A 102,093-nucleotide genomic window follows, 5' to 3' on the forward strand; every position below is an offset into this window, starting at 1 on the left:
TTTCTTGTAGGCAGCATATTGAAGGTTTTTGCCTTTTTATCCACTCAGCCACTCTGTGTCTTTTGATTGGGGCATTCAGTCCATTGACATTTAAGGTGATAATTGATAGATGATTATTTATTGCCATTTGAACCTCGTGTTCCCGTTGATTCTATGGTTCTCCATTCTTCCTTTCTTTTTTTTTTTTTTTTTTTTTTTTTTGGTTGGATGGTCTCCTGTTATTATCTGCTTGAGTGTATTTTTTTTTTCATTTTTTGCAAATGCAATATTTGGTTTTGGCTTGTGGTTGCCCTGTTTTTTAAGTATGCTAACCCCTTCCCATAATTGTGTGTTTTAGCCTGATGGTCCTGTAAGTTCAAACACTTCATTACTATATTAAAATTAAGAAGAGAGACATACATACAAACAAAAAGGGTTATTTACCTCCTGACATCCCTTGCCCACATTATATGGTTTTGATGACTCTTTTTTATTTTTTTCTTTTTAATTTTATTTTGTTTGAAGCATGTTCATGATTAAATCTGTATGCTGGCTTATTTGAGTGACTGCTCTCTGATTGCGGTTTCCTCAGTCCTAGTTCTTCCTCTTCTTCTTCTTTTTTTTTTTTTCTTTTCATTTTTCTTCCCTTTCCTTCCTTTCTTTTTGGTTTAGAGAAGCCCTTTCAATATTTCCTTTAACCTGGGTTTTGTGTTGCTGTATACACTTTAAGTTTTTGTTTGTTGGGAAAAATTTTTATTTCCCCTTCTATTTTAAATGATATTCTTGCTGGATAGAGTATTCTAGGTTGCATATTTTTTCCTTTGAGCACTTTAAATATCTCTTGCCATTCCCTCCTGGCCTGTAGTGTTTCTGTAGAGAAATCAGCTGATATTCTTATGGGGGTTCCCTTGTAGGTCACATTCTGGTTTTCTCTTGCTGCCTTTAGGATCCTCTCTTTATCACTAACTTTTGCCATTTTTATTATGATGTGTCTTGCTGTGGGTCTGTTTGGGTTCAGTTTGTTTGGGGCCCTCTGTGCTTCTTGTATCTTGAATCCAGTATCCTTTAGATTTGGGAAGTTTCCAGCGATAATTTCTTCAAATATATTTTCCATCCCCTTATCTTTTTCTACTCCTTCTGGAATTCCTATTATGCGTAGATTGGCCCGCTTTATATTATCCCATAGGTCTCTTATATTGCTTTCCAGTTTTTTGATTCGGTTTTCTGTCTGCTGACCGGATTGGGTGATTTCCATTATTCTATCTTCCATATCACTGATTCGTTCTTCTGCATTATTCATTCTGGTTTTTACTGCCCCTAGTTCAGTTTGCATCTCTGCAAATGAATGTTCTACTTTTTCTTGGCTCCTCCTTATATTTTCTAGTTCCTTTCTGAGGGTATCTGCGTTACTGTTCATATCTTCTCTTAATTCCTTCAGTATTTTCACTATTTCTCTTTTGAACTCCAGGTCTGTCTGACTGCAGAGATCTGTTTCATTGCTGACTGTTTTAGGTGAGTTCTCCTGTTGGTTTGACTGGGGGTGGTTTCTCAGCTTCTTCATCTTGCTTGTTGTTTTCTTTCTCCTGAGGGAGTTGTACTCTCCGTTATCGGGCAGTGTTTGCCTTGTCACTGCCGTGGATTATTTCCTGAGGGCTGGCGTTGTTGGTCAATCTTTTTTTGAGGCAGTGTGGCTTTTCTGGAGTGTTGATGGGGCTAACAGTGTTTCTTTGAAGCAAAGGAGGACTTCCTGAGGGCAGACAGGACTGGGAGGTCCACACCACGATGGTAGCATATTTCACTTGGTCATGCAGAGCTTGCTCTGGTGTTTTTAGGCTGTGGGGTTCTTGCAGGGGGTTGGCGGTGTTGGGCAGCTGCTTTTCAGGGGTGCATCACCCCCTGGGGGCTGGAGCAGCTATCTGGGTCACTGAGAACCTAAGAGGCTCTTCCCTAGGGCAGCCCAACTCAGAAGGACAGCCTGAGAATGTAGGCGGATCTTTTCACAGTCTGGCCGAGCTTGTTGCAGCTTTTCTGGGCTGCAGGGGCTCTTCCAGGGGGCTGGTGGTGCTGAACAGTTATTTCACGGGAGTGAGGCACCCCCTGGGGGCTTTGGCGGGTAGCAGGGCCGTTGGAGACCCAATAGGCTCCTCCCCAGGGCAGCCCAACTCAGAAAAACCATCTGAGATCTTTTCCCGACTCGGCCAGGCTTGTTGCAGCTTTTCTGGGCTGCAGGGGGTCCTGCCTGGAGCTGGCAGTCCTATGCAGCTGGTCCACTAGAGCAACCCCTGGGGGCTTGGGCAGGTAGCAGGGCCGTTGGAAACCCAAGAGGCTCCTCCCCGGGGCAACCCGACTCAGAAAAACCGTCCGAGAATTAGGCCGATCTATTCACAGCCTGGCTAAGCTTGTTCTAGCTTTTCTGGGCTGCAGGCCTTTTCTCAGGGGCTGGTGGTGTTTGGTGCTGCTCTGCAGAAGTGTAGCCCCTCCAATGGGCAAGCAGGCCTGTGCAGGGACAGCCCCTGCGGTGGTAGGCTTCAGGCAATTGTTGAGGCCAGCCCTCCCGGATGGCAGGCAGCCCCAGGTCCCTGAGAGCATAGGGCGTGGCGGGGGTGGGGGAGGGGATGCGCTGGAAGCACAGCTTTCAGCTAGCTAGCGGGCCTGTAAGCTTGCTGTGGTGTGGGGGGTATTCTATGGGGACCCACCCCTTCTTCTCTCCCCTCCCCAGCACGGGCGCAGATCAGGCTCTTCTCCCAGGTTCCCTCTGAGGCGGCTTTCCACTTCCCCGCTCCTAGAGTATTGTTCCCTTCCTCTGTGACAGCTTTGTTTTCTAGTCTCCCAGGCAGTCTCTGCCCCTTCAAATGGTTTCTAGACCTCCCAAGCAGTTTCCGCTCTGCCCCGCCCCCCTAGCCCGGGGACTAATCTCTGGAGCCGAGGTCTTGGTTCCCAGCCCCCACCCAGGCATCGCAGGGCCCTTTCTCAGGGATTAACCTTCGGAGGCGAGGTTTCGGTGTTCAGCCCCCACCCAGGCATCCCCCAGCCCTTTCCCGGGGACTAACCTCTGGAGCCGAGGATTCGGTGCCCAGCCCCCACCCAGGTGTCTCAATTTTGGTGACTGTGCCCGTAGTTCAGATGGTCCGTTGGGTTCTTGATCGGCTTTTCCGTACTCCAACTTACTGCTACACTCTTCTCTGCATCTGGAGATTCCTCCGGTTCATTTGATCTTTCGCCCGGTAGGTGACTTTCCAGGGTGCGGGATCCCTTTCTCCTCCGCAGTTCCCTTTTGGGAGCGCCCGTCCCGCTTGGATTCACCTTCTCTCACTCTCCTCTTTTCTCCCGTTCTGCCCAATAATGTCACGAACTTCTTGCTGTTATTGGAGTTTAGGTTCCTCTGCCAGCGATTGGTTGCTGTTCTGTGGGAGTCATTTATTCTGTAGATGTGCTCTTTTTGTTGTGTTTGTGGGAGAGGGTGAGCGTGTCCCCCTACTCCTCCACCATCTTGTCCTCTTCTCCCCCCTTTCTAACAGTCAAGGAGACTCAAAGTGAAATAGTTGGTGCAAGTGCATATTAAACTAATACCTCCTATCCAGAAACAAGAGCACACAGAAGTTAACCTCTGACCTAAAGGCTAAGTTTAGGTCTAAAAGGAAAGGAATTCTCTCTAAGATTATTGGAAAAAAAAAACAAATCGAATGCTATTCCATTTATTCAGTAAGTGAGTATTCATCATTGATATACTTAACTGTCTGGGAAAACTAATAACTGAAGAATTTCTGAGGGCTTTTTTTGGAAAAAAAAATATCATTTCAAATTTAAAGAGAGACAGTGAATGGGATTCTTTTTAATTTATCCAGCAATAGGGTTGTAGAGTTTCAAGCACACACATTTCCATCAAACACCTGACCTCCTCAAAAGCTGGTACATTCTCACACATTTATCAAGAAATAGTTCAGATTTTTCAGCTTTCCTTAGTTTCAGGGAAAGGTCCTGACATCTATTTTTGCATATGACTCTGATTGGCTTCAGTGGGAGTCCTTCACACAATTCAGTAGTAGAAAATGACCCCTAGCCTAGCAGACTATGCCCCCTTACATATTGTATAGCTTTCAATTCCCGACATTTTATTTTCTAAATCATTTGCTCAGCTCTTCTGAGCTTTCTGTACATATTCTCTAATATTTTAGAGCATAAAGTTCAAAGCTTGGGAAAACCATTTTTAATATATCTTTAACATAGTCACCATGGTCTAAAGTACCTAGAAGTTCTAAGCCATGTTACTGGCACTGACTTTCCAAAAGAAAAATGATAAATTATACCAGTCTCAAGATTAATTCAGTCTCTAGTGTTAATGAGAATAAGCAGTTGTATACTTTCAGTCTGTTGCTGACAGGAACAAATGTGATTTGTTCTTTTCACAGGAATTTGTCATTTAGGAGGAGTTCTGCTTCAAGTAACAAAATACGAGAATTAAATTGGCTTGAACATTAAGGATATTTTAGTAACTCACTTATCAAGATTCTTTGAAGTAGGTTTCAGAGGTGGTTAAGACAGCGGCTCAGAAATGTCAGGATTCTGGGTTGGCTTACCTGGTACTTTGTTGGCTCTTCCCTCATGGTCACAAAATGGCTGCAGCACCTCCAAGCCTCTTGCTCTCAGACTACATGTCCCAAGGCAGAAAAGAAGAGTGTGGGCTTCACTTTATGGTTTATTCCCTGGAGCAGAGGGCGTGAGTGGAATTCCACCCTTATCTGCTCACATTTTAGTCATATACTTAAAGAAAATCAGGGTTTTGTTTGTAATGAAGTAGACTTGGTAATGTCTACAGCTGGACCTCCTTGCTCCACCACAGAAGCCACTTTTATCAGGTATTCTGTGTAATAACTTTTGGGGTAGTCACATATGTACAGAAAGTTCCCGACAAACGTATACAGTGTGTATGTGTAGCAGGGTGGTGTCCTAGTACTCAACAAGCTTTTTCTCCAGTCAAAAGACCCCAGTTTTAAATAAGGCACCACAGTCAGAGACGCTGGGGTGACATGGAATACCTCAAATACACATCATTAACTTCACTTTAACATTAACCCTAGAATTAGTGAATATATTACTTAACTATGCATCCATTTACATAAATGACAATGGTATAGACTTTGCAAAATATTCAATATGCTCGCAATAAGTGAATCTTATGGTATGTGAATTATACCTTTCTAAAGCTGCACCACCACCTCCACCTCACCCCCACAAATAAAAGGTAATGGAGTTTCTGCATTGGTACTTTCTTGGAATATCTGCCTTTGGAACCAGCCATGACATTATAAGGAAGGCCCAGGACTGATGGAGGGGCTGCACATAGATGTTTCAACCAAAGCCCCAGCCAGGCCTTCAGCTGACAGCCAGTGTCATCACTACACGAAAGAGTGAGCAAGCCTCCAAATGATTCTAGCCTCAGCTGAAGCTTCAGATATAAGAAACAAGCCATCCCTGTTGAGCACTATCTGAATTTCCAGACCCACGGAAACCATGAGAGATAATAAGTGATGATTGTTGCTTTAGGCCACAAAGTTTTGGAGGAATTTGTTACATCAATAGATAACTGATGCTAATGAAATCACAACACAAATAAATTTAAAATGAAATGTAAAATGAAAATGCCTCTGGAGCAGTAAGTACATCATTAGGGGATGAATTTATTTCTCACAATAAATCCATAAAAATTCAGGGAGTCAGGGTAAATAGGTGTTTGGGACGATTAAACGAGATGATGCATGTTAAATACTTAGCCTAGGGTCTGATTCAATACATGTTGGTTAGTGTTGTTACTATCAGAAAATACTTTGATTACCGGAAACAGAATGGCCCCAAGTTATCTCCACCTTAAAGTTGCCACTTAACCCACTGATTTTAGAGACAGAGAAATAGTAAGTCTTTTGCAGTCCTCTTTGTCAACATATCATCTATGAAGTACAAGCATCTTTGTCCACATTTTCTAATTCTTAATTAGTTGCTCAAAATCACTTGTTGAAAATAATCATAAAATCAAGAAGTGAAGTTGCTGATAAACAGCTGAAGGATGAGGTTTTCATTTATTTCTGGTAATTTATGGCATATGATGGTCTAAATATTATTTCATTTGATACCTTCATTGCTTCAGAGGCAGTTTTTTTTTTTGCATGACTATCAGACAATAGCTTTTGCTAACATGCTATTTGCTATTTTAGAGAACAAGTAAAGCCAAGAATCAAAATATAAACAATCTAAAATAAGGAGTGGAAGAAGAAAGTTGACTTCTTTTCTTCCATTTCAGTTATTGCATGTCTGTGGTCTGAGAAGCTTCTCAGTAAGCCAGCAGGTTGATAAGCAGCTTCAAGCAGCCATGGCCTTTGCTGTTAGCCACAGAGGACACTGAGAATTGGATCCAGTGTCTGAATATCTAAGACAGATATCTTTTGTTGCACTTCACTGAATGACTTGAGATGTGAACAAAAAGGCAGGCTGACTTCTAGTACGAAACAAGCATGCATTTGAAACTTTGCATGTTCACTGTGTCATTCTGCTACTTCAAGGGCATCAGCGAAGAATGCCATCTGAGGAGATTTATAAAAAAGACCATCTTTCTTAAGATTTAGCATAGAGTCTTATCTGTATCTTATCCATCTTGTTGTCCCTAGTGATCACAAGAGGTACTCAAAAAATGTATGCTGAACTGAATTAAAGTACCAGGTCAGAAAGTAGACTCGAAATGTTCAAAAGAATACTTTACAGACCACTGAGCATAAAGTGGTATTTCTCTCCTAAGCTCAATAAAACTACACTATGCTTTTCTCACTCTCTCCAGACCTTTTCCATCTGAGACTACATGGTATACATAGCGTGGTAGATCAGTGCAAGATGTCTGCAGCACGATGGTGGAGTTCAAATCCCAGATCTGCCACTTTTCTGTGTTACCTTGGACAAGGTCACCTGCCATCTCTTACTTCAATACTTCATTTGCAAATGGAGAGAAGCAGGGCCTGTTAGGGTTATTGTGAGGAATAAAGCCATAGGCATTTATAAAAGTATATAGATGGACACAATCACATGCTAGTCAATAAATGATAGCTATAATGATAAGCATCCAACCTGGTATGGTTCAGGGTATATGCAGCCCAGCCCAGGTCCTAATTACTCCCCTTTGCCAAACTAGTTAAGAAGCCACACAGATGCTGCAGCTCAGAATGCTTTTTGCACTTACTCTGAGAAGGATGACTGGAGAAGATTTTCTTTCCTCCAAAGTTCTAGCCAGCATGATAGATGAAGAATCACACCCATGGGTCCCAGCTGTAAAGAAAAACACAGTCATTTTATTTCATGGGCAGTTATTTTCCTGCCAGTTTGGTTTTAATTTAGTGTCAAATATGCCCCCAAAATTCAACAAGCCCTTGATTTTCCTTAGCAAATTATGCTGTTTTAACCAAACTTCCCCCAAATCATCACTAGCCACACTCAGGAACACTTCATTTTGTTTATTTTTAAACAATGTATTATAAAGGCTTGAAATGCTGCCATCTAGAGACAACAATTTCCTAAATGTTATGAAGGCAGTGATCATGAAAGATCACTAAAACAGAACTTGGACATGCATTCTACATGTCATATTTAAATTCTATCATGTAAACTGGTTATTTACCTATTTTGCGTAAAATAAATAGGATCAAGAAAAAAGCCAAAGTAATTAAATGTAGAAATAAATAGCATCCTTCATAATTAGTTAAATCAGTTGTCCATTACAAGCAGTGTTCTGCTTTTGTTTTTATGACTGGAATAATCCTTTACTCAGCACAGAATGGGAATGAATAGGAGTGAGAACATCTTGCCTTCCAGCCCACTACCCATGTCTGGGGATCACAGTTCCACCTACTCTGCCCTGATAAACCACATACTTCTCCAGGAGATCAGAGACCAGATGGTACATGCATGGGGTGGTTCCCAGAGCTCCAGGCTTTGTGCAGCTCTCTCAAGTTCTTTTTTTCGTTTTCTTTTTATGGCCACACCCATAGCATGTTGAAGTTTCCAGGGTCAAGACTGAATCTGAGCTGCATCTGCAGCAACACTGGGTCCTTTAATCCACTGTGCCACGAGGATCCAAAATCCTTTAACCCACACCTCTGCAGGGATCCAGCTGCTGCAGGCAGGTTCTTAACCCACTGTACCACGGCAGGAACTCCTCTCTCAAGTCCTCTGTGCACATATGTTTGGGCAAACTATTTTCAGTGTTTAATTACTGACATTACATGGTGGAAGATAGGACATAAGCAGCTAGTTAAGTTCTTTGGTTACAATTAGAAATTTCATGAGGATCAGAAGAAAAAAATTTAACTTGCTATTTCTATCCCACAAGAAAGAATATTTGCTAACACTATTATTACTCAAAGAATAAAACTCCAACCACAAATACATTGTTTTCTACATTTTCCATTACTATGTGACCAGTGCCTCCTTCACAGCCTTCAAATTTCTTGCTGACGTGTTGCTTTTGGAAACTATTACTGTCTTAGATTCTTATTAAGCAAACTTCATCTTTTCATTGTTTTCACCACTATTTCCTCCCTATACTCTGGTCCACTTTGTATTCATCTATAAACTCTTGGAGTAGAATCATTCCACAGCTATGTGCAATTGTCCCACCTATAATGAGAATAGAATAAAACAGTCATGGAAATAGCAGAGCTATGTTTAGGTCATTTGAAAGAAAAGTGGAAAAAAATACTAAAAATTTTAATATTTAGGAAAAAATATTAAAACATTTAATTCCCATGGGGTTTTGTGGCTCGGAAGATTAAGGACATAATGTTGTCTCTGCGAGAATGGGGGTTCCATCCCTAACCTCGCTCAGCAGGTTAAGGATCCGGCGTTGCAGTGGCTGTGGTGTAAGCCGGCAGCTGCAGCTCCTATTTGACCCTTAGCCTGGGAACTTCCATGTGCCACGGGTGCGGCTCTAAAAAGACAAAAAAAAATAAAAATAAAAATTAATTCCCCAAAAATGTTTTAGCTACAGTCCAACCTGTACTTGGAAATCCAAAAAAAAAAAAAAAAAAAAAAAAAAAAAGAATGAAAGTCAGCATGACTTTCATTAGACTCTGGGCCAAGTGGCAACCCAATTGCACAATTATCAAGAAGTGGTATGATCATACAACTCTCCCCCTGTTTAGCGGCTAAACACTCATATAGTATATAATGCATTCAAAGGTGAGATATAAACTTGGACCTCAATGTTCACAAGAAGCTAGGATTTGAATATGTACATCAAAACACAACCACAATAAAATTACAGATTCCAATTAGAAATAGGCATTGCAATAAGATAATACTGTATCACATTTGTTCTGGAAGGCTGGAAAAAGAACAAGGAAAATGTAAATGATAAGAAGTTTCTCTAATTTTTTTCTCCCTGTATTATCATGGTTTTGCTCTGCTATAGTCAAACTTGGGATTATTCTATTCTTTTGAAGAAAATGCAAATCAGGTTCTAGTTTGGCAAACTCCATACTGAAGTGAATATTTGAAGCAATTTATATGTAGTGCTTTTTGAATACTTTTTGTTAATATTCTACTTCAAATAGGTAGACAAAATATATGAGGAAAGGATTCATAAGTTATGTGAATGTGAAAAAAGGGAAAAATATCAGGAAGCACAGCAATGCATTCTAGAGATCAAAAACCCAGATACACACACACACATACACACTCACAAGTGCAAGTGAAAAAATCAGAAAAAGACTCATGACACAGTAAGACATCTCTAAGCCACGGAGAGATGCTGATAAAAGCCACCATATGAATACTTTCATATTCATCCCTCACATTTAAAAGTGAGAAGCTTTCTTTTCATGGAAATTAAAAATTTATTCATGTAAAATCTCAGAACAAAAAGAGGATGAAGGACAGAAAAACTGGGAATGGTTAAGTAATGGGGTCTTACTGTACAGCACAGGGAACTATGTCCAATGTCTTGGGTTAGAAAATGATGGGAGAAAGTATGAAAAAAAAGGATGTATATATACATGTGTGATGGGCTGTCTTTGCTGCACATCAAAAATTGAAGGAACACTGTAAATCAACTATAATTTAAAAATTTTTGAAAAACTTTTCCATCTCTGAATGGATGGCTCTTCCCTCCACACTCCTTAAAAGTTAGTGGAGAACAATTATCTTAGAATTTACACATATTGAGAATGGCCTGGCCAAAGATTTGTCCAGCTTCTAACAAAGAGGACTTTTTTGCAAGAGAATTCCTAATTTCTTTTCATGGCTCTTCTAAAGCTACGTTTTTATGTTAAGAGTAGAAAATAATGCAAAGGCTATGCCTTAAAAATTAGTGAACTTTCAGAGTTCCCATTGTGATTCAGTGGATTAAGAACCCAGGATAGTCTCTCTGAGGCTGCATGTTCAATCCCTGGCTTCGCCCACTGGGTTAGGGGCCTGGTGTGGCCACAAGCTGCAGCGTAAGTCACAGATGTGGCTCAGATTTGGTGTTGCTGTGGCTGAGGCTTAGGCTTCAGGTGCAGCTCCAATTCAACCCCCTGCCTGGGAACTTCCATATGCTGCAGGTGCAGCCATAAAAAGAAAAAATTCTTAATTATTTTTATGCATATAAAATTACTTTGATGCATGGAATGATTCATTTAACAGTCAGTAATTCTAACCATTCACAATGTATCCAAATTGTGTTGGGTTTGTAGAATTATGGGTAATATTAAAAGATATCTTCACTCACCAAATCCTAACTCGTGTGATCCAAAACAATATAAAAATGTTGAAAATGAAATCAGAATTCAACTATTTTCTAGCATTTTCATCCACAACAATATAAGAAATCATATCCAGCCTAATGATTACCAAGTTTTTCTACAAAATGATTCAACATGTGATATCATTATGTCATTAAATGACAAAGTCCTATCCATACCGCTCCCAGGACCTCCTTTGACAGAGCTTCACTGATACAGTAGGGTGACATAGGCAAGGCAGAGTAGAATTCATAGAAATTCCATTGACTGTGAATGCCCACTATCATCATGGAACCAGATGATACAATATCACAAGAAAAGCTCAAAAGAATAAATTTTTTCTCTTTTCTTTTTCATGTTAATGTGAGAAAAAGTATATATATACATGACTGGATCACTTTGCTGTATAGTAGGAAATTGACAGAACACTGTAAACCAACTATAATGGAAACAAATAAAAACCATTAAATTAAAAAAATGAAAAAAAAAATCTTCTCCAATTCTCTCCCAGTTTAGTTCCTAGCCCCATCTCCCACATTTCATAGTAAATAAAGCTGTTATCAAGAAAAGTCAAAGAAAAGAGTTTTGATACTTCTTTTAAAGAGTTCCATCTGATGTGCTTATCTGGCCATGTCCCATTTTGCCAATTAGCACTATAAAGTTTCCAGATTCATGCAGGTGTTCTTGATATTTTGGTATCTGAGTTACATAAATTTTTCATAGCAAGTAAGTAAAGATAAAAATGTACCTCCACTTTATCACAAAGAAGGTTGAAATAAGCCCAAAGCCAAAATGAAATGCAGAATGAAAGCCTCTATGGAGGCATTATTAATTTATTTTCATTAATAAAAAAATTAAATTTTGAGAGAAAGTTTCTATCTGCCATGAACAAAGGAGAGATAATAAAGTCATGCCAATGACAGATTTTTAAATTCTGAGTCCCTTCTCCTGGGATCCAGTACAGTTCATGCAGTATGAGTTCTAGACTATTAAGAAGATATAACTATATGATTACTAATAGATCAGAACTAAAGTCACATAAAATTTCTTGATCAAAAATTCACAGATACTCACCAATGTGTAATATTCTCACCAAAACAGCTCCACAATGAATAACATTAGCATTTCCTTCTCTGCTTTAAAACGTAAACTGTAGTAAATGGCACTTACTCTTTCCTCACATAAAACTGCTTTATTCAAATTCTTCCCTGGTTACCAAAAGCAAAATAAGAGGACTCTTCTCCCCTCCACTCCATGTAACCAGTCACAATCAGATTAATTTTCATGAACTATGTCTGACATGTCACTTTTCTTCTCAACCACATCCAGGGGCTTCCTCACAAAAGATGAAGTAACTTAACCTGCCTCCATGCCTCCCATAGGCTTTGCCCAATTTGCCTTTCCTGTCTTAGACCCTTGTGCCTGGCCTCTCAAAGCCTCTTTTCTAGTTGGGCTTGTTAGCCCTTTGTTTCAAGCACAATGTGTAGATTCACTATGGCACAACACTGTCCCCCAATTTTCTTCACTTGGAATGAGTTCTCATTCTTTACTCTACCAGTCTAAACCCTGCCCATGATTTCAGGTTCAGGGAAAGTCACATGTTCTCTCTGAAGCTCTCCCTAATCTGTCCATCTCACAGTTATCTATATTTTCTAGGACTTGTATTACATTTATTATCTTTGCTAACCAATTAATATTTTTAATATTTCTTGTATTTTTCATTAAGTACTTGAATATTTACATCTCTCTCCACACATATTTGGCTTTAATAAGGATAGAGGGCACCTTTTAATATTGCTTTTGCCTTTAATTGTCCTTCCCCAGAGTACTGCACATAGCAGGTGCTCAACGAGTTCTTAATTCATTCAAAATAAACTCAAACAGCAACACAAGGGATTTGTGCTACATATAAAGCATTCCTTTCCAGAGAAAGCTGCTAAGCATTGCTCTAAGTTGCCAAGAGGAATACTGTCCCCTGGGTGTCATTAAAAATAGATACACACTATTTTGTGCTGGATGATATAAAGGAAAGTGATAACTCAGGAAAGAAATAACCAGGGGTGTACTGGCCCCAGTTCTCCTGTTCATTATTCTTTATCTATTTCACTGCCTTCCAGACTGTAAACATCCAAAAGAAAGATAATTTAGTACCTGGATGTGCACTTTCATTTCCAGTGTGTAGGGAATAAAGTAAACCAGTAACAATAGTGAGTTCTACTTGTAGTTCTAAAGTTAGGCCTGACAAATTAGTGAAAAGTTCTAACAGACAATATAGCAATATCACATTATATGAGATAGTTTTAACACTACACATTTTCTACTGAAAAGCAGTAGCCAGCTCCAACTACCAGCACATCTCTGCTTCATCCTTATAATCCCACCTCTATTGTCATCAACTCTGCTTTTTTGATTAGTCTGCTAGATCATTTAAATTTAATGCCATTAAGGATATGGTTGATTTAAGTATGCCACTTTACTACTTGGTTGCTATTTGTCCTGTTTTTTGATTCTCTGTTCCTGATTTCCTGCATCTCTTGGGAGGAAGGAGGAGTTAAATAATTTTAGTATTTCACTTTAATTGGTATATTGACTTTTTTTAACTAGACCTACCTATTTATATTACTTGGGTGCCATTATTCCAGGGAATAATTTATCACAATCTACTTAGATTTTATAGTGTGTTAATTAATGTAAAATAAAAAATCTTATAGAAACAAAATTCCATTTAACTCTCTCCTATTTTTGTGCTATTGTTCTCTTATAATTTATTCATGTTTTACAAACCTCAGTTATCTTGTAAAAGAAATAAAAGAAAAACATAGTCTTTTATATTTATGTAGATATTTGCCGTTTCTTTATCCTTTCTTCCTCGCAAGAGATCCAGTTTTCATCAGTTGTTAGTTCCCTCTAGCTGGAGGAACATCCTTAAGTATTGCTTGAAAGCGCAGGTCTGATGAGAACTAATTCTCTCAGCTTTCATTTATCTGAAATATTTTGCCCTCATTTTTGAAGAATATTTTCACTGGATATAGAATCACAGATTGGTTGTTATATTGTTTTCAATTTCAATACTTTATAGATGTCATTCTACTGCCTTCAGTCCGCCAACGTTTCTGTTGATAAGGTGGCTACCATTCATGTCACTATTCCTGTACATGTAATGCATCTTATTTCTCTGAACACTTCCAAAATTTAAACATATGCTTGCTTTTCAAAACTTTAACTATGATGTGTCTAAGGTGTGGTTCTCTTTGCATTTGTCTTGTTTGGAGTATTCTGAACTTCCTGGGATCTATAAACTGATGTTTTTCACTTAATGTGGGCCATTATTTTTTCAAACTTTTTCTTTCTCCATTCTATGTCCTCTCTTTTCCTAGAACTCGTTAGACATACACTGGATCACTTGTTATTATTCCAGAAACCACTGAAGTTGTGCTATTTTTCTCAGTTTTTGTTTTCCTTCTTTTCCTTCAGATAGTCCTTCTTCATAATTTTTATGGACTTGTTTTCTAGTCACGGACTTTCTTCTGCTTTATCCAATTTGCTGTTGAGTCAATTCAGTGATTTTTTTTTATTTCAGAAAATAGACTTTTCAACTCTAAAATTTCCTGTTTTCTTTCCTTACTGAGATTTTTCATCTATTCCTTTTTTATAATCATTGTTTCCCTTAGGTCATTTAACATGTTTACAAAATCAAGTTTAAAGTCCTCATATGCTACTGACAGAGGAGTAGATTAAAAAGATGTGGTATATATACACAATGGAATATTACTCAGCCATTAAAAGGAATGAAATACTGGCATTTTTAGCAACATGGATGGACCTAGAAATTATCATGCTAAGTGAAGTCAGTCAGACAATGAGACATCAACATCAAATGCTTTCACTGACATGTGGAATCTGAAAAAAAACACAATAAACTTCTTTGCAGAACAGATACTGACTCACAGACTTTTAAAAACATGGTTTCCAAAGGAGACAGTTCGGGGTGGGGGGGTGAGAGGATGTGCTGGGGTTGTGGGATGGAAATCCTATAGAACTGGATTGCGATGATCATTGTACAACTATCAATGTAATAAATTCATTGAGTAATTAAAAATAATAAAATTTTAAAAAATTAAAAAATAAAGTCATATGCTAATTTTAATATCTGATTAATCTGATTTTTCCCCTTAATTATAAGTCACATACTACTTCTTCTCTGTATATCTAGAAATTTTTCTATCACATGTTGTGCCTCATTGTAGAAATGCTATAATCTATTTTCTTTCCCAGAAGACTGTTGGTTTTTGTTATAGAAGTGAGTTAAATTACTGGATGATCACCTAGAACTTGTGGAGGCTTGGTGCTATGTTTAGCTAAGGTAGGTAGGTGGATTACCCTAGGAGTTTACCAAACTCCCTAGTTTGAAAGAACTCAAACTCCTAACTCTGTATTTTCTGCCTTGAGAAGCATCTAACATCTCTAAGTTTTTCATCCTTTCAGCAACTATTCCCTAGTGGGTTTCTTGGAGTCTCTCCCATGCTTGCATAGTCCAGAGGTCAACTAAGCATTTGGAGAGAGTTCATCCTCTTATTTTTGTGTCTCCTTCTCTAAAAATTCCTCCTTTACAGTGTGTCCTCCTAAATTTTTAGTCACTCTGGCATTCCTGAACACTAACCTTTCATTTCTCAAGCCAATAGGGTTTTGACATTTTGCTTAAATCTAAATGTTCTTATTATGCAGATAGCAGAGTGACTTGTGTAAAAATGGGTGTGGAGGGACTCATATAAATGTGAATCTCACTTGTGCATATGTGGTATCTTCTTTTAAGGTTTAAATCTTCTGTATGTTCTGTCTGCTTCTGGTCACTATTGAATGCTTTCAAATTATATACACACAAACGCATATGTATTACAATTGTTATCTGTGGAAAGTTCAGTTTAATTATCTACAATAACTGAGATTCCTCTTCTAACACCCTTGTATAGCTTTGCATTACGTCTAGAATGGTATCCAGATTTCCAAATGTGGCCTTTAGTTACTTAAATAATCTGCCCCTGTCTGTTTCTTCCACTCCATCTTACCTGCTCTCTTATTTGCTCATTAGATTTCACTCACGCCTCAAATCCTTCAACTCGGCAAACAACATACCTGCTTGGGAATTTCAGACATGCTGTTCCCTCTACTATACCAGTGTCTCCCTTACTCCTTATATGGATAACCTCACAACATTTAAATTTTCACCCAAATATCACTTCCACAAAGACAGTGAGCTGATTTCACAGATTACTTTAGTCAAGTACTACATTATGAATGGTGAAACTGAAGTACCTTTCCCCTTATTGGCTTAGAGAAAACTGTCAACCAGGATTCAATCCGCCACCATTACCAACACATCTTAAAAGAAGGAGACTGCAGAATTCCTTTCTTGAGTGACCATGCCTAGGATAAAGATCTAACAGAGTCCTCATAACTAGTGTTTGGCTGTAAAACTGCCCAGCGTGATCACACTACAGAGAAGCCTACCAGTTGATAGTCTAGTCTACATATACACATAGAAAGCATTCAGTCAGCTTCCAGTCACTCTGATATGTGAGCACCAGTCAGGGAGCACCAGACTATTAAGGAAAAGTCCAGGATAGAGGGCAGAAAACAGCACGATCTGAAAAAAAAAAAAAAAAAAAAACTTGCAGAAACCAGAAATTCTAGATAAAAACCCTTTTTAAAAAACCTCTCACTAATGTACTCAGAACTAAGCTTTGCTTCTATAATGAGATAAAATAGGAAATTTTAACTGAGACACAAAGATAAGGTGAACAATGAATATCAAAATGAGTTCAGGGACAATATCCAATAGAACTTAAACATTTCAAAGTAGTATAGTCAAGAATTAGACACTGATTATTCTAAAACTCATGGGAAGATTAATGGGCTATCAGTGAGATTGGAAAAAGCATTTGGGAGGATTTGGGGAGCAAAGAGTTGCTGGGATGCTGTGAGCCAAGGAGAAGACAGAGAGTCTTCAACAGAAGCACCTGAAGGCTCGATATGTGCCCAGAGTTGGGGAGATCCAATGGACTGATAAGTGACTCCTGCCCAGGTACTCTTGTGGGCAAGAGAAGGAAAGATCCTACTGCTTTAGGGTTAGCCTGCATAAAGATGCATGTCTATTTTCTGTGGACAGATGTGGCCACATGCTAGAAGTAACAAGCTTGAGAGTTGTCTTATGTATTGTCCAAAATTGTCACCTAAGAGGGGAAACTGGCCTTAGCAGAGGAGTTGGAGATAGGCAGCTACACTCTTAGTGGCTGAGTGCTCTATTCAAGGGTGTGACTGCTTGAATAGAGTATGCCAGTCTAAGTCAAGAGGGAGGCACACCAAGGAACTTGGTCTCCAAATAATCTACTGAACCATTCATGGTGGTGGGTCGGGGTGGGGGGAATCAACATTAAATTTCTTCAAGGGTCAGATGAAGTCATATTTCAATGAACTAATAGTAGAATGATTGCCCAGTTGTTCAAGGAATACAGGTGTTGTGTGATTACATGCCATTTTTGCTTTTTATATGTTTCACCCAAGGATAATTAAAGTTTCTTTATTAGAAAGGACAAGAAGCCAAACATTTATCTAACATTTACTATATTCCAGGCACCTTATATAAACTCCATATTAATTTATTTTATCTTCCCATAAATCCTATTATAAAGGTTACGTTATTATCACCATTTTACAGATGAAGAATCTGAAAGCCAGAAAGGTTAAGTATTACTAAAGTCACACAGCTGCTAAGTGGCACAGCCAGAGTTTAAGAACCTTAGTCTAGCTCTACAGCCTGTGCTCTTAATCAATATAAATTATGGTTAGCTCCCTCATTCTAGATGAATATAGTACATCTCTGACTATAACACATACTAATAACAATACTATTCTGAAATGGGACCTAATCAAACTTATAAGTTTTTGTACAGCAAAGGAAACCATAAACAAAATGAAAAGACAACCTACAGAATGGGAGAAAATATTTGCACATGATGTGACCAACAAGGGCTTAATTTCTAAAATACGCAAACAGCTCATACAATTCAACAACAACAAAACAAACAACCCAATCAAAAAATGGGCAGAAGACCTAAGTATACGTCACTCCAAAGCAGAAATACTATTCTGACATTTTCAACTTGACTAAGCCACTTTCAAAAGGAATAAATTTCTATTGTTGTCAGTAGTCTTTATATTTATTACCTTTCTTAAAAATAAAGCAAAAGAAATCTGCACAACTCAAGGACTATTGTTATTACCATGGAATTAGCCTTTGGAGACAATAAGTAAATTATTAGTTTGATTAAAAGATTCTTGGTAGAGATAAGATTGAGGTCATATGCATCATAATTTAGAGTTGAGTTTGATAAGGGCTGCGTTTTAAACATGTACGACACATTAAAAAACAAACATGGCTTAAGAAGCTAATAAAAAGATTGGAGTTCCCATCATGGCTCAGCAGAAATGAATCTGACTAGGAACCATGAGGTTGCGGGTTCGATCCCTAGCCTCGCTCAATGGGTTAAGGATCCAGCATTGCCATGAGCTGTGGTGTAGGTCTCAGACACAGCTCGGATCTGGCATTGCTATGGGCTCTGCATAGGCTGGAAGCTATAGATCTGATTAGACCCCTAGCCTGGGAACCTCCATATGCCATGGGTGCAGCCCTAAAAAGACAAAAGAAAAAAAAAGCTAATAAAAAGATAGCAATTTTTTTACTTGGAGGTTACTGTTTTGAACAGAGTTTGTTTTCGATATAAGTAGCTGCCAATATTCTCAGCTATAAATTTCAGTTTAGGTCATTGAAAACAGACTTAACAGACTTAAGAAAAAAAGGGTAAAATATTTTCCATTCCAATTATCTCTAAAAGACCACACTGTTAGCATTTTAACTGATATTTTTTTTCAAGTCTCTCAGGATATATCACACATCTGGCTTATTGGAAAGATCTAGATTTCCTGATAACCCTAATTAATTTTCATTCATTCATTTATTCAACAAATATTTCTTATGCCGTTTCTGTGTGGTAGGCACATGCTGGGCATGGGAAACCCAAAACTGAATAAGATAAATATAGTTTCTATACTTATGGAGGTTAAGAGTGAATTTCTCACAGTTGTCTAGATTTTCCTATTCCATATACTACTTGTAAGCTGATAAAAATAGATAATCAGGCACATAGGAATGTTATACAAATGATAGTAAGTAGCCTTTGAATGAGGACCTAGGGGGATTTCCCATAATAATAAAGCATATGGGCTTTATGATGTGAAGTTTAAACACTAGGATGTTTATTTTCCTTTCTTTTTGGATGCTCTATTTTTACAGTATACTGCTATCATTGTGTAAGAGGCAGTTTGTCACATTCATAGATAAAAAATTTACTTCCTTTAACCATATTTTCACACCCGTTGATTTTCAGTTACCCACTCCTAGGTGCTGCCTTTTCCTAAGGCAGAAGCCAAAGCAGGGCACAGACTGACTGAAGCAGCATGCTATTGAGGGATTAGCATGTAACAACTGGGTGGTTGTTTGGAAATAGTAGCTTCCTAGCTTGAATCAAAATAATGAATCTAAGAGATTTTTGGTGAGAAGTTTCTTGGCCCTGATAGGATTTTAGTTAGCCTTAAAATATACCTCATGCTAATTAATTCTCACTACCATTTAAAACAAACACCCCAATGTTAAAATAACAAAAGGAAAATATTGGCAACCAATGAAATCCTTAGCACTGAAACTGAAAACAAAACAAGGCCCTCTGTTGCTTAATGTGCTTCATAAACTCCCCCTGAGGGGTCCTAAGCAGTTAGCAGCCTCCAGAGGAGATGTGCTTGCCAAGCAGCTGTGTTAGATGCCAAGGGCACTGGAATCATATCAACACCCTGCTTCCTTTGACTGTGGGTACTTCCCAAACTGAACTCCCTCACCAAACCGTCATTGGAGATGCTCTTTCTTCTGACAGTCTCCAAATTTCACAATTTTTTTTAAAACAATGTCATACCTTGTTTACTTTTTCAACTCATTTTATCTTTTATTGTTTCAGATGCCCCTCATTTCTCCTATTTTCTCTTTTATTTCAGAATCTGCTGAACCAAAGTTATTTATTTATTTTTTTTATCACATGGAACCTGCTGGGAGTGAAATCAGCAAGGATCTCTCCAGCCATACTTAATTTTCTTCACAGCAGGTGCTGTAGTGCTGCAGTGATTCTGGGCAGAAGTGCGGTAGGGCTTTTGTTGTAGCTGCCATGCTAGTTACCAGAAGATCAATAAATGATTAGAACACCTGAAGCAGTGAATGATTCCAGTGGTGTTGAAAAGATATAGGAAATCACTTAAGATTCATACATGCACTTATTCTCTGGCTCTCAAGATTTCAAACTTATTATGCATAGCACATAACCCACTTCCTAATATATTGGTTGAAAGAAGTTTAAGATTGATTTTTCCTCATGTTTTGTTTAAAGAAAGAGAAAAATACAATTCAAATTTTTTGGCAATCAGTTTAATCAGGTAAAAATTAAAGAAATTCAGCAAAAGTTCATTTGTTCTATATTTGTCCATGTAAGAACATTTTCTGGATAGCTAATGTTTACTCTTTTTTAACATAAAAACTTTGAAATTTATAATTGTTTCAATTTCAACAAAAGCTTTCAAATCCCTCTACACAATTTCTTGTTTTCTTAAAAATCTGAACATTGAATAGAATTTTATCTTTTTCTTGATATAAGAATTACAATTACTCATTTACCTTTGCTCTAAATTTACCTTTAGTTGTAATTGTGGCTTTTACACGTCCTCCATGTTTCCATGTCTGATAGAATATGCCACAACCTCACAAAATGAATACAGTTCAAATTTCCTTTTCCACACTCAGGCTGCAACCTGATCAGCAGCTCTTCTCTTTTTCTTGTTCATCTTTTTCTCCTTCTTCATGTAGAAACTAAACTTTTATCTACATCCATAGCTTCCAATTCCACTACCCACTCTCACCTCCTTCGTCTTCCTATTACATTGAGAAAATTGAACCATGAATCTGTCAAGGACCCGTCGATTCCTAACTCAACATTTCAACATCAGTTTCCCTTCCTCAGGGGATGAATGGCTCCTCTTCCTTCAACCCCTGCTTTCAATCTCTCTTCTGGTGTATGGCAGGATTTCCATCAATTATTTACCCTGACTCTTCCATCTTAAATCTATTTTTCCTCTTGACCTATAAATATACTTAAGTCTATTGCATCTATAAAACAACAACAAAAGCAAAGCAAAACAAAAACTCCCACTGATGCTGTACCACCTTTCAAAGTCCATTGTTTATTGTCCATACTGATGCTCACGTGCGATTACTTGTTTCTTGAGTATTTTAGAATTTAGAATTTTGAGTTCAGTTAATCTAAATCTATGGAAATGATGAGGGGACCTCATTTAAGTGTTGATCTTCTAGTGAGTCATTTTATTTGCTTCTGCCAGATATTCATGGCCACATTATTTTAATTTCTAGGATTGGGATTACATAAATCCAGGTATCAATTCCATAGGAAGCCATCATTATATTTTGGAATTCTTAGAAACAGAGTCTTTTTAATCCTACCTAAAGGCAGATCCAAGGACAAATAAGTGACCTTGTCATGTATCTTTGCTGGTAGGAAGGCTTTATTTTCCTAGCTTGTCTTTTCATTGAGAAAATATCCCTTTGAAGGAACTAACAAAGGAATCACTTTGCATAGGTACAGGTCTTGAGCCATTAAAACAAAAGTCTCCTTGAAACATAAAGCCACAAATCTGGTATTGGCTTACCATGCCAGATTCCCGGTTTTTCTTTATTTTTGAACAATGAAGAGTGTCCTTGTGGACTTTAAAAAGTTGTCGTATTATATCTAGCACATCTGAAGTAGGTGATCTAGCCCTCCATGTTGCTGGAAGCGAAAATCCTCATTTTTCTAGCAGTAAAGATGGGCGTTCTGTCCATCAAGCTAATGTCAGACTGAATCATTGTGATTACAGGGAGCTCCAAAATACCCAGTTTTATATATCTACAGAAAAAACTTTTGGATTATAACTTATTCTCTGGTAGAAAGCAAAAAAAATAATCCAAGTTTCCTCACCATTATTATTAACAGAACAGGTTAAAAAAAAAAATCTGCATTGCACTGCTATTATATTTAACATAACTTCCATTTCAAAAAAGTGGAGAAAATTAGGTCTTAAAATTTTAAGCAAACTTCCTAAGGTCACACAATTAAGGGTGAGTCTGGTAGGTAAATTCAGAACTCCCTTTTTAAAAAGCCTACAATCAGCAACAGGATTATATTCTCTAAGAACTTCTAACAGTGTACTTATTGAGTAGACACTATAAAATAACTACTTTAGAATAAAAATGAAAGATGTATGCAAGAAACTCAAGGCATACCAAAAGGAGATGTCATAGAAAAAGAAAAAAAAAATTGAAAGAATAAAATGGAACTCATAAATGAAAAACCTAGAAACTGCTCATGCTTTTCATTTCCAGTAATTGTTAGCAAAGTAGGTCAGATCAACCTTCATGCTAAGAACTAATAAATCTGCCAAAAAAATTTTATTAAACCTGTTTGATTCCATCTGAGGATGAAAGAGGCAAGGATTAATCAAAACAGCAAGATCTAGGGGATGAAATAAGAAAAAGATCCCTGGATTTAGGGCCACTTTTCCTTTATGAACATGCTCATACCAGAGAGACATCTGAGAAAATCAGGAATGTAGCAAGATTTTGAACAGATTCATTGTGCCAAAGGAACAAAAACTGGATTTCTGGAGTTCCCGTCACGGTGCAGCGGAAACAAATCCAACTAGGACCCATGAGGTTGAGGGTTTAATCCCTGGCCTCGCTCAGTGGGTTAAGGATCCGGTGTTGCTGTGAGCTGTGATGTAGGTTACAGACACAGCTTGGATCTGGCGTTGCTGTGGCTGTGGCGTAGGCCAGTGACTACAGTTCCAATTAGACCCCTAGCCTGGGAACCTCCATATGCCACAGGTGCAGCCCTTTAAAGACAAAAACCAACAAACAAACAAACAAAACTGGTTTTCATTCTCCCACATAAGATAGGGTAATGATAATCACCGTGGACACTGGTTTGGAACCACAAAGAAATATAACATATGAATGAGGATCTATCATAAAAAGACAGGCTTTTATAAGAACTGAAGCCCAGCTAAGAATCATCCCAAGCTTTCATAAAATTAAATGATCTGGAATTTCTACCCATCTCCCAGAAGAAACTATAAATCCTCTCTAGTGGAAAATAACATTGTCATACCCCTAAATTATCTCTATTAGTTTGTGTTAAATATGAAGTTTACGTTAAGAAATAAACAAATGGAATACTACTCAGCCATAAAAAAGGATGACATAATGCCATTTGAAGCAACATGGATGGAACTAGAGAATCTCATCCTGAGTGAAATGAGCCAGAAAGACAAAGACAAATACCATGTGATATCACTTATAACTGGAATCTAATATCCAGCACAAATGAACATCTCCTCAGAAAAGAAAATCATGGACTTGGAGAAGAGACTTGTGGTTGCCTGATGGGAGGGGGAGGGAGTGGGAGGGATCGGGAGCTTGGGCTTATCAGACACAACTTAGAACAGATTTACAAGGAGATCCTGCTGAATAGCATTGAGAACTATGTCTAGATACTCATGTTGCAACAGAACAAAGGGTGGGGGAAAAACGGTAATTGCAATGTATACATGTAAGGATAACCTGACCCCCTTGCTGTACAGTGGGAAAATAAAAAAAAAAAATTTTTAAAAAAAGAAATAAACAAGATGCAGGGAGACAACAACGTGATCACAACTAAGAGAAAAACAGACAATAGAAACAAACAGAAAAGCCAAATAATAGAATTATTAGAAATAGATCTGAGTATTTTTGAGGAGATAAGATTTAAAATATTGGCAAATACTAAAAATTATATTAAAAAAATCAAGTGAAAATTCTAGATGTGAAAAAATGTAATGAATAAATATTAATAACTCAATATATAGGTTCATAGTAAATTGGCCAATAGATATAAATGAATAAGTCACCTGGAAAATTGGTCTGAAAATAATGTACAGAATGAAGTACAGAGAAATAAAAGGAAGGACAAATAGAAAGACTTACACAGGAGATTGACAGAGGATACTGTGAAATGTTCAAACAGATGTGTACTTGGCAGCTCAGAAACAGAAGAGAGAAAAATGGGTCATAAAAATTGTTGAGGAGAGTATGGCTATGGATTTTTCAAAGCTGGCAAAATAGACCAAGCCATAGATCCAGGTAGCATTTAAAAAACCTATGAGAGATAAATAAAAAGAAATCTACATGGAGGAGCATCATAATGAAACCAGTGAAAAAGGAAGAAAAATCACAAATCATAAAATCAGTTATAGGGAATGCAGACAGACTAGCAGTTAGCAATGTTTACAGTGTTTACTAAGAGGGGAGGAGTAGAAGCAGGACCACCTGTTGGCAAGCTATTCTGGTCACCCATTAGAAGAGGACCAGGATGATGGTGGTGAGGTTTGTGAAAAGTGGTTGGATTCTGCAGATATTTTGAAGATCTGATGGGGTCTACTGACAGACAGTTAAAGACTATAATAGCTTTACTACTAATAGCTCTTTGCAGATATCATTCCTAATTGATCTATTTCATAATGAAAGAATTTGAACCAAGAAAGGAACAGATGGGAGATGAAACTCAGAGGAAAGAAAATGTTAAACCTTTGACTAATTTGAAGAACAAAAATAGTGGAGTAGAGTTTAAAAATCATATAAGTGGAAAAATTAAAAGTTTTCTAGAGTCTCTATTTTATTCATGAGGAGAGCAGATAAAGGTTATAGAGCAAAAATTAGGAAGAAACTTACTTTGTCAGAAATGAAAAAGAGGGGAAAGGTTATTTCAGAAAGGTAAACTGTCATGTGCAAAAGCCCAGACCCCTGCAGGTTTTGAGAAGGGTAACGATGTGGCATGTGGCTGAAGGGTCCTGAGGAAGATTAGGCTGCATCTGGGGCAATAATCTGGGGATACATTGCATAGGATTATTTCAGATCTTTAGGAGTCTGTATTTCATTTTCTTTGACCAATGAAGAGCCATATAAATGTTTTAAAAAGCACAAGGGGTGTGACTTAAACTATGCTTTTAAATACAATTATGTCAAGCATAAATATGTTAAAGAAACATAAACTGAAATCAACAGTAACTCTTGTAAAAATCAAATATAACGTGCTATGTACATCTGTTGAGTACAAAAATGAATGACTTTGTCCCCAGACTCATATAATTTATAAGACAAGTTGCTGGTGGTTGCAGAGAGAATTGAAAAAAAATGAATGATGCCAGAGATTAGAGGCAAAGAATCTTTGGGGTTCAAAGTGCCAGAAGATGTTCTAGTGGTTGATTTTCCTGCACCTCCATACCCACCCCCCTGACACACACACACACATACAATGTCCCTTTCCATTGTTTCACTTGTGTGTTGTTGAACAACATCATCAGGAAGAGAAAACATTTTCGGGTTTAGGACATTATTTCGTGCTGCTAGTTTAAATTACAGCATTACGTACTCATTTAAGATGGTAACATACCAAATTTCTGAAACCAAGCCCATAAATAATTAGCAATACTTTATGGACTTCTAAACATGTTTCTTTTTCATACTGTTTTTTCTCTTACAAATTATGCAAAAGAAAGCTATCATAGACAGAATAAAATTTATGAGTGAAGCCTCCATATGGTTACTGTGGCTTTTCATGGTAGAGCTATAGAGTTGAATCTCAGTTCTGTCTCTAGTGTTAGAAGCAGTCTCTAGTAGAACTACTGAATCCTTTTCTCTCCCATATCCTATTCCAGTGTGTATCATTTACTTGAAAGATGAATGTCTCCTATTGCAAGGAGCACAGATGTGCCTCTCTTTCTCAGCTATAATGATGAAAAACTCCAGTATGCAATTATTTTGTGAATGGATTTTTACGGAATGCCAACTCATGCTGCAAAACTAATTCATCCTTCTGTTAACAATAAACATTCACCCAAATGTTCCCCCACCTGCCAGAGTAAGTATGATAACAAACACAAGATTTTAGAAAAACAATGTATTTACCAAGTTCTGAAGCAGTGCTCCATCATAGTAATATTAAAGATTTTTATGAGGAAAAATCATTAGATTTTAATATACTGCAGTATATCACAATCTAGAACACTGTACTGTTAACAGCATTTCAAAGAAGCAATCTTGTTATGAAAGTTGTTTCAACCTCAAGAAAAACAATTGGAAATTTCTAACTCATGAAACATACATATCTCAAGGAGTTGGGTATCTCAGGTTTGACCCTTTGTTTACCTTCTGATGGTTTATTTATAACTAAAGACTTGAAGCAAAACAAGAAGCTTATTGCTGAAAAAGTTAAAAGTTTTTTTTTTTTTTTTAAGAAAATCTCAATGCTTTCTATTATATTGGCGGTTCAGTCTAAATTACGGTTTTCATAATTTCAGTCTAAATTACGGTCTAATTCAGTCTAAATTATGGTTTTCTACCTAATTAAAAAAAAATCAGAAAAGTTCTCCAGGCTCATTATTTACAAAATGGACAGTCTCAAAATACTTCAATGACTGCATTACCACACCTCCAATATAATCAGTGTATGAATATCCTTACTTTTGCACCTCATGTCTGAAAGAAAGAAATGTCCCCTCTAATCTCCAAGCTTAGTTTCTCTATTGCTTTTCTGTGGCTGCTATCACAAATGACCACAAATTTGGAGTTCCCATCGTGGTGCAGAGGAAACGAATCTGCCTAGGAACCATGAGGTTGCGGGTTCGATCCCTGGCCTCGCTCAGTGGGTTAAGGATCTGACATTGCCGTGAGCTGTGGTATAGGTCACAGACTCGGCTCGGATCCTGCATTGCTATGGCTGTGGCATAGGCCGGCAACTGTACCTCCGATTAGACCCCTAGCCTGGGAACCTCCATATGCAGCGGTTGTGGCCCTAAAAAGACAAAAACAAAAACAAATGACTGCAAACTTAAACAAAAGAAATGTATTCTCTCCTAGGTTCTTTCAGCTTCTGGTGGTTCCAGGTGTTCCTTGGCTAGAGGCTGCATCACTTTACCTTCTCCTCTCGTGTGTGTCTATCTTGAAATTCTCTCTGCCTTTCTCTTATGAGGATACACATGGTTCTGTTTAGGGCCCACCAGCCCACCAGATAATCCAGGATAAACTGTTCTGAGAGAGAGAGAGAGCAAGAGAGAGAGAGAGAGAGAGAGAGAGAGAGAGAGAGCACAAGAGAGAGAGAGAGCAGGAGAGAGAGAGAGAGCACACTAGCCTGATGCCTTAACTTCATCGCATCTTTTGTCATGTAATATTCACAGATTCCAGGGAACTGACAATGATATCTTCTTCAGCCTACCACACCATCCATCTGGGTTTTTGGTTTTTTTTAAAATAACTACTTCATAAATATTTATTATTTACATTCGAGGAGATCTTCTGGTGTGAAGAGTTTTTGTACAAGTTGATGACATGTATAAGCTGTGAGAAGAACGCCAGCAATTTAGAGAAGGGCCAAAGTCAGGAGGCAACAGAAATAGAAAATACGCAAGAGTCCATCTGTGGTTTTACCCCATCCTTCTCAGCCTCTGCTGAGATTTTTAACCTCTGATTCCCAACTTTCTCTTGCCTCCTTCTCCCTTCCTTTAGTATCTTTGATTCCTCCCCTTAAGTGGTTTCTTCCTCTCATATAATCACACTACTAGTTTGTTAGGGCTGCCATAACAAAGTAACACAGATTGGGTGGCTTCAACAACACAAGCATCCCCTATGCCTACAACTGGTGCTCAAAAATTTTACTAAATAAATTAATGAGCTACTTTACAGGGTGATACAGCCTGAATATCTGCACTGTTATTTTTTCTCCAGATCTTGACTTTCTCTTTTTACTTGTACTTCCCTGAACCTGGTTATTTTTTTTTTTTTTATTTATCCTTGATGAAATAAATTAGGTCTGTATCAATCACTTTGGAGTTTACCTTCTCTAAATTATGAATGCATATACTTCAGATGTTATGAAAATATCAATAAACATTTAATTGAATGAATTATCTTGGTTGACATAAATTGTTTCCACAGGCCTGATACTTTTTGGTAAAATGTCAGAGACAGCCCTAGCAAGAGACTTTCAGCATTCATTTTACATCAAATCTGCAGTCATCACAGACTGCAGCAGGTTAAGGCAGCAGGTCTGAACATGTCACTTGGGAACATGTGGTGTCCCCAAAAGCTTTCGGGGGAGGGGGGTCTATGATGTCAAAAGTATTTTTAAAATAGTACTAAAATATTATTTGTCTTTTTCACACTTATTTTATCCTGAGGGTAGTGAAGTTTTCCAGAGACTCCATTATAAGTGATAGCATAACAAACTGAATTAAGAAGCTAGCTACCTTTTCCTAGGCCTATTAAAAAGGAACCAAAACGGAGGGCACAGTCGGAATATACCTCTTGGCCAAACACATATGGTCATGGAACCAAAACCTAAAACTATCCCAATTTCTCTGAAATGTTGACGCTGACCTTTAAACAAAACTGAAGCTTTCCTCCTATCAGTATCACCTTATAGCTTCCTAGCCAATCAAGTGAGTATATATACAAACAGCCAGATAATACAGTGCCATTACCCTAAAAGATGCGGGTTTCTGGTTACCAATCATACTAGGAAACAATGCACTTCCTCATTCATGCTTAACAGAGCTGTAATTCCTGAAAGCCAACTTTTTGCCACTAAAAGTTTTGAAATCTCCTTGTTCACAAATAATTTGCTTCTTCATCATTCAAATATTTCTATCAAGTAAAGTTCTCTGAATTTTCTTTTGACAAGCCAAATGTTAAAAAGATTTGCAAAAGCATAAAACAATGCCATTCTTCTATTTTTTTGTTCTGAACACTAGATAATTTTACAATGAATATTGATGTTAACAGGCATTTACTGTAGTCATTTTCAATAACTATTTTATTTCTGTTTTAAATTTTTGCATGGTAAATATTGTTAGAGACAACCCACACACAAAAGCTCTTTGGGAGATCCTCAAAATGTTTCAGATGACAAAATTTTCCTAAGACTAAAAAATGAGAATGACTAGGTTAAAAGGAGCTCCTTCCTCTGTGTAGTAGGAAAACAAACCCGAAAACAAATGTTTTCTCTTTCACTACTCCTTTGGGCTGCTAGTCCCAGGGACTACTCATGATGTCTCAAGTGGGCACCGTCTTGGAACACAAAAAATGCTCAGTAGAATGAGAGGAACCTGAGCTACACAGATAGACAGTATACAGATCTAAAGGTACGGCCCCAAAGTCATTTTTCTCTTTGCACTTCCATCTGACATTTACTCCAAGTCCAAACCAGAACTACCTTCCCTGGCTCCTGGGAAGTGAGGATCTCTGATTCTCTTGGCATAATTCCCCAGATTGCTGACATACCCATACTCGGTGACCCTTACATTTCTGATGCCACTGCCCACAGATCTTTTCACATGAGGCTGTTTCTCAGAGGCATGGCCTTGGTCTGGAATGGCAAATATATTTCATAGCAAGTGCTAACTCCAACATCTTGTTAGCAGTTGGCTGGAATATTGTTTGAGAAGAAATCTGAGGCATTTCCAGGCTTAGCAAGACAAATGCCATTCCTGATTAGTGGTCTGCCCTGGGTTCTCAAAGAAAGTATTAGTTTGTGTGCTGTGTATTTGCTGACCCTATGAAATCAGTTGGAATTGCTATGGTCAGACAAATGTAGAGCAAGATGATAAATGTTTAGTCCATGTAAAAATTACACAGAAATGTAGTTACTATAGTGAATAATTACAGATATCAGCCATACTATCTCCATCACAAACAAGCTCAATCTGCCTAAAATATAAGCATATATTTTAAGATCCAAAGAAACAAAGTCATTTAAAAGAGCATAACAATTGCCTTAAAGGTTTGCAAAACATAGCCTGTATATTTGTATATCTGAAGACACTTTTACCTTTCACATGAATTAGGCTAGATGCCAACTCTCCTTGATTTTGGCACTTTAGGAGCTGGCCAGAACTTATTTTCAGAAACAATTTCCCCAGAATGGAATTTAGGCAGGTGAATTTTAGGGATGCCAGCTGTGGCTCTTGACAACTTCCAGGTGTTGTCACTGCTGCTGCCATAGTATGACATTTGCTGTAAGTCCTCTTTCTTTACAATATATCATCTTGTTGGTATAATTAATAATTAATACATGGAGAAATAGGAAATTGAGAGAGGAGAAGGAACAAGAGTTAAAGAAGAAAGAAACCAAAGACAAATACTGTATGATATCATTTACATATGAAATCTAAAAAAACCAAAAATTGAATTCATAGATGCAGACAACAGACTGATAGTTGACAGAGGTGAACAGTCAGGAGTGGGTGAAATGGGTAAAGGTGGTCAAAATGTACAAAAGAAGAAGGAAGACACAAGTTGTTCCTGGAGAAGTGAGTCAGTCGGTCTCACTATTCTCTTGCTTGTCAGGAAGCACAGATAATACCTATTTCTTTAAAATGTGTTCCCACAACTGTTAACTCTACATACCAACAGCCTTAGCACTGATACAAGCTGGCAATATATTCCTTTAAATCATACTTTGTTGGTGAAATAGAAGAATTTTTCATCTCCTTTGAGAACAAAGCCCAAGCACTGCCAAGAACACTAACGTGTTCCTTTGTGAATTTGCCGTTTTGTCATTTTTGCCTGGAGTTACACTGTGGAGAAGTGTACACAGGAAAGCAAGTGATGCCTGGAGCTAATAAATCTGGCTCTAAATACAGCACTGTGAAGTAACTGGGGAAAAAAAAAAGCAAAACCAGAAAAGACTAAAACAGAATTCGTTCCCTTGGAAACGAAAGAATACTTCGTGCTTTTGGAATAAATATATATATTTGCAGTACAATTTTCACAAAAGTGTGGCTCTAAGACGAAATTCTGACAACATAATCACAAACATTACTAGCAAGGAATAAGTGGGGGCATAAATATAGAGAGAATTTTATAGCTTATAAAGTATTTACATGCATTTGACTCCATAGGTCAGACTGCAAAGATTATGTACCAAAGATAAAGTGATGTGAACCAGAAGCGATGGTTATTGCTTTATTGATGAAGGTGAAATGTCACAATGCACAGAAACTTGCTCTCTCACCCACCAACAAAATGTACAAATATACAAAGGGGAATGTTAAACCTCATTTTGGAATAAGAAGAAAAACAAAAATATGTGAAGAGGGGCATATTCTAAAATAAATCATTAAATAGATGGCTTTGTAGGATTTAAATAAAGAAAATGGTGATTATTAGGAAATAATCCTGAAAAATTATTAAGAGTAAGAAAAATTCACTCCTCATAAGATTAATAAAGATTAATAATTTTGAATTATGAAATTCAAAAGGTGGCATAAACAAGGTGGTATTCCATGATCTTCCCCTTAAACAAAAGGAGAAATACAGTTTCTAAGACAATTATACCAGAGATGCATGTTAACCATTAACCATCTCTTGTAAAATAAACGAATCACACTGTTAGTTGTTCCTAAAGTCCCCTCTGGCTCTAAAGTTTTTTAAATCTAGGATCCTACTTTATGAGTGTTACCACTTACACAGGTATATGTCCTTGATTCTCTCTTAATCACTTTTGGTGAGTTGAATAAAAACTTGATCATATTTATCAAATTTATAAATGATAGGTTATGTCAGAAATAACAATGTTGAATGACACAGTTAATTCCCGAAATAATCTCAACCAGTTAGGACAGTGTTCTTCTTGGTATCCCCAGGGCATACCACAAAGCCTAGCATACAGTAGACCTCAAAACACAATTTGCTGAAAGAATAAATGAATGAATGGGTCAAAACTAACAAGTGAAAGTTATCAAATAAAATTAATTTGTTCAGGTACAGAAAAGACTAAACCCGGTTTGATAGCAATTTAGATAAACACCAGTCAGATACAATTCATTACCAGCTCAACTGAAGCCAAGCGTACAATTAATAGAAGCATATTATCTAGGGAAATTAATCTCACTATCATCTGCTCTAGTCAGACTATGTGTAAAATACTAAATTCCTTCTGGGCATCATTTTCTAAAGCTGACATTGGCAAACTGACATTGGTTAAACAAGAGAGGGTGACCAGGATATTTAGAAGTCTGAAAATCTTGTCAGGAGATAGAATTGAAGGATCTGAGATATTTAATTTGGAAAAAGAAAACAGGAGGGACATGCTTTGAATATCTGGAGAACTGTCATGAGAAAGATATATTAAAGTCATTCTGTGAATCACCCAAGGAAAGGATATGGAAGTTCTAGGGAAATAGACCTTGCTTTAGCATAAGGAAGGAATTTCTAACAGTCAGATCTGTCCCACTCTGGATTAATCTACTCGCAAAGAAGAGAACATCTCATCACTTTAAGCATTCAAGCAAAAGGCACAGTCTGCCAGGGCCTTGCAAAGTCATTATTACTGACGATGGTATTAGCATGAAAGTACTGAAGAGCCTTTCCTGCCCTGATATTCTCTGATTCTATGAACCCTGACCTATTTGCGGCCTAACCCTCAACATCATCATAATCTCTCTTTTCATTGACTTATGTTCTTTTCATTTAATATTTGGTAAGTTCTCTTTGTTCTTTCTCCCATTATTCTCTAGAGTTCATGAGGTAGTCCTACAATCTGACTTCCACTGCAATCGCAGAAGGGAAAAAAAATTCCCTCTTAAAAGTCACAACCTCTTTGGCCTAAAAGCCAATGGGCTTGCATTTATTTACATTCTCCTTGATTGTGCAGAGGTATTGTTAACTGTTCTATCTCCTATGCCTTCTAGCTTTCTTTATTTCTATTTCTTAAATTACATCTCCTTTTCCCACTGACTTTTTTTCTCTTTCTGCACCAATGAATCAGTAGTTTCCTAAGGCATTGATGCTCTCTATGTATAGGATTACACTGTCATTTTTGATTGTGAGATTCACTGTTAAATCCCTAACTACAATAAGCTGTTAATTACAGCTATGTTATTAACACTATATCTTACTAATTTATCAAGAATGACAAATAGTAAACGCTGACTTGCTTGAAATACCCATTTTGTAGTTGTTCAGGTTTTTTTTTGTTTGTTTTTATCTTTTTGCCTTTTTTAGGGCCACACCCATGGATATGGAGGTTCCCAGGCTAGGGGTCTAATGAGAGCTGTAGCCACCAGCCTACTCCAGAGCCACAGCAACGCGGGATCCAAGCCGCGTCAGTGACCTACGCCACAGCTCACAGCAACGCGGGATCCTAAACCCACTGAGTGAGGCCAGGGATCGAAACCCACAACCTCATCGTTCCTAGTCGGATTCATTAACCACTGAGCCACGATGGGAACTCCCAGTTTTATTTTCCTAGATGAGTTGGAGAAAGTTTGTTTTGGAGGAACTTTTTAGGATCATATTTCATATCATATGAAACTATCAATACACATTACAGATGTCAGAATATTTTATTATCCTTTGAAATATAAAGGAATCTAAGGACAGTGTCACAATCATGTACCTAGTGTAGCTGAAAAGACCTTGAGTCCTTCCTACATAATGTGCACCCAAAATTCAACTTAAGTTTGTAGGCACAAACTGTCAGAAAATTTTCTGGAGAATTGAATCTCTATTTTTCAAGTCTACAGAAAGCTTGTTCTTAGAAAGAATCTCTCATCTCTTATTCAGCAGCCATTTGTGCTGTTTACCATTATTTTATCAGGCAACATATCAGACGTTGGGCAACAGTAAAATATTCCCCATTCAAATTCAAAATAACTGAAACTGTAGTTGGGATACATGGTTGCTAGGTGTAGGTGGCTACTTTCAGTCACATGATCTCAGAGTCTCAGCAAATGTGTACCCTTATCAAAGGTCTAAACCATGGCTGTACAATAGAAGTTTTAGTGAAAATTGGTTTCCTACACTATTCCATAAGATAGCCATGAGCAACATACAACAAATGAGTACTTGAAAGGTGGCTATTGTGACTAAAGGAATAAGATTTTATGTATAACATATATAAAGTCTTAAACACATACACACACACACACACACATATATATTTTGCTTTTTAGGGCCACACCTATGGCATATGGAAGTTCCCAGGCTAGGGGTCAAATTGGAGATGTAGCTGCCAGCCTATGCCACAGCCACAGCAATGCAGGATCCAAGTTGAGTCAGTGACCTACACCATACCTCATGGCAAAGGCCTGATCCTTAACCCCCTGAGCAAGGCTAGGGATCAAACCCACATCCTCATGTATACTAGTCGGGTTCATAACCTGCTGAGCCACAGCAAGAACTCCTATACCTACACATATTTAAGGCTTTATTTTTTTTAGAGCAGTTTCAGCTTCACAGCAAAACTGAGTGGAAGGCACAGAAATTTTCCATATACCCCCTGCCTTCCACACATGTATAACCTCTCCATTATCAACATCCCCCATCAAAGTGGTACATTTGTTACAACTGATACACTAACATTAACACATCAGAATCACCCAAAGTCCACAGTTACATAATGGCTCACTCTGGGTGTTGGACAGTCTATTGACGTGAATAAATGCATGACAAGTCCATCAGAGCATCATACAGAACATTTGCATTGCTCTAAAAAGTCTTTGTGTTTCATCCATTAAACCCAGTTCCCTTCCCCAAACCTGGGAAACACTGATCTTTTTACTGTCTCCAGTTTTGCTTTTTCCATAATGTCATGCAGTTGGAATCCTATATTATGTAACCTTCTTTCACTAAGTAATATGCATCTAAGTTTTCTCCATGTCTTTTCACCACTTGATAGCTCAGTTCATTTTAGTACTAATATTCCATTGTCTGGATATACTACAGTTCCTTTATCCATTCACTTATTAAAAGAAATCTTAGTTGCTTCCAAATTTGGGCTATTATAAACAAAGATGCTATAAACATCTGCGTGCAGGTTTTAAGTAGATCTAAGTTTTCAATTCCTTTGGGTAAATACCAAGGAGTATGACTGCTGACACACACGTTGAGTATGTCTTGTTTTTAAGAAATGTCAAACTGTCTCCAAAATAGTTGTACCATTTTGCATCCCAGTCAATGAATGAGAGTTCCTATTGATCCACATCTTAGCCAGAATTGGTGTTATCAGTGTTCCAGATTCTGTCCATTCTGTTAAGTGTGTAGTGGTATCTCATTGTTTCAATTTGTATTACTTTGATGACATATGATGTGGGGCATATTTTCATAGGCTGCTTTGCCATCTGTACATCTACTTGGGTGATGTGTCTAAGGTCTCTGGCCCCCTTTTTTTTTCAATCTGCTTTGTTTTCTCACTGTTGAATGTTAAGACTTCTTTATATATTTTTGAAAATAGTCTTTAATCAGATATGTCTTTTGTACATATTTATTCCCATCTTGTGTCATGTCTTCTGTTCTCTTTTTTATTTTGCTTTTTAGGGCCGCACGCATGATATATGGAGGTTCCCAGGCTAGCAATCCAACCAGAGCTACAGATGCTGGGCTACACCACAGCCAAAGCAATGCACGATCCAAGCCGCATCTGCAACCTACACCACAACTCACTGCAATGCAGGATTCTTAACCCACTGAGCTAGGCCAGGGACTGAACCTGCAACCTTATGGTTCCTAGTCAGATTCGTTTCCGCTGTGCCACGATGGGAACACCTTGTCTTCTGTTCTCTTGACATGGACTTTTCCAGGGAAGTTTTTAATTTTAATGAAGTCCACCTTATCGATTATTTCTTTTATGTGTTTTGTCTTTGATCTTGTATCTAAAAAGTTGTTGACATACCTGAAGTCATCTAAATTTTTCTGCTATAGTTTTTCCTTTCCTAGGAGTTTTATAGTTGCATTTTACATTTAAGTCTGTGATCCATTTTCAGTTAATTTTAATAAAGACTATAAGGTCTATATCGAGATTCTTTTTTCTTTGCATGTGAATGCCTAGTTCTTCCAGTACTATTTGTAAAAAGACTATTTTTACTCCATTGCATTGCATTTTGTTTTTTTGCAAAAATTAGTGGGTTTATTCTTGGGCTCTGTATTCTGATTCCTTGATCTACCTGTCTACTCTTTTACCAATACCACACTATCTTGATTACTCTAGCTTTGCAGTAAGTTTTAAATTTAAACAGTGTCAGTCCTTCAATTTTATTCTTCTCTTTCAATATTGTGTTGAATATTCTGGTTTTTTTGCCTCTCCACATAAACTTGAAAAACAGCTTGTTGATATCCACAAAACAACTTGCTGGGATTTTAATTGGAATTGCACTGAATCTGCAGATCAAGTTGGGAAGAACTGACATCTTGACAATATTGGGCATTCTTATCCAAAAACATGAACTATCCACTTATTTAGTTCTCTGATTTCATTTATTAGAGTCTGCAGTTTTCCTCATGTAGATCTTACATATATATTGTTAGATTTATACCTAAGTATGTCATTTTGGGGATTGCTAAGGAGAAAGGTGTGCTTTCAGTTCCAAGTTCCACTTGTTCATTGCTGGTATAATCTTAATTTTAATTAATTTAAATTTAAATAACTTCATCTGTCTAGTAGCTATCACTTTATACAGCACAAACATAAACTACAAAGTATAATCATGAATTATTCTTTTTTAGGAATTATTCCCTTTTTTGGAATAAATATAAATGTTATTCCTATTATTGAAGTGTAATGTTGCACCAAAACATTTACCTTGACTTATTCATTTAACATTTATGGACTATATTAGGCACTACATACCAGCTGCCATACTAAATGATAAATCATGCCATTTAGGAGCTCATTGAGGAACTCAGACTAAAGACTACAGTACAATTTTGCTTGCTACTAGAGACACCTGAATAGAGAATTCAGGGAACATAGCATGTAGAATAATCACAGGAATTTTAAAAGTCTCATTTAAGATTTTTATTTAAGCTTGGACACCGTGGAAAAATAAACTTAAAAATAAATGCAGGTAGGGGAGAGTGAGGAAGAGGACAAGCATTCCAGAAAAGACATGAAGTCCTGAAAGGACTCGGTGTTTCTAGGACACCGTAAGCTACTCCATATGTGGCGTGCAGCTGCAGAGGATGCTGATGAAAAGAAGACTTCATTCCATCATAAGAGTCTTACATGGTAAGCAAGAAGTTTGGATGTCAAGTAGTCACATAGCACATTATATTTCCCTTATCAAATATTTTTTAAAAATCTGCTTCAGCAGGTGTACAAGTTGTTTATAGCAAGACCATGTCTGCTTTATCCACCACTGTACTCCACGGCATCTGATAATCAGTAAGTATATATTATATGCATGAATGCTTCTGCTTGTTTTGAGGCTTGATGTCCGTTGGGATCATATCACCTACTCTATTCCAAGTTATCTCTTTAACTTCTGGTGTTCTACCTCTCAGTTTGCGATGACATAGCCCAATAGCTTGCCTGTTTGGTGGTAGTACTTAGTAACAGGTTCTATTACTGTGTTTTCTTGCATTTTAAATGAAGCTGGGAACTTTACTGGACAAGAATATTTGTGGCATTGGCTTTGAGTTACCAGAATGAGATACCGAGATGGGAAAGTAACTGAAATAACCATGTTCACTTATTCTATAGGGCTTATTTAAAAGGAATATGTATGTATAATATATACACTTTTTAAGTGAAGAGGGAGGTATAAAAGTAAAAGGGATCAAGAAAAGTACACCAGAGTAAATTATCTACTTTTTACTGATTTCAATGTAGGGAAAAGCAAAACAAATGTGCTTTTCTTTTCTTCCGTTCCATCCACAGCCCTTTACATTTATTACCTTATGTTTATATTCTTCATTATTTGCTGGAGCTAATATTCTCCTTAAGAGGAAAAGGAAAGGCTCTAGGATACATGAAAACAATCCTCAGCATTTATGGTACCCCAATTATTCATATTTGTGCAAAAAGAAAAGTAATTACCTAAAAGGTGCAAAGCTTTGAGCCCAAGTAAAAACTATCTTAATTCCCTATACAAATGGGACTGCCCTGCATTAATTAACAGCTAGAGGGGAAGATAACTGAAGGCCCTGGCACATCTCCGCGCCTCTTCCCCAGATAAAAACCAAAAGGAGGGCAGAAAAAAAGAAAAGTGGTTAATTTGATTATCACTGCGCCAAAACATTAGGGATAATGCAAACAAATACCTAAATTAAACGTTACTAACTTGGCTTTCCTGCATCACATCCGCAGCCAAACACCTTGCAACCTGGCTCTCAAGCAGCTCTCGCCCGGCTCCCACAGCTTAGAACAAACCTCCCGCGCGGGTGGGCGGGGCTGCGGCTCTTCCGGCCACGCCCCCGGCGGCTCCGGCCGCGCGCGTTCCGTAGCTGCGTCGGGGAGGAGTTTCTTGTCCCTCCGCGCGGCCCGTTCTGCCTCAGCTCCTGAGACCTTTGGGCTGACGTGTCTGCAGTTTGTCGGCAGCTCGGCGAGTAGGGCCGAGATGGCGGACGCCTGGGAAGAGATCAGGCGGTTGGCGGCTGACTTCCAAAGGGCGCAGTTCGCAGAGGCCACACAGAGGTGCCTGACCCTCCCTCTCCATTTTGGAGGCCCAAATAGCCCCTGGGCGGCCAAACCAAGACCGGAGGCCGCAAACCCTGGGCCCTGGACCCTCCCATCTCCTGTCAGGGTTCCCGCCTCCCCCTTCCTCCCTCAACATGGATTGCGTTTCCAAGTATAGTTCCGGGCAGGAAGGCCGAAATCTACTCCCGGGAACTAACCCCAGCCCCCTCCTGGAGCCGAGCCCCAGCCAGGTGTTGAGGCGCTGCCCGCTTCCACCCCTGGCCAGGGCTGGTAACTTGGAGCTGTCTTAATAGTGCCCCTCTGATGTTTACTTGACCATCAGCAAGTCCCTGTGGCATCATTGCCTGTTATACGTTTCCTGACCCAGAAAGAGCTTGAAAGCAGAGATTAACCCCACAAACAGTCCTTTGTAAATACTGTGTTGACTCTTTAAATATTATGCCTTTTTGTTCACTAGAACAAATGTGCTAGGCCAGAGCCACTGTCCCATCTGTCATTTTTAGGGACTCCAGACACTGACATTTACTACCAACCTGCTAGCTTGTGGGGATTGTGTCTTAAAAAGCACACTGACTCTGCTTTTTACCATTACAGAGCATATGAAATGCTAGTAGAACCCTTTTTATCTGTTGACTGTTTCTTGCCTTGTTCCTTCTGATGCTGAAGACCTTAATCTCTTGATGCTGTGTGTTCGGTAGTACAGTGAGCAGCTAGGACACTTACTTAAGTGCTTGCAGTTGTGGTTGTGGTCTTCCTAGGCAGGTCTTCTGCCTACAGATCAGTTGTAAGAGTGAGGTAATTATGCATTTAATTTAAAACAAAATTTTGTTTTTAACTGAAACTAAAGTGAAAATTGAAGTAAAAGTAGGGCAGGTTTTTTCCATACCTGAATTACGTGTCCTCACTTTACCGTTCGTATTTAAAGAGTAGAAGCAGGCCTAGGAAAGAGCAAACTTGAAATCTGTAATAGAAAGATTTGTAACAGTTAAGTAAGTGATTAAGTGCATATAAACCTGTTTATGTTATTTTTTAAAATAAGAGAAACAGATTTTACAATATAAAACTTAATGCCTTTTTATGCAGGCCTTTTCAAAAGCCCATTTTTTCATACATTCTCTTAATTTTATTGAGCACTAAATCTATCAAATGCATTTTTAAAACTTTTATTTCCCTCAGGTTGTCAGAGCGGAACTGCATTGAGATTGTAAATAAATTGATTGCTCAGAAGCAGCTAGAAGTAGTTCACACACTTGATGGGAAAGAATATATTACTCCAGCCCAAATTAGTAAAGAAATGAGAGATGAGCTACATGTTCGAGGTGGTAAGTAATTCCTTAGTTTTTTTTTTTTCTTTTGGTTGTTTGCAGAGGGGGAAAAAATCCTTTAAATCATAAATGATTTGGAGATTATAGAACACCCTTCTCAATTGTTAATGTGATCAGCCTTATTATTTTTAATAGGTTTGGGTAAACATGATCATGTAATTTAAATAAAATCAAATATTGTCACTTTACAAAATAGCATGTATTATTTTGAGTTGTGTTCTATATGTGAATTAATCAGTTTCTTTTCACAGTTCATGAATTTACTGCATAACATAGCTGCCTGTTACCAGGTGATAATTATGAAGGAGGAACAGAGATTTTGAATTAGAGATTGTTGAAAATCAAGGCTGTGTTACCATGTTTTCTTTTTTGCAAATTAGGAAACAGTTTAATATGGTGCTACATCTGTTAGATTGTAGAGAATGCTGTTATAGCATATAAAAAAAAGTTTGTTTCTTCTTAAAAAATTGAACAAATTACTGAAAATTTGACACTGTTTTATTAAAATGGATGCAACTGTGAAAACAACTCATTAGGTGTTACTAGATATATACCCTTGATGGTTTTTTTTAATCTTCCTACATAGGCCTAATAAAATATTAACTATAATTTGGAATACTTAACAGATATTCTTTTGCTAATAAATGGAAACTTACCAGTTTCAAATATTTTTTAAAAGTTTATCTCAATTTAGTTGTCAATATCTCTTTGGTCACAGTAGATAAATTGTAAAGGGAAATAAATAACCCCCATAGATCTGGCCAGCTAACATGTCAGTTGATGCTTGTAAATGGCCTGATGTGGTAAATGAAACTTTGAAAATAAATTAGCATCTATACCGTCAGCCACGAAGACTTAGCTAATGGTTTATATTTGAAGGCATTAATTACTGCTTCCGTGTGTTCTTTGTAGAGGGAGGACCTTGATGGTCCAAAACATAAATCTGTTAGAATTTCCAGTTTCTGGTTTATATGTCTTACTCGTAACTTAAATGAATATTTTTTCTTTAAAGGTCGTGTGAACATTGTTGATCTGCAACAGGTAAGTTTCAGTTTCTTAAAAAGGTTTTGTTTTGTTTTTATTTTTTAAATTTTTTTATTAACTATAGTCAATTTAAAATTTCTGTCAATTTCTGCTGTACAGCGAAGTGACCCAGTCATACATGCATATTACATTCTTTTTCCACGTTATTTTCCATCATTTTCCATCACAAATGATAGGATATAGTTTCCTGTGCTATACAGAAGGATCTCATTGCGCATCCATTCTAAATATAATAGTTTGCACCTACCAACCCCAAACTCCCAGTCCATCCAACTCCCTCCCTTCCCCATTGGCACAGGTCTGTTCTGCATATCTGTGAGACTGTTTCTGTTTTGTAGATAGGTTCATTTGTGCCACATTTTAGATTCCTCACATAAGTGATGTATGACACTTGTCTCTCTCCTTCTGACTTACTTAATATAAGAATATCTCCTTGCATCCATGTGGCTGCAAATAGCATTATTTCATTGTTTTGTATGTCTGAGTAGTATTCCATTATGTATATGTACCACATCTTCTTAATCCATTCATCTATTGATGGGCATTTAGATTATTTCCATGTCCTGGCTTTTGTGAATAGTGCTGCTATGAACATATGGGTGCATGTATATTTTTTAATTGTAATTTTGTCTGGATCTATGCCCAAGAATGGGATTGCTGGGTCATATGGTAGTTCTATATTAATTTTCTAAGGAACCTCCACACTGTTTTCCATAGCGGTTGTACCAATTTACATTCCCACCAACAGTGTAGGAGGGCTCCCTTTTCTCCGTTCCCTCTCTAGCATTTGTTATTCATAGATTTATTAATGATAGCCATTCCAACTGGTGTGAGGTGGTACCTCATTGTAGTTTTGATTTGCATTTCTCTAATAGTGATGTCAAGCATTTTTTTATGTGCCTGCTGGTGATCTGTATGTCCTCTTTAGAGAAATGTCTGTTTAGGTCTTTTGTACATTTTTTGATTGGTTTGTTTGGGGTTGGTTTTTTTTTGTTTTTTTTTTTTTTTTTGCTGTTGAGTTATAACCAGTGGGATCTAATTATACTTACAAGCTTTTACTCAGCAAAGGAAACCATTAAAAAAAAAAAAAAAAAAAAGGCAACCTACAGAATAGGAGAAAATAGTTGCAAAGGATGCAACTGACAAGGGCCTAATCTCCAAAATATTGTTTTGTTTTTATGGCTGCATCCGCAGCATATGAAAGTTCCCAGGCCAGGGATTGAATCTGAGCCCCAGTTGCAACCTATGCCAGATCCTTTAACCCATTACGCTGTGCCTCTGTAGGAGCCAGAGCCACTGCAGTTGGATTCCTAGGCCTCTGTGCCATAGTGGGAGCTCCTGACTTTATCAAAGTTTTTACTTGATTCATCAATATTTTGATACTATTAATTTTTTCAGTGTCTTAATTATGCACTGATACATATTTCATATGTTTGTGAAGAAAATATTATATAACCCTCACTGGTACATTTTATCAGTTTAATAAGTTTTTTTTTCTTAGTTTACTTGCTTATTCTTTACAAAATAAAGTTATAGTTGGCATTTTATGTAATTAGAGTTTATGTAATTTGGGGGGAAAATCACTAGTTTCATGTTTGCTTGTTTTTAGCATGTGAAAGTAATAAAGACATTTAAAAAAGTAGATTTTTTTAGAAAATACAAGTGTATATGTCATCAGTAGGATACACTACAATATATTACAAGAAACTGGCAAATCTTGTGAAATGGTGCCTATTATTTAAAACTGTAGCTGCTGCTGCTTTTTTTTCTTTTTAGGGCCACACCTGCAGCATATGGAAGTTCTCAGACTAGGGGTCGAATCAGAGCTACAGCTGCCAGCATACGCCACAGCAACGTGGAATCCAGGTACCTGCAACCTGCACCACAACTCACGACAACACTGGATCTTTAACCCACTGAGCAAGGCCAGAGATTAAACCTGTGTCCTCATGGATACCATCGAGTTCGTTACTGCTGAGCCATGATGGAAACTCCATAAAACTATAGCTCTTTAGTACAGACCTTCTTAGCAAGTCAAAGTGTAATAGTTCAGAAATGAAAGTAAATAAGCAAGGAGCATCTAATTTTTTTGAGACTTTTTATAATATTTCAAATCAATTTGAAATTCACCTAAGGATAAGTAAGTTATTTAAAAAGTTCTAAATATGTAAATTCAAACTTAAGAAACAGTATGAACTTATCACTAATAGAATTTGTACTTATTCTTCAGGTAATTAATGTGGATCTGACTCATATTGAAAATAGAGTTGGTGACATCATTAAATCAGAAAAACATGTTCAACTAGTGTTGGGACAATTGATAGATGAGTAAGTACAATATTAAAGAGCACTTTGTTGTGTTTCTTTTTTTGTAAGTAAATTTATATTTAAAATTAGAACAATTGTGACCACTGCGGCATTTTGTTTAGAACTCTTCTAGAGCTAGTTCTCATCATAAGGATCATTGTACTTAAAAAAGTAAGTGCTTAATTGTGTGGAGTACTCGGAAATAATATTAACTTTTATTTTTTTCTATTATTTTAAAGCAACACAAAACACAATTTATTATTTTTCTTATATGACCTTAACTCTGAATGCAAAATTGTTCCAAAAATATTGATGAAAATGACTACAGAATTTTAATTGTTGAAAACAATTCCAGCATTTATTATTTGATTAATCTTAAACTTAATTACATTGACAAGAAGAAAATCATTTTCAGAATAAGTGACAATTGGTATTTACCTAAACTTACTATATTCATTATTTTTGTGGCATACCTTACTTCAACAGAAATTAAAAGATAGAGGAAAATCCTAATTCCTAATTGTTTTTTTCCCTTTTTTAAATTTTTTTTAAATATTAGGAACTATTTGGATCGGTTAGCAGAAGAGGTAAATGATAAATTACAAGAAAGTGGTCAGGTAACCATATCAGAACTATGTAAAACCTATGATCTTCCTGGAAACTTTCTGACACAGGTATTTTTTTTTTCTTAATAGTAAAATAAGTCTTTTCAGATCAATAACCAAAGCATTCTAATGGGAGGAAAAAAACCTAAACTTTCTTACCATTAATTGATTTTTTGCAAATATTTAACTACTGATGTTGTAGCAGTATATTTGGGGGGCACTTATACATTGATGGCTCTGGTGAGATTGTTTAAAAATGGTTATAATCTTCCTGTATCCAGAGACACCCTAAACTTAATAGACTTAAGTTCTTAAGTTTGCTTTGATGCAGTAGCAAGTATACCATAAGTACATAGGTTTATTTAATGCTTCTCATATCAGCTATAAGAAACTTTAACCAGATATCTACAGTTTTGATTGCATGGTCATATTTTAAGAAATAACTGATGAAGATTATAATTTAGAGGGGATATTACTGACCTCTTTTGGGGTAAAGGTCAAGGATGCTGCTAAACATCCTACAGTGCACAGAACATGCCCCCAACAAAGAATTTTCTTCCCCCAAATGTCAATAGTACCAACATCTCTTGATGTCACCTTTTTAGCTCCTCTAAACTGTCAATGTAAGGAATCTCTTATATCCTCTTAATTTTAGGTGCTTATGTGAATTCTCAAATCACATAGCTTGATTCATAATGTAAAACAAAGCTGCCCTGAAAATACAGGCTATTTCCTTGTTTGTTATTTCTTTTTTCTTAAAGTGGTTTGACATTTTAGAATTCAGAAGTCCAGTTGGTACAGTGGAAAGTGCATGGGCTCTGGAGTTAAACAGACCTTAATTTGAAGTCTATCTCTGCCACTGCATAGTAATTCAGTTAAGAAAATTTTGTGTTTCAAGTTACATTTTGTGTTTCAAGTTACATTTATGAAAATGGGAATAATTTTTCATTGCCTTCAGTGAGGTTATATACATAGGATACCTAGTGAAATGGCTCGCATAGTGGAAGTACTCAATAAATTATAGTTTTGTTTTGGGTTGCTGGAACAAATAAGGGGAAAGCCAAGTCTTTTTTAGGTATATATCACTTTAAGAAAATACAGTTTCCAAAAATTTACTAAACCATAATTGCATGAGATTAATTTACAATAAAACAAATCTACTTAGCTGTTTTAAGAGTGATTTCTCCTAATTGTATCAGAATTAACATTTAAGGCATAGATGTATTTTACAAAACATTTCAAGAGCCTGGGTTCCTGTAGGGAATATATATAATCAAGATTTACAAATATATGTAAATCAAAAAGGTTAAAAAATATTTTAAACATTTTTAAGTAAAAGTATCTGAACAGATACAAATGATTTCTTATAAAATTGTGTTAATGACACATTTTGAAAATATATATGGTTTCTTAATATTTTCCAGTTCTAATTTTTCTGTCACAGGCAGTATTCTAAAAGTTCATTAAGAAGTTGTTTGAAAACCTTTTTCTGTACCCTAACAATATCAGCCAGGCTGACTGGAGTAGATTTAACTTGTCCTGGGGTGTGAAATATTGTTTAGGCTTATTTCATATGTACTTGATCCTAGTCATAATGTACCTATGGACAAATACTCTCTTGAGATTACCAAGAAATCGGGTTGTCAGTGTAGATCTCTGGACACAGATAACCTGTTAATATTTGCATCATAGAAGATAACTTTTCAGGTCTTATGTATTCTTGGGCCACAGAATCTTGGAATAACATTTCTCTTTATTATTGTTGGAAGCTCGACATAGGGTCTTCTCTAAGACCCATGTATACGTTTTGGTTGTCTGTGTTTCATGCTGGCTGTGTCTGGGATATTGGTTAATCAGTCTCTTTTATTTTACCATAGAAATAGGCCTTATTAGCTGAGCCTTTTAACATATCAGCTATTTGACTCATTCACTTCTTGGCTTTGTCATAAGATTATGAAGTTTCCTAGATCCACAGTCTTCATTTTAGCTTATTATATATATACTTCATGCTTGCTGAAATTTCTCCATCATATGATTAATACAACCTCAGCATGCAGCATGACTTTAGTAAGACTGTACAAATGTAAATGTGCAACTTTGTTCTTTCAAATTAATGCAAATTTTTATTCATCTTTACCCTTAGGCACTAACTCAGCGACTAGGTAAAATTATTAATGGACACATTGATCTTGATAACAGAGGAGTAATATATACTGAAGCTTTTGTAGCTAGACATAAAGCACGCATCCGTGGGCTGTTCAGTGCTATTACCCGGTAAGCATCTTTTAAAGTATGTGTATTTTTACATTTCTTTAATCATGGTTTGCTTTTTTTTTCTTAATGCAAAATCTCATTCAAGACCCTAGTTTATAAAACAAATAGAAGAAGAGCTTCTGTGAAATAGGAATAGGGATTCCAGGCCTTAGAATGTAGTTGCACTCTCTCCAACCCCATCTCCTCTCCTTCCCTACCACCCTAGGACCTAGATGCCCTTCTGCAGAGCACATACAGTGTCATATGCAGTGTCACCCTGGGATCCTGAAAAAAGCATAGAGTTTAAGGTCAGAAGTCCTCGGGTAGCTCTATCAGGTAGTAACCATGTGACCTTGAGCAGATAAGTAAGTCACTTAACTTCTTTGAGACTCAGATAGGGCTGGATGACTTTAGAGCTCTTTTAGTTAAATAACATTCTAGAATTCTAATGAAAAAATGTTACTTGAAAATCACTTTAACTTTTCTAAAATAAGAATTTTTGAGATGTTTGGGGCCTGTGTGACAAACTCCAGTGTGGAATTAAGAAAACCTACATTCTCAGTTATCTCCTGTCTCCTATGTCATTAAGCTTATCTCTGTGATTTTTGGATCCCACCCATGTTAAAATATGTCCAGATTTCTCCCATTTTAAAACAATCAAATCTCTTTCAACCCCATATTCTACTCCCTCTACCACCTTGTTTATTCCTTTCATTAAAGTGAACCTTCTTAAATTGATGCCTACAGTTACTGTCTCAGTTTTCTTACCTTCTGTCACTTGTTAACTCACCCATCTGGCTTCTACCACTTAACATAGCAGTGATCTCAGTGTCATTAAATCTAATGGGTATTTTCTGTCCTTGTTTTACTTGACTTTGCAGCAGTATTTAACTACTGTTGCATCTTCCTTCTTGAAATGTTCTCATCCCTTTTTTTTTTTAATACCACACTTTTTTACTGGTTTCTTCTTAACCTCTCTTGGCTGTACCTTATAAGTCACCTTTTCTGTCTCTTTCTCCTTTCCCTAGCCTTTTAAGTTTTGTTTTAGGCCATTGTCTCAGTCCTGCCCTGTCTTCCTAGGTGCTTTTACCTTTCTTTTAAATTTCACACTCATACTACATGTACAGCATCTTTATTGAAATGTTTTACAAGTGCCTCAAATTCAACATATTTAAAATAACTCACTACCTCTGAGCTGTTCCACTCCACCCCCATTTTGAATTAATTCTTCCACGTCCACTTCTGTTACCAGTATAAGTCATCATCAGGGTGGTTTTGCCAGAAAACTGGGAGTCATCCTTTATACCATCCTTTCTCTTACACCCCTTTCCATATACAGCATCTTTTGAATTCTTTGTTCTAAATATTTATGTAATCTTTGCTTCTCTGACATCACCATTCTCACCACTTCAGTCTGTTTTTTACCTGGACTGTTTTAGTAGCTGTCTAACAACTCTCCCTTCTTCTACTCTTGCTACCTTTCAAGACATTATTTACGTGGCAGCCATGGTGATTGGAACAAAAGACTAGAAGCTTAAAAGGAGAGCTTGCAACTTAATGCAACAGTTTTCTCCTTTCTTTCTTTTTTTTTTTTAATCTAACACCTACAGAGAAAAGTTGTAAGAGAACCTTTTTTTTTCTGTCCCATTTGAGAGAAAGTGACTGACATGATGTCTCATAACCACAAATACTTTAAAAAAAAAGTATTTCCTACAAACAAGGACAATGTCCTGTAGAACTATAATACTACCTTGAATCCCATTTGTGTTTTACTAGTTTTTCCAATAATAGTCTTTATTGAGAAAGGATCCAGGTCAAAATCACTTGTTGCCTTTAATTATCATTTCTCCTTAGTCACCTTCAATCTGGAACACTTAACCTGGTTTTTCCTTGACTTCCATGACCTTGACACTTTTGAAGATTACAGGCCAGTTATTTTGTAGAATATTCAGTTTTTCTTTTCTGCTGTTTTTGCATGCTGGTATTCAGGTTATGCATCTTTGGCAGGAATATCACAGAAGTGATTATGTGTTCTTGTCATTGAACCCTGTCAGGCAGCATACAATTTATATTTTTCCAGTTTCCGATGAAGTGCATTGTGACTTCATTAATAAGGAAATATATGATAGGCTTTTTATAAAGCTGCTTGTTTTCTCTTTTGTGTGTGTGTATTTTAGGGCCACACCTGCGGCTTGGAAGTTCCCAGGTTAGGGGTTACATCGGAACTGCAGCTGCCAGCCTATGCTACAGCTACTGCAACTCCAGATCCTTAACCCACTTAGCAAGGTCAGGGAATCAAACCCGCAACCTCATGGATCCTAGTTGGGTTCTTTAACCACTGAACCACAAAGGGAACTCTTGTTTTCTCTTTATTTTTAAGTATTTGTGGGAGGGCAGTTTGAGATGATGTGAGTTTTTCGTAAAATTTTCAATGTATTCATTTATTAAATCACTATGGACTTAGGGTTTCCAATAATTGTCATTGGATATAATTTATTTTTATCATTACTTAGATTTTCAAATTGGCTCTGATTTAGCTAGTGGCAGGACCTTTAGGCTGGCTTCTGTGTCCTTTTGACAGATCCCCATCATTCTTGCAAAACTTTTTTCTGGCACAACAAGAAGTTCTGGCCTCAGTTCATACTTTCCCTGGACCAACCTTGGAACCAGCCATTTCTCCTAGAAGCCCTGGTTCCTTTTACTAGAGTGTAGTATTTAGAAACCAGGATCTAGACACTAAATTGCTTATTGCTTTAGATCTTTCCTGCTCCCAAGCTCTCTCAGCAAATAGATAAGGGATACACATATACACATTAATACACCACCCTCTGTGTCTGTATTTCTTTATCTTTATCTTTGTGTATCAGAAACCATGAGTTAACACTGATACCTCCAGTTCTCTTTCAACACCATACATTTTTTCTTTTTCCATAACTCTTATCTCTGACCATGAGAAACCTAGCTCCTATTATCTTTAATGTAGTTACTTTTTTGAATAATTCCCTTTTTTGTCACTGATCTCCCATTGTTGCTATAGCTCTCTTCCCTATGTGGATGCCCTCTTTACTCCACATAGGCTCTAACAGATTATAGAGATCACCCTCCTAACACAAGAAATGGATGACAGTAGTTTTTTTTCCGTGAAAGGAAATGAGCAGCTGAATGGTGAAAATGAAGGGGGACTCAGTTTTGTAACTTCTTATACTCTTTACATTTATTTATTACTTAGTCAAAAAGAAAAACGAAAAATATTTTTTCCTGTTAACAAATATTTATCCTTTTTCTGACTAATTATTAGTGGTGAGTGTAGTTATCAGTTTCAACAAATAATATTTTTCTGACTCAAAGTAGCCCTGAGTTTCTCAGAACGAACTTTTTGGGTGATAGAAAAGTTTTAAAACTGGATTGTAGTGTTCATCACTCAACTCTATAAAGGTATTAAGATAATTGGATTGTATATTTAGGATCGAGTAGATTTATATATAAATTATGTATATCTCATTAAAGTTTTTTTTTTTTTTTAAGAAATGTATACAGTTATCACAGAAAATACTAATAAGGAGTTCCTGTTGTGTCTCAGTGGGTTAAGAACCCAACTAGTATCCATAAGGATGTGGGTTCAGTCCCTGGGCTCATACAGTGGGTTAAGGATCCTGCATTGCCTCAATCTACAACGTGGGTCACATAAGCGGCTCAGATCCTGTGTTGCTGTGGCTGTGATATAGGCTGGCAGCTTCAGCTCCAATTTGACCCCTAGCTTAGGAACTTGCACGTGCCACAGGTGCAGCAAAAAAAAAAAAAAAGGAAGGAAAGAAAATACTAAAAAGCAAAAGATATTTAAATTGGATCTCTTCCAGTCATGCACCTTAACTGGAATACATCATTCCATATTCCTTTCAATACGTGTGTGATCTCTTTTTTCTTTAAAAATAGAATCCAATAACATTCACTGACTTCCCAGGTGGGAAAAGAGCCTTCCAGACAGAACTAAGAGAATGAAGAAAAATAAACATGCAATAAAGGGCAAGACAGATAGTTAAGAATCATTAAATTTGAGGTGAAATTTTGGTGGGAAAATAAATTGATCCCAGATTGGGAAGACCTGTCAGTTACCTAGTATCTCAGTAGCATAATTCTGATTAAAGATGTAAAATTTGGTACAATTTTTTTTTCTTTATAGATTTACAGTATTGGTTTCTGGTGTACAACGAGTGATTATTATACATATTATGTATATATATTTCTTTCTTGTTCTTTCCCATTATGGTTTATTTATTAAATACAGTTCCCTAGGCGATAACAGTACGACTTTGTTGTTTATATATGGTACTTTGTATCTGCCAATCCCAAACTCTTAGTTTACACCTTGCCACCCCATTTGCTCTAAGTTTGTGTTCTATGTGAGTCTATTTCTATTTTGTAAATAAGTTCATTTGTATCATATTCTAGAGTCCCACATATAAGTGATTTCATATGGTATTTGACTTTCTCTGACTTAGCTTCACTTGATATGATAATCTCCAGGTCCATCCATGTTGCTGCACTATTTCATTCTTTTTAATGGCTGAGTAGTATTCCATTGTATACCACCACATCTTCTGTATCCATTCATCGGTTGATGGACATTTAGATTGTTTCCATGTCTTGACTGTTGTAAACAGTGCTCTTTCCAAATTAGAGTTTTCTCAGGACCTATGCCCAGCAGTGGGATTGCTGGATCATATGGCAACTATTTTTAGTTTTCTGAGGCACCTCCATGCTGTTTTCCATAGTGGTTGTACCAATTTACATTTCCATCATCAGTGTAAGAAGGTTCCCATTTCTAAACACCCTCTGTAACATTTATTGTTTACAGATTTTTAATAATGGCCATTCTGACTGGTATGTGATGATACTTCATTATAGTTTTGATTTGCATTTCTGCAATAATTAGTGCTGTAGAGGACTTTTTAATGCACCTTTAATGGCCCTGTTTAGGTCTTCTGCCCATTTTTTTGTTGGTTGTTTATTTTTTTGTTATTGAGTTGTATGAGCTCTTTATGTATTTTGAAGATTAATCCCTTGTTGGTCACTTTGTTTGCAAATAATTTCTCCCATTCTGTGGGGTTTTTTCTTTTGTTTATGGATCCTTTGCTGTACAAAAGATTGTGAGTTTGATTAGGTCACATTGCTTTTATTTCTGTTACCTTGGGAGACTGACCTAAGAAAACACTGATAAAATTTATGTCAGAAAATGTTTTGCCTATGTTTCTTCTAGGAGTTTAATGGTGCCATGTCTTATATTTGTGTCTTTAAGGAATTTTAAGTTAATTTTTTTATGTAGTGTGTGAGAGTCCTAACTTCCTTGATTTACATGGGGCTGTCCAACTTTCCCTGTACCACATGTTGAAGAGACTATCTTTTTCCCATTTATATTCTTACCTTCTCTGTCAAAATTTAAGTGACAGTAGGTGTCTGGGTATATTTCTGGGTTCTCTATTCTGTTCCATTGATCCATGTTTGTTTTTGTGCCAGTACCACTCAGTTTTGATTACGGTAGCTTTGTAGTATTGTCTGAAGTCTGGGACAGTTATGCCTCCAGCATTGTTCTTTTTCCTCAGGATTGCCTTGGCAATTCTGAGTCTTTCATGGTTCTATATAATTTTTTTGGATTATTTGTTCTAGTTCTGTGAAAAATGTCATGGGTAATTTGATAGGGCTCACATTAAATCTGTAAGTTTTTTGTTTGTTTTTTTGTTTGTTTGTTTGTTTTAGGGCCGCACCCACAGCATATGGAAGTTCCAGACTAGGGGTTGAATCAGAGCTGCAGCTGCTGGCCTATGCCACAGCCACAGACACTCAGTATCTGAGCTGCATCTGCAACCTATACCACAGCCCATCACAACGCCAGATCCTCAACCCACTGAGCAAGGACAGGATTGAACCCACATTCTCATGCATACTAGTCACGATGGAAACTTATAAATCTGTGAGTTGTTTTGGGTAGTATGGCTGTTTTAATAATATTAATTCTTCCATTCCAGGAGCATGGGACATCTATCCTTTTCTTTGAATTATCTTCAATTTCCTTTATTCAGTGTTTTATTATTTTTGGCATATGAGTCTTTTACCTCTTTGGTCAAGTTTATTCATAAGTGTTTTTTCTTAGAATGAAGCTACCATCTCCCTGGGAGTGATCCTTCCTCATCATTCCTTTGGAAGATTTTGAGAGGAATCAATATTAGTTGTTGTTTTTTTTCTTTTTTAAAGTTTTATTCAAGTAGAGTTGCTTTCCAGTGTTTCAATAATTTCTGCTATACAGTAGAGTGACTCAGTTGTATATGTACACACATCCATTCTCTTTCAAAGTCTTTGCCACATAGATTATCATAGAATATTTGGGTAGAGTTCCCTGTGCTATTCAGCAGGTCCCTTTGGTCAATCAGTCCATATACCTCAGTGTGCATATGCTAATCTCCAACCCCCAGATCACCCATCCCCTGCCCCTACCTCTTCCCTTTGGTAACCATAAGTTTTTTGGGCGTTTTGTTTGCTTTTTAGGGCCACTCCTGTGGCATATGGAAGTTCAGGCTAGGGATCAAATTAGAGCTAGAGCTGCCAGCCTCTGCCACAGCCACAGCAATGTGGGTTCTGAGCCACGTCTGTGGTCTACACCACAGCTTACAGCAACACTGGATCCTTAACCCACTGAGCAAGACCAGGAATTGAACTTGCATCCTCGTGGATACTAGTCGGATTTATAACCTGCTGAGCCACTATTGGAACTCCCCCATGAGTTTGTTTTCAAAGTCTTTGAGTCTGTTTCTGTTCTGTAGATAAGTTCATTTGTATCCTTTTTTTATATTCTACATGGAAGTGATATCCTGTGATGTTTATCTTTCACTGTATAACCAACATGGCTTAGTGTGATAATCTCTAGATCTACCCATGTTGATGCAAATGGCATTATTTCATTCTTTTTTGTGGCTGAGTAATATACTGCCATATTCTTCCAGTATGTTCTTTGTGTGTTTGATAAAAATACCATGATATTCTTCCAGATCTTTGTATATTTGGTAAAATTTCCCATTGAAGCCACATAGTCCTGGACTTTTGTTTGCACTGAGTTTTTTAAATTATAGATTCTATTTCATATCAATTGATTGGTCTGTTCAAGTTTTCTACCTCTTTATTCAGTTTTGGTAGGCTTTTATGTTTCTAGAAACTTGTCTGTTCTTGGTTGTTGAATTTATTGGCACATAATTGTTTCTGGTATTCTCTTACGGTTTTTGTATTTGTGCAATATCAATTGTTATTTCTCATCTTTCATTTTTTTTAATTTTATTGGAATATGGTTGACTTACAATGCTGTGTCAATTTCAGGCATACAGCAAGTAAATAAGTTATAGATACACATATGTCCATTTCTTTTCAGATTCTTTTCCCACATAGGTTATTGCACAGTATTATATACTTTTTCCTATACTATACAGGTCCTTGTTAGCTGTCTGTTTTGTATATGTTCTTGGGTATATATATAGGTCCCAAACCCCTAATTTATCCCTTGTCTCTCCCCCAGTTTCCCCTTTGGTAGCCCTAAGTTTGGTTTCAAAATCTTTGTGTCCGTTCTCTGTTTTGTAAATTCTATTATAACATCTTTATAAGATTCCACGTATTAGTGATCTCATAGGACATTTGTCTTTCTCTGACTTACTTCACCTAGTATGGTAATCTTTAGGTGTATGCATGTTGCTGCAAATGGCATTATTTCATGCTTTTTTCATGGCTAAGTATTCCATTGTATATGTATACCACGTTTTTTTTATCCATTCCTTTGGCGATGGGAATTTAGATTGCTCCTGTGTCTTGGCAGTTGTAAATAGTGTTGTAGTGAACATTGGGGTACATTTATCTTTTTGAGTTGTGCTTTTCTCAGAATATATGCCCAGAAGTGGTATTGCTGGATCATATGGCATTTCTATTTTTAATTTTTCAAGGAATCTCCATACTGTTCCCTACAGTGATTGCACCAGCTTATGTTCCCACCAACAGTGCAGGTGGTTTCCCTTTTTTCTCATTCTTTGGGTTGTCTTTTCATTTTGTCAGTGGCTTCCTTTGCTATGCAAAAGCTTTTAAGTTTAATTATGTCCCATTTGTTTATTTTTGTTTTTATTGTCATTTACTCTAGGAGATGGATCAGAAACAATATTTCTGTGATTCATGTCAAAGAATGTTTTGCTAGTTTTTCTATAGGAATTTTATAGTATCTGATCTAGCATTTTAGGTCTTCCATTTTGATTTTATTTTTGTGCATGGCGTTAGCATTCTAATTTCATTCTTTTACATGTAGCTGTCTAATTTTCCCAACACCACTTAATGAAGAGACTGTTTTTCCTCCATTGTATATTCTTGCCTCCTTTATCACAGATTAATTGACTTTATGTGCATGAGTTTATTTCAGGGCTTTTTATTCCTATTTCACTGATTTTTGTGCCAGTAGCATACTATTTTGATGACTATAGCTTTATAGTTAGTTTGAAGTCAGGGAGCTTGATTCCTCCAGCTCCATTTTTCTTTCTCAAGATTGCTTTGGCTATTCATGGTCTTTTCTGTTATCATTCAAATTGTAAAATTTTTTCCTCTAGTTCTGTGGAAAATGCCTTTGGTAATTTCATAGGGATTGCACTGAATCCATAGATTGCCTTGGGTAGTGCAGCCATTGCGATAATATTGATTCTTCCAATCCAAGAGCATATAGTACAGCTTTCCATCTGTTTGTGTCATCTTTGATTTCTTTTCATCAGCATCTTATAGTTTTCAGGGTACAGAACTGAGTCAGTTCTCTCCCTGAGTCTGATCCCCAGAGCCCAAGTTTTAGTTCCCAACCCCTGTTGGCACCAACAGATGGTTGTCTTGGGCTGGGAAGGGCAGGGTGGTAGCACTGGCTACTTGTGCGGGACTGACTCCATTTTAATTACTTCAAACCAATTGCTATGTTCTCCTTCTCCAAGATTCTGAACTTCCACCTATGTCCCAGCTGATTTCACCACTGTGTGTAGGGGGGTTCTTCCCAGTGTAAAGGAACTTTTCTCCTTTCCCAGCTCCTTCCTGGGGGTGCAGGTCCCATCCCCCTTCCTTTCTTATTTTTTTTTCCTCTTTAGCTTTTTTCTTCTTTCTTTTATCCTCCCCAGTTATGTGACAATTTGCTTTCTCTATCAGAATTCTGAAGTCTTTTGCCAGTGTTCAGCAAATTTTCTGTGTGAAACATTCACATATAGATGTATTTTTTATATATTTGGGGGAATAGATGAGCTTCATGTCCCACTACTATACCACCTTCTCCTCCTTTCTCTTTCATTTCTTTAAGAAAAAAAAATTTTATTAATGTTTACTTGATTTACAATGTTGTGCTACTTTCTGCTGTAGAGAAAGTGAGCAGTCATACATACATGTGTATGTATGTATGTGTGTGTATCTTCTTTATATTATCTTCCTCAAGGTTTTTTCCAAGAGACTGGATATAGTTCCCTGTGCTATACAGTGGCACCTATTGTCTATCCATTCTAAATACCATAATTTGCATCTATTAATCCCAAATTCCCAATTCATCCCACTCTCTCTGCCCTACCCCTTGACGACCACAGGTTCATTTTCCAGGTCCATGAGTCTCTGTTTTGTAGATAGGTTCATTTGGATTCAGTCATATTTTGGATTCCACTTGTAAGTGATATGGTATTTGTCTTTTCCTTTCTGATTTACTTCACTTAGTATGATCATTTCTAGTTGCATCCATGTTGATGCAAATAGCATTATTTCACTCCTTTTTTATGGCTGAGTAGTATTGGATTGTATATATGTACTGCATCTTTTTAATTTATTCATCTGTCAATGGATATTTTAATTGCTTCTATGGCTTGGCTATTGTGATTAGTGCTGCTATGAATACATGGGTATATATGTATTTTATTGAATTGTAGTTTTGTCTGGATATATGCCCAGGAGGGGGATTGCTGGATCACATGGTAGTTCTGCTTTTAATTTTCTGAGGAAGCTCCATACTGATTTCTATAGTGGTTGTAACAATTCACCTTCACCACCAGTGTAGGAGGGGTCCCCTTTTCTCCATACCCTTTCCAGCATTCGTTATTCATAGACTTCTTAAAGGTGGCCATTCTGACCAGTGTGAGGTGGTACCTCATTGTAGTTTTGATTTGGATTTCTCTAGTAATTAGTGATGTTGAGCATCTTTTCATGTGTCTGCTGGTCATCCTTGTCTTCTGTGGAGAGAAATGTCTGTTTAGGTCTTCTGCCCATTTTTGATTGGGTTGTTTGTTGTTTTGTTTTTTGTTTGTTATGTTTTGTTCTTGAGTTTTATGAGGTGTTTGTATGTTTTAGAGATTAAGCCCTTGTCATTGCCTTGTTTGCAACTATATTCTCCTATAGGTTGTCTTTTTGTTTCTGATTTTTTTTTTTTTATGGTTTCCTTTGCTATGTAAAAACTTGTAAGTTCAATTAGGTCCCATTTATTTATTTTTGTTATTATTTCTATTTCCTTGTGAGACTAACATAAGACAACATTTGTATGGTTTATGTCAGAGAATGTTTTGCCTGTATTCTCTTCTAGGAGTTTGATGGTGTCATGTCTTACATTTAAGTCTTTAAGCCATTTTAAGTTTGTGTGCATGGTGTGAAGGTGTGTTCTAGTTTTGTTGATTTACATACATCTGTCCAGTTTTCTCAGCACCACTTGCTGAAGAAACTTTTTCCCATTTTATATTCTTGTCTCCTTTGTTGAAGATTAATTGACAGTAGGTATCTGGCTTTATTTTTGGGCTCTCTATTCTGTTCCCTTGGTCTGTATGTCTGTTTCTGTACCAGTACAACACTGTCTTGATGACTGTAGCTTTGTAATATTGTTTGAAGTCTGGGTGAGTTATGCCTACTGCTTTGGTTTGGTTTGGTTTGGTTATTCCTCAAGATTGCTTTGGCAATTCTAGGTCTTTTATGGTTCCATGTAAGTTTTTGGAGTATTTGTTCTAGTTCTATGAAAAATTTCATGGGTAATTTGATAGTGGTCACATTAAATCTGTAGATTACTTTGGGTTGTATGGCCATTTTAACAATATTTATTTTTTCCAATCCAAGAGCATAGTATATTGTTTCATTTCTTTGAATCCTCTTTAATTTCCTTGATTAATGTTTTATAGTTTACAGCATATAAGTCTTTCACCTCCTTAGGTTTATTCCTAGGTATTTAATTTTGGGGGGTGTGATTTTAAAAGATATTTTTTTATATTCCATTTCTAATATTTCACTGTTAATATACAGAAATTCAACTAATTTCTGAATGTTAATCTTGTATCTCCTACTTCGCTGAATTTTCTGTCACTTCCACTTGCATGAAATATCTTTTTCCATCCCCTAACCCTCAGTATATGTGTGTTCTTTGCCCTAAAATGGGTCTCTTGTAGGCATCATATTGTGGGCTCTTGTTTTATTATCCCGTCTGCCACTGTTTCTTTTGATTGGAGCATTTAATCCATTGACATTTAAAGTAATTATTAATGTATATTTATTGCCAGTTTAAACCTTGTTTTGCAGTTGATTTTGTCGTCTTTGTTCCTCTCTCTCTTTCTCTGTCTTTTCCTTTTGTGGTTTGATGGTTTGCTTTGATATTATGCTTAAGTTCTCCTCTTTTTGTTTTTTGTGAATCTGTTGTTTTTGATTTCTGGTTGCCTTGTTTTTTTGTTTGTTTTGTCTTGCTGTTTTTTGTTTTTTAGGGCTGCACCTGCAGCATATGGAAGTTTCCAGTCTAGGGGTCAATTGGAGCTGCAGCTGCCAGTCTGTGCCACAGCCACAGCAATGAGGATTACAGCTCACAGCAGTACCAGATCCTAATCCACTGAGTGAGGCCAGGTGTTGAACCTGCGTCCTCATGGATACTAGTCGGGTGGGTACCTCACTGAGCCTCAATGGGAACTCCCAAGGTTAACCTGTTTTTTAAGTGTGTTAACCCATTACTAACTAGTTCATTTAGACTGGTAGTCATACAAGCTCAAACACATTATTTAAAAAAAGTAAAACCTAAATTTTCTTACTCCCTTCATGTTTTATTATTTTGATGTCCTCTTTTACATTTTCATGCTTATCCTTTTTTATTCATTGTGGTTTTCTTTGCTTTTCACAAAATCTTTTTGATTTTTTTAAAAAATCTCTAGTGGTTTATTTGATTTACTTTCCTATTGTGATTTTTCTCTTATAAATTTTTCTTTTCTAATTTAGAGGCAACCTTTTAATATTTCCATTAGGATAGGTTTAGTATTGTTGTTTCTTTAAGTTTTGGTTTGTCTGAGAAATTCCTTATATTCTGTTCTATTCTACATGATAATCCTGCTGGTAGAGTATTCCAGATTGCAGGTTTTTCCCTTTCAGCCCTTTGAATATATCTTGCCATTCCTCTGACCTGCACTGTTTCTATAATCAGCTGATATCGTTATGAGAGTTTTCTTGTAACTAACACTTTGTTTTTCTTTTGCTGCCTTTAAAATCCTCTCTTTAACTCTTTCCATTTTAATTATAATACGTCTTGGTGTAGTTTTGTTTGAGTTCATCTTGTTTGGGATCCTCTGTGCTTCCTGTATGTGGATATCTGTTTCCTTCTTTAGATTTGGTGAATTTTCAGCCCTAATTTATCCAAATACATTTTCAGTCCCCTTTTCTCTTCTCCTTCTGATATTCCTATATGTGTAGATTGGCACTTTATATTATCACATAGATCTCATATTACTTTCATTTTTTTTTCGTTTGGCTTTCTATCTGCTGTCCTGATTGGGCGATTTCCATTCAATCTTTCAAGTCACTTAGTGGTTCCTCTACGTCATTCATTCTGCTATTCATTGCCTTTAGCCCACCTTCATCTTGGCTCCCCCTTATAGTTTCTAGTTCCTTTGTAAAGTAATCTGAATTAATGTTGATATGTGCTCTTAATTCTTCAGTATTTTCATTAGTTTCTCTTTGAGCTCAGGATCTGGTAGACTAGAGAGGTCTGTTTCATTGTTCTTTCAGGGGATTTTTTTTTTGTTGTTGTTGTTGTTCTTTTAATTGTGAACGGTTCCTCTCCTTCCTTTTACTCTATTTCTCAGACTCTGGATTTAGGAGAAAAACTTATCTAGTGTAGTCTTGAAGGGCTTTTTTTATGTGGGAGCATCCCTGTATAGCCTATGTGAGTCTGATATCTTTGGTATGAGGGCTCTTTTTAATATGAATATATGCCATGACTTTCTTCCAAGAGTGCTGGCTCTTATCCCCTTTTTAGGGGTATGATGGGTGTTGAGTGAAGCTTCATCTTTGCTCTGTGGTTGTACTAGCCCAGTTGAGGGGTAGGATATGCTCCCCATTGTTGTGGTAGAAGCCCCCAGATTCGTTTTTGAGCTCCATGTGAGTTTGGTGGGATGCAGTGCTTCTTCTGGCAGAGGATCCACTCAGTATTCCTCCACAGGAGCTGTCCACTGGGGAGTGTACTCAGTACCGTCACCTGTCACCCATATGTGGGCTTACAAAGTATATTGTTATTGGCACTGCCCCTGGCCCTGCCTCAACTATAGGAATGCAGACTGTTGGCCTTGGTGACCCTCAGGTGCTTTGTTCACAAAGCCACTAGTGCAGATCCATCAGTGTAGATCCACTTAAGTCAGACACCAGGACTGCTGTAGTTACACACCTGGACCTGCCTTGGGATCTGTGGAATAAGCTTAGAGCCCAGCCCTGCTTCAATGGGCATGCACCTGTAAAGCCCATAGCTGCTAATAGCAGACTTGCCCCAGCTGCAGGAACACCAGTAATCTGCTCGGATGTCTCACAGGTGCAAAGCTTTAAAGTTAGCAAATCTGTAGCTCTGTCAGCCACTGGACATGGCTCAGATTTCAGCTCTGCCTCTGAGGTCTTGGGGCTCCTAGGGTTCAGTTCAGATTTCAGCACTACCTCCCATGTAGAAAACCTACTGGTGCTTGCATGTTCTCAGGGCCTGAAGAGATAGAACCATGCCTGCTTTAAGCACACAGAGAATAAGGCTGCTCTGGTGGGATCCCTGCCATCCCTTTGTTCACAAGTTAGCAATGGGGCTTTGTAGAAGACCTGGTCTCAGTCCTGCATATACCCCGGCTTGCAGCCAGGAGCACACTCTAGCACCCTCAGGCTGTCTCTGCACAGCCAACCCTAGTCCTGTCCCCAAGTCTGTCCACTGAAGCCTGAGTTTAAGCACCCAGCCAGTGTGTGCACTAGCAGATGTGCTTCTCAGGCTGTGGAGTGCAGATAGATGGTCAGGACTCTCTGTTATGCCTGCCTCAAGTTGGTTGCCATACTCTCCTCTGAGCCCCTGAAGCTCCCTTTCTATCCTGGATGTTTTCCAGCTAGTGAAGGGGGCAGGGTGAAGGAACATTTCCTCTTTCAGAGCTCTCTCTCAGGAGCACAGGTCCTGTCCCAATTTCTTCCTTTCTTTTTCTTTCTTGTCCTATCCAGTTACATGTTGATGTTTCTTACAATTTTGATTGTATGAGATCTGCCTACATTCAGTAGGTAGTCCATGGGAATTGTTCCACATGTAGATGTGTTTTTGATGTATTTGTGGAAAGAGGTGAGTTCCATGTCCTTGGGTTCTGCCTTCTTGATCTCTGGTGCAATTTTTGCCTTCACTTTTTTCTTCTAAATTAATTTGTGTCTTTCATTAACTAATCATCTTAGTTTGGTTTTTTTAAGTCGTAAATATGTATTATTCTATAACAGATAAAGGGTTTTGTTTTGTTTCTTTTTCATAAAGGCCTACACCAGTGAATTCTTTGATTTCAAAATATGGATTTCAGGAACAACTTCTTTACTGTGAGTTTGGTTTAAATTATACATCAGTTAATTCGCTGTTGAATAGAGTTATTATAAAACTTAACCAATTTTAATGTTTTTATCTAACATTAAAACTTATATAACTTAAGTATTTCTGGTTGAGTATTTCTGTATACCAGTTGTCATGTATGTGTCTTACCTGATGTACCCAACCAAATATTAATGTTGGGTACTGCAAAAAGAGTGGAATTAAAAGCAAATTATGTGTGTGTATAAAGATATACTTTTGTCTTATAGATAGAGACTTAAAATTTTAGAATTAAGAATGATTTTCATTTTGTTTCTTACAGATTTTTACTACATTTTCTTATCAAAGTAGTGCTTGGCTAAAAATTTTTACTAAAAGTTTATAGCATTACAAATAACTTTTTGGCATTCAAACAGTTTTGTTGTTGTTTTTAAAGGTTTGCTGGAATTTTTTTTTTTTTTTTTTTTTGATCCTGGGCCAATAATCAGATCCAAGCCACATTTGTGACTACATTGCAGCTGTGGCAATAGCTAATCCTTTAACCTGTTGAGGCCAGGAATTGAACCTGTATTCTGATGCTGCAGAGATGCCACCAATCCTGTTTTGCCACAGCAGGAACTCTGGCTGAAATAATTTTTAAAAGCAATGACTTAATCTTTTGACTCAGGAATCTGTGCAAATATAAGAATTAAAATGAATAAGGGAAAAAAGCTCAAATACAGAACCAAAAATTAATTTTTATTCACTATGTTTTCCAGAATCTGGAGTTGAATTTAAGTTTTTTAAAACAAATTTAAAATCAAAATGTGGTGATTTGGAGATCTGCATAATTGGGGGTTGGTGGAATTTCATTGTAATGATAAAGTTTTTCAAGTAATTGATAAAATTGATAACTTTGAATTTAGCTTGGATTTATGTTGTAGTCACACAAAATTTAAAATTATGTGTTGTAGTCTATTAAGTTATCTAGACTTCTGATGTACTCTAATTAGCATTGAAATTTTGAAATTCATATGTAAACTAATTTTTATTTATGTTAAATTAAGGCTAATTTTCCTAAATCATTCTTGGTGCTAGACACCTTGTGAATGTTTTTGTTGGTTTGCTTAGAAATAACTCCTTCCTATCTTCTTCCTTTTCTTAAGGAATTTTGATATTTAAAACAACAAAGTGTATAATCAAATGTTAGAGTTGAAATAAAAAGCATAAATTTGGTGTTAATGGCAGCACTATCCAGTTCTCAAGCTGGCATTAATCCTTTGATTTTGATGTAGTGATGGTGGTGGTTGTGGTTGTCACAGTGGTGGTGATATTTTAGTTAGTTAATATTTATTGAATATTTATTATATGCCAGCTAATGTTCTAAGCACTTTACTTGAATACAACAGCCCTATGAGATGGGATCATAATTATCCTTATTTCACAGATGAGAAAATGGAGGCATAAGTAAAATGAAACACTTGCCCAGTGTTTGTCAGTTCGTAGGTAGAGTTGAGGTTTGGTCTTAGGCTGTCTGGATCCAGTAACCATGGTGTTATACTTCTGTTATAGGTAGGGTTAAAATGTGTTGCTTCAGTTTAAACAGTGGAAATGAAATAATTTGTACAAATTTTCATGGCTTTATTTTACACTGTTGATTCTAATAGGATCCAGGTGTCCTGATTTTTTTCTAAAAATGAGAAATTTGAACTTAGTAACACTAGTGATTGTTATTGTCTATTCTCAAAGTGTGTAGTCATCTACTTTTAATCATGAGATAAATAACGGCATTTTTTTCCCCAAAATTACTCAGACTAAAAAAATTCAACATTAATATTAACTAGTTTGAATTACAAGTCCAGCGTCTTTAGCAAGTTGCCAGAATTTCCGAAATTTATGACCTGAGTATTCTCATAAATGACAGGAGAGTTTTGTCTAAAATATAGTGTCTTTCATATGCAATTTGAATTTTAAATTATAATTTTTAAAGGGTAAGAATAACGGAATTGTGAAATAGCATTATTTCACAATTAATAATATTATGTAATTTGTAATAGTGTATTACTTTTGAGATTTTTTTACCTACTCTGATTTATTGCTATTTGTTTGGTTTCCTTTTAAGCTGTTCTTGAGGAACTTGTTAATAGTGGACGCTTACGAGGCACCGTGGTTGGTGGAAGACAGGATAAGGCGGTGTTTGTCCCTGACATTTACTCCAGAACACAAAGTACTTGGGTAGATTCTTTTTTCAGGCAGAATGGTTATCTAGGTAAGTCTTTTTTTTTTTAACTGAAACTCATTTGTAATTCTAAACACATTCCTAGAAAGATTGTATTAGCCCTGGGAATACGCATGTACTTTATTGTTGCCAGCAGATTGCAGTGGTTCTTTTTGAGTACAAAAGTAGTCACACTGCAGGTTTCTGTGGCTCATGTAACTGAGTTTAATTCCATAGTTATTGAACTGTTATAATGTAGAAAGGCCAAAAGCTGGTAGTAAATTGTTATCATCCTCCCAGTAATGTGATACTATATATAAAATACTTCAAGTACTTTTTAATTCGTAAAAATTAATTATACTTATTAATCCTATAACTTATGCAGTTGCCTGGTTCTTTTGTTTGTTTAGTTACATAATCTTAGAAATATTTTTTTGGCTATCAGTCTTACAGTATTTATTTTTATTACTTATCCACTATTTCAGAAACATTGAAATTATTCTAAATAATATTTATGAGGTTCTGTCATTTGGATCAAGTATATTGATTAAATTTAATCATTGAAACAGTGTGTGTGTGTGTGTGTGAGAGAGAGAGAGAGATTCAGGACTGAGTTGGACCAATTTCATAACCCAAGTCAAATTACATAAGAGATCATTTACCTATAAATAAGTAAACCTATAAGTCATTAGCATTCAGTTAAAATTTGCTAGAATGAATACTGGGTTTACCTTATGTTTCCTTGACTTCCTGTAATGTACCTTTTCAGTTTCTTCAGCCAAGGACTTGAATTAGAATTTTGTTGTAATTAATTTTCTTAAATATAATTCTTTAGGGCCAGAGAGAGGATGGTAGATATCTCCATTAACTTTAATGGCTGCAAATTAAAGTCTTAAGTTTGTACTTCTGTTAAATGCTAAATCTTTTACTAGTTTAAATTAGACTAGAGAATTGCTTTGTCCTCATTTGATGAAACTTTTGAGAAATAAATTCCATTCCTGTAGATAACTGTAATAAGCAAAATGAATTTCTTTTTTTCTCTACTTCAACCATTACATTCCTTTACCCCATTTCTACTTTTATTACTCTTTAGTCCTCATATTTCCCTTTGTCCCCTTGATTAGAGAGGAAGTGACATAGCTGGATTAATGAAGTACTTGAATGAATTTTTCTACAAATATGTTTAATAATAAAAAATTGTTAAAGTAACATAATCAGGGAATAAACTGTGGTAACCTTCTATATTTTATACTTATGAAGGCAATATTAGAATATAATACATTCCCAAAGAATAGATTTTGGTAGAACTTAACTTTTTCTAAGATTTCTAAAAGGTGTGAATGATTGACAGTTCTGTTCCAACTTTGTGATGTATTTATAGAATTTGATGCTTTGTCCAGACTTGGAATCCCAGATGCTGTGAGTTACATAAAGAAAAGATATAAGACTATACAGCTCTTGTTCTTAAAAGCAGCTTGTATTGGTCAAGGACTTGTGGATCAGGTGGAAGCATCAGTAGAGGAAGCCATCAGCTCTGGAACATGGGTTGATATTGCTGTATGTTTTATCTTTTTCTTCTTAATTTTTCTTTAAACTGGTGGCAACTGATATTTCACTAGTATATGACCATTTTGAGAATAGAATACACAAAGATAGTCATGGCTTTAGGGCTAAATTCTAGTAGTCATTATTATAACAAATAATCATAATTATTTTATGCTTGAAGACTTCTTACCTTTTGAAGAAGGGTGATTTTTTTATATATGGAACATCAACATCCAGTGGTTCTAAATTGGGATGGGAGAATGATGGGAAAGAGAACATGGGAGTCTGTGGGCAGGAGATATAAATCCACATTGTTTTAAACAGGATATGTTAAAATGTGAGATGCCTGTTAGATATCAGAGTGGGGAGGTTAGGGAAGAAGTAGGATATGTGATTTCAGAGTTCAGGTTAATGAGAAAAGCAGAAATATAATTTGGGAAGCTGCCAGCACATAGATGGTTCTGAGACCCCGTAGATTTAATGAAAGCATATTATATATAACAAATGCTATATCTGTATTGTATTACATTTATACTTTGTTCTTATTTTGTTTGTAATTAGCCTCTGCTACCCAGTTCCTTGTCAGTTGAAGATGCTGCAATACTGCTTCAACACCTTTTGAGAGCACTCAGCAAACAGACTTCAGCTGTAGTCTTTAGTGACACTGTTGTAGTCAGTGAAAAATTTATAAATGACTGTGTAGAATTGTTCAGTGAACCGATGCACCAAAAAGCTGAAAAGGTATGTCAGATTTTCCTTCATCTACTAATTTTAACAGTATTTTTACATTAGAATCATCTTATGATTTTTGAAAAATGAGGTAAGCATTATACCCAAAACCAAAGACTGTTTCTTACCTTCTTTTCCTTCAGTGCATCATTTCTTTTTATTTTTCTTTCCTGGATTTGTTTTTCTCCTTCATTCCCATCAGATATATAAATTAGAACTTAGGAAGCTGATTTTATGAATTGAAATCTTATAAAAGAAATTACACATTTCACAATGAAGTAACCTGAGGGTATAGGTCCAATATTAAAAGCCATTAAAATGATATCTGTGGTATATGGATAAGTATATAGTAATATTTATCAATCAGTGCACAGTATATTTACTGAATTTAGCAGAGCTTTATTAATATTACCTATTTGGGGTATGCCAACAGGATAACTTATTGAGGAAAGAAATTGTTACTAAATCAAAATTGATTAGTTCCTCTGAGGAACTGCTTAGAAGTTTTTAGAGGTGATGGTCATGCCAGGTCTGCTTTAATGGCTGTTCAGTTCATGTTTCTAGTTAACACCACCATCTGCTTACAAAGCTGCTCACAAATAGATAGAAGAAGCCCATTTATCTTGGTGAGACTGTTAATAAATTCATAAGGGCTTATTAAATATATAATTTGCATTCATCTATATTCCTTTTACACTCCTTATTAATCTAAAATAAAATGAGATAGCATTCTACATTTGACCTGCAAAGCAGCAGAGAGGAGTAAAAAGTACACAGGATTGATGTCAGTAAACCTGAATTCTAATTTCAACTTGTTTACTCTCTGTTGGCTTTGACAAATAGACCTCTAGTTTCCTCATCTACAAAGAAAAGGATAGTGATACCTACTCTCACAAGGATAACTATAAACTGAGGGGCAGTGTAAATAAAAAGTCTGGTATATGTTAGTTACAAATTACTAAATGACTATTATTTTTATTTGTGACCTTTTACTAAAATAAAAATTTATCCATTTTTTTTCTTTCCTTGGGCTCCTCCCTCCAACCATAAAAATAAATGCAGGAGAAAAAAGTGATTCTTTTCTTTGAATTGTCAATATTCTAAACATATTTCTTTGGAAAACAAGGAAATATTTTTAATGTGAAAATGTGTGTTTGTCTCTACAGATTTAGAACCCTCTCCCATGATAAAGAACCATTTTCTGAACTTAGAAATAGTTCATTGTTTCTAACTTAAATTATGAAAAGCAGAGATAAAGAATGAGTCCAGAGGGGAAAAAAGTTTACGTGACAAAGTATGCAATTCATATATAATCATTATGGTGGGGATGGCGATTTTGTTATCTTTCTAGTAATCTCAGATACCAAGGGGCACTGGACTTGGAAATCTCAGAAAGAAAGGGAGCAAGTGGTAAAATCAGCCAGTAATGGTTAAAGAGGATTGCATCTGATGCTGTGTGATCGGTTGTTCAGTGACTGGATAGGATTTCTCATTAGCTGGTAATAGATACAAAAAGCCAAGAACAGTAAGGGAAGACACTGATTTTTAGCCAGGAAAAACAGTCTGAGTGAGCGGCAGCTAAGACAGAGCACTACAGTTTTAGCAATGAAACCAAATAAGAATAGTTAGGATGTGAGTATATAAACAATTTTTAAGCTTTTTGTACTACTGTATATTTTTTTCTACAAAAAATGAGCATGTTTTATTTCAGGAAATGAAAAATAATCCTGTTCATTTAATCACTGAAGAAGATTTGAAACAAATCTCCAGTTTAGAAAGCACTAATACAAATAAAAAAGATAAAAAAGATGAACGAAGGAGGAAAGCAACAGGTAACAAATTATTATTAATAGCGAAGTTTCATAATGAGTTTTTTATTTGTTGCAGTGAACATTCCGTTTATTAGGTCTTTTGAAAGGCCTTTTATTTGATTGATTCACCTTTCACTGCTAATACTAACCAAATCTTGCTAATGAATTAATAACTTTGATTATAAAAATGAAAATAGTGGTCATTATTTATTCTGTGTTTAATTTTGTGAGAACTATGCTAATGTCATGACCTCCTGCTCCCATCTCATCTTTATGTTCCAGCCCCAATAGCTTTTTTTTTTTTTTTTAATCTCAAACTTTGCAAGCTTGTGTTCATCTCAAGCCCTTTGCGCAAGCTTTTCCCTGTACCGGAATGTTTTCTTCTGAACTTCAAGTAACTATTTTCTTCTTATCATTAAGAGCTCACCTTTAAATGTTAGTTCCTCACAGAGGCCTCTCTAACCATCCAGAGTAGTAGACACACTGTCACTTTTCCATCATATTATCTTCCCAGTTTTTTTACATCACTTTTATCACTATGATGTGCTTTTTATCCTTTGGGACTCTTCTCCCACCTCATTTATTATTGTTTCCCTAGTACTTAGAGCACTCCTTGGTGTATTTTAAGTGCCCCATAAATATTTATTGAATAAATTAATTTCCCAAGAAGATTTTTTTATATTTCTTTTTTTAATCTAGAGTCACTGGAAATTATCCTTGGTAGCCCTGATACACTGGTAACTTGTATTTGGAAATTAATATATATTTTCCATACTTTTTATAGTAGGAATAATTTTTTTAGTGCTGTATCAGGGTTAAAGAAATTAAATGTTCAGCAGACACATTTCACTTAAATATACTATATTGAACATGGGTTACAAAAACTTCATTTTTATTTGCTGTCAGAATTCACTCCTATTTCTTTTAAGATTGTTTTACTTTCAAAATTCTTCTGCAAAATCTTTCAATAATGATATTTTGAAATTTCTATTCTGGGAAAATTACATGGTAAATTACCCCAGTAAACCACATTAGTATTCACAGCCATGCGTATTTTATCGTATTATTTGAAGACGTAGTTATAAATCCATCTTAATCAATTAGTGCACTTATGTCAGAATAACTAGTTGGTTTTTTCCTTAAAATTCAAGGTCATCTGGTATTTTGTTCTTAGTGATAGTGCTATTGTAATTGTTTGATTACAGTTCATGGAATAATGTTAAACATGAACATCTTCCCCATAAGAAACGTATTACCAAATGTAAAAAATACTTTAGACTTATATTTATCTATCATAAAAGCAAAGGAAGATAAATTAATAGAACTTATAGGATATGATGAAATCTAAGGGAATTCTTAGAGTTTAGGAAAAGATCTTTCATTTATATAAATTTTTTTATTGAAAAAATTGAATATTTTATGAATAAATATATTTTCATGGAGTTCCCATGGTGGCTCAGCAGTAATGAACCTGATTAGTATCCTCGAGGACATGGGTTCAGTCCTTGGCCCCACCCAGTGGTTTAAGCATCTGGTGTTGCCAGGAGATATGGTGTAGGTCACAGACATGGCTTGGATCCTGCGTTGCTATGGCTGTGGCTTAGGCCGGTGGCTATAGCTCCAATTCAACCCCTAGCCTGGGAACTTCCGTATGCTGTGGGTGCAGCCCTAAAAAAAGACCAAAAGAAAGTAAATGAATATTTATTTTTTTCAGTAATTTTCAACGTAACAAAATCCGATTACTATTCTGTTTTTCTGTTATTAAATAATATAATATTTTAGTCTTCTGTTTTTGAATTCATATTTTAAATGTAAGTATCTTATAGAGATGAAATTTACCTCTAACATTTTTTTACTTTTATTTACTGTTTCATAGTTTGTATATTTTTATCTTCATTTAGCCAGTAGATGGTTGAGAACTTTATTTTTCTACTTAACCAATTTAAAATTTATGATCATTTATTGAGCACCTGTTATGTGTCAAACATTGCCTTAACCCCAAGGATACAAACACTAGGGGGACATGCTCCCTGCTCAAGTAGTTCATTATCTTTTTGGGTGGAGGGAGAGTCAGGATGTCTCCTATAAACCTGAGGAATAAGCTTTCAGTCAAGAACACAAAACGAAGTAGTAGTAAATTTGTGAAATACTATATTAGGGTATATTAATGAGGCTGTAGTTGAGCAAATTAGAGCACCTTTGAGGAAAATAGAAGAGGAGGTAAAGGAATGGGTTTGGCCAAGAAAAAGCCAGTCAAAGATACTGAAAATAGGTATCATTAGAGAAAGAGGAAAAGACTGCATTTAGAGCAGGCAGGCTATCTAAGTGAGTTGCTCAAATTCAAAATATTTCATATTTTAGTATTTATTAAATTTTATTGACTGAATTTACAAAACTTGTTTTTATTTGGCTTTTATCTTTCTAAAGTTAAATACAGCAATATAATGTCATTTCTAAAAATAGTAATTTAGGTAATACTAACTAATGTAATTTTCCTCCAGAGGGCAGTGGAAGTGTGAGAGGAGGAGGTGGTGGCAATGCCAGAGAGTACAAAATTAAAAAAATCAAGAAGAAAGGAAGAAAAGATGACGATAGTGATGATGAGTCATCTCACACTGGTGTGTAGCCTTGTTTCACTCTTTTTTTCCCACATATGCATGTTTTTTTTAACATTTTCTTAAGATGCATACATCTTAAGATGTCTGCTTATACAGGATGCCCTTGCCTTGCACAGTTTCACTGGGAACAAATTTCACAGTTAAATAAAATCAGTTCCCCAATAACAGTTCATATTTTAGTTACCAGAGTATATTAACTGTGAGTATTTGTCTAAACTACAAACTTTGCTGATTCCCTAGTCCACATATCAGCACATAAGTAGCAGGTGTGATTCCTGATCTGTGACAGTCACATCACTTATTTTAAAGTTTGTCAGAGGTTGATCACTGTGCATCTCTTAATTCACTTTATGCACAGAAAACACAGCTTGTAGCTGTGTTGCCTCCTTGTCCCCCAGTGATAAATCCATGTGACATTTTACAAAAATGGATAGTCAAAAAAGGGAATTGGCCAACAAAGATGAAAGTACAGCTAAGAAGGGAAAAATGATAACATTGGATATAAAATATGAATCAAGGATAAATGAAGTTACAGAAGAAATACCTGACTGTGGGAATATTAAATGTTGCTTTTTTTCAAGAGACTCTAGCCAGGCAGGCAGAGAAACTTGGTAAAGGCACACTTGACGTAAATGAGGGAAATGGCTTTGACGAAAAGGATAAAAATGTCTTAGAGGATGTGAAGTTGGCAAAAAGCTTCACATTAAAGGAATTCCCAGAGATGTTTCACAATATTAAAAGGGCAAAGGATGAAATGTTGGAAGCTGATCCAGAGTTAAAAAAGGAGTATGACAACTTGTCCAGGCATAAAAAAGATGCTTGCTCTGTTTTTTAAGTTTAGAGAATGAGAAGACAAGCACTGTTCAAACTACTTTTGATAAATTTTTTACAAAGAAATAAAACATTTTCATTCTCCATGTTTCTGATACAATCATTCAGTGTACTAAATTAGAACGATTAGATCTTGATGCATAGTGATAAGTGATTTTTGAGCCATTCTGTTTTTATTTATGTTTCATTTTTATGTTCAATAACCTAATTTAGCTGGAAATAATTACTTCTTTTATGCCTTTACAATTAATAATGGAAATATTGTTAGATTTCTTTGCAACTCAGACTTTTCCAAGTGATTAGACATAGCATTTCCACAGTTAAAAATCATTTTCATTACAGTAGCTGCATACAAATTTTCCTTGGTATAGAATTATTCTTGTAAGAGCAAAAATAAATTATAGGTATAAAATTGTGAGTTTTTTTTTTTCATCCATGCCTTTCCAAAAAGACATTTTAGCTTAATTCTACTGGAGATGTGTGTGGTTTACTTGATTATAAAGATTTTTCCTATAATGCTCATATAAATTTTAAGAATTTGATTTTTAGTAAATATTTATTTTTATAAATAAGGAAATTCTGCTCAGTATCCATTTTCAACAAAGAGAAATTGTCATTTCCTCAAAGTTTTTTTTTTTTTTTTTCTATCCACTTGTTTTGATTTCCAGCTATGTGCATCATCCAGGTTAGTTTGGAGTGAAATCATCTTTATTATTTTTGACTGACTTGGAGAAAACAAGTTAGAAAATTATTACTCAAAAGAACTGGCACTGTATTTCCTACTTTAACAGTTTTCAAGAGTTATTGAAATTTGAAATTGGCAGTTTTGGTGACGAAAACAGTATTAGAGACTTTATGGTAGGCAGTGAATGAATTACCATCTTATTAAATATATTAATGGAACTTTATTTGCATGTAGCTTGTTGTTTTGTTTTTCTTGGTTTTTCCTATGGCTCATTTTTATTACAGGAAGGAAGAAACCAGAGATCACTTTTATGTTCCAAGATGAGATTGAAGATTTTTTAAGAAAACATTTACAAGATGCCCCTGAGGAGTTTATTTCTGAACTTGCCGAGTACTTAATAAAGCAAGTATAAGAACATATGTTTTCTTTTTTATGATAGAAATTTAGTGAGTTATTACCTAAAATTTTCACCAAGATCATAGACAACATATAATTTAGATGTTTTCTTTTCCATTTAGACTAGGTTAAAACCTAATTTAACCTAGTAACCAAATTCCAGATTTTGTTTACTTACAGAAACAGTTCATTAAATATATAAGTGCTCTGGGCAAGGCAGTATGGGAAATACAGGGCAGGAGACTGGGGCATTGTTCTTCACTAATCTTACCATCCTAGTTGGGAGAAGAATAGCACTGATCACTGGCTGGTCCCTTCCGTTGCATGAAAAGTAACATCTAAAATGAAAAGAGCATCTTCTATCTGGATTTGACAGATTTTTTTTTATAAATTTAAGTGAGCATTCTTGTGCTTGAATATGTAACATAATTACATTTTCCATATGCAAAGAGATGAAATAGTTATTAATCATTTTCCATTACTTTTAAAAATAATCTATTCTGAGATTTTGGTTATAAAAAGGTTTTTTTTAATATCTATTATAGTACTTTAAAAACTGAGAATTTAAATTTTTCCTGAGGATGGGGAATAGATTTATAGTCTAATATTCTCCAAGTTAACTGTAAAAAGTTGCTTTGAATTGAATTTAAAATGAAGCTTTTTTTTGTTGTGTTCTTGTTGGCTTTAGTACAATAATTATGAGTACTTTAAAAATGAGAAGAATAATTCATTTAAGTTATAATTCCTGGGATTTGAGAGAAAATTCTTGTGACCTACTCTTCAAATTTTTATTTTTAAAAAAGTAGGAATCTTATTTAAAGCCTTATCCCATAAAAGCAGAATTTCTTATCTACACAAGCCCAGTACGTTTTAATAAACTAAATATATCTATCTCATACACAGACCACTAAATAAAACTTATCTTGAAGTGGTACGTTCAGTATTCATGTCTTCAACTTCTTCTGCCTCTGGAACTGGCAGAAAGCGCACAATCAAGGACTTGCAAGAAGAGGTTTCAAACCTTTACAATAATATTCGATTATTTGAAAAAGGGACCAAGTTCTTCACAGGTATTATATTTAATACTGTTTTGTCATTGATTCTCTAGTTGTTTTTGGAATTCTTTTTTTATTTTATTAAAGTACAGTTGAATTACAATGGTTATTTTTCATTTTTAAAAATTTTATTGAAGCATAGTTGATTTACAATGTGATAATTACTGCTATACAACAAAGTGATTCATTTATACATATACACACATCCATTCTTTTTCAGATTCTTTTCCCATATAGACCATCACTGATTATTATAGAGTTCCCTGTGCTGTATAGCAGATTCCTGCTGGCCATTCATTCAGTATACCAGTGTGCATATGCCAGTGTCAAACCTCAAGTCCATTCCTCCCTCTACCACCTGTCAAATTTGTTTTCAAAGTCTGTGAATCTATTTCTGTTCTGCAAATGAGTTCATTTGTATCTTTTTTTAGATTCTACATATAAGTGATAGCAGTCTTTCACAATGTTACTAAACTTCACTTGGCAAAATAATCTCTAGGTCCATCCATGTTGCTACAAGTGGCATTGTTTCCTTCCTCTTTATGGCTGACTAATATTCCATTGCCTACATCTTATCTTCTTTATCCATTCCTTGGTCAGTGGACATTTAGGTTGCATTCATGTCTTGGTTATTGTAAATAGTTCTGTGGTGAATATTGGGGTGCATGTATCTTTTTGAATTGTGGTTTCCTCTGTATATATGCATGCCCAGGAATGGGATTGCTGTGTCATATGGTGTTTCTATTTTTAATTTTTGAGGAACCTCCATATTGTTTACCATTGTTATACAAGAAGATTCCCTTTTCATTGCACTATCTCCAACATTTATTGTTTATATAAACTTTTGGACAGTATCCCTTCTGGCTAGTGTGAGATGGTACCTCCTAGTAGTTTTGATTTACATTGCTCTAATTAGTGGTGTTGAGCATTTTCATGTGTTTTTGGCCATCTGTGTGTCTTATTTGGAGAAACATATTAGTAGGTCTTCTCCCCATTTTTTGATTGTTGGCTCTTTTGATTTTGAGCTTCATGAATTGTTTGTATATGTTTTGGGGATTAATTCATTTTGCTTATGATTTCTTCTGTGCAAAAACTTTTAATTAGGTCCCATTTGTTTATTTTTGTTTTTATTTTCATTACTTTAGGAGGTATATCTGAGAAAATATTGCTGTGGTTTATGTCACAGAATGTTCTGTGTGTGTTTTCCTCTAAGAGTTTTATAGTATTTGGTCTTATATTTAGATCTTTAATCTATTTTGAGGTGTTTTTTTTTTTGGTATGGTGTTACAGCATTCTAATTTCATTCTTTTACGTGTAGCTGTCCAATATTGCACCCCAGCTTATTGAAGAGACTTTCTTTTCTCCATTGCATATTCTTGCCTCCTTTGTCATAGATAGTTGACCCTAGGTTCATGGGTTTATTTCTGGGCTTTCTGTTGTGTTCCATTGATCTGTATTTCCATTTTTTGTGCCATTACCATACTGTTTTAGTGACTGTACCTTTGTAGTATACTCTGAAGTCAGGAAGCCTGATTCCTCCAGCTCCATTTTTCTTTCTCAGGATAGCTTTGGCTATTCCAGGTCTTTTGTGTTTCCATATAAATTGTAAAGCTGTTGTTCAAGTTCTGTGAAAAATGCCATTGATGATTTAATAGGGATTGAACTGAATCTGTAGATTGTCTTGGAGAGTATAGTCATTTTAATAATATTGATTCTTCCAGTTCAAGAGCATGGTATATCATTCCATCTGTTTGTGTCATCTTTGATTTCTTTCATTAGCATCTTACTGTTTTCAGAGTACAGGTCTTTTGTCTCTTTAGGTAGGTTTATTCTTTGGTTTTTTTATTGTTTTTGATGTGATGGTAAATAGGATCATTTCCCAAATTTCTCTTTCTGATTTTTTGACTGCTGGTATGTAGAAATATAACAGTTTTCTGTGTATTAATTGTGTATCATGCAACTTTACTGGATTCATTGATGAGCTCTAATAGTTTTCTGGAAGCATCTTTCAGACTTTTTATGTATACTATCATGTCATCTGCAAACAGTGGTAGTTTTACTTCTTTTCCAATTTGGATTCCGTTTATTTCTTTTTATTCTCTGAATCGTGGAGCTTGGACTTCGAAAAACCTGTTAAATAAAAGTGGTGAGAGTGGACATCCTCGTCTTATTCCTCATCTTAGCAGGAATTCGTTCACCTTTTATTGTTGAACCTGATGTTAGTTAGCTGTGGGTTTGTAATAAATGACCTTTATTATGTTGAGGTAGGTTCTCTCTATGTCCACTATCTGGAGGGTTTTTATCAGAAGTGGGTGTTGGATTTTGTCAAAATATTTTTCTGCATCTAATGAGATGATCATTTGGTTTATATTCTTCACTGATTGGATTGCAAACATTGAAAAATCCCTGCATCCGTTGGATAAATCCCACTTGAACATGGTGGTCAAAGTCATGATATGATCATTTTATGTGGTTTACTAAAATTTTGTCAAGGATTTTTGTATCTGTTTTCATCAATGATACTGGCCTGTAATTTTTTTTTTTTTTCTTTTTTGTGGTATCTTTGTTTGGTTGTGGTATCAGATTGATGGTGGTCTCATAGAATGAGTTTGGGAGTGATCCTTCCTCTTCAGTTTTTTGGAAGAATTTCAGAAGGATAAATGTGGACTCTTCTCTAAATGTTTAGTAGAATTCATCTGTGAAGCCATCCAAGCCTAGACTTTTTTTTGTAGCAAGTTTTTTTTTATTGTTTTTTGTTTGTTTGTTTTCCGCTGTACAGCATGGGGACCCAGTAACACATGCATGCATACATAATTTTTTCTCCCATTGTCATGTTGCGAAGTAAGTATCTAAACATAGGTCTCAGAGCTACACAGCAGGATCTCATTGCTAATCCATTTAAAGAGCAATAGTTTGCATCTGTTAACCCCATGCTCCCAATCCCTCCCACTCCCTCCCCCTCCACCCCCTCCTCCTCCCAGGCAACCACAAGTCTGTTCTCCAAGTCTATGATTTTCGTTTGTGTGAAAAGTTTCATTTGTGCTGTATATTAGATACCAGATATAACTGATATTGTATGGTATTTGTCTGTCACTTTTTGACTTACTTCAATCAGGATGAGAGTCTCTAGTTCCATCCTCATTGCTGCAAATGGTGTTATGTCGTTCTTTTTATGGCTGAGTAGTATTCCATTGTGTATGTATACCACATCTTCCTTTTCCAAACATCTGTCAATGTACATTCGGGTTGTTTCCATATCTTGGCTATTATGAATAGTGCTGTAATGAACATGTGGGTTCAGGTGTCTTTTTTAAGGACCGTTTTGTCTACATATATGCCCAGAAGTGGGACTGCTATGTATAGTTTTCTAAGGTACCTCCATACTGGTCTCCATGGTGGCCGTACAAGTTTACATTCTCACCAACAGTGCAGGAGGGTTCCCCTTTCTCCACACCCCCTCCAGCACTTGTTATTTGTGGACTTCTTAATGATGGCCATTCTGACTGGTGTGAGGTGGTATCTCGTGGTAGTTTTGATTTGCATTTCTCTAATAATCACGGATGTTAAGCATTTTTTCATGTGCTTGTTGGCCATCTGTATATCTTCCTTGGAGAAATGTCTATTCAGGACTTTCGCCCATTTTTCCATTGGGTTGTTGGCTTTTGTGCTGTTGAGTTGTATAAGTTGCTGGTATATTCTAGAGGTTAAGTCCTTGTCAGTTGCACCATTTGAAACTATTTTCTCCCATTCTGTCAGTTGTCTTTTTGTTTTATTTTTGGTTTCCTTTGCTGTGCGAAAGCTTATCAGTTTGATTGGGTCCCATTGGTTTATTTTTGCTTTTATTTCTGTTGCTTTGGGAGACTGTCCTGAGAAAACATTTGTAAGGTTGATGTCAGAGAATGTTTTGCCTATGTTTTCTTCCAGGAGTTTGATGGTGTCTTGTCTTATTTATTTATTTTTTTATTTTTATATGTTTTATTATTTTTTATTTTTTATTATTTATTTAGGTATTTAGGTCTTTCAGCCATTTTGTGTTTATTTTCATGCATGGTGTGAGGGTGTGTTCTAGTTTCATTGATTTGCATGCAGCTGTCCAGGTTTCCCAGCAATTCTTGCTGAATAGACTTTCCCTTTTATGTTCTTGCCTTCTTTGTCAAAGATTAATTGACCATAGGTGTCTGGGTTTATTTCTGGGTTCTCTATTCTGTTCCATTCATCTGTCTGTCTGTTTTGGTACCAGTACCACACTGTCTTGATGACTGTGGCTTCATAATATTGCCTGAAGTCTGGGAGAGTTATGCCCCCTGCTTGGTTTTTGTTTCTCAGTACCACTTTGGTGATTCTGGGTCTTTTGTGGTTCCATATAAATGTTTGGATTGTTTGTTCTAGTTCTGTGAAAAATGTCATGGGTAATTTGATAGGTATTGCATTGAATCTGTAGATCACTTTGGGTAGTATGGCCATTTTATGATGTTAATTTTTCCAACCCCAGAGCATGGAATATCTTTCCATTTCTTTACATCTTCTTTAATTTCCTTCATTAATCTCTTATAGTTCCCAGCATATAAGTCTTTTACCTCTTTGGTCAGGTGTATTCCCAGGTATTTGATTTTTGGAGTGCAATTTTAAAAGGTATTGTATTTTTCGGAGTTCCCGTCGTGGCGCAGTGGTTAACGAGTCCGACTAGGAACCATGAGGTTGCGGGTTCGGTCCCTGCCCTTGCTCAGTGGGTTAACGATCTGGCATTGCCGTGAGCTGTGGTGTAGGTTGCAGACGTGGCTCGGATCCCGCATTGCTGTGGCTCTGGCGTAGGCCGGTGGCTACAGCTCCGATTCAACCCCTAGCCTGGGAACCTCCATATGCCGCGGGAGCAGCCCAAGAAATAGCAACAACAACAACAACAACAACAAAACAACAACAAAAAAAGACAAAAGACAAAATAAATAAATAAATAAATAAAAGGTATTGTATTTTTGTAGTCTTTTTCTAATATTTCATTGTTTGTATGCAGAAATCCGACTGATTTCTGAATGTTAATCTTATATCCTGCTATTTTGCTGAATTTGTTCATCAGTTCAGGTAGTTTTTGGGTTGCATCCTTAGGGTTTTCTATGTATAATATCATGTCGTCTGGAGTTCCCGTCATGGCTCAGTGGTTAACAAATCCAACTATGAACGATGAGGTTGCAGGTTCGATCCCTGGCCTCACTCAGTGGGTTAAGGATCTGGTGTTGCCCTGAGCTGTTGTGTAGGTCGCAGACTCAGCTTGGGTCTGGTGTTGCTGTGGCTGTGGTGTAGGTCAGCAGCTATAGCTCCAATTAGACCCATAGCCTGAGAACCTCCATATGCTGTGGGTGCAGCCCTAAAAAGCCAAAAAAAAAAACATGTCATCTGCATAAAGTGACAGTTTTATCTCTTCTCTTACTGTTTGGCTGCCTTTTATTTCTTTTGTTTGTTTAATTGCTGTGACTAGGACTTCCAAAACTATATTGAATAGCAGTGGTGATGGTCGGCATCCCTGTCTTGTTCCAGATTTTAGTGAGAAGGCTTTCGGTTTTTCTCTGTTGAGTATTATATTTGCTGTGGGTTTGTCATAAATGGCTTTGATTATGTTCAGAAATGTTCCCTCTATACCCACTTTGGTGAGGGTTTTTCTCATGAATGGATGTTGGACTTTGTCAGATGCTTTTTCTGCATCTATTGAGATGATCATATGGTTTTTGACTTTTCTTTTGTTAATGTGGTGTATGACATTGATTGATTTGCGTATGTCGAACCATCTTTGTGACCCTGATGTGGAGTATGATCTTTTTTATATGTTGTTGGATTCAGTTGGCTAGAATTTTGTTGAGAATTTTTGCGTCTGTATTATTCAAAGATATTGGTCTATGGTTTTCTTTTTTGGTGGTACTGTCTGGTTTTAGAATTAGGGTGATGGTAGAGTCAGAGAATGTCTTTGGGAGTGTTCCTTCTTCAACCTTTTGAAAAAGTTTAAGGAGAACAGGCACCAGATCCTCTTTGTATTTTTGGTAGAATACACCTGTGAAGCCATTTGGTCCTGGACTATTTTTTTGTAAGGAGTGTTTTTATGACATAATCAATTTCATTTCTAGTGATTTGTCTGTTCATTTGGTCTCTTCTTGATTCAGTTTTGGCATGCTCTTAAGACTCTAGAAAGTTGTCCATTTCTTCCAGATTGTCAAATTTGTTGGCATATAATTGTTCATAGTATTCTCTTACTTTTTTTTGTATTTCTGCAGTATCCATTGTGATTTCACCTTTTTCATTCGTTATTTTGCTTATTTGGGTTCTTTCTCTCCTCTTCTTAGTGAGTCTAGCCAGAAGTTTGTCAATTTTGTTTTCCTTTTCAAAGAACCAGCTCTTGGTTTGAGTGATCTTGTCTATCATTTTTTGAATCTCTATTTTATTGATTTCCTCTTTGATCTTTATGATTTCCTTCCTTCTGCTAACTTTAGGTTTTGTTTATTCTTCTTTTTCTAATTCATTTATGTGGTGGGTTAAGCTGTCAATTTCAGACTTTTCTTCTTTTGTGAGGAAGGCCTGTATTGCTATGAATTTCCCTCCGACCACTGCTTTTGCGGCATCCCGTAGATTTCGAGTGGTTGTGTCTTCATTATCATTTGGCTCGAGGTATCTTTTAATTTCCTTCTTGTGTTCCTCATTGACCCATTGGTTTTTTAGTAGCATGTTGTTAGTCTCCATGTAGTAGGTTTTTTGTCATTTATTTTCCTGTGGTTGATTTCTAGTTTCATGCCATTGTGCTCAGAGAAGTTGCTTGAAATAATTTCTCTACTCTTAAATTTGTTGAGTTTAGCTTTGTGCCCCAATATGTGGTCAATTCTTGAAAATGTTCCATGCGCACTTGAGAAGAATGTGTTCTGATTTTTTTGGATGTAATGTCCTGAAAATGTCAATTAAGTCTAACTTTTCTATTGTGTCCTTTAGGATCTCTGTTGCTTTATTGGTTTTCTGGCTAGAGGATTTGTCCATTGATGTGAGTGGGGTGTTAATGTCTCCTACTATGATTGTATTCCCATAGATTTCTCCTTTTATGTCTTTTAATATTTGTTGTATGTATCTGGGTGCTCCTATATTTGGGGCATATATGTTGGCGATTATAATATCCTCTTCTTGAATGGATCCATTCTATTTAACCATTAAATAGTATCCTTCTTTTTCTTTCTTTACGGCCTTCGTTTTAAAGTCTGTTTTGTCTGAGTATTGTAACTCCTGCTTTCCTGTCATGTCCATTGACATGAAATATTTTTTCCCACCCCCTCACTTTCAATCTATATGTGTCCTTTGTCCAAAGGTGAGTTTCTTGTAGGAAGCAGATTGAAGGTTTTTGCTTGTTTATCCAGTCAGCCACTCTGTGTCTTTTGATTGGAGCATTCAGTCCATTGACATTTAAGGTGATAATTGATAGATGATTATTTATTGCCATTTTAAACCTCGTTTTCCAGTTGATTCTATGATTCTCCATTCTTCCTTTCTTCTTTTTGATTGGATGATTTTCTGCTTTGAGTACTTTTAATTTTTTGTGAATGTAATGTTTGGTTTTGATTTGTGCTTGCCCTGCTTTTTAAGTATGTTAACCCTTTCCTATAATTGTGTTTTAGCCTGATAGTCCTGTAGCTTCAAGCACTTCATTACCATAATAAAATTTTAAAAAAGAAAAAAGAAAAAAATGTATTTATTTCCTTACTTCCCTTGCCCACATTTTATGATTTTGATGTCTTTTTTTTAATTTTATTTTAAACATCTTTGTAATTAGATCTGTATGCTGGCTTAATTGAGTGACTGCTCTCTGATTGCATCCTAGTTCTTCCTCTTTTTTATTTTTAATTTAGAGAAGCCCTTTCAATATTTCTTTTAGAATGTGTTTTGTATTGCTGTATTCTTTTAGCTTTTGTTTGTTAGAAAAAATTTTTATTTACCCTTCTATTTTAAATGATATTCTTGCTGGATGGAGTATTCTAGGTTGCAGATTTTTTCCTTCCAGCACTTTAAATATTTCTTGCCATTCTCTCCTGGCCTGTAGTGTTTCTGTAGAGAAATCAGCTGATAGCCTTATGGGGATTCCCTTACAATTGACCCTTTGCTTTTCTCTTGATGCCTTTAGGATCCTCTTTATCATTAACTTTTGCCATTTTTATTATGTCTTGGTGTGGGTCTATTTGGATTCAGCTTGTTTGGGGCCCTCTGTGCTTCCTGTATCTTGATATCAGTATCCTTTAGATTTGGAAAGTTTCCAGTGATAATTTCTTCAAATATATTTTCATTCCCCTTTTCTTTTTTCTCTCCTTCTGGAATTCCTATTACGTGTAGATTGGCACTTTATGTTATCCCATAGGTCTCTTATGTTGCTTTCACATTTTTTCATTTTGTTTTCTGTCTGCTGTCCTGATTTGGGTGATTTCCATTATTCTATCCTCCACATCATTAAGTCGTTCCTCTGTATTATTCATTCTGGTTTTTACTGCTCATAGCTCAATTTGCATCTCTGCAAATGAATTTTCTAGTTTTTCTTGGCTCCTCCTTGTATTTTCTAGTTCCTTTCTGAGGGAGTCTGCATTACTGTTCATTTCTTCTCTTTAATTCCTTCAGTATTTTCACTATGTCCCTTTCAGACTCCAAGTCTGTCATACTACAGAGGTCTGTTTCATTGTTGACTGCTTTAGGTAAGTTCTCCTGTTGGTTTAACTGGGAATAGTTCTGAGCTTTTTCATCTTGCTTGTGTTTTTCTTTTTCGTGGTGGAAGTGCACTCCCCATGGCCAGGCAGGATTTGCCCTGGCGCTGCTGTTAAGTGTTTCCTGAGGGCTGGCAGTGTTGGCGGCCTTCTTTGAGGCAGCGGGGCATTTTCCAAAGACGGGTGGGGCTAGCAGGGTCACTCCGAGGCAAAAGAGTGCTTCCCAAGGGCGGGTGGGACTGGCAGGTCCTCACCGTGATGGAGGCGCCCTTCCCATGGATGGGCAGGGCTTGCCTTGGTGCTCCTGGGCCGCAGAGCTCTTCCCGAGGACAGGCAATGCTGGGCTGCTGTTCCACAGGACTACAGTGCCTCCTGAGGGCAGGTTGGGCTAGCCAGGTAGCTCTGAGGCAAAGGAGTGCTTCCTGGCAGGTCCGCACCACAATGGAGGCACTTGAAAGTTTCTTAATCATAGTTTCCATTTCAGGACTTGTGTTTGGTCCATTTGGCTTTGTATTTCTTCCTGGTTAAGTCTTATAAGACTGTACCTTTCTAAGAATGTATCCATTTCTTCTAAGTTGTCTGTTTTATTGGCATATAGTTGCTTGTAGCAGTCTCTTATGGTCCTGTATCCTTTAATGTATTTACGTGGTGTTTGTAATTTCTAGTTTTTCATTTCTGATCTTATTCATTTGAGCCTTCTGCCTTTTCTTCTTATGAGTCTCACAAAGGCTTTATCAGTTTTGTTGATCTTTTCAAAGAACCAGCTTTTAGTTTCTTGACCTTTTTGTTTGTTTCTATTTTATTTCTGCTCTGATCTTTATGATTTTTTTTTCTTGTATAATTTTTGGGGTTGTTCTTCTTTCTCTAGTTGCTTTGTGTGTAATATTAGGTTGTTTATTTGGAATTTTTCCTGTTCCCTGAGGTAGGCTTATATTGCCATTAACTTCCCTCTTAAAATTACTTTTGCTGCATGCCAGAGGTTTGAGATAAATGTGTCTGTCTGTATTTGTCTCTAGGTATTTTTTCTATTTCCTCTTTTACTTCTTCTTTGATCCATTGGTTGTTTAGTGGCATGTTGTTTAGTCTCCATACAGTTGTGGTAGGGTTTTTTGGATTTTTTTTTTTCTTATTGATTTCTAGTTTTAGCATTGTGGTCAGAAAGATGCTTGATATGATTTTTATTTTCTTAATTTATTGAGGCTTGATTTGTGGCCCAAGATATGGTCTATCCTAGAGAATGTTCCATGTGCACTTGAGAAGAATGTGTGCTCTGCTCTTTTCAGATGGAATATTCTATAAATATCTATTAAGTCCATCTGGATATGATTTTTTTTTTCTGGATTGCTGTAAGTGGAGTGTTGAAGTCCCCCATGAATATTATGTTAGTATCAGTTTCTCCTTTTATGGCTGTTAGCTGTTGCCTTAGGTATTGAGGTGCTTCTATGTTGTGTGCATATATATTTATAGTTGTTATGTCTTCTTGGATTGCTCCTCTGATCATTATGTAATGTCCTTTTTTGTCTCTTACAACAGTCTTTATTTTAAAATCTGACTTTTCTGATAATGAGTATTGCTACTGCAGCTTTCTTTTGATTTCCATTTGCATGGGGTGTCTTCTTCCATCCTCTCACTTTCAGTTTTTTCAGTTTGTTTTGTCCCTAGAACTGAAGTGAGTCTCTTATAAGATAGTATTTATATGGGTCTTGTGTTTGTATCCTTTCAACCAATCAATGTCTTTTGGTTGGAGCATTTAATCTATTTACATTTAAGATAATTTTTTTTCTTTTTTTCTTTTTAGGGCTGCACCTGTGGCATATGGAAGTTCACAGGTTAGGGGTCAAATTGGAGCTGCCAGCCTGTGCCACAGCCACAGCAGTGTGGGATCAGAGCTGTGTTAATGACCTACACCACAGCTCATGGAAACGCCAGATCCTTAGCCCCCTGAGCAAGGCAAGGGATCAAACCCACAACCTCATGGATACTAGTCACATTCATAACCTGCTGATCTACAACAGGAACTCCTAAGGTGATTATTGATATATATGTTTGTATTGCTATTTTGTTAATTGTTTTCGATTTGTTTTTATTCTTTTTTTCTCCACTTTTCTCTTGAGGTTTGATGACTATCTTCAGTGTTGTGCTTGGATTGCTTTTTCTAATTGCTGTGTGTATCTGTTTTAGGTTTTTGGTTTGCAGTTACCATGAGGTTTTGATATAGGTGTCTATATATGTAAGATTGTTATAAGTTGCTGCCCTCTTAATTGCAGATGCATCTCCAGAATTCTCCATGTGTACCCTCCTCTTCTCACGATTACTGGTTTTGGTATCATATTTGTCTGTGGATGGTTTCCCTTTACTACATGCTTGCCTTTACTGGTGAGCCTTCTCATTTGTCATTTTCTTGTTTCTAGTTATCCCTTTGCTTTTCTCCCTAGATAAGTTCCTTTAGTATTTAATATAAAGCTCATTTGGTGGTGCTGAATACTCTTAGCTTTTGCTTGTCTATAAAGCTTTTGATTTCTCCTTCAAATCTGAATAAAAGTCTGGTTGGATAGAGTTATTCTTAGTGTAGGTTTTTTCCTTTCCTCACTTTAAGTATATAGTGCCACTCCCTTCAGGCTTGCAAAGTTTCTGCTGAAAAATGAACTGATAACCTTATTGGGGTTCTCTTGTATGTTATTTGTTGCTTTTCCCCTAGCTGCTTTCAGTATTTTCCCTTGGTCTTATTTTTGATCAGTTTGGTTTATATGTTTCTGCCTTGAGTTTCTTCTATATGATATTCATATGCTTCCTGGATTTGAGTGATTCCTTTTCCATGTTAGAGAAGTTTTTGGTTGCTATCTCTTCAGATATTTTCTCCGGCGCTTTCTCTCTCTTCTCCTTCTAGCACCTCTATGATGCATTATTGGAGTGTTTAAAGTTATTCTAGAGTTCTCTTAGATTGTCCTCTTCTCTTTTCATTCATTTTCCTTTATTCTGTTCTGCATCGGTGATCATCTCCATTCTGTCTTCCATTTGTTCTTCTGCCTTCTGTATTCTCATGTTGGTTCCTTCTAGTGAATTTTTAATTTCAGTTACCGTGTTTTTCATCTGTCTGTATAATCTTTAAATCTTTTATTTTTTTGTTCATTTATTCTTGTAATTTATCGATCTTTTCTAGTTTTTTTTCCCTTGGAATTTATCGATCTTCTCTAGTTTTTTTTTATGAGATTTTGCATCATCTTTGCTATCATTACTCTAAAGTCTTTTTCATGGAGGTTGCTTATCTCCAGTTCACTTTAGTGGTTTTTCTGGGGGTGTCTTGTTCCTTCATCTGGCTCATATTCCTCTGCCTTTTCATTTTGTATAGTTTTTTTGTTTAGTCTCTTTTTGTGGGCTACAGGGTTGTAGGCTCTCTTGCTTCTGGTGTCTGCTACCTTGTGGGTGAAGTTGATACAGGGGCTTGAGGCAGGTTTCCTTAAGGAAGAGACTGGTGCCTGCCCACTTGTAGGTCAAGCTTAGTCTTGGCCCTCTAGGGAGTGAGGCTTTCTCTCTGGGTGTGATTAAAGGCAGCTGATGAGAGGACTTTAGGCAGCCTGTTTGCTGATGGGTGGTGCTGTGTTCCCATCCAGTTTGTTGTTTGCCATGAGACTTCTCAGTCCTGATGGATGGGGCCAGACTTTCAGGGGCTGTCACACTGATGAGTGTATTCCCTGGGACCACTGCCTCCAACGTCCTGACCCCATAGTGAGCCACTGCCACCCCGTGCTGTTCCCTGGACCCAGTGCACATGAAACCCTCTGCGTGCCCTCCAAGAGTGGAGTTTCTCTTTCCCCCAGTCCTGTGGAGCTCTGGCACTGAAACCCCACTGGCCTTCAATGCCAAGTGCTCTGAGGGCTCCTCCTCCCAATGCCAGACCCCCAGGATCAGGAACCTGGTGTGGAGTTCAGAACTCTTAGTCCTATAGGAAATCCTCTGTGATATATATATAGTTACTTTCCAGTCTGTGGGTCACCCACCTGGCAGGTGTATGGGATTGCTTACATTGCGAAAGAGCTCTTTTTACTATCTTGATTGTTTCTTCTTTGTCTTTGGGTGTAAGATATCTTTTTTGGTAGCTTCCTGTCTGTCTTGTTGATGGTTGGTCCAGTTGTAATTTTGGTGTTTTCATTGAAGGAGGTAATCTTGAACCCTTCTACTCCTCCATCTTGCCTTTCAACCTGATTTACAATGTTGTATTAATATCTACTGTACAGCACAATGATTCAATTTTATATTTTCATATTCTTTTCTATTATTATAGTTTGTTACAAAATACTGATTATAGCTTCCTGTGCTGTTCAGAGAGCCTTATTGTTTATCCATTCTATATGTAATAGTTTGCATCTGCTAACCCAAAACTCCCAGTCCACCTTCCCTCAACTCCCCCTATGCCTTGGCATAAGTCCGTATACTATGTCTGTGAGTCTGCCTCTGCTTGATTGATAAGTTCATTCATATGATATTTTAGATTCAACACATAAATATATCATATGGTATTTGTCTTTCTACTTCACTTAGTATGACAATCTCTTTTTCTGTATATGCTGCTAAAGGCATTATTTCCTTTTTTTTTTTAATGGCAGAGAAAAGTATTCCGTTGTCTATATGTACAACTTGATCCATTTATGTGTTAAGACATTCATTTCAATAAAGCAACTTTATTTTCCAGATGATACCCAGGCTGCTCTTACCAAGCACTTACTGAAGACAGTATGTACTGATATCACTAATCTCATTTTCAACTTCTTAGCTTCGGATTTAATGATGGCAGTGGATGATCCTGCAGCCATTACAAGTGAAGTAAGTTAGTGATTTTCTTACCACTTCTCATGTTTTTGCTTTGAAATCTGAGCATGTTTCACTTTCTCACATCTAAAGGAAAATAAGATTCGGGAAGAATTTTTAGGAAAAAAATCTGTCATATTTTTAGTTCAAGTTTAGTACATGTATATATAGTTATTTGCAGGATTGGTAATTTAATCAGCCTATCAAAAGTAATAATAAAACTAAGGAAATAATAGTCATTATATCTGGAAATGCCATGTAAAAATTATGCGTGTTTTGCCTTCTACTTTTTTTATCATGTAGAAAGCAACAGAAGAACACTATATATTTACTTTTCTCTAAAATAAATAAATGAATAAGCCTAATAGTCTACAGAATCTTTCTTTAAACTCTTAAGATAGCTCAGATTGCAAGGCTGCCTGATAAAATTAAATCCAAAGAGTGAGGGTGGCTATTCAAAGAGGTGGGATTGAAAGACAAGGCAAATGAACAAGCTTACTTTAGGTAGATCTTTAGGAACAGGAGGTGTCCATTATAGAAGAGGAAATTAGAACTGAAATTTAATTCTAGGTTAGCACAATCATTTAGAATTTCATGTAGCAACCATAACAGGGGGGAAAAAAAGTAATGATGTTTATTTACTTTGTAACCAAAAGTCATTTTTTCCTAATGTTGTGTTACATGCTTTTTGCCTGCTGAGTTGCAAATCCCTTTTCATTGTTATGACCAGATTCTATAACTTTTCAGTCATTTCATTGAATGACACCATCTCATTTGTTTGGATTAATTCTAATTCATTTTTTACACTTTTTTTAAAAATTATAGTTGATTTATAGTGTTGTACCAATTTCTTCTGTACAGAGAAGTGACCCAGTCATACATATATGTGTGTGTGTTTCTTATATATATATATATATATTTCTTATATTTTCCATCATGGTCCATCCCAGGAAATTAGATGTATTTCCCATATTTCCCTGTGCTATACAGTAGGATCTTATTGTCTATCCATTCTATGTGTAATAGCCTGCATCTGTTAATCCAAAATCCAAGTGTGTCCAACTCCCCGTCCTTGGCAACACAAGTCTGTTCTGCATGTCTGTGAGTCTGATTCTCTTCTGTAGATAGGTTAATACATGCCGTATTTTAGATTCCACATATAAGTGATACATACTGTATTTGTCTTTCTCTTTCCTTTTTTTTTTTTTTTCTATTTCAAATGCTCCAGTTTATTCATATCTGCATCTCTCCAATTTACTTGCAGTTTTCGCCCTTATTCCCAAGCCTGGGCATAAACCATAATCCCACCTCACCAGAAAGACTGCTTCCCCTCCTCCCTAAACTCATCCAAATCTGATCTATCCGCTCAGGTCCTGGCTTCAGAGGGCACTCTTTCATACCAGCCTGATTATCTCCCATGTCTATACCACCTATGGGATGGACACACTTCTTTCTCAGCCTCACTCCAGGCTTTCAGTGTCACTTTACACTCTCTCCATTTGTTTTTTGTTTTTTGTTTTTTGTTTTGTTTTGTTTTATTTTCCCACTGCACAGCAAGGGGGTCAGGTTATCCTTACATGTGTACATTACAATTATATTTTTTCGTCTTTCTCTTTCTGACTTACTTCACATAGTATGAGAATCTCTAGTCGCATCCACATTGCTATCAGTGGCATTATTTCATCCCTTTTTTATGGCTGAGTTGTATTCCATTGTATATATTTACCACATCTTCTGTCAGTGGACTTTTAGGTTGTTTCCATGTCTTGGCTATTGTGAATAGTGCTGTAGTGAACAGTTTTGCATATATCTTTTTCAATGAAAGTTTTGTCTGGATATATGCTCAGGAGTAGGATTGCTGGATTATATGGTCATTCTATTTTTACTTTTCTGAGGAACCGCTATACTGTTCTCCATAGTGGTTGTACCAATTCACATTCCCACCAACAGTATAGGACTGTTCCCTTTTTTTCACATCATCTCCAGCATTTGTTATTTGTAGACTTCTTAATTATGGTCATTCTGACTGGTGTGTGAGGTAGTACCTCATTGTAGTTTTGATTTGCATTTCTCTAATAGTGATGTTGAGCATCTTTTCATGTGTCTGCTGGACATCCCTGTGTCACCTTTAGAGAAAGTCTATTTAGGAGGTCTTCTGCCTATTTTTCTATTGGGTCGTTTGTTTTTTGCTGTTGAGTTGTATGAGTTGTTTATATATATTTTGTAGATTAAGCATTTGTCAGTTGCATCATTTGCAACTATTTCCTCCCTTTCAGTAGGTTGCCTTTTCTTTTTTTTTTTTTTTTTTTTTTTGTCTTTTTGCCTTTTCTAGGGCTGCTCCTGCAGCATATGGAGGTTCCCAGGTTAGGGGTCTAATCGGAGCTGTAGCCACCGACCTACACCACAGCAGTATGGGATCTGAGCTGCGTCTGCGAGCTTCACCACAGAGCAGTGTCTGTGACCTACCACAGCTCATGGCAACACTGGATCCTTAACCCACTGAGCAAGGCCAGGGATCGAACCCGCAACCTCATGGTTCCCAGTCGGATTTGTTAACCACTGAGCCACGACGGGAACTCCAATCGTTTTTTTTTTTTTTAATGGTTTTCTTTGCTATGCAAAAGCTTGTAAGTTTGATTAGGTCCCTTTGTTTATTTTTCTTTTTATTTCTGTTGCCTTGGGAGACTGACATAGGAATACATTTGTACAGTTTATGTCAGAATGTTTTGCCTATGTTTGCTTCTGGGAGTTTGATGGTATCTTATATTTAAGTCTTTAAGCCATTTTGAGTTTATTTTTGTGTATGGTACATAAGCATTTAAGTCTTTCACCTGCTTGGTCGGATTTATTCCTAGGTTGTTGTGGGGCGTTTTTTTGGTTGGGTTTTTTGTTTTGTTTTGGTTTGTTTGTTTGTTTTGATGTGATTTTGAAAGGCATTGTTTTTTATATTCCTTTTCTAATATTTCATTGTTAGTATTCAGAAATGCAACCAATTTCTGAATGTTAATACAATATTCTACTTTGCTGAATTTATTAAGTCCAGTAGTTTTTATGTGGAGTCCTTAGGGTTTTTTATGTACATTATCATTTCATCTGCATGTAGTGATAATTTTACCTCTTTTCTTCCAATTTGTATACCTTTTAGTTATTATTTTGTCTGATAGCTGTGACTATAATTTCCAATACTGTTGAATGGACATGAGAGTGAGCATCCTTTTCTTGTTCCAGATTTTAGAAGAAAGTTTTTTGGCTTTTTTCCTGTGAGTATTATATTGGCTGTGGGTTTGTCATAAATAGCTTTTATTATGCTGAGACATGTTCCCTCTATACCCACTTTGGTAGGAGTTTTTATCATGAATGGTTGTTGAATTTCATCAAATGCTTTTTCTGCATGTATTGAGATGACCATGTGGCTTTTGACTTTTCTTTTGTTAATGTGATGTATTATGTTGACTGATTTGCATCTGTTGAGCCATCCTGTGGACTTGGGGTGCATCCCCACTTTATCATGGTTTATTGTCTGTTTTATGTGTTGTTGGATTCAGTTGGTTAAAATTTTGTTGAGAATTTTTGCATCTATATTCATCAAAGATATTGGCCTACAATTTACTTTTTTAGTAGTATCTTTGCTTTTGGCATAAGGGTGATGAAAGCTTCATAGAATGTCTTTGGGAGTGTTCCTTCTTCAGCCTTTTGGAAAATTTTAAGAAGGATTGGTGTAAGTTCTTTTTTGTATGTTTGGTAGAATTCATCCATGAAGCCATCTGGTCCTGGACTTTTGTTTGTAGGGAGTGTTTTTATTACATACTCAATTTCATTTCCAGTGATCCGTCTGTTAACTTTTTTTTTTTTTTTTTTTTTGTCTTTTTACTATTTCTTTGGGCTGCTCCCACGGCATATGGAGGTTCCCAGGCTAGGGGTCGAATCGGAGCTGTAGCCAATGGCCTACGCCACAGCTCACAGCAACGCCGGATCGTTAACCCACTGAGCAAGGGCAGGGACCAAACCCGCAACCTCATGGTTCCTAGTCGGATTCGTTAACCACTGCACCACGACGGGAACTCCCCGTCTGTTAACTTGATCTCTTTCTTCTTGATTCATTTTCAGCAGGCTGTAAGTCTCTAGAAAGTTGTCCATTTCTTCTAGGTTGTCCAGTTTGTTGACATATAATTGTTCATAAAATTCTCTTGTGGTTCTGCAGTATCCATTGAGATTTCTTTATTTTTTATTTTTTGTTGTTCTTGTTGTTTATTTTGGTTCCTTTTCTTTTGAGTCCGGCCAGAAGTTTGTCAGTTTTATCTATCCTTTCAAAGAACCAGCTCTTGGTTTTATTGATTTTTTTTTTAATCTCTATTTTATTGACTTCCTCTCTGATCTTTATTTCTTTCCTTCTACTGACTTTAGGTTTTGTTCTTTTTCTAATTCTTTTAGGTGGTCATTTAAGTTGTTGATTTGAGATTTTTCTTCTTTTTTGAGGAAGGCCTATATCACTATGAACTTCCCTCTAAGAACTGCTTTTGTGGCATCCCAAAGATTTTAAATAGTTGTGTTTTCATTATCATTTGTCTTAAGGTATTTTTTTAATTTCCCTTTTGACTTCCTCAATGACCCATTGGCTTTTTGTAGCATGTTGTTTAGTCTCCATGTAGTCAGACTTTTCTGATTTCTTTTTCTGTGGTTGATTTCTAGTTTCATGCCATAGGTCAGAGAAGAAGCTTGAAATAATTTCTGTACTCTTAAATTTGGTGAGGTTAGCTTTGTGCCCCAATATGTGGTCAATCCTTGAGAATATTCCATGTGCACTTGAAAAGAATGTGTATTCCATATTTTTGGATGTAGTGGCCTGAAAATATTAAGTCTAACTATTCTGTTCTGTTACTTAGGATCTCTATTGCCTTACTGATTTTTTCTCTATGAAAGATCTGTCCATTGATGTCAGTTGGGTGTTCAAGTCTCCTACTATTATTGTATTCCCGTCAATTTCTCCTTTTCGGAGTTCCTGTTGTGGTACAGCAGAAACAAATTTGAGTAGTAACCATGAGATTGCAGGTTCAATCCCTGGCTTCATTCAGAGGGTTAAGGATTTAGCATTGCCGTGAACTGTCACAGACATGGCTCAGATCCTGCATTGCTACAGCTGGGAACTTCCATATGCCACGGATATGGCCCTTAAAAAAAATAAATAAATAAAAAATTCCTCTTTTTGTGTTTGTTACTATTTGTTTTATGTACTTGGGTGCTCTTGTATTAGTGTCATATATGTTGATGAGTGTAATATCCTCTCGAATGGATCCTTTTATCATTAAGTAGTGTCTTTATCTTTCCTTATGGCCTTTAAAAGTTTTAAAGCCTATTTTGTCTGAGATGAGTGTTGCAACTCCTGCTTTTTTTTGTCACGTCTATTTGCACGAAGTATCATTTTGATCCTCTCCCTTTCATCTGTGTGTGTCCTTTGCCCTAAGGTTGGTCTCTTATAGGCAGCATATTGTGGGCTTTTTTTTTTTTAAATCCATTCTGCCACTCTATGGCTTTTGATTGGAGTATTCATTCCATTGACATTTAAGGTAATTATTGATGGATATGTATTTATAGCCATTTTAAACCTTGTTTCCCAGATGATTCTGTGTTTCTCCTTTGTTCCTTCCTTTTTCTTTTTCGTGGGTTTTTTTTTTTTTTTTTTTTCTTCTGTTTATTTCAGGGCCATACCTGTAGCATATGGAAGTTCCCAGCCTAGGGGTTGAATCAGAGCTGCAGCTGCCACAGCAGCACCAGATCTGAGCACCACCACAGCAGCGCCAGATCCAAGCCATGTCTGTGACCTACACCATATCTCATGGCAGTGCCAGATCCTTTAACCCACTGAGCAAGTCCAGAGATCAAACCCAATTCCTCATGGATACTGGTCAGGTTCTTAACTTGCTGAGCCACAATAGGAACTCCTTTTTTAGTGGTTTGAGATTTCCTTTTGTTTTATGTTTATGTTCTCTTCTTCTTGCTTATTGTGAATCTCTATTGTTTGGTTTTGATTTGTAGTTGCCCTGTTTTTCAAGTATGATAACCCCCTTCTATATCTGCTTGCTTTAGACTGATAGTCATGTAGGCTCAAACACATTCTAAAAAAAGGATCTGGATTCTCTTACTCTACTTCCCCACACTTAATGACTTTTATGTCCTTTTTTACATGTTCATGTTTATCCTCTTGCTGTTCCTTATTTATCATTTCTCTCACAAATAGCTTTTCTTTTTGATCTGTATATTGGCTTAAGTGATTACTCCCTAATTGTGATTTCCTCCATCTTATGTATTTTTTCTATCTAGAGGTGATCTTAAATATTTCTTTTAGGATAGGTTTAATATTGATGTATTCTTTTAATTTTTGCTTGTTGAGAAATTATTACTCCTTCCATTTTAAATAATAATCTTGCTGGGTAGAGTATTTTAGATTGCAGGTTTTTCCCTTGTAGCACTTTGAATATATCTTGTCACTCTCTTCTGGCCTGTAGCATCACTGTAGAGAAATCAGCTGATAGCCTTATGGGGGTTCCCTTGTGATTAACTGTTTTTCTCTTGCTGCCTTTAGCATCCTTTCCTTATCTTTTAACTTTTGCCATTTTTATTGTAATATGTCTTGGTGTAGTTCTTTTGGGGTTCATCTTGTTTGGGCCCCTCTGCGCTTCCTTTATCTGAATTTCTGTTTCCTTCTTTAGGCATGGGAAATTTTCAGCCATAATTTCTTCACATTTTCAATTCTGTTCTTCTTCTGGGACCCTATTCATATATTGGCACACTTTATATTATCCCATAGATCTCTCTACATAGCTTTCATTTTTTTTTTTCAGGCTTTCTGTCGGCTGTCATGATTGGGTGATTTCCATTATTCTACCTTCCAAGTCACTTATTTATTCCTCTGGATTATTCATTCTGCTCTTCATTGCCTTTTGCTTAGCTTTCTTCTCAGCAATTGAATTTTCTAATTTTCCTTGGCTCTTGTTTATAGTTGCTTTTTAAACTGCATTACTGTTGATATCTGTTCTTAATTCCTTCAGTATTTTCATTACCTCCTTTTTGAATTTAGTGTCTGCTATTTGCTCCTTCAGGGGAATTCGCCTGTTCTTTCAACAGGAGTAGTACCTGTGCTTCTTTATTCTGCTTATATTTTTCTTTCTCTGTGAGTTTAGGGAAAACAATTACCTACTATATAGTCTTGGAGAGCTAATTTATATGCGGGAGCATCCCTGCATAGCTTGTGTAGGCTTACAGTTTTTTTGTAGCAGGGCTGCTTTTTGTTTGGATGTTTACTGTTTCTTTCCTCAGTACATGGAGACTGTTATCCCCTTGATAGAGGTTATACAGGTGCACAGCCTGAGCATGCCTCCAAGAAGGTGGGGGCAATGGGTGGCAGCTGCTGGCAGTGTCAGGTCACCAGGCCCTTGTTGGTGGCAGTGAGCCTTGGGGGGGGGGTGCGGAGGACAGCAGGCTGCACCTGGTTGCAGGGCCCTTGGCAGTGGAAGTGATCCCCATGGTGGTGGGGGCAGTTTCCAAGGCCTTTGGCAGCAGCAGAGTGTGTACGTTTCCAGGAAGGTAGGGGCAACAGCTGGCACTTGGTTGCAGGGTGTTTTATAGCAGCAACCCCTGGTATGACTGGGTCTGCAGGTGCTGCCTGGTCATGGGACCCTAAGTGGTGGTGGGCTCTGCCCACCTCTGGAGTGTGAGATGGCTGCATCAATTTGCACCCACCCCTATAGCTGCACAAGAGGCACCATGCCGCCTGAGCACCCACACATGGCAGTCTTGCCCACCCTTCTCTCACACTTCCCAACAGTGGCACTTTGCTTCTCTGGCAGGCCCAGGCTTCCTCTCAAACTCCCTAGCCCCCTCAGGCTGTTTCCACACAGCCAATCTTTATTCTCTCCCTGGGACTGAACTGCAGAGCTCAAGCCTCAACACCAGACGCAGCTCAAGTGTCTTAGGCAGTGGTGCACTGAGCAGTAGTACCTGTGGTCTCTGTGGCTCTCTTTCTGTTTTGCCCTCCTCAGATGGGCTGCTGCACTTTTTCCAAGGCTTTTGTCTCCCTCCTCCCTGTTTATCTTCCCTCCATTTGGTTGGCCTTAGTGTCTCCTGGTGCAGATTCCTTTCCTCTTTCACTGCTCCCTCTCAGGAGTTCTGATCCCATCGTGGTACCTTTTTCCCCTCTTTTTTTTTTGCTCTTTAGTTCTACCCAGTTAGGTGGAGGTTTTTCCCTTTTTGGAAGTCTGAGGTCTTCTTCCAGAGTTCAGTAGGTGTTCTGTGAGAATCATTCTACATGTAGATGTGGGGTTTTTTGATGTGTTTGGTGGAAAAATTGAGCTCCATGTCCTATTCCTCTGCCATTTTGCTCCCAGATCCCTTGTTCATTTTCTTAAATTCTAATTTCAAACTCAGGGTTCATCTCTTCCCTTCCTGAAATGTTAGGTGGAGCTATAGCTCCCTGTTGCCTAGAGGAGGAAAGATATGGTCTGTCCCTGGGACTGCTTCTCTTCTTTTTCACCCTAGATCCATTTAAATTTAGAGATTTAGGAAAAATGAAAGAGTCAAACATGCCTTCATATGACTGACTACATATCACTGGCATTGATCTAAATCAAACGAAATCAGTCTAATGCTTGTGGCCTCTCATGATGTGGCCACATAGATGGGATATGTTGTTTTGGTCAGATGTTTTCAGTTTGATGTGACTCCCTCTCGTAGCAAGGACTCCGCCTAAACCTTCAAACGGGTCCATTTAAATCTCTCTCCTACCCCAGCAAGGTACTGTTTCCCTTCCATTCTTAAGCTTGAGCAGTGATTCCCAACTGCCTGGACAGGTCCATGTATCTGCCTGCTTGCCATGCTCTTCACGAGCCACAGAAGGATTGTTGTAGCATGGGTCAGAAGTCAGTAGTTTAGTCGAGTCTTCCAAGGCATATTATGATTTTCAGATCCTGCTGGCCAAGCCATTCCAATAAGGTCTACAGAAATTTTGCTGGAGAAGCATAATACTATGATCAAGAATGCTGCCAAACTTTTTACAAAACTCATCTTTGGAGAGGGGTACTGAAAAGGTGCCACACACCAGACAGTATAACGAGCATCCATGGTACAAATCCCCTTATTTTTAGAGGCATCCTATTATGAGTGAGGACCCCTCACCTGGCCTTAGGGAAAAACACTTTTCCCATCACAGTGGAAAAAAGAGGGAGCAGCCTCTCTTACCCCAAATTCTCTTCTTTTCACAAGGTAGGTGGTGCATACTCTCTCGCCCTTTTCCTCCCTCTCTCCCTTCATCTTTCTCTTACACTGCTGGAGCAGATGAGAGGAATGAGGACTGCATCTAGCCTCTTTGGCTGACTGGATGTTGACTGGCTCTCTGATTTTAGAGTGCTTTAGCATATATTTATCCCTAGTTTGTGGTCTAAAATTCAAGAACAAAGATAAATTTCATTCGTCTTTTTTTTTACAGTAGTGAATATACATTTTTTTTGAAATTTTACTCAATAAGTGTCAAAGGCATAATCCCAAAGAAATCTTTTTTCCCTATAGGTAAGAAAAAAAATTCTAAGTAAATTGTCAGAGGAAACTAAAGTAGCTCTCTCAAAACTCCATAGCTCTCTGAATGAAAAGGTAAGTAAAGTTTTATTCTGTTTAGATATTTGGCCTAGAATTTGTGGTCTCCGAGTGGCTTTTTATTAGAATAATTTAAAAGTAAATCTAAAACTACTGTCCTGCACTCAGATACCTCTTTGGGAGGTGAAAGAAGAGACCATCATAGGGGGCATTTTACCCTCTCTAGTCCTAAATCACAATTTCAAACTTAATGAAAAAATGACCCTTTAAAATATTATGTTCAGGGGGTTCCCATTGTGGCTTAGTAGTAATGAACCTGACTAGTATCCATGACGAAGCAGGTTCAGTCCCTGGCCTTGCTAAGTGGATTAAGAATCCAACGTTGCCATAATCTGTGGTGCAGGTTGCATACATGGCTCCGATCTGGCATTGCTGTGGCTCTGGCATTGGCCGGCAGTTGTACCTCCAGTTGCAACCCTAGCCTGGGAACTTCCATATACTGCAGGTGTGGCCCTAAAAAAAAAAAAATTTTTTTTTAATTATATTCAGGATATAAAATTATAAAATAGTATTAAATGAATGTTTTTCTTTAGGTTACCTGTTTATGTAAAAGTAAATAATGGTATTAAATACCTTTCCAGAGCATAGAAGACTTTCTTTCTTGCCTGGATTCTGCAGCAGAAGCTTGTGATATTATGGTGAAAAAGGGAGACAAAAAAAGGGAAAGGTAACATTGAATTAATCTGTATTAATAAACTTTTAGGTGTGTCATATTTCATTGAAATTGGATTTTGACTATCTGAATCTGTATAGAGAATGCCTGTAGACCTTTAAGCATAGTCAGTCTTCATGTCCTTAGGTGGCCCTCTCAGACCCAACTTAATAAGGCAGCATAATAGGTTGATGAAGCCTGGGAACTTACTAGCCTAAAGACTTTCTTTATAAGAAATCTTTTTTTTTTCTTTTTTTTTTTTTTTTTTTTTTGTTTGCCTTTTCTAGGGCCGTACCAGCAGCATACGGAGGTTCCCAGGCTAGGGATCTAGTAGGAGCTGTAGCTGCTGGCCTACACCAGAGCCACAGCAACGCAGGATCCAAGCTGCATCTGCGACCTACACCACAGCTCATGGCAATGCTGGATCCTTAACCCTCTGAGAAAGGCCAGGGATCAAACCTGCAACCTCATGGTTCCTAGTCGGATTCATTAACCACTGAGCCACGACGGGAACTCCTTTATAGGAAATCTTAAACAGTGCACTTCTGTTTGATACCCAACAATTCAAAATAAATTGCATACTTTGAGTATCCCTATATATTTTTTTATCATTTTCTAGCAAATTATTTTATCCATGCCATTTAGGGTTATGTATGTCTGTATTCTATTTTAAAGATTCTTTAAAATATTTATGGAACTAGGTTAATTAAACTAGAGAAGCTAAAAATGGATAGATACATAATGGAAGAACTGAAATTGATGAGAACTTGTTAAAATATATATGTTTATGTGATTTTATTTTTGTTCAGGCAGATACTGTTCCAGCATCGACAAGCACTGACTGAACAACTAAAAGTCACAGAAGACCCTGCTCTTATTCTGCATCTCACATCAGTTCTATTGTTTCAGTTCTTGACCCACAGCATGCTTCATGCACCCGGAAGATGTGTCCCACAGATCATTGCTTTTCTGAGTAGTAAAATTCCAGAGGTATTACATTCTCAGTACACTCGAAGCTTTTTGATTCTTAATATTTTTAATGGATAGATGTGAATCATTGTGAACACTAGGTCACAAAATGTTTTGATATTCCTGATTCCAAGAATGGAAACAGTGAACTAGGATGTTGATTTTAAAAACTCAGCGTAGCTCCAGAATGTTTCAGGATTCCTATAAGACCCATGGTAAGGTATATTCTGAATTTGGAAATTAAGCTTTTAGAAAAGATGTAATGTTAATGTTCAGTCTTCCATTTCAGTTTATGCAGATGTAACTTAGCTTCAAAGATTGATCTGCTTAAAAAGTCTGTCATGCACAAATTCTTCTGAGAAGCTCCTCAGCTAAAAAGTATCTTGGCTACTTTGAACTTCCGTATCACTTTGACTGTATCTTTGGTGATAGAATCTGGCTCAGTCAACTTAATTAAATAATCTGTAGTCATGTTTTATATCCCCCAGACTGTAAACTCTTTGAGGGCAAGGGCTTTGCTGGTTTCAGTTTTCTGCTTATAAGGACAATAATTTGTAAAGATGAAGACCTGCAATGTATACTGAACAAATCCTACTTTGTTCCAAAGAAAATTAAATCATGTTTTTTAACTTTTCTTCTCCTTTCTCTTTTCGTAGGATCAGCATACCCTTTTAGTAAAGTATCAAGGTTTGGTTGTAAAGCATTTACTTAGTCAGAATAAGAAGACTGGGCAGGGAGAAAATTCCTTGAGTGATGAATTAGACAAAGAACAAGAAGATATCACAAATACTACTCGTAAAGAGCTTCAAGAACTTTCTTCATCCATTAAAGACCTTGTTCTCAAATCGAGGAAATCATCAATGACAGAAGAATAATGATTTTAATTTACTTAATGTTGTATAGTAGACATTTTTTGCCTAGAGTTAAAGGTGAGTGGTTACCAAAAAAAATAATCATTTCACAAGCCTCAGTCCCCTTAATAGCACCTCCCACATTCACGGTTTAGTTAAAACAGTAGCATTGCATTCACTGTAAATCTTATAAAAATGTGAATTTTTGTAAATTGAGTTCTCCATGGAAGATTTCTTTTTCACATTATAATTCTAAAAATTATACATTTCATGTTTATTTTCTTTTTAGATGCTGAATGAAGAATAAATTCTCTGATATTTTTCATTTCTAGGAAAGGGCTCATTTGTTGTGTTATTGGATTTCAAGTGACATTATTATATTTACACACATTAGGCAGCAACTTAAAAAAAAAAGCCCTTGGTGTCAGAAATGAAAAGAGTGTATTTTAAATTTTAACGGAGAATATTTCAAACCTAAAATACCAAAATTTGCAAGATATTATTACTAAGCCTTTACTTATAGAGGGCCTCTCATCTCCCCACAGGAGTGAACTTTTTTGTGGCTGAGGGTTTCAGGATTACCTTTACAGGTGCAAAAGGACACTAGAGGGGCCCATGCATTGCTGCACCCTGTTCTAAAATAAGATACTAATAATATTTAGAGAAAAAATATAATTTACTACTCATAGGTATGTCACATTTTAACATTATAATAGCTAAAAATTTAATACAGATAGTTTTCTTTAACTCAGTTTTCATTTCCAGATTTCATTTTTTATATCACTAGTTACTCTAGCACCCTATACTATGCTGTAGGAGTATCTATAAGTACATTTAAATCATTGAAACTTTTTTTTCAAAATTGAAACCCTTATTAAAAAGTAAGTATTCTTGGAGTTCCCATTGTGGGCTCAGCAATAAGGAACCCAACTAGTAATCCTAACAGTGTGGGTTCGTTTGGTATCTGGCCTCACTCAGTGGGTTAAGGATCTGGTGTTGCCATGTCATAGATGCAGCTCTCAGATCTGGCATTGCTGTGGCATAGGCTGGCAGTTCAGTCCCTGTCCTGGGAATGTCCATATGTCACAGGTGCAGCCTAAAAAGCAAAAAGTATTCTTGTTTTGTTAAGATCAGTAGTTAAAAGGAACTAAAATAGTTCCTTAGAGTAATCATTTCAGCCAAATGAGCTTGAAGCAACAATTTATTGTGTACCAAAAAGGAACTTAATTATTTAAAATCTCAAATATTAAAAAAAACTTTTATATAATTCCTTATAACTATGTTTTGAAATGTTTGAATACAAAGATCAGTCTACCTCTAATTCTAGACAAAGTATTAATATTGACTGAAGTTAATTTGCTAAGCTTTATTAAAGTTGATGGGAATATAAGAAATTTAAAAATATTTTCTACTTGTAATTTTCTATTAATATATTTTCTAAGGGGCAAAGGAAAAAAAAGTGACAAATCCTCTGTGACCATAAACTCCAAATAGTTTTATTTATTGATTTAGCTTCCAAAATGTTGAACACAAAACCTCATTTTTTTATCCACTCTTTAAGGACCTTATCACTTATGTTTCAAGAGATACCAAAGTAATCCACATTTGTGTAAAACTAGGTCATAGAAAATGAAGCAGCTAAAAAAACCATACTGTCCTATTTTGTCTGCATTAAATTTTATCAAAATGGTTCTTATTTTTCCACAGTAAATAAGAGTAGTTTATTGTTCTTGTAAATAAAATTATGTAGCTGATTTTGTATGTAAAAATCTAATTTCATTAATAATATCAAAATTGTTAAAAAATTATCTACTATGATCTTAATGGGCAGATTTAAGGATGTTATTTAAAATAAAATTACCTTGTGGTTTCTGTTAAATTTTATGATACTTTGATGCTTCCATTATTTTATTTACTTGTTAGGATTAATTGATGCATATATTATATGTAATGTATTTACATTTTAAAATTCTTATTCTGAACATTTTTAAAGCACTTTATTTTTTTTTTACACAAAGATAGTTCCATAGTCCTCTGTCTTTCATTCCTTTAAGGTTTGTCATTAACGAAACATTTCACCTTAGAAAAAAAGCATTTTCAATTAGCTAGATTTCAGCAAACCTGTGGCTAAACTCTTACCCGCTATTCCCTACTATTGCACATAGCAGAGATATTTAAATAGTGTATTCATGTGCTCTATCTCTAGACCATGTGTTTTTGAAACACATGGTCAAAAGAAACCTACTTCTGGCCATCAGAAAGATTCAGTGAAGGTTGTGTATCTTACCAAAATCACAGTGTATTTTATGAAAAGATCTTAATGCCCTAATGCTAAATTAGAACAATAAATGTTGGAGTTGCTTAACCTGAGTATAGCACCACCTTGAACTTTTCGGAGATTGTACTTTAATCAGACCATAAAGCACTAAGAATGAGGTCAAAGTGCAAAAGTGATCTGAAGTATAGTGTACCTGTAAATTAAGAAAGAATGGTTCATTCCTTCATCAGAAATTCCACTTGACCCATGGCCAGATAGGTATCCTGTAACTAATTTTTATGAATTTGGTAGGGGGTGGGACGATGAAAGATTTGCTTGCTTTGACTAATACCAGTTAGTCTTTTGCACCAGTGTATATGGGAGATTAAATAAAAACATTTATAAACTCTGGGATGTACATTTTCCACAAATCTGGCAGCACTATTAAAGTAGCTGTTAAAATGATCTGCAGATTCACACAAGTTACTCCATCATGAAGTCCACACTAGGCAAACAAACAAATTAGAACCCAGGACTCCATAGCAATCAGAGAAGAAGGAAATATAAGGAATCCAAATTGGAAAGGAAGAAGTAAAATTGTCACTGCAAGAATTCTCATTGTGGCTTAGCAGTAATGAAACTAATTAGTGTCCATGAAGATGCAGGTTTGATCCCTGGCCTCAACTCAGTGGGTTAAGGATCTGTTGTTGCCATGAGCTGTGGTGTAGGTTGCAGATGTGGCTTCAATCTGGTGTGTCTGTGGCTGTGGTATAGGCTGGCAGCTGTAGGTCTGATCCAACCCCAAGCCTAGGAACTTCCATATGCTGCAGTTATAACCATAAAAATCAGAAAAAAAATTGTCACTGCAGATGGCATGATACCATAGAAAATCCTGAAGATGCCACCAATACACTACCAGAGCTCATTAATAGATTTGGTGAAGTCTCAGGATACAAAATCAAGATACAGAAATCTGTTGCATTTCTATACGCTAATAATGAAATATTAAAGAGAAATTAAGGAAACTATCCCATTTGCCATCACATGAAAAAGAATAAAATACCAAGGAATAAACCTACCTAAGGAGGCAAAAGACCAACTATAAGACACTAATGAAAGAAATTGAGGATGACACAAACAGAAGGAAAGTTATATTCTTGAATTGGAAGAATTAATATTGTTAAAATGATCCTACTATTCAAGGAAATCTATGGATTCAATGCAACCCCTATCAAATTACCAATGGCATTTTTCACAGAACTGGAACAAAAAAAATTAAAATTTTTATGGAAACAAAAAGATCCCAAATAGCCAAAACAATCTAGAGCAAGAAGAAAACAGCTGGAGGAATTACACTCCCTGACTTCAGACTACACTATAAAACTATAGTAGTCAAAAATGTATGGTACTGGCACAAAAACATAGATCAACAGAAGAAGATAGAGCCCAGAAATAAACCAATGCACTTATGGTCAATCTACAAAAAAGGAGGGAAGAATATGCAATGGAGAAAAGACAGTCTCTTCAATACGTGGTGCTGGGAAAACTGGAAGACTACTTGTAAGAGGATGAAATT

At 36.5% G+C, this 102,093-nt stretch overlaps 1 protein-coding gene and 1 long non-coding RNA gene across 2 annotated transcripts; one reads left to right on the plus strand and one right to left on the minus strand.

The window, feature by feature from the left end:
* On the minus strand, positions 3,374-38,160 carry LOC110260380. The gene is made up of 3 exons (XR_002343615.1): positions 38,031-38,160; positions 7,202-7,287; positions 3,374-4,627 (listed from the first exon to the last, which is right to left on the minus strand). It is a non-coding gene; the product is annotated as an uncharacterized LOC110260380 (long non-coding RNA).
* Positions 38,243-98,585, plus strand: UFL1 (UFM1 specific ligase 1). The gene is given in 19 exon segments (NM_001243440.1): positions 38,243-38,383; positions 39,563-39,708; positions 40,724-40,752; positions 42,986-43,083; positions 43,622-43,736; positions 45,811-45,941; positions 60,715-60,773; positions 62,864-63,010; positions 64,341-64,516; positions 65,066-65,245; positions 66,945-67,065; positions 69,546-69,662; positions 71,463-71,580; positions 72,478-72,644; positions 86,031-86,161; positions 95,705-95,785; positions 96,370-96,455; positions 97,250-97,430; positions 98,066-98,585. Coding segments are annotated over 19 exon segments (2,379 nt in total). The 5' UTR covers positions 38,243-38,306; the 3' UTR covers positions 98,285-98,585.

Source organism: Sus scrofa, chromosome 1, assembly GCF_000003025.6.
Source record: "Sus scrofa isolate TJ Tabasco breed Duroc chromosome 1, Sscrofa11.1, whole genome shotgun sequence".
NCBI classification, from domain to species: Eukaryota; Metazoa; Chordata; class Mammalia; order Artiodactyla; family Suidae; genus Sus; species Sus scrofa.